The sequence below is a fragment of the Mytilus californianus genome, unplaced genomic scaffold (assembly GCF_021869535.1).
Source record: "Mytilus californianus isolate M0D057914Y unplaced genomic scaffold, xbMytCali1.0.p SCAF_3, whole genome shotgun sequence".
NCBI lineage: Eukaryota > Metazoa > Mollusca > Bivalvia > Mytilida > Mytilidae > Mytilus > Mytilus californianus.
The window spans coordinates 110,474,062-110,597,914 of NW_026262679.1; the positions used below are offsets into that span (position 1 = coordinate 110,474,062).

Here is a 123,853-nt window from a genome sequence, read left to right on the forward strand (position 1 = left end):
TTTTTATGGAAATTTAAATTCGAATGTTTAAACAATGAAAAGTTTTTTTAAACTGATTTACTGTTTTCTAGATGCTACAGCGCAATGTCATAAAGTTTACAGTCCTTCAAATTGCAGGGCCTATAGTTTAACTACAGTGGTCACTACCTATCACCACTGAGGTCATGAATTTGAACCATGCTCATGGTAAGATGCGTGCGACTCCAATCTTATTTGGCTATGATTGCTAGTTTCCTGCTGAAGGTTGTGATTCTCTCCTGCTTCCTTTGCCAATAAAAACTGAGCGCCGTCATAGAGCTCAGGTGCTGAAAGTGGTTAAAACACCAACATTTAATCAAATAAATTCCAGTACCCAAGAACTTTGGTATAAACTTAATCTAAAGTGGTGGATAAAAGTAGATCCAAATGACATATATAATCATCTGGAAGCTATGGTTGTGGATTCATTTATATTTGTCAATTAAGGAACACTTGAATTTGTGGATATTTGATTCGAATACATACGTCTGCATATAGCCTGTAGAAATTTTGTATTTCATTGGACATTTTGCTGAAGAGCTTGCAACAGGCTAAGTTGACCTTAGATGGATTTGACTATATGTTTAGGTCATTTTCTATCATATGGCTTTTTAACTGTTTCGGTTCTTATACGTCCTTGCTTTCAAATATTCGGCTTTTAGCGCACCTGTTGAGGGTAAATCCAGAAAAGCGCTTCGAACGCATGCTACTCAAAAGTGTTGTATTCATTTTTTTTTTAAATTGCCATCCCACGAATAATATTGAATCCACAGTATACAAAAGATGATCACACATTTTTAAGTATCCTTAATCTTTTCGTGAATATGCATTGGAAATTTTCCACTTCACATTAAGCAAACAAAAATCAATCAAAAATTATATATAGTAATTAAGTTAAAACATTACATGAGTTTCTTTTGCATGAATATTGTGTTATGTTAGAAAATTTGGTACGAGTGAAGTTCATTTTCATCTCTTTGTCTCATTTGTCCTCTTTCTTTTTACTATGAATTCATGTCAGGCCTAAGAAAAAAATCTCAATAAAACGTCTTTTAGTGATAATCATACATAGACCAGGCTTCTATAAAGGTAAAACTGTTGTTCACTGATTGTTATTTTATATCATAACCCTTTTCGCCGATAATAATCCGCTCATTGATTTGGGGTTTTATGGCAGGTGACGGGGAGTGGGGGTGTGGCTCCAGCTGTTCCTTGTAATAATTAATAAACTGTTCAACCAATACTTTTAAAATCTAAATGTGTGTTTTACTGATTGTAAAAATAGAGGTAAGCTTTGATAATGACGATTTTGACATTTGCCTTTAAAATTGTAAGGTCCTTGATTGTTTGAAAAATGGTATTAATGTCGTCTCTGTGCAATAACTTATGAATGTTCAACCAAAATAAATGCTTTTCAAATTTAAACATTATATTAATTGTGTATCTTCCTTGAAACAATAACCAAATCTGTTTTATTGCAATCAGATGAAATATGTGTTATTGCAATCAGATGAAATATGTGTTATTGCAATCAGATGAAATATGTGTCTCCAAATGGGAACACTATACATGTATTCCGATTGGTAAATGTTGTTGTTAAGTCTTGGATTCTACAAGGCAAAATGTTTTCAATCTTCATAAGGCTAATACTTGGGAAATAATATATTGTCCACAGCTGAAGCTTACAAGAAACTTTACTGGTACATTCATACATAAAGCAAATTTTTCATTTGACATTGAAGCTTACATTTTGTCAAATTTCATGTTCTACAAATATAAGGTCGTTCTGAGATGAATTATGCAGGAATAATGAATATTTGATTTTGTCGAGCATGTGATATTTTGACACTGAAATGAGACATCGCTGTGGTGCTGTCAACATTTGGGTTCAGTCTGTAGTTTTTTTTTTTTAGAAATCAATAACTTTGTCAAACTTTCATGGGATTATACGAAACTTAGACTGAAGCTTTGTTTATTATCAAAAGACCGTATACAGAACACAATTTTAAAACTTTTATTTTTTATTTTTTACGCATTTTGCTGATAAATTGACTTCATTTTGCAGGTAACATTAAAATACAGTCTGACTTTGGGGTTAAAGTTTTTTAGATATCAATAACTTTGTCAACCCTTCATAGAATTTTATTAATCTTCATGTTTAATAGATAATATCTGAAGAAAAATTGTGAAAACAATTTTTTTCTTTCATTTTTAACATTCATGCTTTTTTGCAGTTACCATGGTTACTATTTAGATATAGTCTAGGGTTAAATCAATACTTTGTCTTAGATTTTACTGAAATTTATCAAAAACTTGTTTTTTATGATTAAGGAATAATGAAACTTGGAAAGAAGCTTCTATAATGCCAAGAAAAATTCGTAAGGGTTCCGCGGAACCCAGTGTCTCGCCTACTTTTGCTGTTAATCGCAGGCTCAACAAAAATGAGGAAAAAAATTAAAAAAAATATTCCTCTATTTACTATCTTTTGATTGTAAGTAGCTTCTGTCCAAGTTTGGTAAAAATCCAGGATAGTTTATGAATCTAATAAATGTTTTAAAAACTTAAACTGCAGATCTAGACTGTATGTAATGTTAACTGGAAGAAAAACTAAGTCCATTTATAAGTAAAATACAGAAAAAAAGGAACAAAATTTTAACAAAATTTCCTTCTAGATACTAGCTTTTAATCATAAACAAGCTTCTGTCCAAGTTTGGTACAAATCCAGGATAGTTTAAGAAAGTTATTAAAATCTTAAAAACTATAACCACAGAGTCAATGTAATGATAACTGGCAGAAAAACTAAGTCCATTTATAAGTAAAATACGGTAAAAATGGAAATTTTTTTTACAAAATTTACTTTTGAATATTATCTTATGATCATAAACAAGCTTCTGTCCAAGTTTGGTAGAAATCCAGGATAGTTTAAGAAAGTTATTAAAATTTCAAAAACTTTAACCACAGAGTGAATGTAATGTTTCCTGGCAGAAAAACTAAGTCCGTTTATAAGTAAAATACGGAAAAAATGGAATTTTTTTTTACAAAATTTACTTTTGAATATTATCTTATGATCATAAACAAGCTTCTGTCCAAGTTTGGTAGAAATCCAGGATAGTTTAAGAAAGTTATTTAAATTTCAAAAACTTTAACCACAGAGTGAATATTTGTGGACGCCGCCGACGACGACAACAACGACGACGACGACGCCGCCGACGGAATGTAGGATCGCTATGTCTCGCTTTTTCGACAAAAAGCATCTGATGAAATATTTCAAATTTTAAAATGTGTTACACCATGTTTGCAGATGAATGAGACTTAGTTTTGTTGCAGTCCAAGTATTTTACTCTTTTACCAACAGCAGCAATCACTGGCAAGAGACAGGTTCCTCGGAAACCTTTTCAAATTTTTAATATCATCTGATGAAAATATCTTCAGATTGTGGTTCAGAATTGTAATTGACAATAGCCTACCTTAAAAAATCCCTCATGTTTTGAAAATCGGATTCAGGATTAAAAGTGTCACCTACATGCAATTCAAAAAAGTGATAACCTCAGGTAAGTGTCTAGTTTGGTGCTTTTAAGAGCTAAATTAAACTAATTATGAGTATGTCCTATCAGCAGTACTTTTCTTTATTTTTCTGTATTTGATTTAATTCATGGTTCAAGGACCGCCTCGGTGGTGCCTCCAGTGCAGAAGGTCGTTGGTTCGAACCCCGCCTGGGTCATACCAAACTTTAAAATTGGTATTTACTGCTTCTTCAATTAGTATGACATTAAGAAGTAAGAACAAAGACTGGACGGCTGGTAGTCAGAATAATGTCTCCTGGTAGAGTGACATGTCTTCCTGCGGAATGTAACTTTGTGAACTACCAAGTTAAGAATCCGGCTCAGCGTGTCGGTCTAGTACAAAGAAGGGTTAAAGGGGAACTAGCTGTCAAATTCATGTTCACCGATTTGACTCAAATTCTCATATTTGATTTATAACAATGTAAAACATTTATCCAAACTATCAAAAGTCTAAAATAAACAGTTAACAGGACATGGGCATGATAACACGTAGCTTCGTTTCGTGTGTATTTTAGTCTAGACGCCATTTAATTAACTATCGAGTTGACCTCCAAAGTCATCCGATGACCATATAAGCGATGTAAACATAAATAAAGATATAAGTAGATTAAGCGAACTCGTGCAATTGAATTTTTCCAGGTATGTTTAATTTCATATTATAGATTAAAAATATATGTTTATCATCGTTTTTACCTGTATAAGAATGATTTTTTGTGGATCGGATCAGTCAATCAAATGATTTACCTTTGTTTCACTTTCAATGTTGACATTCTTTTTCTTTAAATAACTTTACACATACAATTCACGTGTTATCCATCTCTAGCTATCGGGTTAAATTGGAATTCACATGAATACAGATTCAATGAGGTCGAATTTTTCACTTGCAAGTGAATAATTCATCATCAATGTTTCTTAGATTATTTTGACAAAATTGAACCATACTGGCGGCTAAAAGCGAATAAATATTTCACTTTCATTAATGATTGAACAAAAAAAATCATATATATGATTTTTTATATATTTCGTAGCTAGTGCCCCTTTAATACTCATATTAAATTTTAATTAACATGTTCTCGTCCTGAATATACGGTACATTTAATTTGATACTGGATATAAAACAGCCATCGATCATCATCATAATTTTTCACTGGATTTAGATTTTTACTATCCAATCGTGTTTTCTTTGCAAGTTTGCTGTTACATTCAAAATCTACATCATACCTTCTATTTCCACACCTCTCAACCTATTAAGAGTGCAATAATTTAAATGAAAAATTCGTAAAGGGTTCCGCGGAACCCAGTGTCTGTCTACTTTTGCTGTTGTCTATGTTTTTAGTGTGATAGGGGAATGCACATAACAGATTTACAGTTAATGAAATAAAACGTTTGAAATGTATGAAATAAGTTATGCTTGTAATAATGTCTTTCGATCATAAACAAGCTTCTGCCCAAGTTTGGTACAAATCCAGGATAGTTTAAGAAAGTTATTAAAATTTTAAAAACTTTAACCGCAGAGTGAATGTTATGTTAACTAGCAGAAAAACTAAGTACATTTATAAGTAAAATACAGATAAACAGGATTTTTTTTTTAACAAAATTTACTACTGGATACTATCTTAATATGATCATAAACAAGCTTCTGTCCAAGTTTGGAAGAAATCCAGGATAGTTTAAGAAAGTTATTATAATTTCAAAAACTTTAACCACAGAGTGAATATTTGTGGACGCCGCTGCTTACGGAATGTAGGATCGCTATGTCTCGCTTTTGCAACAAAAGTCGCAGGCTCGACAAAAATCAGTGTAAACCAAAGTTTTCAATTTTTACCAGTAGATGTATCAACAGATCTGCTTCAAAGCAGAAACATTAAGGACCTTGTAAAAAAATATCCTGTTTATTTTTAAACTACTTTATTGATCTACTCTCTGGGTCAAATGTGAAATCCAATTTTGAGACCAATATGAGATCATTCTTTTGGACTTGTTAACAATATTTTGGGTAACTCATTAAAACTGGCATGAATTTCTGCTATGGTTAAAAAGTATTACACTGGATATGAAATAAAAAAAATAATCTGTGACACATCAAATCTAACTGTTGTCTGTCTGGCTTTTTTTACCATTTATTTACTAGATGACTCTTTACCAAACTATTTAAAATACAGACCCCCCAACATCAACACTTTGCTTACATGAATCTGACAACTTCTGATCTATTTACTGTTTGATAATTACTATGTCAGCCAATGAATTTCTGCCTAAGAAGTTTATTAACATAAATCATAAGAATTCCAAAAAGATTTTCATTGCAGAAAGCAAAACAGTGTTGTCACATCCTTGTAGGTAAATGCTTGACACAATATTTGTGTATTTTATTTAGATTGACTCTTGAAAGATGAAAGTGTAATATTATTTTTCAAAGGACAGGGAACTTAACTATCCTTCACTTGGCCACTTTAAAATGTCCTCTGCTTTCCTACATGTCCTAAAATCATAATATATTTTAATTGAGTATTAATAAACATCTTTCTGCTAAACCACTTTATGATGGCCTTCACAATATTTGTGGTTAATTTGAATGTTTTTTTCATTTAATACTACAAGTGTAAAACATATATTATGGACAGCAATGGCCTAGAACTGTCATATGTAATGAGAAATCTCTTATGGTTGTGACCTGTTATCTATTTCCTACATGGAGATATTTCTCGTATCACACTTAAGGGAGTGTGATATGAATAAGTGATACAGATAATGTGATATTTTGGTTGGCCTATTCTGCAATGTGTTTCATTTATATAATTGCCACATTTTCATTGGCTATTTTGTTAGGTCAATGATGACTTTCAAAGGTCACGACAAAGGCTGACTTATTGTTATATGAAAATTAAATAACTCTGGTTGATATCATGTGACAACCTTTCTCCCTCTGACATTATGAAACCTATAAGTGTCTGTTTCTTTTTTCCAATATTCAAAAAAGCAGCAACATAATCTGTCTATAGCTACTTCCAACACTTCCATAGGTGAGAAAAGGCAATCATTAAACAAACAAAATTTTGAATTAAGGCCTTGTGTTATAAAAGTTTCAAGATATGGGGTAGATCAAAAGGTACATCGAGACAATATCCCATTTTATAGAGAAAATAACAAAAAATCTGAATTACCATCAACTTTTATAACTTTTAGTGGTTTTAGATAAATCAATTATCACAAAGAAAATAGAAAGAAATACATTTATTCAATTTAACAATACTAAAATATCTGTTCTTTGACCTGGTCAGCACAAACTTTTGTCCACCTGTCAAGAAAAAAAAGGTCTTATTAATTTTAAGTACACACTAAAAGACATCTACAATATTGCAGGCACATGAAATGAATTTAACTTAATATTTTCATATTAAATTTTTGGAGGATTACATCCTGTTTGAGTCCAATTTCATTTTCACTAATTTGTATTGTGGTGAATTGTTGTTTTTGCTGGTTTCAATCTATTTCCCCCCTCTTTTTTATCACAAAAACTTTTTGTAGTTTTTAAGTAATATTTTTTTTTTATCCTGAAAGTTAATTGTACATGCAAGAGAAGTATAAAAAGAGTCAAATATGGGCTTCAGATTCTATCAGTTTACAAAATTAGCAAAATAACAACAAAAAAGAATAGATCCTAAATACAAATTAAAGAAAAATATCATTACAGAACAAATATCGCATCACTTCACCTTATATGTATGTAGTTTCAGAGCAATTTCCACTAATAAATACAAGCTTTGTGAATTTTGACAACTCTGCAAATTGTGTGGTTTCTGAGAAATTGCACCTACTTAGTTCTCTATACCAAGACTTCATAATCTGCTGTGGGCATAGATTTTACCAATGACATCTTGACCTTACTGTATATATATGCAATCTTCCCAAGGCATAGAAATTTTAACAATTACATGCACACATTTTAATCATTATTTTCTATGCTTTTTCAGGTGTTTTTCAATAATTTCCTATCAAATCTTGAGTACAAGTGCATTTGGACCTCCAAATAAATATATCTACAAACACCCCTTTGAAAGAATTGACTACACTGAAAGTAAAATTTTGAAAATCTTTAAGGTTTGATTGTATAACTTTAATTTTCTTACCACAGAATCACATTCTTCTTGCCTTTCTTGGTTTACAACCATTAAATGCTAGTCTTGTTGTATCAGTTATAGAAACAATGTTCAACCCAGCAGTCTCTAAGGCTTTTATAGCAGGCTGTGAAGATCAGAAAATAATTATTTAAATGATTTAGATAGCCTTTCAAGGTACATCTGATCTTTATTAATGTTAGTCTAAAAACAATATAAGGATTGTTTGATTAATGTTTGCTTTCAACCTCCTAAGCACAAAGAGGCCAATGATTGAACAATCAACCCTGAAAGAGTACAATTAAACTCTTTGTAAAAACAACAAGTATGCACAGGCTGTCGTGCTAAATTAACCCTAATCGTAACTTTAAGTATTGGAAAACAGGAAATTGGCATCTGTCAGATCTGAAAAGGGTAAAACATGTTTAATCTTATCACAGTTGAGTTGCTGACTAAATATGAAATCATTCTTTTCAGTAGTATTAGAGAAATGTGTGACAAAATTTTGGAATTTTGTTCAACATATTACAAAATTTTAAGTTTTGGCAAACAGGAAATATGTATCTGACAGATTTGAAGTGATTAAACTTTTACAAATCACTGTTTAGCTGCTGACCAAATATTAAGTCATTCTGTAAAGGAGTTTCTGAAAAAATGTTGACAAAAATATTTGTATGACCAATGGACGGACAGACGGACAAGGTGATTACAATAAAGCCCCAAACATTACAGAATTTTTCATTTTTGAAAGAAAGTTTGTGTACTTCTTACTAAATGTAGGTAACTAATAAAGTTTGTATTTCTAATCAGTTTTATATGATGTGAAGAGGAGTAATAATAGTATAAGCTGTAATTTCAGCTAATACTTACCAATCTCCCTTGACTGAAGCCTCGTACACAAATTCGAACATTTTTGATGTTATGAAATAATGCTTTCTGAAATTATAGAAGACTTATAATTTTACCCAAAGAAAGAGTCTATATCATCCATTATAAAGCCATTTATTATGTAATAAATACTATGCATCATTCCTATTTATCAGGATATTGCCATTTTGTGAAGTTTTGAAGTACAAAAGCATTAAATACATCAAATTAAGAATTGTTTGTGATTTTTTTATTAAGGTAAAGAATGTGACAGTATCAGGTTTGCAGTATTAATACCTGCACTCATAATTTGAGTAGTAATTTTCCTTCACAAAATTTTTGCAATCATATTAATCCGATGACACATTTTTCCAGTATTATTGATTCACTATAAATAATGCCCTCATAATTTCTGAATTTAAAGAAGGTCAAATTATGTCAACATATCCTAGTATTTCAAATGATAGGCCATGTCATTTGACCTCTGGTTGATATTTGTCTCATTGGCAATTATACCAAATCTTTTCAAAAAAAAAAAAAAAATGAAAATTAGCCAAAATTGTTGAATCACCTTGATGACATTGAGTGGCACATTCATCCCCTCCCCTTGAATTTGATTAAGTAATTGAATTGAAATTGAATGTCAGATTAGAAACTGTACATTAATTTGAAAACCTACCTGTGCTATATCGAAGCCTACAGTCTGTGCTGCCACTGTACTGGATTTATTCTTATTTTTAAACCCTACACTACCCTACAAGATATAACATGACATTCGTCATAAAGACTCATATATATATAGAATAATGGCATTTTTATCAAAAGATAAAAATGCCATTATTCTTTTTATCTGCAAATTGTTCTAACTGTGTGGTTTTTTTTGTTGAGAAATATGAAGTAAAATGAAATAGTTAGTAAAACTACTTTAACACGTACACCACGTTGTGATAGTTGTTCTGTTGTATGAATGAAGTCACATATATCTTATTAATAAATTGACGCAGATGGACATGACACGTGACGTTGCTGCACTGATACATGACGTCAATGCCTAATATTTTCGAGTATCAATTCTTGTACATGATCTTAAAAATATTAGGCAGTAAGATAGAGAAAATGAACAAATTGCCGATAAACAAAATTACAGTGCAGTCTTAAATTCAATATGCATTAGTATTGCCAGTCAAAAATTATAAGTTACTGCCCAGATGAATAAAAGAAAGATTATTTTGTGATCACATGTATTTCTGGGAAAAATAGCAGGCAGGATATGAATTCCAAGGCCAAGCATCTGTTACCAATTTTTATAGAACTCCTTAACAAAAAATAGTTTTACAACAACAACCAGAGGGAAAACAGAATGTACAACTGTTGTGTTGCCAACACTTTGTTGTGTTGCAATCACTTATTAAGGCATTTTAGTCTTGAATGGTCATATTGACCATAACATCAAGATATTAAATTGTTCATTTTTATATATCTTGGTAAATTTGTACTTTTCAAACATTTTTCTTGCATTTAATCAAGTAATCAATTCAATCAGTCAGTTTTCAGACATTCTAGTGTTCATTCTTATGTAGAGGTGTATAATAGCCACTGAGCTGTCTCAACAGATCTTAATTGACCATCAGCAACTTATCTGAACAGTATCTAATTAACTACAGTGGATATTTCTCAAAACTGACAGAAAGACTGAAATTTACATATTCATTTATTGTTGAGTCTTTTGACAATTTATTCGAATCAAATTCAATTTACTAGTGAAAATAGAAAAATGAAAAAAAAACATTGGTAAATAAAGTGTTTATTAATTTGAAATTCTGACAACTTATACATTGCTTTTTTTTAACGTGATCTTTAGTTAATTTGAAATTCTGACAACTTATCCATTGCTTTTTTTTAACCTGACCTTTAGTTAATGGAATTTTTCTCATCTTTGATGTCAAAATTGTTAATGGAATATGATACCACATAATATATGTAAAAATGCAGCTATTTCTCTTCTCTCAAACTTAACATATACTGATTTAAAACTAAAGAGTATTTAAAATTTGATACTTACACCAGTTGAGCATGTCACTACTTTGTCTAAAAGAAAAAAATAATCAGTCAATTAAGAATGAAAGCTGGTGACAAGAATCCGAGACTCAATGTACAGAAAAACTTATAAACTAGAAAAATACATTTAAGTATGACAAGCTGTTCTCCTCAAAACTATGTTTAAGCTATTTTTATAAATTTACACAGGGATTACAAAACTCAGGGTGTGTTTTCCTTTTTTTAAATCTCAGTGTGTAATTTCTAATTCTCTGAGGATTCCTTTTATTTCTCATTGTATTTTTTTTTTTTTTAAATAATTTGAATTTTGTTAAATCTCAGTGTGTAAATAACAATTTTTAATGTGTGTTTTAAAGTTTTTTAATCTAAGTTGGTTTTTTTTTTTTTTATTCTCAGTGTATTTTTTTTAGTTTTTTGGCTTAAACAAAGTTTTAATAAGAACCACTTGCCATATAAAACTATTGATATTTCATTATGCATTGGATGTCTTAATGATACCTCCACTATTATCAATTATTTTCATCTTCAAAAGACAAAGAAGGGACAAAAATATTTCATCAATAGAAAAGTTTTACCACTTGATATTTCTGGGTTGTTACATTACTGTGTTAACTTATTTCTGCTGTTAATAATATAATGGATAATTAACATTAACCCTGCCACATTCTGTATGTGCCTGCCCCAAGTCAGGAGCCTGTAATTTAGTGGTTGCCATTTGTTGCTATATATCATATTTGTTTTTCTTTTAATGTTTAGCACATACATCAGGCTGTTAATTTTTTGTTTGAATTGTTTTAATTTACATTTGTCATTTTGGGGCCTTTAATAGCTTGCTATGCAATATGCATGTGCTCATTGTAGAAGGCCCTATGGTCACTTATAGTTGCTAGCCTTCTACATCATTTGGTCCCTGGTGTAGAGTTGTCTCGTTGGCAATCATACCACATCTTCTTATTTTTATATATACACATGTACACACTTCTTTTTTTTACCAAAAAAAATATTGCAAAAACATTATGCATAAAAATGTTGATGGGGTTTCAAATGAATGCATCTAAATTTATTTATAATAAAAACATCTTGTATTCCTAAAAAAGATTTGTGACATGGTTTGTTTTCCTTAGAAGGTGAAAGAAAAGGGATTTACAACTGAAACTGAAACTCTAATTAAAGTAACAAATCCTTACTATCTTTAACAAGAGCCATTAAAGTATTATTGCTTGTTGCTTTAATATTAACAATGGGTATGTCCTTAAATGGTACTCCATCCACTAACATGTCCATATGTGTAGCATTTGGGAACAATTCAGTACTCCTGCAATAAAAAATATATAAAATACCTTACTTCATATCCAGTGAGAATAAATAAACTATAAATGTAAAAGTATGTGTGTAAGGTCATGAAGAACAGGTTATATTGCAAATACAGACATTTAAACTGATGATTAAAGGTATATTGAAATTTTGGGGAAATAGAATAAGCAAAAATAAGTACTTAGATAAGTCCAGTATATTGGAAGCTGATTGGTCTTTTGTAATTGAATCTTCATCTGTGTATCTAGCAAAGAATTCCTCATCATTTAAAAAATCAAGTATCTCTTCCTCTACAATTCCGTCTGTTGATTTCTGTTGTATGGTACTGGATGGTTCATCTGTTGGAAATTTATGACAATTTCTTATATTGGTATTCTGTCTCTGAACTAAAAATATATCATCAAATATATTACCGATTAATCAAAATACTACCACAAGAAATATGTAAGGAAAACTTAATGAAATGACTTACTTAAAAGGTTTTGACAAGGATGACCTATAAAGGTATGGCCGTCTACTATGTATACTGTCATGGTATATCGTTTAATTCAAAAACATGATTCCTGAGCTAATTATATAATGCCATTACAAGTACATCCTAGTACAAGAGGACTACAGTGTAGTGAAATGTAGCCTACCTCTAATCATACATTGTAATATTTTCAAAAACATACCTGGGAAGCGGCTCTACACATTACAAATTCATCCCAGTTTTTTGGAGCTGTCATAAGGGAAGGACCATTTAACTTCAAGGAGGGGTTATGGTTTTTCCTAAAAAAAAAAATATTCTGATCCCCAGTTTGATGAAAAAAATATTCTGGTCAAGCAGATGACAAAAAAAAATATTCTGAATCCAGATTTTCCCCACACCTTATAGTGTTAAATTTTGAAAAAAAAATAACCTGGTTGATAGCATTGAAAAACCAAATAAAATGGTTTGCGCTGTGTGCAAAAAAAATTCTGACTCAGAAAAAAAACCATAACACCCCCCTTAAACATTGTTGAAGTTAAATGGTTGCTCCCTAATCCATTAAAGTTTTAGGACTTGTGTGAAAATTTTGATACATCTTAGATTTTCTTGTGAATTTACAATGAGTGGTGCCAAATTTCAAGGGTCAGAAGAACGTTAAGAAAAGAACAACCAATCAAAGGTTAGGACGAATTCCATTGAGTGTCACTATTTATAAAAAAAATAAAAACTTTGCAATTTTTCCATTTGTAAAGGGGCATAACTCTAGAACAGTTAAAATGACTCCACCAAAATTCAAACTTGATCTGTGTTTTGTGGAAATAAGCATTTTGTATAAGTTTCATAACATTTGGTTAAGGCAAACTAAAGTTAGAGAATGGAAATCAACTTTGGGACGTACGTACATACGGAGGGACAAGGGTAAAACTTAATGCCCCCTCCGCTACGGCGGGGGGATAACAATCCAAGTGCTGTGAGCAAGGAAGGTTAAAGATAACATTTATTTTGTAGTGGGAAATTAAACATTGTACTGTATCAAGTATTGGAAGGCAATACTATCAAACAAAGATATCTTCTTTTTACCACAATAGTGGTTTGTTCAACTAAAGGGAGATAACTCCAATTTTAAATATTGCTTTAATCATGTTAATAGTGATGTCAAAGATATAATTTAGAACAGATACCAAATGCATGCACTATGCACAGTTTATGTTATTTCTTGACAAGCATGGTTATACACATACACATCATTTTGAAATTTGAATATCTGAGTATATATATATATTTCATTGATAAATCTATTGAAATGTTATGAATAGGATGTACATGTCTAGAATGTTGTGCTCAATGCACTATGTTTTTACTCAAGAGCAGTGATGAAGTCTAGAAAGCCAGTCCCATAAGGGTTTTGATATTACATGAATGCAATCTTTACACCAACATTGTTTGGCAAAATGGTGAAAGTCCTATAAATCCCCCAAAATTTTCAAATAATCAAAGTACTTGTGGCCACTGCAGTTGTACAGATTATTTTTAATTTGCACTGTGAAAATAAAATCAAACACAGAATTAAGCAAAGAAACATATACCCGGTATGCAATATTTTGAGTTGATTTATTTCCCCTAGTTCATAAAATTGTTAGCAGAACAGATAGATTCATACATTTATAACAATTATTATTAAAGTTAATATAGAAAAATTTACCTGAAGGTATAAATAGGCAGGTATATCCTCTTCGAAATCCACCAATTACAGACCTGATTAAAGACATTTTTTACTCACTAAAAAAAAGAAGATTTAGATCATTAAAGTAAACTAATTATACCCATAAAATCATGGGCATGTGAATTCGATAATTAAATTTTTTCTTAAAAATTTGTTTTGTGTCAACTTATGAAGTACATATATAGAACTGATGAAGTACATAGAACTGATGAAGTACATAGAACTGATGAAGTACATAGAACTGATGAAGTACATAGAACTGATGAAGTACATAGAAATGATGAAGTACATAGAACTGATGAAGTACATAGAGTAATTACAAATGTTTTATTATATTTGTCAAGTTTACTTATACTTTTGCAAGTCTGATCTTAGACCAATATATAATTTTCTCACTCAAAAACATTCTGTTGTAATCAAACTTCTTGGATGAAATCTGGTTTCATTATAAGGTACATTTACATTTGTACATTGAAGTGTATGGTTGCCATTTTTTCTAGTCATATATCTTATAATGTACTAATTTTTACATGGGAAATAGAGTTCATGATCATGAGATCATTCATTATTATCCCAAATCAATGTCATCTTTGTACTCCAATCTAAAACAGTTTTATTCCCATTTTATGTTATCAATTTGCTTTTTTTAACATTTTTAAAACTGTTTTTTAATGTTCATCCTAAAAAAAGGCCTCTTACTTTGACGAAGTTAAATTGTCATGATTTAATAACTGTGTTGTAAAAGTCAGTCCGGTGAAAAAGTATGGCCAAGAAGAAAATATCAATAATTCATACAATTTTATCAACAATTAAGAATTAGAACAACAATATTTTTAAAAGTGTGGAGATACTAGTTTATGTTGTGTTGAAATGTAATTTCTTTAATTAAAAGTCTAAATGGAGAAAACTGGAACTGAAAGAAATTACTCCCTACATAATCAATGATAATTGAAGGAAGTCATTTCAGTCATTGAATCCAATTTAAAATATTTAACAGATTTCAAGATAACAATATTACAAAATTATTCTTGGAAAAAAAATTAATGCAGATATAGTTCCTTGTTATCCAGAGCTAATGTTTTCATCATGTTTACTTTTTTCGGTTTTAACTTATAATATATTTTAACTTTATTTAAACAATGTATGTAAATTAAAGTTGTAAACTACTATAAAAGAAGAGTATAGTATGTATGAAAATAAAATCAATATCAAACATGTGAACATTATATATATGATAATATGCACAAAAACTATTTACTAATTAATAATTAAATATACAACATGAATGAAATTAAGTACTTCATAGATGTATAAATGCATCGATGAATTAGTTAACTCCCTGTTAAAAGTAACTTATTCATGAAATTATAAATACAATTTAAAAATAACAAAAAAATAATGAAATCTCAATTAATAAAGATTAAAAGCACTTTCTTTTTATTTTTTTTATTTAAAAAGTGTATTATTGCATTTAATAAACTTGCTATAATTTCTAATTTTCAGGAAGCATCCATCCAGAAGATACACTTTTTTAAAGACATATACACTTAATAAACATTTTTGAATTAGGTTCATTTCATATGTATATGTCCGATTCTCTCGGGGGGCCACTTCCTATATACAAGGTGATAGGAAGTGCCGCTGGAATAGGTCACATTTTTGAGCTTGAAAATATGCAAATAGGTCATGTAGGTGGGGAAAACTATCAGAAATATATGTTAGGTTAATAAAGTTTCCATTACTTGTGATATGAAAAACCCTGTCATTTTTTTTTCACATCCAAAAGTCTCGCTGTAAATAAACATTACATAAGGAATCTTAGCCTCAAATATTCCACTTTTCAACACACTACACAAAACCCAACCAATATGGGAAAAGGGTACATTTTTACCTACGCAATATATGAAAAGGGCATACATTTTTAAGATTAAATTATATGAAAAGGGTGGGGTAACATAACCCCAGCGGCATCCCCTATTAATTAAGTATTGAAGTGCCCATCCCCCCCGAGGCAATTCACAACAGATTTCACTTTTTATTTGTCGGTGTTCAGTGCACTAAAAATAGACATATTTTTATGACAGATTTGGAAAATAACTCTTTTCTCATGGTTCTGCTTTACTGTTCGATACAGATCAGCAGATAAGAGATGCAAATAGATTTACTTGATTGAGAACTACACACATGGAACATCAAAGACAGTTAATTTGTTCATGGCTTTTTTAACTGTTTAATACACAGGCACTTGTTTCTATCCATGGGAAGGTCGACTATATTATATATGGATAGTCGACCTTCCCATGAATTCAAGTCAAATTGGCACCTGGTTAAATCGGCACCTGGTTAAATCAGCACCTGATGTAGTCATTTCGGCACCCATGTTTCATATGTTGAATATATATTTTTTTTCAGTATTTTAAGCAAAAAGATTAAAATAAAAAAGGTGTTGTCCAGAAATATTGACTTATTAACAATTTTTTATGTTTCTGAATGTATTTTTTCGTTCAACTTAATGTGCTCTCAAGGTATTGTATATTTGTTATGCATGTTTTGACTAGTTGAGCATTTTGCATGATTATTGGTTTAATGCTGTTTAAACTTTCCTGAAATACCACCTTAATTGCTGATTATTTTGCATGCGAGTTTGATTACCAAGAACGTTTCAACATGTTCAATGTGAGTACAAGGAAGCTGGTGTTTAAATGAAAGGAAAATGTAAGTATAGGAATTATTCATTATGTCTGTTTTATTTAACCCTCTGAGTCCCAAGCGGACATATATGTCCTCCACCGGCCGAGTCCCAAGAGGACATATATGTCCATTTCACCTTGTTATGAAATATAATCGAGTAGAACTCTGTAAATAACCGACAGAACTTATAAGTATGTACTCATTTTAAAACCTTGTTCTCCGCAAACTTTTTATACATATTTCATGCAGATCTATCCGGGCAATACATCAAAAAGACCGTCAATATTTTGAAAAATATTGTTACATTTCTCCATTTAGCTTTCATTTTCTGTATCGGATTTTACTTCTTATAATCTGTGAAGTAATTTATTCTCAAGCTGGATTTTGATTCTATTAACAACAGATTCGATAGTTGCATTTGAGTATTTTTTTGTTGTTGGTATAATTTAAAAAAAATTAAGATTATTGACAAGTTTTGTACTAAGGGTTTGGCGTTTCGTGACATCAACGAAATTCATCTATATGACGTTAGATATTACGTCGTAAATTACTGTCAGGCACTCACTGTCGTCTTCATTTAGTTGATGGCTGCAAAATGCTTATTAAGAATAAATTAATACAGCTTTTTAATAAATAACCAACACAATTTTAAGAGACATGTTAAGAATTTATTCTTGGCATGAATAAGCTTGACAAAAACATGTTATTTGGTCTCTGGTGGAGGGTTGTCTCATTGACAATCATACCACATATTCTTATTTTTTTCTATATTTTTGAATAATCTTAAATTCCGAATCTTAAACCGTGCACCACAGAGACTGACTTAAAATATATTATATTCTAATTTGTCAAACTGGATCTAAAGAGCTTTTCTTGTTAAAAGTCTTAAAATATACCAAGATTTTCATTTAGAATTTTGAAATGTGAGACCACACAAAAAAAAATATTATTGACAAAAATTCAATGTCATGATATCTTTAGAACTTCTAAACATATATACCATGTATACGGGTAGGCCAAAATATAGATATTAAAGTCATAATTGACTTTTTTGTTCTTCTTTAGACAAAAAATTAGCACATCAGAATAAAATCTAACCGTAGAATTCAGAAGTTTTTTCTATCAGAAAAGGCTGAATTTATATGAAAAAGAAAATAAAATCCCTTAACTCAGAAACGTAAAATCTAAATTTTATAAAAATTGAAAGGGAGCTTACTGGTATGTCAATAGATATAAACAATTCACCAAACTTTCATGAAAACTGCTGAAAGCATTTTTGAGTTGTTGTCTGAAAACTTGAAATCCCCCTTTTTTTAATAAATAAAACCCCATAACCTCGGAAACATAAAATCTAAAATTAATAAAAATTGAAAGGGAGCTCATGTCAATAGATATAAACAATTTACCAAAGTTTCTTGCAAATTGATGAAAGTGATTTTGAGTTATTATCTGAAAACTGGAAAATCCCCCTTTTTTAATGAATAAAACCCCATAACTCGGAAACTTAATATCTAAAATTTATTAAAAACGAAAGGGAGATCACGTCAATAGATATAAACAATTCACCAAAGTTTCATGCAGATTGGTTAAAGTGTTTTTGAGTTATTGTCCGACATGTTGACGACGGACGTAGTGACGGACAACAGTATACCATAATACATGTACGTCCCGTAAATGGGCGTATAAAAAGAAACAGTTTGAATCAAAGATACAATTAAGTTCAAATATAAATAACAAATGAATTTCAAAATACGATATACTATATATATATAGCTAGTAGTTTGCATCTCTATGATTTGATTAAATAAAAAAATACTAGTAACTAATCAGTATACAGGCTGCATATTTATGTATAATAGTGCATTTTTATGTTTTGAATTTGATTTGCTTTTTGTTATTTTTGTTCTTTTTAATGCTCTTCAATTTAGTTACTATTTTGATTTCTGAGAGAGACGAAACGGGCATCTTGTAGACTTAATTATGATAAAAATTTGAAGAAGTGGTATAATTACCAACGGGACAACTCTCTACCAGAGACCAAATGGCGTAGAAGTTAGCAACTATAGGTCACCGTATGGCCTTCAACAGGATATCTTTTTTGTACAATAACCAAACATCATGACGATATATCAAACTCTAAATAGCCCCTAGTAAAGCTGTAAGCAACTATCACAGTGGGAGGGGGAGGTTATACATAAACAAATTCCTCGTCATTTCTATATCTATTATCTATTAGTAAAATATTAAAGCACATTCACACTGTAACCATTGTTGAAGAATATATGATTCTAAATGACCCATTTGAACGAAAGAAATTTGAAATAAAAATCTTTTATAAAATATTATGTTGCAAACTAGATGTTTAACAAGCCACAATCAATCAAAATACAAAGTGAAAATTGTCTGTATATAATATTCTCCCCTTTCTTGTAAGATCATAAAGAAGACAACAACCTTTGCTAAATGAAAAACAAATCAACTTAAAGTATAGATCTTTGGTTTCGTTATGTTAATAAACAAGAGTAAGCGAACTACGACAGATCTGAGGAAAAACTTATTTAGGCCATGACACATTGTATTAATACCAAACAAGTCTTCTAGATGTCTATTTGGGGTTTTGTTGTTTGCTTGCAGTCTCATTGGTGTATACCCCCTGCATCTCCTTTTGAGCTCACTGGGGCCCAAAGGGCCCCATGTGAGCTAATGCCATCACTTGGCGTCCGTTGTCGTCCGTCATCGTCGTAAACTATTTCAGAAATCTTCTCCTCTGAAACTACTGGGCCAAATACCTTCAAACTTAAACTAAATGTTCCTTAGAGTATCTTGTTTATAAATTGTATCCATAATTTTGATCCATCAACAAACATGGCCGCCATGGCTAAAAATAGAACATAGGGGTCAAATGGAGTTTTTGGCTTATATATCTCAAAAACTAAATCTTTTAGAGCAAATCTGACATGGGGTAAAATTGTTCAATTGGTCAAGATCTATCAGCTCTGAAATTTTCAGACGAATCGAACAACCCATTGTTGGGTTGCTGCCACCGAATTGGTAGTTTTAACAAAATTTTGCAGTTTTTTGTTATTATTTTGAATATTATTATAGATATATATAAACTGTAAGCAGAAATAATGTTCAGCAAAGTAAGATCTACAAAAAAGTTTATATTACCATAATTGTCAATTGACCCCTTAAGGAGTTATTGCCCTTTAAAGACAATTTTACACAATTTGTTCATCAAGTTTGCTAACATTTAAAAATCTTCTCCTCTGAAACTACTGGGCCAATTACCTTCAAACTTTAACTAAATGTTCCTTAGGGTATCTTGTTTATAAATTGTATCCGAAGTTTGTATCCATCGACAAACATGGCCACTATGGCTAAAAATAGAACATAAGGGTCAAATGCAGTTTTTGGCTTATATCTCAAAAACTAAATCTTTTAGAGCAAATGTGAAAGGGGTTAAATTGTTTAATTGGCCCTATTGGCCCTGAAATTTTCAGACGAATCGAACAACCCATTGTTGGGTTGCTGCCACCAAATTGGTAGTTTTAACAAAATTTTGCAGTTTTTTGTTATTATTTTGAATATTATTATAGAAATATATAAACTGTAAGCAGCAATAATGTTCAGCAAATTAAGATCTACAAAAAAGTTAATATGACCAAAATTGTCAATTGACCCCTTAAGGAGTTATTGCCCTTTAAAGACAATTTTACACAATTTGTTTATCAAGTTTGCTAACATTTAAAAATCTTCTCCTCTGAAATACAGGTGAGTGATTCAGGCTCTTGAGAGCCTCTTGTATTCATAACTGTTCCGTATTAAAGATAGGCCTGTTCTAATAGACACAAGCCTAAACTTCACTTCCCAAAAAACCATTGTAAAGCGAGTTTATGACAAACACGTACAATAAAACAAATGCATAGAGGTCATATGCTTTAACTGTACATTTTGAAAATAAAATAACAATGTTTTTATAATGTCAACTATGTAAACTTAATGTTTACATAGTCATGTAAACTTAATGTTTACATATAGTCAAATACATCAATAAAGGAATACTAGGTCAGGAATGTGTATTCAAAATATGGGGAAAATATGCATTTTACCTCGAAAAAATTGGGTTTTCCATGTATGAAAATGATAACTATTTGAGACTGAGAGTGTTAGAGATGAATTTTTGCATGCTCAATGGTTTATGGTTGAATCAACCATAAACAAATGAGCATGCAAAATAAAACCAGGTTGATTAAACTATCTAAAAGTACCAACTATAGTAAAAACTAGATAAATAAGAATATTACATACAAATAAATGTTTAGATATATCAAGATAAAGTTGGGGAAAAAAACTCAAAATATACTATAATATGAACACATAACACAGGTTAACTCCTAATTAATACTAAATTTAAAGAAAATATATTAAAATATATTTTTTTTATAATAAGGCAATCTGGCGCAATACCCGCAAGGTTAGTCGCCATTAAACTCTATTTAGTAGTATTTAGTAGTACATATTTAGAATTATTTATATATATTATATCAAATATTATTGGATGTCCAATCAGTCTTCATGATAAACTTTTGAATCCACAAGCCCAAAGTTCCATTTTACGAAAATTTTAGTTGAATTCTGTTGGCTTGTAGAGAAGAATTTTACAAGCCCAAAAGCAATTTTACAAGCCTGGGCTGGTGGTCTTGTGGTTAAGCGTGAAGACTGCCGAATTGACCAACTAAATGCAGAACTGACTTTAAAAAGGTGCCGATTTGACGGTATCAGGTCCGTTCGCGCCCAATACACTTTTGCACCCTACACATTCACACCCCACACGTTCGCCCCCTAGGTCTGTTCGCACCCAATTCTTATTCAAATTCAAGTTGAATTATTAGAATTTTTTTTATATGTATATACAACAACAAAAATATATTTTCCTGAATAAAAATTGGGGAATAAATATATGAATGTTTTTTGGGTTTTTTTTTCATCAATTTGATGATTAATTTTTAACTTGCTTTGATGTAAATACTGCATGTATTTAGCTTGGTATGAGTAAAACATTGAAGATTTTAAAAGAAAAACAAGAAAGATAATTGATTTTAACAGCTTGGCCCCTTTGATCTCACTTTATTTTGAAACAAAGAAAAAAAAAATTATATAACAACACTAACCAAAACATAATTTAAGATTTATTCAGCACAAAAAAAAAAACCGTGAGAATCTCACTTTATTTTGAAACAATGAAAACATAAATTTATAGCAATACACTAACCAAAAGATGATTAAGATTTATTCAACACAAAAACCAAACGTTGTCAGAATCTCACTTTATTTAGAAACAATGAAATTTTTTTTTTATAGCAATTAATACACTAACCAAAACATTATTAAGATTTATTCAACACAAAAAAATGTTGTCAGAATCTCACTTTATTTTGAAACAATGAACCAAAAAATATTTACAGCAATACACTTACCAAAACTCGATTACAAAATTATTAAACACAAAACCAATAAAAAGGGTGCTAACGTGTAGGGTGCCAACATACCTGCCAACTTTCACGATTTAGGCGTGTACTACACGATTTTGACCCTTTGTCACGATTGCACGATCGGGATTGTGAAAAAACCTCTAAAACACGATTTTGTGAAAATCTACACGAAAAATATGATAGTTCCCGATATTGAACTGTTCCCAAGGGAAGACAATCGTGATCAGCCAATCTTTCTTTCTTTCTTTCCAAATCTTCACATCCTTTGTAGGACAACCACACCGCTACACTATCTGTTCGGCATGTAGAACAAAACCCACCACCATGAATGAAGAAATATATGTACACTCTATTTTGAATAATACTATCCTCCACCAATATATACAAGTTCACTTTTGTAGTTGCTCGCATAACTTGTTGTATGTACTCTTAGTTGCATTTAAAACTCATAGGCTAGTTACTGGACATATTTACAGGGGAATTATTTAAGTTTACGTGGTAAAATAGTTCATACGTAAAAAGAAAACGTTGTAAAATAATTACATCAGTCAGATTCGCACTCTAAAATCTAAAATCTAAGATAAAAATCGGCTCATTGAGCTTATTGTCTTTGTATTCACATCGTAAAATCTACTTAAATCACTTGTACTCCGCGCTTTCAGCTTGTCGTTACACATCATAAAATCTAATAAAATTTAAATATTCACCTTATCTATATTAGCACAATAAAGAATAAAATGACAATCAAATTCTGTTTTTCTCATGATCAAATTAATAAGCCATTCAAAAATGTTTTCTCTTAAGATTATTCTAACATGCTATATTTTGAACTTGTGTTGTATTCCTCTGTGCAAGGATTTGTATAGTGCTCTGTGTGTTAGTCAGAATTGTAAAATCGTGAACATGGAAGGTTAATTTTCATCTGCAAGGAGGTTCTTAAACAGCTTAAGAATAAAAGCATGGCTGATTGACAAAATTCAATGATGCAGTACTACCATCAAGATAATAAATAGTAATTTATTCACTAATTTATTGACATTACACTTGCTGTAACATATGTCATCTTTGTATTCAATTAAATAACCAAATGGGGCAAATCATTTAAAGTACAATGTACTATACATTTTGTACTTCATTTTTCACAAGGACCAAACAAACAGGTACGGAACAAACCCCCAAATGAGGGGTATATCCCTTAAATGAGGGACTGTCCCCAAGACATTAAGACAAGGGGTCATTTTACTGTTGTAAAAAAGAAAAAAGAAAAATTTAGATTTTTTAACTTAAAAGTGGGAAAATTCATTATATTTGGAACAACTTTAAAGTCTTTTCTAAATGAGGGGTCCAATTATTTTTAATGATAAACATGATAAAGAAGATAAAAATCCAGGAACATTACAAAATTCTTGGACATTTTTTGACCATATAATACCAGATAGATGTATAATTCTAAGAAAAAGTTTCTTCAAATAAGATAGATTTATGCTCATTTGTATTTAAAATTGGTTTTTAATGTCCTTACATTGAGGGGTTACCCCTCATTTGGGGTGTTGTTCCCAACCTGATAAAAGTCCTTCTTTGTGCATAATTTTAAATTTTAAACGTCAACAATCATTTAATATCCTAACACAAGAAAATAAATCCTGGTCTTCTAGCTACAGATTCATCTTTTCTACTGATATATTAATAATAACTAGAATCATGCTAATAAACTTAAGAAAAAGACTTGTAAGCTCATCATACAAATATGACACTTTTTCTAGACCACAAAACAGCACGCGCAAAATATGTCGCAAAGAATTGTTGTCGCGCACTAAAACCCCCATGGGGATTTTCAAAAGTTGGCAGGTATGTGCCAACGGACTTTTGATGCGAATGTGTAGGGTGCGAAAGTGAATGGGGGCGAATGTGAGTGGGCGCGAATGTGTTTTTGGGCGAACGGACCTGGATTCCAATTTGACCAGATGCCGATTTAACCAGGAGCCGATTTGACTTGTATCCCCTTCCCATGGATAGAAACAAGTGCCTGTGGTTTAATATTTGCATAAATATTTGAGATATATGTGTTTTAGTAATCGTAGTGAACAGTAGAGTCTCGAGTAGTAGAGAGCTTTTGCTGAGCCTCTATGAATTTACACATTTTATGACTGAATATACTAAATCTCGTACATGTATTTAGCTTTTGATAAATTTTTCTATCAGTTCATCCAATCAATTCCACGTGTAAAAAATGTAATGCTGTACTGTAGAAAATGACCTGTGACTGTGTTTTGACTTGGATTTCAGAACGAAAAGTCTTGAAATACTCCGAAAGCTTCTTTCTTGTTGGTTAAACTAAAGCCCATGTTTGTTTCGTTTTATGCAATACACCGACCATGTCGTAAATATGAAATATGAATATCGTCACGTTATAAATATTCATGATCTTTTTAACGATTGTTTTATTAATTAAACTGTAATATGATCATAAACAAAGTGAAAGGATGAATATTTGATACACAATCAATCATTTTATTTCCTTGATTCTTACCTTCCTGTTCAATTATCATTTTGTAAAGCTTTGTGGTCAATAGTCATTCAATTATTTCTGTTCGGAAGACGACTGGTTTCAAAATCTGGTATCTTAGTGTTATCTTTCATCTGAGGTTGGTAACGCAGAAACATTTCTTGGTACGGAAATCTCATCTGTGTTAAATCTAGCTGCGGAACCGTAGCTCTTATGGTCCTTATTCTATTTTGGATAATTTGCGGACTCCAATCGAACATCATTACAATCTTCACAACCATCACATAGACAAATGTTAGAATCTTAGAATCTGTTTCCTCAGCAAAATATCTTGGCCTTACTCTCCAATTTGTTAGACTGAAAATCGACTCAACACACAACCAATATCACCGCAAATGCAATTTAAAGCCTTGGTTTACTTAAAAGAAACCTGAAAACATCTATCACAAATATTAAGTAACTTAAAAGTTGCAGAAATATCCATATCACTTGTCAGTCCAAAACTAGAGTATGAGGGGCTTTCGAGACTCCACGGCCACGTCCTCCATAGGATTTTTGATTCAGCCATGCTGGATCTATGCAATCACTCTGTTTTTGGAGATGGTGCAGAATACTAAGTTGAAGACATATCATGAAACTAATTATGTGTTTTTATGACTTGCAGAAACTTTATACACCATTTTAATCATCAACTTGCAACTTTTGACATGTTATTTGCCCTTAAATTAAGAAAATATTGGTCGAATAGTGACTTTATTTTAGATATACACTTGCATATAGTTCCTTTCTAAATCAAAATTTATAATAATTTACTATTTATGAATTAATGTGAAAAAATAATATACATCAATTTAATCAATTGATAAGAATTTTGAAAGTATTTTTTTAGTATCTTATGCCTGTGTAAGTTATTGAAGAAAATTTGGGTCACTCAAGATGTGTATTGATATATCCAAGTTGATTCCCACACTTTATTTTGAAATGCTATTACTCCAATTCTTCCTTTATTGATACTATACCAGTATGATGATCAACTCATGATTTTCAAACAATTACACTCAAAGGTGTAAGTAGTAATTGGAATCAACTCCAGTCTTAATTCCCCACAGTTAATTAATATCTCATGACCTGTTACATAATTAAATAGACACAATATATTACACACCTAACTGAATACACAAATTATTGACCTCAATAGTAAACCTACAAATGTATTATTTATTTTGATGTACACTACATTGAAATATTCTGTCAATTTTGTGTGTTAGCTAGCTGAATGATTAATCAAATGTGGGTTTTTTCAAATAAAAGACAAAAAATATAAAAATATGTAAAATAAAATGCAAGCAAATTTTATTTCACTTGTAAAATCAGTGTCATTATCATCATAATCAAGTTCTTTTTTTATAATGAATTTCTTTTTATTTGCACATGAACACATTTATCAAGTTCTAATTAACTAGTTACAATTATCAGAAATTTGGTTGAAACAATAAACTAAAATTGCATAACTCTTCCCTGAGCATATTCTGCAATAAAATTTATTTGTTTGTTCTCCATTCATTATATTGCTATTTAACAATAAATGGAAATACGTGTATCTCAGCATTAGGTATTTGTACATTAAAATTTGAATACAGGAAATGTATTTTTTCTAAATGAAGAATGAACAACAATTTAGATAAAAAATAGTTATTATAAATTTTTGTTGTTGAGAAAGTGCATTACCAACCTCTTTCTGGAAATTATTAAGCCAATTATTATAAATGGCATATAAAAAGATATATCATTTGTTTGAAAATTTCCCTTTTCATTCTTGTCAAAACCATTAAATTGCAAATATTTATAAAAAAAAATCTGACAGTGTCTAGAATTGAAATATCAATATAAATATTTGCATCAATATTGCAAAATTCCCTATCATTTGACAATAACATAAAACATTTACAGTAAGATTATCGAAATGAAAAGAGGAAAAAAATATTGAAAAAAGAATGGTCAGAAAGAATATCAGACTAGCTATCAATATGGCTGGATCACAACATCGACAATTCTTTGATTTGACCATACCGCCACATCGTCCACAGGACGTATCATCAATACTTTAAGAATTTATTCCATTGTGGTTAAAAAATATAAATTAATAATACAACAAGTATTATTAAATGATATGAGCAAATCAGCCCTAATACGGATAAATCAGCATGTGCAATACTGAAAACGTACCACTGTCGATATAAATCAAAAGTTAATATTGCTTTTCGAACAGGGCCAATACGAAAAAAAACAGGGCCAATACGGAAAAAAGCCGTATTGGCCCATGGGCTAATACAGGACGTTCACTTCCGGTTTCAATTTTCTTACGCCATTAATTAACTTTGGTGGTATCATAATGCATAAAAACATTTGTATTATATTTTTTAAATTAAAATCATAAAATAAACAGGTTAAATGATGTGCAATGTTTTGTAATGTCTTAAAGTCTTGAAACGGAAAAAACAAGGCCAATATGGAAAAAAGCCGTATTGGCCCATGGGCTAATACGGGTCGTTCACTTCCGGTTTTTAATTTTCTTATAATCATTTATTAAAAGTGTTATGAACTGGCTGTTTCTGTATTGGCCCTGTTATAGATTCTCGATCAGCTGTATTGGCCCTCGACTCTTCGAGTCTCAGGTCCAATACAGCTAACCTCGAATCTAGAACAGGGCCAATACAGAAACAGCGAGTTAATAACACTATATTATAAACTTTCATAGTCATAACATAAGTATGATTTTGTAGTATTATGTACAATTTCTTGACAAAAGCATAATTAATACTTGTGTTCATCAAAGAAATTATAATAAGCAATTCACAATCTTCTTAAATGTCAAAATTAATCGTTATCTGATTACTTAGTTTGATATTTCAAAACTAAACTTATTGTTTTAACTATGACAGAAATTAATCTCCCATTATGGATATTCATTTTTATTTGTCTTATTTTTTCAGTTTGTTTTACGCAAGGTATTAAAGATCCGTTAAGATGATAATAATAATGTAATTACAGCACAATACATTTACAAGTTATATGATAACCATCTACATGTATATATCACAATTCTTTATAGATGAAATTTATTTCCGAAAAAGAAACCACAGACGACGCGTCTTCACAACGTATGGACGATGTTGTCCCACGGCCGATACATCTCTTCAAAGTATGGCCAATACATCCTATGGAGGTTGCGCCAGTATGGACGCCGCGTCCTGCATCATATGAGGGTTGTAGTGGGGTATCTTCATGACGAATAATTTTTTACCAAACAACGTTAACAGTAATTTTTGGTGTGTGACAGTAAAATGTACTTTTTCTTTAGGATGATAAAAAAATCTACTGATTTTGACGAATCATGGTAAATCATTTCCAAAAATAACGGTAACGGTTAATTATTTGAGACCTCTGACTAAATCACGATAAGGATATTTTGACGAATCACGATAACACTTTAACCAATTTGAAGCTAATGGTAGTCGAAAATGACCGTATGATACCTAACGGTGAAGGGCATGCTTGCTCAGTTTGGAACCCCCACACTGCTCATATGCATTTTCACAATGAGTCCACCATTTAACTCTATGTTTTTTCTTCTTATCATAAAAGACACAGCAAGACATAAATTTAAAAAAAAAGGGTGAAACCAGTACATTTTGAAACAAAGATATTTTTAAAATACATAGTCTAGAAATTTTAAAGCCTGTTTTCACTATGAACGACTTGCATTTTAATTGATTTTCTTTTATTCTTGTACAGTTTACTTACAGATGATGAAATGGTTTGAAAAGCCAGTGTGATGCTGATATGACCTAATGAAAAGGACTTTGACAGGACAGTAATATGTGGCAGGACATTCCAGATACATGGTTGTTAGAAATTTTCCAGTATTTAAAGTTTCAAGACCTAGTAAACATTACTGCAGTCTGCAAGAAATGGCAGCGTGTGGCTTTAGATGAAACTTTATGGAGGAAGTTAATGAGGAGAACATATAATATCAAAAGTATATAAACTTTTACTTCACATTTAAATGCTGGTTTTTGTTTTACCTGCTATGAATGATGCATTGGGGAGACATAGTTTTGACTTTTCAGATATCACTGGCAGAAAATAGGTCCATTACAGAATAAATACATGAAATGCTTCTGATACATAATTGATACGTTTTATTCTCTTGCATCAGCATCCATACAATTCAAATGCATTCAATATATGATGCACGGTCTCCTGAGTCATGGGCCAGTGACATCATCGAAATTGAAGTGCAAGTATAAGGTTTTCTGTTTGACATGCATTAAGTCTAAGTGAGGATCTGCGTCCTAAGTCATGCAAAGCTTCAGTGAATTTGGAATTTATAGTTCAGAAGTATGTATGGCAGACCATTGATGTTTAGTATCCTGCTGCAGTAGAATTTGTTCAAGAAGGATGCAAGGCCACATCCCTTAGTCACACTTCAGTCATTTTGCAATTTTTGCCATACCCAAAATAAGTTGTTTTCAGCTTGGAGTGTGTTTATGAAGAAATACTAGATTATTTATATTAGGGTTGCTGTTGCAATAACATTCCCTCATTTCTATTTCAAGAAGACATTTTGGCCTGCACCTCCAAAGTATGCATCAGTGACTAACATTTTTCATGGTCCAGCATTCCAGATGTTTAAATGTTTTGTTAATGGTGATGTTGAAGTACTAGCAATAAAGTCTATTGAGTAGACCATTGAATTTTTTTAAATTTTCTTATATTCTTAAGTATTAAGATACACAAACCTGTAAATCTTTTGCAAGGATATTGTTTATTTCCTTAATTTTTGTCTAAAACATAGCTTTCAAAGGCTTCTATCCTTTGACTTTTTCGCACTATTATGAGCTCTTCTAAGACTGTCCATCATTCACTAATTTTTAAGGAAAACCCCATGGAAAATCTTTTATTCAAATGTTTCATTTCCATAAGTTTGAGGTGAAACATGGCTTTCAGAGAAAAAATTTAATTCTGAAAGGTCAACTTATTCTAAATGGCCACATCTTTTATACTCCTCCAGCCAAGAATTCTGAAGTGTGCAGAGCCTTCCAGGATATTCTATAGTTAATCTTATTGCTTTTTGCAGTTGTGCAGTGAACAGTCAAAATTAGTCTCAGAAATACCTGATACATGTATACAGTGTGTGTACTGGGTTCATGAAGAAAGCAATGATTTTAAGAATTGAATTTCCTGTATTTCAGATACAGAACTAGCTCCTGGTAAAGACTCCTGGTACAGTGAGTACAAACGATTTTATTATCACACACCAGCAATTGAAAGTGAAGTGCTCACAGATCACACTGACGAAGTACTAGATGTAGCATTTTCTCATAATGGAAAATATGTGTGTACTACTTCAAAAGACTGCACTGTCAAGGTGAGATAAATGTGTGTAAAATATACCGAGTGCTTAAAGGAATGCAACTTATTCCAAGCCCCCATTTGGTGCCTTTTTAAGTACAAATTACAAAAATGTTCTTTCAATGCACATATATTCCTGAAACATTTGGATACATGTTACTTAGCATTCCTGAAACATTTGGCTACATGTTACTTAGCATTCCTGAAACATTTGGCTACATGTTACTTAGCATTCCTGAAACATTTGGCTACATGTTACTTAGCATTCCTGAAACGTTTGGCTACATGTTACTTAGCATTCCTAAAACATTTGGCAATATGTTACTTAAACAGGTTGCTTTCAATGTACATTGACTTTTTTTCAGTTCAAAAACTTGATAAGACCCTTGGGATCCATGACAAAAAAAATTACCCAAAGGATTCATTGCCTTGTCATACAGAAGATAACAAAATTATCTGTTAAGACTTTTTTTCTCACAACACAATTAGTTTTTTGTCGAGCCTACTACTTCTTTCGCAGAAAGCTCGACATAGGGATAGTGATCCGGCGGCGGCCACGGCAGCGTTAACTACTTAAAAGCTTTATATATCAGTAGGTGGAAGACCTGGATGCTTCATACTTTGTATATAGATGCCTCATGTTATGAAGTTTCTGTCTGTCATATGTCCAGTAATATTGTCCATGACCTCATTTTCATGGTTCAGTGACTACTTGAAAAAAAGTTAAGATTTTTTGTAATGTTAATTTCTCTCTTATTGTGAGTAATAGGATAACTATATTTAGTATGTGCGTACCTTGCAAGGTCACCATGCCTGTCAGACAGTTTTCATCTGACTTCGACCTCATTTCATGGATCAGTGAACCAGATTAAGTTTTGTTGTCAAGTCCATATCTCAGATACTATAAGCAATAGGTCTACTATATTTGGTGTATGGAATGATTGTAAGGTGTACATGTCCAACTGGCAGGTGACATCTGACCTTGACCTCATTTTTATGGTTCAGTGGTTGAAGTGTTTTTGTGTTTTGGTCTTTTTTTCTTATACTATACGCAATAGGTCAACTATATTTGGTGTATTGAAATATTTTACGATGTATATGTCAGTCTGGCAGGTTTTATTTGACCTTGACCTCATTTTTACGGTTCATTGCTCAGTGTTAAGTTTTGTGTTTTGGTCTGTTTTTCTAAAGCTATAAGTAACAGGTCAACCATATTTGGTGTATGGAATATGATTATAAGGTGTATAAGTCTGTCTGGCAGGTATCATCTGACCTTGACCTCATTTTCATGGTTCATTGGTCAATGTTAAGTTTTCATGGCTAAATTTGTTTCTTAGATACTATAAGTAATAGGTCAACTATATTTAATACATAGATTAATTGTAAGGTGTACCTGTCTGTCTGGCATGGTTCATCTGACCTTGACCTCTTTTTCAAGGTTCAATGGCCATGTTAAGTTTTCCTGGTCAATTTTGTTTCTTAGAAACTATTAGCAATAGGTCAACTTTATTTGGTGTATGGAATGATTGTTAGGTGTACATGTATTTCCAGTTTAGTTTATCTGACCTTGACCTCATTTTCTTGGATCATGTTAAGTTTATGTGATACTTGTAGTAAAGCTTTATATTTAGAACTATCAACATAAAATCAATGGTCAGTAAAGAAAGTAGGCGAGACATTTCAGCGTGTGCACTCTTGTCATTAAGATATATTTATAGAATAAGTAATATAATTCAAGACTTCAAATATATAAAAATATTCAACAAGGAAAGTATTAACTATCAACACATTTATTCACAAATGTGCATATTGTTGTTCAGTCACAAGTTGAATATTTTTCGATATTTCTATTCTTGCATTAGTTATCCTTTTCTTACTTTATAATGAAAATAAAGTAGAAAATGCAAAGACCAATATTTTTTCTATGCATACTAAATTTGTGTGTCTTGACAACATCTATTATTGTATAACATAGGACGGGTGAAATTATTGGATTATTTCATAAGGAAATCACAATATTTCGTTGCAATCAAACTTTATTGATATATCAACAATATATATACTTAACAACAAAAGAAAAGCACCATCTCCATTAATTTCTTTGGAATAAAATGATTCATATAACTTTTTAAAAGGTTATCAAAATGAGTGAAAATTTTGACATAATATTTTTGTAGTAATAAACTTCAAATTCTGTTAAAATGATGTTTTTTTTAGCTTGGACATTTTACTTTATTTTTTCAAGGTATGGGAAATTGGGTTTCCAACAAAGCTGAAGTATTCAGCAGATTTAAAAGAAATGTTAGAATGGAGTTTAACACAATATGCTGTTTTTAACAAAACAGATGATTATTTATTGGTGTGTGGTGTAAATATCAGTGGACCCTTCTACAGCGAGTTCTTCATGGGACATGGAGCCATCTTTGACATGACACAAGGTATGCTAGATATGATCAGTTCTTTTTAAAATTTCTAAAGGAGATAATTTTCCATTTTTATGCCCCCGCCATAGCGGAGGGGGCATTAAGTTTTACCCTTGTCTGTCTGTACATACGTACGTACATCCCAAAATTGGTTTCCGTTCTCTAATTTAAGTTTGCCTCAACCAAATGTTATGAAACTTATACACAATGCTTATTACCACCAAATACAGATCATGTTTGAATTTTGGTAGGGTCACTCTTACCATTCTAGAGTTATGGCCCTTTATAAATGGTAAAATTGCAAAATTTTTAGTTTCCGTTCTCTAACTTAAGTTGCCTCAACCAAATGTTATGAAACTTATACACAATGCTTTTTACCACGAAACACAGATCAAGTTGAATTTTGGTAGCGTCACTTTAATCATTATCGAGTTGTGCCCCTTTATAAATCGAAAAATTGCAAAATTTTTAGTTTCCGTTCTGCAACTTAAGTTTGCCCCAACCAAACATTATGAAACCTATACACAATAGTTATTACCTTAAAACTCAGATTAAGTACAAATTTGGGTAGCGTCACTTTTATCGTTCTTGAGTTATGTCCCTTTATAATGTTGTATGCAAGAAGGGGCATCATCTGTTTCCATGTGGACACATTCTCCATTTATTTTTTTCTAAAAGTATGAATTTATCTACAGTTACCTGAATTATACAGAGAAGAAATTGTTTTAAATGTTATTGCACTTATTGTTTTTCATTGGTTGCCACTTTAAAGAATCCATAAAGAAACATAACTAAGTCATTCTTTTGTTTTTTTCTGCATTGAAATTCTGTACAAATTTACTCAGGGCATTGCACATGATCATGTCTGTCTGTTCTTTATTCTATGCAAGGATATTATCTGAAAGAGTATTTTAGGAATTCTATTTCTCATGACCTTGACTCAATCTTGACTCAATTTCATATATGGTGAATTGAAGTTAAAGCTTGTAATTTATTTAAATATTCTAAGAGAAACATCAAATTATACTTTAGAATCAGATTTGATATTTGTCCAACTTAGGAGACAGCTTTTTTAAAATGAAGTGAGAATCACAAAGACTCATTTTCCACATTCCTCTAAATTTGAACATGAGGTTGAAATGTTTCACTTATAATGAAAGAATCTATAATAATGACATTTTTAAATGTATTTCTCTAACAATGATCATTCGTTTCGATTTCACTATACACATACAAAGTCACAGCACACATTCTTTTGGATTTCATTATACAAAGTCACAGCACTCATTCTTTGGGATTTCACTATTCAAAGTCACAGTACTCATTCTTTTGGATTTCTCTATACAAAGTCACAGCGCTCATTCTTTTGGATTTCACTGTACAAAGTCACAGAACTCAATCTTTGGGATTTCACATTTCACTATTCAAAGTCCCGGCACTAATTCTGTTAGATTTCACTATACAAAGTCACAGCATTCATTCTTTTAGATTTCACTGTACAAAGTCACAGCACTCATTCTTTTGGATTTCACTATACAAAGTCTTGGCACTCATTCTTTGGGATTTCACTGTACAAAGTCACAGCACTCATTCTGATATTTGTTCTCCATTTTCTATAGTTTCACTTGTTTTTTTTTTGCAGATTTCACTATAATTAGAGTGATGGGTATGAACCCACCACATCTTTTTGCTGATTGGGCAGATACAGAAGTTTGTGTAGGTGGATATGCCACAAATCATGATCATCTTACGATTAATTCATTCAAGGTAGGGTATTAGGTGTAACACCACTTATTTCATGCCAGGTCAGAAAGAACATACCAGAAAGTAGTACATGTTTAAAACAAGATAGTTCCTTTCAAAATATGTAGAATATTTAGCTAATTTTGGTATCAAATAAAAGCTGAATGACTGGTCATTATTGAATAATTTTGAATAATAAAATAAATGCATTAAATTTAAAAAGGAGGGTACATTTTGCCTGTTTCTCAGATCGGAATTACCTGCCTTGGTACCTCCTCAGCTCTGGAAACCAGTGCCCTCTTACATGCAATCAAAGGTATGTTAATTTTTTCAGCACAATACAAACTAAGGTAGTGCTTTGACATTAAATGGCTGTCACTTTACTTGAACTTTAGATAAAAGAGCTATGAATGCTTGAATAGAAGAATTTAACATAGAAAGCAATGAGGCCAAGAATTAGTGGCATACGTTTATTATCAATGCATTATTATGCATAATTAATTGCACAACAGGTTAACTGCTATCAAATGCTAACTGAAATTAAATTGAACTTTGTATGTCTTTGTGCCAAAATGATTGTACGTTAGGAATATTTTAAAAACTATTAAAAGTTAAAAAAGCAGGCAGTTTTTAGGCAGTTCTTACACTTTTGAAGAATATAAAGCAGTTTCCTTTCTGTTTTACCTAACTTTCAACACTATAATTAGTATTGAAGTAGCTACTATGAAAGGGAGATAATTCAAAATAAATGTTTACTTATTTTAAAATATTGCTAACATAGGTAGTCTATGACATGCTCTACTAGCATGACTCGCTGGGACTGTGTGTCCAATGAAATTTAAATGATATCCTTAATTTTAAAGCAAAATTTGTTGTTTAAAGAAAATACCTCAGCTATGGTATGCATGTTAGAATTACAACCAATGCTTTTGTGAAATTATTTCAATGTTATTCTGATAGTTTTCAAATTTGATATGACCAACAATACTGATTTTTTAATGCAGCTGGTTACTATGAATAAATTAAAAATCACATCCTATGCAAGTTAAAAAGATATCTTTGTACAACTAAGTTAAGTGCTGAAAAAGACCAGCTTCATCCCACAACATGTGCCTGTCACAAGTCAGGAACCTGGTCACATGATGCCTTAAGTCATATAGTCAAAGCTTATATCATGCTGATCTTTCTATCACTGATATAGTCAAATATCAAGTATGTCACAAGGATAAAAAAAAATCAGCCTATTTTGAATGATTGAACTAATAAAGGGCTAAATGTGAAAAAAACATTATCAGCCAAATTCACTTCGCAAGTTATATCTTGTTTGCAACACTTTAAGTGAGAAACATCCCATTGATATTATAAATTGATTGTAATACTTTTTCACAGGTTCCGGATAAAAGGAATAGAAGGAATATTGAAACAGTAACGACTCCAAACCCTCAGGAGATATTAGATAATACAGATGGAAATAGACTGTGTACATTTTATGCGGATTGCAATCATACTATGAACCTAATGGTAGCTAATGTTCCCATCAAACCAAAACCTCTGATGCCAAAATGTGATATAAATAGAAACGCAAATTCTGTGATATACAACAGAGATAGAAATAATGGTGATACGTGCATTAAATACTTGATTTTTGTGGCAGGTGTTCATGATTGTATAATTTTACATGAGTTAAAGAATGTAAAAACAACAAAAGATTTTGATGAAGCCAATGCTGTACGACCTTTCAGCTATGATGTCATTCGCAGACCTGGACAGTACATATCTGGTATGAAATTGTCACATGACCACAGGTAAGACAATTTGTTTTTGTTTTGCCTTTGAGGATGACTATTGGTGAATCTTAAATGTTAGTTTCAGATGGCTTTTCAGTCTGGTTTTCAAAAATGAATCATGATGTGCTGTAATTTTGTCGTCTGTCTGGCTTTTGGCTCTAATTGAGGTGTAAAATGAAAATTAATACGAGATTGAAAGAACAGAAATAATAAATCAAGCAAAAGAGAATGTAATGTACTTAAAATATGTCCAGTATTTAAGTTAAATTCTAAATGCTGTTTGTTTATGTTGTTGGCACAGTTGGATTTGATTAATCTGAGTAAAACTCTCAATCTACTTGTCCTAAAATTAAATTACATTTTAGAAGGAATATCCAAGTTTAATTTAATGAATTTAAAAAATAATGTTTTTTTACAAAAAATAATACAAAGACTACATAAAATGATAGGTAATTTTAATTTGGGACGGTAATATTGTTGATTTATGTCCACAATGTTTATAACACAATATGATTATTTTCTAAGTCACAATCTGGCTAGGAATCAGGTTGTGGTAAAATTCATAAGAAAAAACTTTGCATAGGAAAAGTGCACTGATACTCCGTTCAGTGTTCTAAAATTCATATGTCTTGCATATAGGTAGGGCAAGAGAAAAACTACCAGGGAATGTGAAAAAAAAGTCAAGGAATTGAAAGTAAGAAATTTTAAATTTAGAATATTTATCTTATTAAGTGAATTTTAATAATAGAAATAACTCAGATAATTTTAGAATTAAAAATTTTTACTCTCTAATGCTTTTTTAGTATTATAAAAATATTTTAATATTATTATTTCAGGTATTTATATTTTAATTTTCGTGAAGCAGTCAAAGAAGAGGAAAATGAAGAATGGGAAGACTATCTACACTTAAAAGAAAATCTACAAGTAAATGTTATAGACCTGCAGACAAAACAGATAATACCTGATATTGTGTATGAGGGCCACAAAGGATTTTCAGAATACCCAGCATGGTACATCTGTCTGGATACATCCGATGATATTGTGGCAAGGTTAGGATAAACAAAGTTATAAATTTGTCTCCCTTTATTTGTATGAGAGACTACTACTAGGGGAGTGTTTAACAGCCTCGACTACCCATGAGGGACTCTCAGAGTTTGAACAGGTTGAACAAAGAGAAAAATCTACACCTAATAAAGTTTGAGAGAGAAATTTAATGATCAAAATTATTATTTTTTTATACTGTACAGTTTTGTATTTCAATAAACTTAAAGAAGTTACTAATTAATTTACAATGTTGAATCTGACAGTGTTGACAAATGACTCATCCTGATTGGCTGTTAAAATTTTTTATAAATACACAATTAACTTAGCATCATAACATTTCATTAGTGGTAACTATATCCTGTGCATTCAAATTAGGAAACATAATAGTAGTTTGATATTCTTATATTTCCATGATGTAAAATTACTTACAATTGGAATTTTTTTCCAGTGGAAGTGAAGAAGCAAAAGCCTACCTATGGGATAAATATTACAGATGTTTGATAACAACCTTACAACATAAAGAGGGGGTGGTTAATGGTTTAGAGTTTAACCCTAAAGATTGTGAGACAATGGTGACGTCTGGTGATGACCAAACAATTAGAATATGGAGGTCAAGAAATAGGATGAAGTCATTACAACCAGTTGATTTTTCATAATTATAAAAATGAGATTTAAATTAAGAGATTAAAGAACAGGATTAGTTAAACATGTAGTGACATTGATTAGCCAGATAAAGAGCAGACAAGACTTTGTATTAGAGAATGTGATCATAGTGTTGAAAAGCTACAGTGATTGAAACTTCTGGTTTTTTAATTCCAGGTGTTGAAGGTGCTTACTGTGTTTGGATCTTTATCTCCTGGTAAAAAATTCGAACATTTCAGTTCTTCTTTTTAAACTGTAAGTGTTGGAATGAATTATTTGATCACATTTTTAACTTCTGGCCATTTAGAATCTTGACAAGTAGAATTGAATTGACTATTTTCCAAACGGAACTAAATTTACAAATCTCCTCTAGGAGTCTTTAAATCTCCTAGATAAACTGGAATTAAAACACAGGTTAAGTTTAATTGGATGAGATATATTTATGAACACTACATTATAACTTGAGATTTAAAGAGGTTTTGGATCTGATAGCAAATGGTGGTGCTTTAGATATATTTCTTCTTTTTTTTTCGCCTTGACAGTGTCAAAAAGCGAGACTTAGGTATGCATTTTCCATTGGCGTGGGCGGCGACTTCAACAATGTATTAGTTTGTGATTAGGTCAATTTATGGGGAACTACTAGTGGTAGGTCATTGATATTTGGTACGCAGTTGTATAAGCATTGACACATCTCATTTCCATGGAGATTATTTGGTCTCGCCCCCTCAGTCATGGTCTATTGACTTTGAAACGTTTTGCTTTCTTTAGAAGTATTAGTTTGTGATTAGGTCAGTTTATGGGGAATCACTTCTGGTAGGTCAATGATATTTGGTATGCAGTTGTGTTAGCATTGGCACCTCTCATTTTCAGGGAGATTATTTGGCCAGCCCCCTCAGTCATGAACTATTGACTCTGAAACTTTTGCTTAGTTAACATGTATTTGTTTGCGACTAGGTCAGTTTAAGGGGGACCACTAGTGGTAGGTCAATGGTATTTGGTTTTTAGATGTATTAGCTCAAAGGTAAAACTGATCTTTTCGTTGGCTTTGAAGTGGATAACTAGATTTAATTTATGGATGATTAAAGTTACTGCAGCCTTTCACCTTGTCTGTCAGTTCGTCTAACAAATATTTCTGTTACATGTTTTGTAGGTACTACTGAACAAAATGAATTCATATTTGGTGAACAATATCAAAATTAAACAATATGGCATTTTTGCCTGGTTAGAGATTCAGGCTTCTAGGAGCCTCTGTTTTCCATTGATTCCACATATCAAAATATTTCAACATCATTTTAGTTGCTTTTATTGGTTTTTACATGTGTTGACCTTTTAATGTCAGAATATAACATACAAGAGTTGTTTTAAGTCACATCAAGTTAAAAGGTTAGCTTTTATATGATTTATAAATTGATGACAGAGGGACAGCTTGTATGTAAGTACATCTTGAATGATTTTAATACATTAGAACATTTATATAAATGTATGGTTGTACATTATTATTGTAATGTCAACCAAGTTAGATAGATTCAGATTGTTTATTAATATTAATTGAATGCTATTTGTGATTTTATTTCAAGGAATGTTGTTGAAGAACATTTGTTTTTAGTTATGAATGTTTGTTAATTAATTTATTATTAAACAGTATAATAGTATGCTATACTGGAAATAATGACAGGTTAACTTGTTATATAAATCTTCATATATCAGAGGGTATTAAAAGAAGCTACACAGTCCATATTTTATATAAAGATGGATTATGGTCTGAAACTTCCATTTGCCATATTTCAGTTGTCCTTGACAACATTTTCATAGTTCATGAACCCATAAAATTAATGTTGTTTTATTGATGAGATTATTCTGAGAATGAATATCAAGACCAACAATATTTACTTTATATATAATTAATCTGTAAATGCTTCAATTAGTGTCCATATCAGTATTACACTTGGAACTTAACCTTGACCTCATATTCATTGTAGGCTGAATCTTAAATGCAGTCCTCTTTTGTGAATAAACCAGTTTCTATTAAATTACCAGATCCTCTTGTTTAGAGTCAGAATCAAAAAAAATTATTTTTGTTCAAAAATAAGTTAAAAACCTTTCCGTTTTTATTATCTTGCCATGACAGAGTCAAAAAGCGAGACATAGATATGCTGTTTCCGTTAGTGTTGGCGTCAAAATTGTATTAGTTTGTGATTAGGTCAGTTTATGGGAAACCACCAGTTGTAGGTCAATGATATTTGGATTACAGTTGTATTAGCATTGGCACATCTCATTTCCTTGGAAATTATTTGGCCCCAACCCCTCAGTCATTGTCTATTGACTTTGAAACTTTTGTTTAGTTAACATGTATTAGTTTGTGATTAGGTTAGTTTATGGGGAACCACTAGTGGTAGGTCAATGATATTTTGTATGCAGTTGTATTAACATTGGCACATCTCATTTTCATGGAGATTATTTTACCCCATCCCCTCAGTCATGGTTCATTGACTTTGAAACTTTTGCTTAGTTTACATATATTGGTTTGTAATTATGTCAGTTTATGTGGAACCACTAGTGGTAGATCAATGATATTTGATATGCAGTTGTATTAGCATTGGAACATCTCATTTTCAGAGATTATTTGACCTGCCCCTTCAGTCATAGTCTATTGACTTTGAAACTTTAGCGTAGTTTACATGTATTAGTTTGTGATTAGGTCAGTTTATGAGGAACCACTAGTGGTAGGTCAATGATATTTCCATGGAGATGTTTTGGCCCTGTACCTTCAGTCATGGTTCATTGACTTTGCATAACTTACTTAAATAATTTTCCTGGTTAATTGGTCAATGTTAAATTTCCTGGTTAAATCTGTTTCTAAGATACTATAAGCAAAAAGTTTACTATATTTGGTGCACAGAATGATTGTAAGGTGTACATTTCTCTCTTACATGTATCATCTGATCTTGACCTCTTTTTATGGTTCATTGGTCAATGCTAAGTTTTCATGGTTTGGTCTGTTTCATTGATACTATAAGCAAAAGGTCAACAAAATTTGGTGTATGGAATGATTGTAATGTGTACATCTCTGTCTGGCAGGGTTTATCTGACCTTGACATGGATTATTCATAATGTAAAGTTAATGTGATACGTGTAGTAAAACCTTTATCTTTATGACTTTCTTCATCAAATTAATCATGGTCAGTAAAGCAGGAGAGAAATTTAAGCGTGTGCACTCTTGTTTATTTTCAAATATTATTACTAGTATTAATATTTACGACATTTCACTTATTGTACGGATACTTTAAGTATTTTATTGTTATAAGGTTGGTCATTTATCCTTGATTTGAAGTGTAAAATGAAACATATGACCTTCAGTTCATATTAAAAGGTTAAGCTTGATGGCAAGTGCATGTGCTATCAGCATAAGAATGTACCAAGATTCATGTGGCATAAACTACCTAAATGTTAAAAGGATTGATGACAGTATTGATCTAAAACATCTAACTAGATAAAATTTTCAGGTTTCAGGAGTATGTACGGGAAGCCATATCGGATAACATGAAGCTTAGTTTGTTATTATTTCTCTAATACAGCAATGTCTGCAACAATGGAATTTGAAGGGGAGACAAATGTCCATGAAACAAATAAATTTTTTATTGTTATTTTTAATTCGGATATCTGCTCTTCAAGAATCCCTGTATCACAACCTTGTAACGTCAATGAATATGACAACAAGATAGGTTTTATCCCAACATTATCAACCATGTTATAAAGTATTTACCTGTCTAAATCAAGTTGCAACTGGCATAATTAGTTTTGATAACATTCGAGGATGTAGGTTTGTGTTATGTCCTCCCCTTGGTAAAAAAAACCCAGAAAAATATGTTTCTTCCTATATTCAATATTTAATTTTCGCGCCAATGCCCCAACTAAGTTTCGTGTAAGCTTGGAACAGTGTGATCCAAATACTTAACAAAAGTTTGCACACTTCTAGTAATAGATTTATGATATGGTAAAATATCCGCTGGCTAACAAAGCCCCATACACACGCACTGTAATTTGACTCCGACAGAATTTTTACAATCTCTACTTTCCGAGAACCTGATTAAGTATTTTAATTATCAAATGTGTAATAACTATACTCAGTCTGACATAAAGCTTTTTCAGTGACTTTGGAGGTAATGAACATAAAAAGAACATTCTCTTTTTACCAATGCAGGTGCAATTTGGTTAATTATACATGTTAAGTTAAATTTTAGTTTAGCCATCAGATTTTCATCCCAACAGAATTTACAGTTATTCTATGGAGATGTAATAGAAAAGTGTTTTGTTGCCAATCAGTCAGAGGCAAATATGAAATAAAAATACAGACATCTGAAAAAAATAGCAACCTTCTAGGAGTACTTATCAATCATCAGTCTCGGATCCCTTCATAAAGTATAGACCTAGATTTTCATTCGATTATTAAGCATATCTGACCTCAGCTGTTCATTATTTGTGTATGTCTATAGAAACAGATTTGATGTTTTCAAATAATAGTCAGTAACTGACCGCACAGTTAGCTTACCGTCAAACCTTGTTATGTACAAACTTAATTAAAGAATGTCCTTGAGGAATATGTTGAGTCGTGAACAGATATATTATTTCTAGAGGTTTCATATCATAAATGAATAAATAAGCATTCTGTATAAAAACGAAAGTATTTCATCTCGATTCTCAACATGATAATATATATTGAAATAGTTGTTTTTCAAATAATACTATTTGATATTCAAAAAGGCTCTCATGGATGAATGGAAGAGGTTTGAATTTAGAAATTGTCCGTTCACATGGAAGAACGATTTTCTCAATGAATGCTGTCTTCAGAAACGTTCGAAGTAAGCTTCTGGTTGTGTTCATGAATAACTCCCCTCAAACTTTGCAGTTAAAAAAATGCCAATTTAAACTTTACTTGGCAAGAATTATTTATGGAAGCTCCTTTAATAATTCTTTTGGGATGCAAACATTGTATTCACAATCAATCTTTTAGTCTTTGGCAAATTCAAAACAAATTGTTCACTGGCTGAAATATTTTGAAATTTAGAGTGGTTAATGATTTGAAGACCAAACATTTACTGTTGATTAGGTGGTAAACATATTGACACATAGTTACCACTCGCATAGGAGCTGGCTTGGGGCAAGGGGAACATCCCCTCCACTCTTAAATAGGTTTTTTTTTTAGATTCTTTTGGTTTTTCAGTTTAAATAGTTTCAGGAAAAGGTTCTGTTATTTCTTTAAACTATTTCGTAATAAAAACTTGTTGCCGAGTAGGAAAATAATGTTATTCTCACAATTGTTGATACGTATTAATGCAATTAATTTTACAGATTATTTCCCACGCATTTCTATATCTTGCAGATCTGTTTCAAACTACAATTTGGATCAAATGTATTCCGCGTTTGTTATTATGTTTTGTTATTGAAAGTATTCGTCTGTGTGACAGAAACGTGCCTATTATTCAACTGCAACAAACAGCCCTGAACAACGAAATAAACCTTGCTAATAAAATGGGTTATTTTCTGCTTTCAGTCACCAGTAGAAATCACTTATATTCTTTTAGTCATTCATAGCAAAGTAATCGTGTTCTATGTATTCTAAACACTATTTGGTAAATAAATGAACATATGGGAAAGTATATGGGTTCCTAGCAACGTCTTCATGTCCGTCAGTCAAGAGTTCAATTGACCTCGACATCCTTTCATGAATCCGTGATCAAGGTTAAAGTTGCGTGATTAGGCCCGTTTCTCATATACTATAGGCAGTAGGTCAAATAATTTGAATTTGAATTTTTGGTGTTTTAACGCCACTTTTAAGCACCGCTTTTGGGCTATTTCGTGGCGGCCAGTTTTTATTGGTGGAGGAAGCCGGAGTGCCCGGAGAAAACCACCGACCTTCGATAGGAAAACTGACAATCCTAGTCAATTAAGATTGGAGTCGAGTGCACCCAGAAAGGGATGGTTAGGATTGGCTTTGGGGGGTTATGGCTCAAACTGTTAAGGTATTAGGGGAAAAAAGTGAGAAAAACAAGGGTGTCTTGGTTAATGGACAATTACTTGAGTACAAATTACAGTGTAAGGGAGGTAATTCAAACACAACGTTAAATTACCTCCCTTACACTGCCTTTAAATTATGTATAAAGAATTTTTGTATTGTCTTGAGGTGATTAGCTGTCAATTCATTTTTAGAAGTTACTATTTTAATAATTTTAATAATGCTGATTAAGGTAAATTAATTTTAGCTATGATTATGTATGTCATTTTCTATTTTAAGACTTTTATGATGTATTTAAATGGGTTATTATGGTTGCAAACTCCATTGGAAATTTAAATTGAAATTATGACCATGACTGAGGGAAAGAATTTCTTTTTGGAAAAGGGGGGGGGGGGGGGTAAAAAAATGGTGGTGGGGAGTGGGGGGGGGGACAATTGCTTCTCCTCAAGATTTCAGAAATCAAAAAGAAAATCCTTCAATTTTTTTTTTAAAAAGAGGGGGAGGGGAGGTCAATTCGCAACAGCATAGTGTATTGCACAAAAGCAAAAAATTGAATATAAATTCAAAATCATATAACCAATTCTAAGTTCTTTGACTACAGTTGTTCTGTGTCAGAAACCTATTATGTGTCAAATATTGAATTACATTCCAAATTCAGACCTGTATCAAGCGCGAATATTGTGTCCATTTTTGCCCCAACTGTTCAGGGTTGGACCTCTGCGGTCGTATCCAGCTGCGCTCGGCGAAGCAATTTATTTTTTGGTGTTTTGGTCTGTTTTTCATGTACTTATAAGCAATAGGGCAACTATATTTGGTGTATGGAATGATAGTAAGGTGCACATGTCTACTTGCCAGTTATCATCTAACCTTGACCTTATTCTCATTGTTGATTGGTCAATGTTTAGTTTTTTGTGTTTTGGTCTGTTTTCCAATTACCATTAGCAATAGGTCAACTATATTTGGTGTATGGAATGATAGTAAGGTGTACATGTCTATCTGGCAGGTACTTAGTATCATCTAACCTTGACCTCATTTTCATGGTTCATTGGTCAATGTTAAGGTTTTTGTGTTTTGGTCTGTTTTCCAATAATCATTAGCAATAGGTCAACTATTATAATATTTAGTGTATGGAATAATTGTATGGTGTACATGTCTATCTGACAAGATTTATCTTACCCGGACCTCATTGTCATGGCTCTTTAAAAATGTTAAGTTTATGTGGTACTTGTAGTAAAATCTTTATCTTTAAGACTTTCAACATGAACTCAATGGTCAGCGTGTGCACTCTTGTTTATATTTGGAATATAATTATCAATATTTGTCGAAATTTTTATTGTGCTACGCGTAACTGTTAGCGTTTTATTGTAATCAGGTTGGCCATTTTTTCTTGGTTTGAAGTGTAAAATGTTTGTCAAAATGAAACGTGACATTCAGTTCATATTTAAAGATTAAGTTTGATGGCCAGTGCATGTGCTATCAACAAAGTACTTCATCCAAGAAGGCACCAAGATGCATATGGCACAAACTACCTAAATGCTAAAAAGATTGATGGCTGTATTGATCTAAAACATTCGGCTAAATGAAATTTTCAGCTTTCAGGAGTAATGATGGGAAACCATATCGGCAACATGAAACTTATTTTGTTTTTATTTCTCTAATACAGCAATGTCTGCAACAATTGAGTTTGAAGCGGGGACCAATGTACATGAAACGAATTCTGTCTTTTATTATTTCTTCTAATATATGCTTTTCAAGAATCCCTCTATCGTAGCCTTGTAACGTCAATAAACACGACCACAAGATTGGTTTGATCCCAACAATATCAACTATGTTATACAGTATTTAACTGACTAAATCATGTAGCAAGCAACTGACATAATAAGTTTTGATAGCATTCAAGCATCTAGGTTTGTGCATTCAATCATTGACTATCATTTGCTCTTTTTGTAGTTATCGTTTCAGTATAAAACAATATTGGGTCAATGTCTGAAAATATCACATTTTGAATGCATTTTAACAGGGACGGAAAATAAGTTTATTTTTTTATTTTTTGTAATACAGTTAACCCACTAATTGTTAATATTGTAGACACTTGTATAACCGTAGTATTAAACAATATTAGGCCAGCCCAATATCTGAATATATGAATTTTTCTGACATTGATCTAATCTTGTATTCTTGTTAACATGCGACAACTCTGCAATACATATTTTCTCTATTTGACAGCCTTGTCAACGGCTTTGATAAAAAGGCTTTTGTTGTATACCGCGAGCTTCTTCATCTTGAATTCAGTCTGACAATGTTAGAAACTATGCATTTGTGTCCAGCACCCTAGTCCACTTAGACAAGTAGACAGTATACATGTGTAGTTTTTCTTACTTCTAATTGATCGGGCAATACATTTTCTCGTTGGCTTAATCTATATGAATATATGAAACTAAGAGGAACAATATCTCCGATTGAAATATATTCTGCCAAACACGTCTTCGTGAAAGAAGGGTTCTGAAGTTCCATTTACTTCTTTTATTATAAACTTTCAATCTCTAACTACCTATTAACCTTTAAGGTCCGTTAAGATTGCATATTCAAAATTTTGTGGACGAAGCAGTGATTTTGGGGGCAATTAATTTCAAAATTCTATTAAAAATCAACTTCTTTTTATGCAAACTTCACTTTGATAGATCACCATAGGAATCCCCGATAGAAAACAAATATTGATTCAATTGAATTGAAAGAAACCAACTGCCTGATTTATGACAGAACATTTAACGAAAAACAAATACGACAGATACCAACCAAGTTGAACGACAACTACTAAACTATAGGCTGGGAATAGGTACATATAAATGGTGACAGAGTTAAACATGTCGGTTAGCGCTCAATCCTCCCTGAACTTTAGAAAGTTGTGTAACAGCACAATATATGAACAAACCGTTAAAATTAGTTGAAAAGGATTTGACTCCTAATTTTTGCACAAGTAGCGAAAAAAAATAAAACAAAAGACACACAGTACCGATCTCATAGTAGTCACAGTTACTGGAAGCTATTTATAGGCTAATAACAACTAATAATTGAATCATGTGTCTCATACTGTGATGTTTGTTACAGAATGAGTTCTTCCTAAGAAAGAAGCAAAAGAAAAAAAAAACCTTTAGAACGACTGCACTTACTTATAAACTTTAAATCTATGTAAAAATCCTTAACTTAAATCTTTTATTATCATTGATTAGCTTCAAATTATAATTGAAAGTAAAGCCAAACAGATTTGAGTCACAAGTACTGTCAGATGTATTCTGTAAATGTCTATTGACTTTCATTGACATCAAAGAATGTTCAATAGTAATTTGACAGAAATAGCACCAGCAAAAACATTTATTGTATTACAAGTTTTCAATCTAGTTCATTGATTTCTTCGTACAATCATTGAAACATATTAAACTCAAAGTCTAAGGGAATATCAGAGACAAATTCGCTATTATTGCTTTGTAAATTAGAAATTTGTCAGGTCTGATATGAAAAAGTAACCGCAGAAATGGGTAAAAATTCAACTCTCACTGTTTGATACAAAGTTAAAGGCGTTTTTGATTACTTTTAAGAAAAAAATATGAAAACAACACGTTATGAATTGCAAACGTCCGAAACGCTTTTCTGGATTTACCTTCATCAGGAGCGCTAAAAGCCTAATATCTAAAAGCCAAGTTGATGTATAAGAACCGAAACAGTTGAAGAGCTATATAACTAAAAAGGGCATAGAACAATAGCCAAATACATCTAGGGTCAAATTTGCCTGAGGAAGTTGAAACCTTAGTTTTTATATAATTTCAAAATTTATAAACGGACAATTTTACTAATGTGTTATAAATCATGTCAGTACGGAAGTAATGACTACTGAGCTGATGATACCGACGGGGAATGATAATCCACCAGCAGAGGTATCGATCCAGTGTTGTAAAAATTGAAAACAACACGTTATAAATTTCATGCGTCCGAAGCGCTTTTCTGGATTTACCTTCATCCGCAGATAAGGAATAAAGATACAATACCTAATAGAGACAAACAACTGTGAAGAAAGGCCAACTAGAGATTAAAAAAAAAAACCTATCGGAGACAACTAACTGTATTGAAAGGCCAAATAGGGATATGGAATAAGATAAAAAAAAATTACCTGTCAGAGGCAAACAAATGTAATGAAAAGCCAAATAGAGATAGGGATACAGATAAAAATATCAGAAGAAAACATCAACGTGTTATGGAAGGAAAATATTAACAAACGTATTGTAAAGATTATGTATATTTGTATGTCAAGATGACAATGTTACTTGCCATATAGTCACACATATTGCATTAACTCTACGATATATTTTCTTCATTTTGATAGCTAAGCCAACGACTAAGCCATGCTTTTACTTCACATATACTTTTTCGCCTTAGAATTCAGTCGTTAAACTACTGTAAATCTATATTGTCAAGACAACACTGCCTGTACTGTGTAAAGTCCCTTAATTCCTAGGCTCTCTTATGCCTCTTTCACACGTACATTTATGCCCCGTTCATACGTACATTTAATTCGAATTGAATTCGAATCGAATGCGAATCGAATTCGCTAATCGCGTTCACACACTCTTCTTTTTTTTAATTCGAATTCGCTCATTCGCATTATCCAATTGCATTAAAAATGCGTTTTCGCTAATGCGAATTAGTTGATTCGCTTCAATTCGAATTAAACTGTGGTGCGGACACTATATATTTCTTGATTCTTTAAAATTAAAAACGTAACACTAATAATTCGTGTCCGCGAAAATAACATAGGCGAAAACCATTGCGTATATGCCGACAAGTCCGACATGTCTGACTATAATTTACAAAGGGGTAACACTTGTTCGTTATTGGAGACATGCTGTCTTTTCGAGTGCTGAGCGGGTGATGCTATTAAGGCCGAGTAATCTGGGACTCACAGAAACCGACACGTTTGCGAAAAATATAATATTAAATGAAGGAGCATGGATTGTGCAATACAGCAGGGAAAAAAAATCTTGAAAAAAATAGGAAAACCCTAGCCCTGTTATTGAAATGACAATTGCCATATCAGACTAAGAGATCTAGTTTGGAAATATTAATTGGCTTTAAAATGGTTGTTTTGTTTTGTTTTAATTTAAAATTAGTTTATTGATAATTCGAATTAAAAGTTAACGTCGTTCGGACAGCAAAGCGAATTTGACGCGCATCGTAATTCGTACTAAAATTTACGTTCGGACGTAAAACATCTAGAATGCGAATTAGACTAATTCGAATTAGTTAATGCGAATCGAATTCGAATTACGTGTGAACGCAGCATGAGCTATTAATTTCCGACAGATGGCAAATCAAAGTAAAACCGTGTTTGTTTTGTCATGAAAACACAAATGCAATTCGATAAATCTTCATAGTTTGACTCTCAGTTATTGATATGCAGAATATCTGATATTCGGTACATATCACAGTTTTGTGACGTCGAAAGTGTTTGACCTGGAATTTATATTTATTTTCTAACTTAAGGAATATTCTTTAGGCAAAGCTTTGATTCCTTGCCCGGCTTTGGGTTATACTTTTTTAATCCTTTTTGGTTTATAAGCTCTACATATCTTTAATAAGTTTTGAGTTTTCAAATGTTATGGCCTCACAATGATTTTGATTCAAACTTCTGAACTCTTGTGACCGGTAACTTGTTAAAGGGCAAAACAATGTTTTGATCGTGAAAACACATAAAACCATCTTTAAAATTGTGATTTTCAGCTGATATTTTACATTATCAAAACACATCTATTACGTTGATACCTAAAAACGGGAAACCGGTACATATACTTCTTTATCATAGGAGGTAAACATGCGTTATAAATGTTTTAATAAATTAGTATGGAAACCTAACTTACAGTCATTCTGTTGGATGGAGAGTTGTCTCATTGGCACTCATATCACATCTTCTTATTTATATTTATGAATGATGCAAAACGTCGAAAGAAATGAAAGATATCAAACAAATTACAATCTTTTCCACTGGTACAAAATGTGAAAAACTGAATGTTGTCAGCCTTTTTTAATGCTATAATAGACTGAAAAATTTCAATCATCCCTACCCCCTTTACCCCCACCAAAAAAAAGAAGAAAAATAACGGAGTTTTGCTATTTATCATACTGTTATTATAGAGTAAGTTCGCCTCTCTCTGGATAGGAACCTTGAGTGTGGTTGTCTCTGGTTTTATCTAAGTGTTTTTGTCGGTAGAGGAATTGAACTTGTTTTTGCATATAGTTTTAAAAATAAATATAGTTTTGAAATCAACTTTTAATTATCAATATATACAAATATTAGTTATGATTTACTGATTTACAAGCAGTCCATAATATTAACGAATGAATATAAATATACAAATATGCCGGTTGTTTTGAAACAAAATTGAAACTAGAATATGCACATGCAGAAAAAGAGTTTGCATCATTTTAAATTTGTGTTCATTGATTAGAATAGAGACTGTAGAAAAAACAATACTTTTTAAACTATAACAACTAAAGTTAATAAAAAAAATCGTAATTGTGGAAAATAATTTCTATGTAAAGTTTGAAACCCCCATTCTGCATTGTGTGTGAACAGCAGCTTATAACTGTTGACACTCATCGCTAAAAACAAATTTGATTAACCAGATTCTACTAGCCGACATTCTTGGCCAGAGTGAAAGGACATTGCAGTTGCAATGATCATCAATCAAAATCGAACATACATTCGGCATGTATTTCTGGTTGTAATTCCACTGGACGAAACAAAATTATCTATAATTTACGAATCGGGGTTGTAATTCACACGGACAGAGGGGAATTTCATTATCGAGCGAATTATCATTTATGGCCGTAAATGCATTTACGAAAACCTAACTGTTATTTACAGCGCGAGAGTCACATGGATTATTCCAGGATCTATGATGGACAACTGTAAAGTATTTATGGTGTCAATCTACAATGGACGACCGAAAATCTATCATTTACACCGTAAATCTATTATTGTCTAATGATGTGGTTTCCATGTTCCATACAGCAGCTACATGCAGATATTTTTCTATAGGAATGAACAAATAGTGTCAATGTTTCACATGAAATAAACTCATCATAGATACAGGGATTGAAATTTTATACGCCAGACGCGCGTTTCGTCAACAAAAGACTCATCAGTAAATCTCGAATCAAAAAAGTTAAAAAGGCCAAATAAACATTCTTAAACTAGATTTACTGCGAGCAAAGTTCACAAAATGATACCTCGCTTCTTACTAAGTCCATGATTTGCTTAGGGAAACCCCGGAAATCATCCAGATGAAGGAATTAAATAGAAGACGCCAAAGTATATCATGTGAGAGAGATTCGGTGAAAGTTTAACACAGTTATGTCGAGTAGTTCAGGAGCAGTTATGGAGGCAAGGACGGGTGAACGAACTGACGTGCTATCCAAGCACTATATTTACCTCCGTTTAGAAAAGAAAGAGAAAAGGCGAACGATACACACATATCTAGCGAATTGATTGCTTGTTACTAAAGGGCTACTGGTAGCAAATTGTTTATATAATAATAATAATGTCGCGACACAGGGAAATATGAGCGTATTTTGGAAGGAACAGAATTATTCGTGGTCCATTTACGTCGATTGGATGCGATATCTTAAGCTATGTTTTCATTTTTTCAGTTATTTTAATGTGTCTACGTCTTTGTGATTAATTGTTTGCTGACTTTTGTCCTCATAATTATGTGGAAATTTGTGCTGACGTTTGTCTGTGGATAACTTTGAGCTGCCGTTTGTCTTTGTGATTAACTTTTTGTGTGACGTTTGTCTTCGTGATTCACTTTTTCTGACGACGTTTGTTTTGGGGATTGATTGTGTGCTGACGTTAGTCTGTGATTAACTTTGTGCTGACGTTTGTGTCTGTGATTAACTTTGTGCTGGCGGTTTTTTTCCCCATAGAATTAATTATGTGTTGTGTCTTTGTGATTAATTTTTTGCTGTGTCTATGATTAAGTGTGTGCTAAAGTTTGTCTTCATATGTGGAACTTTAAGCTGATAGTTATCTGTGATTAACTTTGTGCTGACATTTTTATAGGATTAATTTTGTGTAGTGTCTTGGTGATTACTTGTGTGCCATGTCTGTCATAAACTTTGTGCTGACGTTTGTCTGTGATTAACTTTGTGCTGACTTTTGTCTGTGAATAACTTTGTGCTGACTTTTGTCATTGTGATTAACTTTGTGCCGACTTTTGTCTTTGTAATTAACTTTGTACCGACGATTGTCTTTGTAATTAACTATGTACTGACGTTTGACTCTGTGATTACCTTTGTTCTGACGTTTGTTTTTGTGATTCACTTTGTGCTGACGTTTGTCTTTGTGATTAACTTTGTATTGGCGTTTGACTTTGTAAATAGCGTTGAACTGACGGATGACTTTGTGATAAACTTTGTTCTGACGTCTGTTTTTGTGATTTATTTTGTGCTGACGTTTGTGTTTGTGATTAAATATGTACCGAAGTTTGTCTTTATGATTCACTTTTTGCTGACGTTGTCTTTGTGATTGACTTTGTATTGACGTTTACCTTTGTGATTTACTTTGTGCTGACGTTTGTCTTCGTGATTAACTTTGTACTGACGTTTGTCTTTGTGAATCACATTGTGCTGACGTTTGTCTTTGTGATTAACTATGTACCGACATTTGACTTTTTAAATAGCGTTGTTCTGACGTTTGGCTTTGTAGATAAGTTTATGATGACGTTTTATTTTTAGATTAACTTTGTCCTTTTGTATCTTGAATCTTTGTGATAAATTTGTGTGCTGACATTCGTTTTTGATTTAATTTGTACTGGCAATTTTCTTTGTGTTCACCTGTGTGCTGACGTTTGTTTTTAGGATTAATTGTGTGCTGAAATTTGTCTTTGTGATTAACTTTGTGCTGACGTTTGGTTTTAGGATTAATTGTGTGCTGACGTTTGTCTTTGTGATTAACTTTGTGCTGACGTTTGTTTTTAGGATTAATTGTGTGCTGACGTTTGTCTTTGTGATTAACTTTGTGCCTACAATTGTCTTTGTGATTTATAACTGTGTGCTGACGTTTGTCCCTATTATAAACTTAATATTGATGTTTGTCTTTGTGATGAACCTTTTGCTGACGTTTGTGTTTGTGATTAACTTTGTACTGACGTTTTCTTTTGTCATCATCTTTGTGCTGACGTTTATCTTTGTGATTAATTGTGCACTGAAATTTGTCTTTGTGATTAACTTTGTGCTGACGTTTGTTTTTAGGATAAGTTGTGTGCTGACGTTTGTCTTTGTGATTAACTTTGTGCTGACGTTTGTTTTTAGGATTAATTGTGTGCTGACGTTTGTATTTGTGATTAACTTTGGGCTGACGTTTGACTTTGTGAATAAGTTTGTGCTGACGTTTGTCTTTGTGACTAACTTTGTACTGACGTTTGTCTTTGTGATAAACTATGCACCGACGACTGACTTTGTGAATAGCTTTGTACTGACGTTTGACCTTGTAGATACGTTTGTAATAACGTTTGTTTTTTAGATTAACATTGTCCTGACGTTTGTTTTTGTGATTACCTTTGTACTGACATTTGTCTTTGTGATTCATTTTGTACTGACGTTTGACTTTGTGATTATCTTTGTGCTGACGTTTGACTTTGTGATTAGCTATGTATTGACGTTTGTCTTTGCGATTAACTCTGTACTGACGTTTATCTTTGTGATTGACTTTGTACTGATGTTTGTCTGTGATTCACATTGTACTGACGTTTTTCTTTGTGATTCACTTTGTGCTGACGTTTGTCTTTGTGATTAACTTTGTGCTGACATATGTTGCTGTGATTAACTTTGTGCTGATGTTTGTCGTTGTGATTATCTTGGTGCTGACGTTTTTCTATGTGATTCACTTTATACAGACATAAGTCTTTGTGATGACGTTTGTCTTTGTGATTAACTTTGTGATGACTTTTGTCTTTGTGAATAACTTTGTACTGATGTTTGTCTTTGTTATTAACTTTGTTCTGACGTTAGTGTTTGTGAAAACCTTTGTGCTGACGCTTGTGTTTGTGATTCTCTTACTGCTGACATTAGTCTTTGTGATTAACTGGGTACTGATGTTCGGCTTTGAAATTAGCTTTGTACGGACGTTTGTCTTTATAATGACAATTGGCTGACGGTTGTCTTTGTAATTAACTTTGTGCTGACGTTTGTTTTTGTAATTCACTTTGTGCTGACGTTGTCTATGTGATGAAGTTTGTCTTTGTACAGACATTTGTCTTGGTGATGAAGTTTGTCTTGTGATTCACTTTGTGCTGACGTTTTTCTTTGTGAATAATATGATAAGGACGTTTATCTTTGTGATTAATTGTGTACTGACGTCTATCTTTGTGTGAATAAATTTGTGCTGACGTTTGACATTGTGAATAACTTTGTGATGACTTTTGACTTTGTGATTCACTTTGTGCTGACGATTATTCTGTGAATAAATTTGTGGTGATGTTTGTCTTCGTGATTAAATTTATACTGACGTTTTTGTTTTTGAATAATTTTGTACTGACGTTTGTCTTTGTGATTCACTATGTGCTGACGTTTTTGTTTTTGATGGGCTGTGTGCTGACCTTTGTCTCTCTGGGAATAGTTTTGTTTGACCTTTGTCTTTTTGAATGACTTTGTGTTAACGTTTGTCTTTGTAATTAATTGTGTACTGACGTTTGTCTTTGTGTTCAACCGTTTGCTGGCATTTAATTTTTGTTTGTATGAATCATGTGTGCTGACGCTGGAACAAATAAACAAAATGGTTGTGATAATATTTATATATCATAAATCCTTCCACGAGAAAGACTTGATTTTAATTAGGTTTTACGGAGCATGAAAATTATATAATTATTTATCTGATTTTGAAAAGAATACACGTTACATTTATTGGGTTGCAGTTCAATAGCTCCACAAGTTCATGAACACAAGTCGTAAATTCGACGTTACCATTTGTGTATCCATTACTTTATGTAGAATAGACTTTGACCAGTTGCTCTTGTAATTGTACTTGTTTGGTTTTAATAAGTCAATATATAATGAGACAAACGTAGCCACTTCTTGTAATAGATGCAATGATTTTTTATACTATAGACATTTGATATCAACCAATGAATAAAAAGAGATAAAATTAATGTGATAGCATCTCAACAGCACAAATACAACAAAAGAACAAAGAACAACAAGCATCTTAAGATTTTTAATGATATTTATTTATGTTAAAGTAAGACTTTTTTATGCAATGAAATAACCAGAAAACATTGACCAATCACGTCCAAGCATATATTCTCCACTTCGGTTGTCTTTCTTTATGAAAACCCTGTCTCCTCTCTTCAGTTGTAAGACGGCGTTGGCAGTTCCAGTCGAGTAATTGTTGCCAAAGAGTTTTTCTTTCATAACATCATTGACCCATAGCTCACAATGCAAGTACTTTGTAGCAGTTGATCTTATTGTAGCAGATATCATATAAAGTCCGTTCCTTGGTGGCGTAAATACTCCAGTACTAGACGAGTAATGTCCACCAACATTTGTCTTCACGGAGTCAAATTTTATGATTTGATTGAGTGGCGGAGTAAAATCCTTTGACAAAGTTGCAGTGAAAGCTGGGATAGACGTCTGACCTAAGAGAATATAATAAAGACAAAAAAATATGTTAGTTATTTTAGTATATTCTCGTATTTGATGATGCTTCTCCTGTGAAAACACATCGAAGATATCAGGCTTAAACTGCAATGTAAATTACTGATAATCATTTATATCGTGAATACCAATTTTCGAGAATTTAGGAAAAAGTGTATTTTGTGGTTTTGACAAATTTTGCAGGCAAGCTTTTTCGTCAAACTTTGATATATCAGGAAACGAATCATTTTTTGACTGATTTTAATCATTAGCTTGAAAACGAATACCTGGACCCCTCTTTTTTAAAATGACATTTGACTTGATTATGTATGACGATTACTTGTACCAATTTTTATGAAGAAATCACTAATGGTTTTTTTTTTAAATGGATAAATATACTGCAAAAAATCCCAGTTTTTCCTAAAATCATGAAAAAATAATAAACATTTGCTACTTCCAGAGAATTGTTACACAAACTTAGAATATGCTTATGTAAAGACGATATTCCAAATGTTTTTACAAGAAACTGCTTGTTATTATCTTTCGAAACAAAAAAGTTAGGTATGCCTGCTCAAAGGATGAAAATGTCCAATAAACCGAAATTTTGAGTAAATGTCTAAAATTTCGACACTATTTATCACTAAAAGTAGCACATGAAGGTATATTTTTCATTACATATTTGAATTGACTGTGTAAAGAATAGCTTGTATGCAAAATCATAAAAATAAAGATATCACCGTGGGATCAAAACTGTATCGTATGCTCTTAATTAAACTCAAGCAAATGGTTCCAAATACTTAAGTTTTATTAAAGTTATAAGCACTAAAATAAATGATCAAATTGCATTCATTGATACAAAAAATTAAAATAATAAATACGATTAGTCTAACATGTAATTCAAACGTAGCAAACTGACTACAGTATCTGTGTTTTTTTTTAAACGATTCTAAGATGTGTATAACAAGTGCAACATGCATATATAGAAGGATATGACATTCTGGTGGATCAAACCAGTTTAAAAGTTTATATGCCAGACGTTTTGCGATTCTCATGCCTTATATTACGTCGCGATGTTTTCTAAAGAATACACTGTATGTATATGCCGGTTGGACTAGTGGTAAGGGATGATCAAATCAAGCAATACTTTTAATTTTTGTCTTTTTTAGATGTTAGGTAATACATATACAAATCTGATGAGACAAGTCATTTCAAACGGGTTTTTTACAGTCACTGTTATCAGGTTGTGCTGTTACACGAGTTTAAGGGGGTGGTGTAAACACATACAACCTACTTCTTAATTCGTGTACGATGTCTATAATTTTATATAATTACGTACTTCAATTCGACGATCTTAGATCGAAGTGATTTAATAATTTAGATTTCTGAGATTATTTATATGGAATCAACTATTAGAACATAAGTATATGTTTTATAAAACCCGAATGATAATTCCAATACACAAGGAAATAATACAAAGGCCAAGCATATGGTAGAAATATTTCGATATTCTACACATATGTTCAATTTTAAATTCATTTTTTTATTACTCTTGATATTCTCTCTGTATTGTGTAGAACAACGATACTGCTAAATGTACAACTAATTACCTGCTCCAAAGTCTCCACTTTTCTTTATTTTGAAGATAATGTTTTTTAAATCTTCAATTATCTCTTGTTCTGTTTGATAGAAAAAAAAATCACAACTTTAATAGCTAATAAGAAGGAGAATTTTGTTAATAAATATATTTGACAATGCTTTATAAACGTGTTTGCCATTCTTATCATGGAAGAAACAAATAAACAAAAAAACAAGATAGATGTAAATTCCAAAAAGAATGTATAGCAATTTTGCTTTATAAAATAAAAAATAAGGAGATATGGTTTGATTGCCAATTAGACAACTGTCCACAAAAGTTTAGATGAAGTCGATGTAAGCAATTATAGCAACCGTACGGCATTCAACAATGAGAAAAACCCATACCGTATAGTCAGCTATAAAAGACCATTTATGAATTTACAAATTCATAAACTGGGCCAAATTTGATACTTGTTATTTCTGACGTATTGTTAGTCTTTACTGTTGGATTTGTGTGTGCGAATTTTATAGTAATGCACAAGAAACGATCTATAATGATAAAGGAAATGTGAGATATACAAGACATTGACCCTGCAATACAATTTAATAAAAAATAGACATAAGTCAGTTGTAATGTAGCATTCTACGACACCTTTTCATAAAATTATTATTCATATGTTATTCATCTAGCTGAACTAATTAGTTTTCAATCATGAAAATACTTGCAAAACCGCACATGAGGTACACATTTATATCGATATTGCATTTATAGGTCCGTTGTTATAATTATGTTCATGATGTTTATAACAGTTAAGAGACGTGAACATGACAAACAATTGAAGAAGAAACGACATTAAAGGGAACCAGTGTAATCCCTGTACATAAGCTATTAATCGAGTTCGAAAGTGTCTGCAGCAAGTTAAGACGACAATGTGTCTTTCATCTTTTGTTAGTTGTATGTGTGCATCGTTCCGATTTGAGTTTAAACCTTTCCAACTGATTTTAACAGTTTGTTCTTAAATTTTGCTGTTACACTACTGTCCCATGATAGGAAAAGACTAAGCGCTCGCAGACATGTTTAACATTGCCACATTCTGTATGTGCCTGTCCCAAGCCAAGAGCCTGTAATTCAGTGAATGTCGTTGGTTACTGTTTGTCATATTTGTTATATCATAAATAAAGCCGTTGGTTTTCTGGTATGAATTGTTTTACATTTAGCCATGTCGATGTCTTTCATGGCTAACTAGACGGTATGGGTCTTGCTAATTGTTGACGACCATATGGGGACCTATAGATGCTTACATCCACGTCATTTGGTCTCTGGTGGGTAGTTCTCATTGGCAATCATACCACATCATCTCCTTTTTTTACATTGTTAGTTAATACTGACATTTGTGAATTACATTGGAGTTTAGAACATATGTTTTTTAATACTCGTATCATTCTTTTTTATCGTTTGACTGTTTAGATAATAATTGACCTATACTTACTATTGCACTGAACAAGATTTCCATTCCAAAACAAACTTGCCAGGAGAACACCAAAAATCATGTCTGCAGTTGTATTATCTCAGCTCAGACAACAAAAACATAGAGCTTTTTTCAAACTATTAAAAATTCTCTTTGAGGTATAGAATTGTAGCAGCTGTTAAGGAATATAATATGATTGAATGTTAACCTATGGACATTGCGTGATGCATAACTTGTCAATATTTCAGTCGTGTTTTGCTCAAAGTTTTGTTAAAATACCTGTCCAACGAAAAATAACGTACAAATAAACAAAGATTGAAGCTTTTGCTAGATGGTTTGAATTTTCATATCACGAATGGGCATGAAATGGATTTTGATGTCCTTTAAAATATGAATTATTTTTCTTGTCAAAGTTGATGTATCTAAATCAGGCGAAATGATAGATAAAATTTTACAAAACAAACGACTTAAATTCCTTTGAAAATTAAACCTGTAAAGCAGCGGGCCCATTCGATGTCTACAACTACATGATTTTTACCCATTACTTATAAAATTGTAATCAGCTATTTAGTCGTAAAACGTAAAAAGTTGTGCTAGTATAATTTTTCGCCGATTCTTGCCGATTTTTGTTTAACAACAAGCCTTCGTCACTTTATCAATATTCGCAAATAAATAAATCTCTCACAGAAATGGAAAATAATAAACGGACAAGTGAAAATGTCTTAACAGTCATTGATTGTTAAAGCTTTGATGACTTTTTTGTACATACTTTTCCCTAGAGATAAGAGTGACATCATCATGAATCACGTTTTAAGGTTAACAAAACCTTAAACTTACAAAGTGTCATTTCCACGTGTTAAGGAACAAGATGTAAATTACCAGACTTCATACAACCTTTGAAATCATGTACACACATGATTTAGCTTTATAATTTACGATGTATAAATACTATAATCAGTATTGATGATACGAATATACGAAAATATGACCAATTATCGGTAAATTAGTCAAAAATCGATGAGATCATAGACCGTTAAATTGCCAATTTCTGTAATTAACCGCGTTTACAGGTTCTACTCTGAGTATTTGACCAATGTTTGTAATACATTGGTTTATCATTTCTACTCAAAGTTACAGACTTTCGTTTCATGTATATGAATTTGAGCACTCCCGACGAGAAAAAAATCCATATCCGCATATGTTGCATCAGATAAGGTTTATATTCTAATTGTTAATTGTGTGTACCTCCGTAGTACGAAATTATGTACGGCATTATTGAATGATATTTTCGGTAGATATTCTGTGATTACATGGTATTCCATTCAAATATATATTATGTCTCGTTAAAAAGTAAAAAAAAAAGAAGCAAAGGACCAACAACATAAAAGAAAATCATTGAAAAAAAACCAAACAAACCAGCAAATATAGTTAAAAAAAAACTTTAAAAATTCAAGCTTCCTTATTCTAAAGGCAAAGCAAACGGCAAGTTTTTTTTTTGTACTGTTTTTGCACTTTAATGCTATTTCAAAACCATTGGGTAATGGAATGACTGAAAAAAAGTTTCATCCGAGAAAAGGTATCAAAAACAATCCCTTATCTTCTCAATATCATTGATATATATTCTGTACAGGATCAATGCTACTCCCATCGGACTTTTTATTTAATATGTTATTATCAGGCTTGTTCTATACTACTGACAAACATTGAATCTCAAGGAGCTTACACTGAAATATACATATCAACACGATGAATGTATACAAACAAGTAAAACCAGCACTGAGGACCAGAATGAACAAAACCAAGCACACATGAATCAATTTACTTTTTACTTCATGTTCAATAAAGATTTAATTGGAAAAAAGAAATAAAGAGACACCAGGGGGGAATGCAAATCTAAAGCCAAAGAAGGACAGACTATACAATGGACAAAATAATAGAACAACAGTACAAAGAAAACTGTAGATTGAGCAACACGAACCTAGTTAATAGCAAACACATATGCGCCAGAAGTTATGTGAAATGATGTCTATCTTTGATTACTTAAAAGGAGTTCGTGTTGCACTTGTTTTACTTTTTAATATTGTTCCTTGTGCATTTTAATTTTCTAATGCTTGTGGTGTTTCTACCGATAACAGTCTTGCATATCCCAAAAAAAGTGTTTCTATTTCACATTCGGTGAAGTTTAAGTGCAAGAAGTTTTACACGACCGAATTTTTTTATGTCTTAGGGTTGGAAAAGAGTCAATTACCAATCCGCGATTGCGCCCTCTGGGAGCTTTGGTGACCTTCTTTCACATCTTCATCATCTGCTAGGGTTGCATTACATTAGAACTATTCTTTTTTCACTGCCTGTTAAATTTCTAAACTTTTTGAGAGATTATGCACTTGACAAGGGATGAATAAATACATTTTCTCCAATATACATAATGGTCAGTATAATTTGTGATGTAGCTCTTTTCCGTCTTTTTAAGCAAGTTAGACCGGAAACTTTACATGATGAAAAGAGGTAATTCCTTCCATTTCAGTTTTCTAATAAAAGAATTGATTCAATCAACATCAGCAACGTTCTTCATCACAAGGAGGTAACATCTAAAATCCCACTTTATTTTCGAAATCAGTCTGTCCCTTTTGTATCCTACAGTTACACCAAAACCATTGCACCTAAAGTATTTAATTATAAGCAAGCATTGCAGGACCTAGATTTAGAAGAATACCTAAAAAAACCTCTGGCATGTGACTGTTCCCACTCGCCTTATATTTAAAGCCCCTCTGGCCATGTTATTACTGGGGATATAAACATAATTCGACGTGAACATCTCCGAAAGGTAATATCTCATGGTCTTAAGTTCAGAGAACCCCAACACATCAATTGGAACCATAACTTCAAAATAATTATAGTTTCCATTGAGGACTAAACCAGAGCATGGGCTAAACGAGAAGAAGTTGAACTGGAACCTTTGTCAGAATGGGTCAAAACAATCAGGTCTCTGATTAAACGTCGAACTCGAAAGTTGAAAAACTGTGTGAATGATCGACCAAAGTCCGTTTTCAGAGAATAGAAGCTGTAAAATGTCTATTATCTCTTCATGATCAAAATATGTTTGTTCCTGGGGACAAAGCTTCAAATAATATTGTCTTTGTATGTACATCGCACTACTACAAGTGTCTTGTAAAAGAATTAGGAATAAGTGAGCACTCAGGTACTTCCACATTAAAAAACACATCATTTGACAAGGATGAGATTTTGGCAAATCATAAGTCCTTCATGGCTTCAATGAACATTACATTGAACAGCAAATCTGATGACTTACCTTGTGTGTATTGGATATCCAACCTCACAAAATTCCGTACAAACAACGGTACATTGCCGGCTGATCTGCATGTTCTACAGAAGAATTGTCCATTAGATTGACAAAAAATCTGTCCGTAGTGAAAAAGGGTCTTCAGAAATACTGTGAAACTGTTAACTGGCGTAGTGGTATTAACCATATGAGGATTCTAAAAACTCTAAAGAACTTCTGGATAATTTAAAATCTCGATCTTTCTCTGAAATTAATTCTGTCAAAACTTTTGATTTTTCAACCCTGTATACCACCATTCCCCATGTGAAAATGAAAAATCGTCTAAAAGAATAATCCACAATTCTTTTCAATATACAAATGGTAGCATACGTTATAAATTTATTACTTTGGGATAACATACGGCATATTTTGTTAATAGTGAACGAAAAGGTAAAACATGCTACACAGAGGAACAAGTGATCAGTATGCTGGAGTTCTTATTGACTACATATTTGTTGAATTTGGAGGTAGACTTTTTCAAAAAATTGTCGGCATTGCTATGGGAACGAACTGTGCAGATCATTTACTTTTACATTCAGATATATTGATGATGTTTTTTCCATTACTAATTCAAAATTTTCTGATTGAGATCCATTAATATATCCTACAGAACTAGAAATTAAAGAAACAACAGACACGGCTTCCTCCGCCTCATTTTTAGACTTATACCTCGAACTTGACATAAGCGGTCATCTCAGTACCATAATCTATGACAAACGAGACGATTTTGATTCACTTTTTGCTGACGTTGTCTTTGTGATTGACTTTGTATTGACGTTTACCTTTGTGATTTACTTTGTGCTGACGTTTGTCTTCGTGATTAACTTTGTACTGACGTTTGTCTTTGTGAATCACATTGTGCTGACGTTTGTCTTTGTGATTAACTATGTACCGACATTTGACTTTTTAAATAGCGTTGTTCTGACGTTTGGCTTTGTAGATAAGTTTATGATGACGTTTTATTTTTAGATTAACTTTGTCCTTTTGTATCTTTAATCTTTGTGATAAATTTGTGTGCTGACATTCGTTTTTGATTTAATTTGTACTGGCAATTTTCTTTGTGTTTACCTGTGTGCTGACGTTTGTTTTTAGGATTAATTGTGTGCTGAAATTTGTCTTTGTGATTAACTTTGTGCTGACGTTTGGTTTTAGGATTAATTGTGTGCTGACGTTTGTCTTTGTGATTAACTTTGTGCTGACGTTTGTTTTTAGGATTAATTGTGTGCTGACGTTTGTCTTTGTGATTAACTTTGTGCCTACAATTGTCTTTGTGATTTATAACTGTGTGCTGACGTTTGTCCCTATTATAAACTTAATATTGATGTTTGTCTTTGTGATGAACCTTTTGCTGACGTTTGTGTTTGTGATTAACTTTGTACTGACGTTTTCTTTTGTCATCATCTTTGTGCTGACGTTTATCTTTGTGATTAATTGTGCACTGAAATTTGTCTTTGTGATTAACTTTGTGCTGACGTTTGTTTTTAGGATAAGTTGTGTGCTGACGTTTGTCTTTGTGATTAACTTTGTGCTGACGTTTGTTTTTAGGATTAATTGTGTGCTGACGTTTGTATTTGTGATTAACTTTGGGCTGACGTTTGACTTTGTGAATAAGTTTGTGCTGACGTTTGTCTTTGTGACTAACTTTGTACTGACGTTTGTCTTTGTGATAAACTATGTACCGACGACTGACTTTGTGAATAGCTTTGTACTGACGTTTGACCTTGTAGATACGTTTGTAATAACGTTTGTTTTTTAGATTAACATTGTCCTGACGTTTGTTTTTGTGATTACCTTTGTACTGACATTTGTCTTTGTGATTCATTTTGTACTGACGTTTGACTTTGTGATTATCTTTGTGCTGACGTTTGACTTTGTGATTAGCTATGTATTGACGTTTGTCTTTGCGATTAACTCTGTACTGACGTTTATCTTTGTGATTGACTTTGTACTGATGTTTGTCTGTGATTCACATTGTACTGACGTTTTTCTTTGTGATTCACTTTGTGCTGACGTTTGTCTTTGTGATTAACTTTGTGCTGACATATGTTGCTGTGATTAACTTTGTGCTGATGTTTGTCGTTGTGATTATCTTGGTGCTGACGTTTTTCTATGTGATTCACTTTATACAGACATAAGTCTTTGTGATGACGTTTGTCTTTGTGATTAACTTTGTGATGACTTTTGTCTTTGTGAATAACTTTGTACTGATGTTTGTCTTTGTTATTAACTTTGTTCTGACGTTAGTGTTTGTGAAAACCTTTGTGCTGACGCTTGTGTTTGTGATTCTCTTACTGCTGACATTAGTCTTTGTGATTAACTGGGTACTGATGTTTGGCTTTGAAATTAGCTTTGTACGGACGTTTGTCTTTATAATGACAATTGGCTGACGGTTGTCTTTGTAATTAACTTTGTGCTGACGTTTGTTTTTGTAATTCACTTTGTGCTGACGTTGTCTATGTGATGAAGTTTGTCTTTGTACAGACATTTGTCTTGGTGATGAAGTTTGTCTTTGTACAGACATTTGTCTTGGTGATGAAGTTTGTCTTGTGATTCACTTTGTGCTGACGTTTTTCTTTGTGAATAATATGATAAGGACGTTTATCTTTGTGATTAATTGTGTACTGACGTCTTTCTTTGTGTGAATAAATTTGTGCTGACGTTTGACATTGTGAATAACTTTGTGATGACTTTTGACTTTGTGATTCACTTTGTGCTGACGATTATTCTGTGAATAAATTTGTGGTGATGTTTGTCTTCGTGATTAAATTTATACTGACGTTTTTGTTTTTGAATAATTTTGTACTGACGTTTGTCTTTGTGATTCACTATGTGCTGACGTTTTTGTTTTTGATGGGCTGTGTGCTGACCTTTGTCTCTCTGGGAATAGTTTTGTTTGACCTTTGTCTTTTTGAATGACTTTGTGTTAACGTTTGTCTTTGTAATTAATTGTGTACTGACGTTTGTCTTTGTGTTCAACCGTTTGCTGGCATTTAATTTTTGTTTGTATGAATCATGTGTGCTGACGCTGGAACAAATAAACAAAATGGTTGTGATAATATTTATATATCATAAATCCTTCCACGAGAAAGACTTGATTTTAATTAGGTTTTACGGAGCATGAAAATTATATAATTATTTATCTGATTTTGAAAAGAATACACGTTACATTTATTGGGTTGCAGTTCAATAGCTCCACAAGTTCATGAACACAAGTCGTAAATTCGACGTTACCATTTGTGTATCCATTACTTTATGTAGAATAGACTTTGACCAGTTGCTCTTGTAATTGTACTTGTTTGGTTTTAATAAGTCAATATATAATGAGACAAACGTAGCCACTTCTTGTAATAGATGCAATGATTTTTTATACTATAGACATTTGATATCAACCAATGAATAAAAAGAGATAAAATTAATGTGATAGCATCTCAACAGCACAAATACAACAAAAGAACAAAGAACAACAAGCATCTTAAGATTTTTAATGACATTTATTTATGTTAAAGTAAGACTTTTTTATGCAATGAAATAACCAGAAAACATTGACCAATCACGTCCAAGCATATATTCTCCACTTCGGTTGTCTTTCTTTATGAAAACCCTGTCTCCTCTCTTCAGTTGTAAGACGGCGTTGGCAGTTCCAGTCGAGTAATTGTTGCCAAAGAGTTTTTCTTTCATAACATCATTGACCCATAGCTCACAATGCAAGTACTTTGTAGCAGTTGATCTTATTGTAGCAGATATCATATAAAGTCCGTTCCTTGGTGGCGTAAATACTCCAGTACTAGACGAGTAATGTCCACCAACATTTGTCTTCACGGAGTCAAATTTTATGATTTGATTGAGTGGCGGAGTAAAATCCTTTGACAAAGTTGCAGTGAAAGCTGGGATAGACGTCTGACCTAAGAGAATATAATAAAGACAAAAAAATATGTTAGTTATTTTAGTATATTCTCGTATTTGATGATGCTTCTCCTGTGAAAACACATCGAAGATATCAGGCTTAAACTGCAATGTAAATTACTGATAATCATTTATATCGTGAATACCAATTTTCGAGAATTTAGGAAAAAGTGTATTTTGTGGTTTTGACAAATTTTGCAGGCAAGCTTTTTCGTCAAACTTTGATATATCAGGAAACGAATCATTTTTTGACTGATTTTAATCATTAGCTTGAAAACGAATACCTGGACCCCTCTTTTTTAAAATGACATTTGACTTGATTATGTATGACGATTACTTGTACCAATTTTTATGAAGAAATCACTAATGGTTTTTTTTTAAATGGATAAATATACTGCAAAAAATCCCAGTTTTTCCTAAAATCATGAAAAAATGATAAACATTTGCTACTTCCAGAGAATTGTTACACAAACTTAGAATATGCTTATGTAAAGACGATATTCCAAATGTTTTTACAAGAAACTGCTTGTTATTATCTTTCGAAACAAAAAAGTTAGGTATGCCTGCTCAAAGGATGAAAATGTCCAATAAACCGAAATTTTGAGTAAATGTCTAAAATTTCGACACTATTTATCACTAAAAGTAGCACATGAAGGTATATTTTTCATTACATATTTGAATTGACTGTGTAAAGAATAGCTTGTATGCAAAATCATAAAAATAAAGATATCACCGTGGGATCAAAACTGTATCGTATGCTCTTAATTAAACTCAAGCAAATGGTTCCAAATACTTAAGTTTTATTAAAGTTATAAGCAATAAAATAAATGATCAAATTGCATTCATTGATACAAAAAATTAAAATAATAAATACGATTAGTCTAACATGTAATTCAAACGTAGCAACTGACTACAGTATCTGTGTTTTTTTTAAACGATTCTAAGATGTGTATAACAAGTGCAACATGCATATATAGAAGGATATGACATTCTGGTGGATCAAACCAGTTTAAAAGTTTATATGCCAGACGTTTTGCGATTCTCATGCCTTATATTACGTCGCGATGTTTTCTAAAGAATACACTGTATGTATATGCCGGTTGGACTAGTGGTAAGGGATGATCAAATCAAGCAATACTTTTAATTTTTGTCTTTTTTAGATGTTAGGTAATACATATACAAATCTGATGAGACAAGTCATTTCAAACGGGTTTTTTACAGTCACTGTTATCAGGTTGTGCTGTTACACGAGTTTAAGGGGGTGGTGTAAACACATACAACCTACTTCTTAATTCGTGTACGATGTCTATAATTTTATATAATTACGTACTTCAATTCGACGATCTTAGATCGAAGTGATTTAATAATTTAGATTTCTGAGATTATTTATATGGAATCAACTATTAGAACATAAGTATATGTTTTATAAAACCCGAATGATAATTCCAATACACAAGGAAATAATACAAAGGCCAAGCATATGGTAGAAATATTTCGATATTCTACACATATGTTCAATTTTAAATTCATTTTTTTATTACTCTTGATATTCTCTCTGTATTGTGTAGAACAACGATACTGCTAAATGTACAACTAATTACCTGCTCCAAAGTCTCCACTTTTCTTTATTTTGAAGATAATGTTTTTTAAATCTTCAATTATCTCTTGTTCTGTTTGATAGAAAAAAAAATCACAACTTTAATAGCTAATAAGAAGGAGAATTTTGTTAATAAATATATTTGACAATGCTTTATAAACGTGTTTGCCATTCTTATCATGGAAGAAACAAATAAACAAAAAAACAAGATAGATGTAAATTCCAAAAAGAATGTATAGCGATTTTGCTTTATAAAATAAAAAATAAGGAGATATGGTTTGATTGCCAATTAGACAACTGTCCTCAAAAGTTTAGATGAAGTCGATGTAAGCAATTATAGCAACCGTACGGCATTCAACAATGAGAAAAACCCATACCGTATAGTCAGCTATAAAAGACCATTTATGAATTTACAAATTCATAAACTGGGCCAAATTTGATACTTGTTATTTCTGACGTATTGTTAGTCTTTACTGTTGGATTTGTGTGTGCGAATTTTATAGTAATGCACAAGAAACGATCTATAATGATAAAGGAAATGTGAGATATACAAGACATTGACCCTGCAATACAATTTAATAAAAAATAGACATAAGTCAGTTGTAATGTAGCATTCTACGACACCTTTTCATAAAATTATTATTCATATGTTATTCATCTAGCTGAACTAATTAGTTTTCAATCATGAAAATACTTGCAAAACCGCACATGAGGTACACATTTATATCGATATTGCATTTATAGGTCCGTTGTTATAATTATGTTCATGATGTTTATAACAGTTAAGAGACGTGAACATGACAAACAATTGAAGAAGAAACGACATTAAAGGGAACCAGTGTAATCCCTGTACATAAGCTATTAATCGAGTTCGAAAGTGTCTGCAGCAAGTTAAGACGACAATGTGTCTTTCATCTTTTGTTAGTTGTATGTGTGCATCGTTCCGATTTGAGTTTAAACCTTTCCAACTGATTTTAACAGTTTGTTCTTAAATTTTGCTGTTACACTACTGTCCCATGATAGGAAAAGACTAAGCGCTCGCAGACATGTTTAACATTGCCACATTCTGTATGTGCCTGTCCCAAGCCAAGAGCCTGTAATTCAGTGAATGTCGTTGGTTACTGTTTGTCATATTTGTTATATCATAAATAAAGCCGTTGGTTTTCTGGTATGAATTGTTTTACATTAAGCCATGTCGATGTCTTTCATGGCTAACTAGACGGTATGGGTCTTGCTAATTGTTGACGACCATATGGGGACCTATAGATGCTTACATCCACGTCATTTGGTCTCTGGTGGGTAGTTCTAATTGGCAATCATACCACATCATCTCCTTTTTTTACATTGTTAGTTAATACTGACATTTGTGAATTACATTGGAGTTTAGAACATATGTTTTTTAATACTCGTATCATTCTTTTTTATCGTTTGACTGTTTAGATAATAATTGACCTATACTTACTATTGCACTGAACAAGATTTCCATTCCAAAACAAACTTGCCAGGAGAACACCAAAAATCATGTCTGCAGTTGTATTATCTCAGCTCAGACAACAAAAACATAGAGCTTTTTTCAAACTATTAAAAATTCTCTTTGAGGTATAGAATTGTAGCAGCTGTTAAGGAATATAATATGATTGAATGTTAACCTATGGACATTGCGTGATGCATAACTTGTCAATATTTCAGTCGTGTTTTGCTCAAAGTTTTGTTAAAATACCTGTCCAACGAAAAATAACGTACAAATAAACAAAGATTGAAGCTTTTGCTAGATGGTTTGAATTTTCATATCACGAATGGGCATGAAATGGATTTTGATGTCCTTTAAAATATGAATTATTTTTCTTGTCAAAGTTGATGTATCTAAATCAGGCGAAATGATAGATAAAATTTTACAAAACAAACGACTTAAATTCCTTTGAAAATTAAACCTGTAAAGCAGCGGGCCCATTCGATGTCTACAACTACATGATTTTTACCCATTACTTATAAAATTGTAATCAGCTATTTAGTCGTAAAACGTAAAAAGTTGTGCTAGTATAATTTTTCGCCGATTCTTGCCGATTTTTGTTTAACAACAAGCCTTCGTCACTTTATCAATATTCGCAAATAAATAAATCTCTCACAGAAATGGAAAATAATAAACGGACAAGTGAAAATGTCTTAACAGTCATTGATTGTTAAAGCTTTGATGACTTTTTTGTACATACTTTTCCCTAGAGATAAGAGTGACATCATCATGATTCACGTTTTAAGGTTAACAAAACCTTAAACTTACAAAGTGTCATTTCCACGTGTTAAGGAACAAGATGTAAATTACCAGACTTCATACAACCTTTGAAATCATGTACACACATGATTTAGCTTTATAATTTACGATGTATAAATACTATAATCAGTATTGATGATACGAATATACGAAAATATGACCAATTATCGGTAAATTAGTCAAAAATCGATGAGATCATAGACCGTTAAATTGCCAATTTCTGTAATTAACCGCGTTTACAGGTTCTACTCTGAGTATTTGACCAATGTTTGTAATACATTGGTTTATCATTTCTACTCAAAGTTACAGACTTTCGTTTCATGTATATGAATTTGAGCACTCCCGACGAGAAAAAAATCCATATCCGCATATGTTGCATCAGATAAGGTTTATATTCTAATTGTTAATTGTGTGTACCTCCGTTGTGCGAAATTATGTACGGCATTATTGAATGATATTTTCGGTAGATATTCTGTGATTACATGGTATTCCATTCAAATATATATTATGTCTCGTTAAAAAGTAAAAAAAAAAGAAGCAAAGGACCAACAACATAAAAGAAAATCATTGAAAAAAAACCAAACAAACCAGCAAATATAGTTAAAAAAAAACTTTAAAAATTCAAGCTTCCTTATTCTAAAGGCAAAGCAAACGGCAAGTTTTTTTTTGTACTGTTTTTGCACTTTAATGCTATTTCAAAACCATTGGGTAATGGAATGACTTAAAAAAGTTTCATCCGAGAAAAGGTATCAAAAACAATCCCTTATCTTCTCAATATCATTGATATATATTCTGTACAGGATCGATGCTACTGCCATCGGACTTTTTATTTAATATGTTATTATCAGGCTTGTTCTATACTACTGACAAACATTGAATCTCAAGGAGCTTACACTGAAATATACATATCAACACGATGAATGTATACAAACAAGTAAAACCAGCACTGAGGACCAGAATGAACAAAACCAAGCACACATGAATCAATGTACTTTTTACTTCATGTTCAATAAAGATTTAATTGGAAAAAAGAAATAAAGAGACACCAGGGGGGAATGCAAATCTAAAGCCAAAGAAGGACAGACTATACAATGGACAAAATAATAGAACAACAGTACAAAGAAAACTGTAGATTGAGCAACACGAACCTAGTTAATAGCAAACACATATGCGCCAGAAGTTATGTGAAATGATGTCTATCTTTGATTACTTAAAAGGAGTTCGTGTTGCACTTGTTTTACTTTTTAATATTGTTCCTTGTGCATTTTAATTTTCTAATGCTTGTGGTGTTTCTACCGATAACAGTCTTGCATATCCCAAAAAAAGTGTTTCTATTTCACATTCGGTGAAGTTTAAGTGCAAGAAGTTTTACACGACCGAATTTTTTTATGTCTTAGGGTTGGAAAAGAGTCAATTACCAATCCGCGATTGCGCCCTCTGGGAGCTTTGGTGACCTTCTTTCACATCTTCATCATCTGCTAGGGTTGCATTACATTAGAACTATTCTTTTTTCACTGCCTGTTAAATTTCTAAACTTTTTGAGAGATTATGCACTTGACAAGGGATGAATAAATACATTTTCTCCAATATACATAATGGTCAGTATAATTTGTGATGTAGCTCTTTTCCGTCTTTTTAAGCAAGTTAGACCGGAAACTTTACATGATGAAAAGAGGTAATTCCTTCCATTTCAGTTTTCTAATAAAAGAATTGATCCAATCAACATCAGCAACGTTCTTCATCACAAGGAGGTAACATCTAAAATCCCACGTTATTTTCGAAATCAGTCTGTCCCTTTTGTATCCTACAGTTACACCAAAACCATTGCACCTAAAGTATTTAATTATAAGCAAGCATTGCAGGACCTAGATTTAGAAGAATACCTAAAAAAACCTCTGGCATGTGACTGTTCCCACTCGCCTTATATTTAAAGCCCCTCTGGCCATGTTATTACTGGGGATATAAACATAATTCGACGTGAACATCTCCGAAAGGTAATATCTCATGGTCTTAAGTTCAGAGAACCCCAACACATCAATTGGAACCATAACTTCAAAATAATTATAGTTTCCATTGAGGACTAAACCAGAGCATGGGCTAAACGAGAAGAAGTTGAACTGGAACCTTTGTCAGAATGGGTCAAAACAATCAGGTCTCTGATTAAACGTCGAACTCGAAAGTTGAAAAACTGTGTGAATGATCGACCAAAGTCCGTTTTCAGAGAATAGAAGCTGTAAAATGTCTATTATCTCTTCATGATCAAAATATGTTTGTTCCTGGGGACAAAGCTTCAAATAATATTGTCTTTGTATGTACATCGCACTACTACAAGTGTCTTGTAAAAGAATTAGGAATAAGTGAGCACTCAGGTACTTCCACATTAAAAAACACATCATTTGACAAGGATGAGATTTTGGCAAATCATAAGTCCTTCATGGCTTCAATGAACATTACATTGAACAGCAAATCTGATGACTTACCTTGTGTGTATTGGATATCCAACCTCACAAAATTCCGTACAAACAACGGTACATTGCCGGCTGATCTGCATGTTCTACAGAAGAATTGTCCATTAGATTGACAAAAAATCTGTCCGTAGTGAAAAAGGGTCTTCAGAAATACTGTGAAACTGTTAACTGGCGTAGTGGTATTAACCATATGAGGATTCTAAAAACTCTAAAGAACTTCTGGATAATTTAAAATCTCGATCTTTCTCTGAAATTAATTCTATCAAAACTTTTGATTTTTCAACCCTGTATACCACCATTCCCCATGTGAAAATGAAAAATCGTCTAAAAGAATAATCCACAATTCTTTTCAATATACAAATGGTAGCATACGTTATAAATTTATTACTTTGGGATAACATACGGCATATTTTGTTAATAGTGAACGAAAAGGTAAAACATGCTACACAGAGGAACAAGTGATCAGTATGCTGGAGTTTTTATTGACTACATATTTGTTGAATTTGGAGGTAGACTTTTTCAAAAAATTGTCGGCATTGCTATGGGAACGAACTGTGCAGATCATTTACTTTTACATTCAGATATATTGATGATGTTTTTTCCATTACTAATTCAAAATTTTCTGATTGAGATCCATTAATATATCCTACAGAACTAGAAATTAAAGAAACAACAGACACGGCTTCCTCCGCCTCATTTTTAGACTTATACCTCGAACTTGACATAAGCAGTCATCTCAGTACCATAATCTATGACAAACGAGACGATTTTAATTTTAAAGTTATCAATTTCCCCCACCTTAGTAGCAATATACCAACTTCAGCCTGCATATTGGATATACATTTCCCAACTCATTCGGTATTCAAGAGATTGCAGCTGCTACTCAGACTTTATAAAACGTCACCAGTGTCTGAGCAGAAAGTTGATGAAGCGGGGTCATGTCAAAGAACGTCTTGTCCTTTTTTGAAAAAATCTCATCGGAAAATATGGAGACCTTGTTGATAAATATTCCGTATCAACTTCACAAATAATACATGATGGTCTTGAAGTATAGATTCTAGGTACTGACGTTGTTTATCGTTGTTTATCATCTTAATTACGTGTTATAGTGTTCTTTTATTTGTCTTTGTGAATTATTAATCTTTACTGTTTAGTCCATTTTTGGTAATATCCTTTTGGCGTGGCTCGGTACTTATACATCCCGTCATTGTGTTATTGTGCAATGGTCATTTTTTTTATTCTTGTCTTTCTTTTTTGCTTATGTGCTTTGTCTATATGCCATTTTGTTTTTCTTCGTTGACATATTTTTTTTTTATAGTGATTAAGATTATAACACAATGTTGACTGCTGTTCCCCTCTTTTTGACATTTGTACCTATTATGTATGTTTGTTTTGTTCACACATTGTTGTCAATATAATGGATTTTTATGCGACTGTCATACAAGTGAGAGGTTTAGCTAGCTATAAATAAAGGCAACAGTAGTATACCGCTGTTCCAAATTCATAAATCAATTGAGAAAAAACAAATCCGGGTTACAAACTAAAACTGAGGGAAACACATCAACTATAAGAGGAGAAAAACGACACAACAGAAACACTAAAATGCAACACACACAGAAACGAACTATAAGATAACAATAGCCATTTTCCTGACTTGGTACAGGACATTTTAAGAAAAAATGGTGGGTTGAACCTGGTTTTGTGGCTAGCCAAACCTCCCGCTTTAATGGCAATGTTAAATATAACACTAAAATGGCAACATTACATGACAGGACTACAATACAAATAAATGGAAGAACATACAGGACAGAGAAACACACAAATAAACAATACGATAGAACATTACGACAAGCTAATAGTTATTAAAGGTACCAGGCTTATGATTTATTACGCTAGACGCGTGTTTGTAAAACCAGGAAATAAGGAAATGTCTGTACCAAGTCAGGAATATGACAGTTGTTTTCCATTCGTTTGATGTGTTTGAGCTTATGGTTTTGCCATTTGATAAGGGACTTTGCGTTCTGAATTTTCCTTGGAGTTCGGTATTTTTATTATTTTACTTTTTTCAATAATGAAATACAACGATTCTTGATTAATATAGATCACTGAACAATTATTTTGAGATTCGTTCTATTTAATGTGGAATCAAATTATCCTCTTGTTTGCCACTGAATAAAGAGCTTCTCTAAATTTACCTACATCAGAAAACCCAAAACCAATAAATTTTAAGGCATAGTCTAAAACGAATTCGTTTATCAGCATGGATCTTTGCAATCAACTTCAACGTTATCACACGAGACATTCGGAAAAAACTTTCCTGTCATGTTTTGTTTCTTTTGAATACGCTTTTCACTGAAAGATTTTTTTGTTCAATATACATGTGTTTTTCAGATTAGCTCCAAATTATGACTCTCTGGGAATAAAAAATGTACCACGCCTTAAGATGTGTTATAAAATATCAACGTCAACATCTATTGGCTAATTTTGCCGAATTAAAAAAAATCATTTGACATTCATACAACTATAGGGACGTAATATATAAAAAATATCACTTGCAATATTGAATCACAAATCAATAATGGTCGTTTCTTTTCAAGTCAACACTTTAAATTTACAATTTAATATATCTGGGTAATCTGCTCACAATAAATATTCATAGAATTGATCAATTGGTCGCAAAGTTTCGTTCTAAAATTGTGCCAATCAAAACAGGATATTTGCTCCAATTCTTACAGTAATGAATTTTGTCTTTGTGATTTATTGTGCTGATGTTTGTCTTTGTGATTAACTTTGGACTGACATTTGTTTTTTTGATAAACTTTATACTGACGTTTGTCTTTGTGATTAACTTTGTGTTGACGTTTGTCTTTGTGATTAACCTTTTACTGACGTTTGTTTTTATAATTAATTATGTGCTGACTTTGTCTGTGCTTAACTTTGTGCTGACATTTGTCTTTGTGATTAATAATTGTGTGCTGACATTTTTCGTTGATTAACTTCGTCCTAAAATTTGTCTATGTGATAAACTGTGTGCTGACGTTTGTCCCTGTGATTAACTTTATGCTGATGTTTGTCTTTGTGATTAACTTTTTGCTGACGTTTGTGTTTGTGATTAACTTTGTACTGAAATTTATCTCTGTGATCAACTTTGTGCTGACGTTTATCTTTGTGATGAACTGTGTGCTGACATTTGTCTTTGTTATTAACTGTGATCTGGCGTTTACCTTTGATTAACTTTGTACTGACATTTGTCTTTGCGAATAACATTTTACTGACGTTTGTATTTGCGATTAACTTTGTAATGACTTTGTCTGTTATTAACTTTGTACTGACGTTTGTCTTTGTGATTAACTTTGTACTGAGGTTCATCTTTGTATATAACTTTGTACCGACGTTTGTCCTTTGATTAACTTCGTACTGAAGTTTGTCTTTGTGAATGTTTGTGTGCTAACCTTTGTCTTTCTGGGAATAGCTTTCATTGAGCTTTGACTTTGTGTATTACTGTGTGCTAACGTTTGTCGTTGTGATTAACTGTGTGCTGTCGTTTAATCTTTGTCTGAGTGAATAATGTATGCTGACGATGGAACAAATAAAAAAAGACGTATTACTACTAATGAATTAAAGATTCTTTTCACGAGAAAGACCTGATTATATAGGGTTTAACGAACATTCGTTATATTTCAAAAAGTATAAAAGATAGGCGAAAGATACCAAAGGAATATTCATTCTCATAAGTCGAAAACAAACTATCAATACCATGGAAAAAAAAATAAAATACGACCAAAAGACACAAAACACAATATAGAAAACTAAAGACTGTGTAACTAGAACCCCACCAAAAACCCGGGGGAAATCTCATGTGATCCAGAAGATTTTACTATCTATTGGGGTGCAGTTCTACATGTTCTATGATTTTTTTTGTAAAAAAAATATTGTAAAATCGGCCTTTTACGTATCTATTACTTTTTGAAGAATAGTCTTCTACCACTAGTTCTTGTAATTGTACTTGTAGGATTTTGATAAGACATATGTAGTTAAACAAATGTTGTTTATGCCTCTTCCTGCTATAGATGCAATGACTTTAGATACTTTAGACATTTGACATCAACTCATGAATCAAGAGACATAACATTAATGTTATAGCAATTCAACAATACTAAACAAAAAACAAAAAAACAATGGGCATCGTAGCATTTTTAAGGATATTTATTGATGCTAATAGGGACTTTTTTATGCAATAAAATAACCAGAAAACATTGACAAACCACGTCAAATCGTACTTTCTCCACTAGGGAAGTCGGGTTTTTTTTATGTAAAACCTGCCTCCTCTCTTCATTTGTAAGACGGCGTTTACAGTTCCTGTCGAAAAATTAGTGCCGAAGAGCTTTTCTTTCCTATCATCATTGCATGACCCATAGCTCACAATGAAAATACTGCGATGCGTATAATCTTAGTGTTGCAGATATCATATAAAGTCCGTTCCTTGGTGGCGTAAACATTCCAGTACTGGACGAGTAATGTCTACTAACATTTGTCTTCACGAAGTCAAATATTATGAACTGGTTGACTGCAGAGTGCAATGTAAATTCCTGATAATCGTTTACTTTCGTAGCTACCAATTATGAGAATTGAGGAAATATTGTATTTTGATGGAAACTGTATTTCGTGGTTTTGACAAATTTCCCTCTGCTGGTGGACTATCAGTCCCCGAGGGTATCATCAGCTCAGTAGTCAGTACTTCGGTACTGACATGATTTATAATAAACCTTTCTAAAATTGTCCATTAATAAATTTTGAAATTGTTAGAAACTAAGGTTTCATCTCCCTCAGGCAAAGTTGACCTTAGATGGATTGGGCTATTTTTTTAGGTACTTTTGGTTATATGGCTCTTCAACTGTTTAGGTTCTTATACATCCTTGGCTTTCAAATGTTCGGCTTTGAGCGTTCCTGATGAAGGTAAATCCAGAAAAGCGTTTCGGACGCACGAAATTTATAACGTGTTGTTTTCATTTATTATAAATATATTTATATATTTAAAATATTTAATTATGAATTCAATGTAACAATATACTGCATAGAGATGTATGAATGGAAAGATGTGTTAAGGATGTTCTCATGAGAATGATTGACACATACAAAGCAAGAGGTCAACATACAATTGTTTACTAAAGACATATATATTTTGCAAACACTACATGCAAATAAAGTTCTGCAAATTATAATATTCTTCAATATGTGGATACATTGGATGCAATAAATACTTAATTTATTACCTTAACTAAACCGAATCAACACTAAAATTTTGTCAAAAGCTATAAGCAATAAAATATAAGATCAACTTGCTTTAATCGATACAAAAATTAAAATAAGAAATAAGATTAAGCTTAACATGTGATTCGAACGTAGCAATCTGACTAGAGTATCTGTTTCCATTTTTTTTATTTTTTACATTCAAAGATGTGCATAACAAGTGCAACGTAGAAGGAAACAATATTCTAGTGGGTTAAACCATTTTCAGAGTTTACATTCAGACGTTGCGCGGGTGCTCATGCCCGATATTGAAACATATCGTCGCGATATTTTTAAAGAAAATATTGTATGCATATTCTCGTCTCGTGAGGATTGCAGCAAAGAACGATCGAATCAAGCTTTACTTTTACTTTTTTGCCTTTTGCGTAGATATACAGATCTGATGAGTCAAGCCTTTTACTGAATTTTACAGTTAAGTTTATCATTTTGTGCTGTTACACAACTATCAAAGTTTGAGGGGTTGAGGTTGGGTTGGGGGGGGGGGGGGCGAATAAAATCCGTACAAACCATCCCTTTGTACAATGTTTATAAATGTTTACAATTATGTACTTCAACTCGTAGATCTTAGATCGAAGAAATTAAATAATTAACTATTTTCAGCTTATTTATTTAATAGGAAAATATAAAAGTATACTATAATTTTTTTTTACAATTATTTGCAAATTTCATTACGGTATTATCCAAAATGTTAATTTCAATACAAAAAGGAATTTTACAATGGCGTACCATATCATAGAAATATTTCAATATTCGACACATATGTTCCATCTTAAATTCATTTCTTTTTATTACTCTTAATATTCTCATTGTTTTTTGTAGAACAATGACACTGCTAAATGTACCAATAATTACTCCTCCAACGCCAACACTTTTCTTTAGTTTGACGATAATGTTTTGAAAATCTTCAATTATCCATTGTTCTATTTGATAGAAAGAAATCATAACTTATGTTATGTGGCGTCTAAAAAAGAAGAAAGTTATAAATAATTATATTCTACTATGCTATGGCAATTTGTTTGGTAATCTTATTATGAAAGAAAAATATCAAAATAGACATAAATTCTTCAAAGAAGATATAGGTACATCTAAATAGCGATTTTGCTTTATTTACTGGACAAAAGTTGATACAAGTTTAATTTCTGACGGTTTTTAAAGGTTTCATCAAATTCGACATGTATTAGAAGCTATCTTGACTGATAAAGGAAATGTGAGATATATAGCAGAGTGACCCTGTATACAATTTAAGAAAAAAACTAGACATAAACTTGCCATGTAACATACTTCAATATCAAACTGCGAGTCTAGAGAGTATAGATGATGTTTAAATACTATGACTGGAAATTTGAAATCAACATCAAAGTTCGTAAATAATCGTAAAATAGCATATGCATTGTGTTAGTGGGGGGATTTTTTTTGGGGAGGAGGTTTATTGTTTAATTCCGTTTTATGTTTCGTTAATGACCTGCCAGGTTTATTAAAATCTCTGATAATAGGCTTCATAAATAAATACAAATCGAGAAAAATAAAAACATATATATATGACACTTTTCATAAAGTTATATGTTGTTCAACTAGCTGATTTGATTAGTTTTTGGTATATAAAAAAATAGATGCAAAGGCGCAAATGACGTACAAAATGAAATATATATTGCATTAATATGTCCATTTGTTATGATTATGTTTATTGCTATTTTGAGACGTGAAATTGACAAACAATCGAAGAAGAAACGGCATTAAAGGTGCCAGTGTCACCCCTGTACATAAGCAATTGACCCTGTTTGAAAGTGTTTGCAGTAAATTAAGTCGACATTGCGTCTTTTGTCTCCTTTTAAGTTGCTTTTATGGCGCCGTTCCGATCTGAGTATAGCCCTTTACAACTGATTTTTACAGTTTCTTCTTATATTGTGCTGTTACACTACTGTTCCATGTTAGTCGAGGGTTGAGCACTTTCATACATGTTTAAGATTGCCACATTCGTTATAGGCCTGTCCCAAGCCAGGGCCCATTAACTCAGTGAATGTCGATGGTTGTTATATGTTATACATGTTTTATCATAAATCAAGCCGTTGGTTTTCTGATTTAAATTGCTTTACGTTTAGTCATGTCAAGGTCTTTCATAGCTTACTTTACCGTACGGATTTGCTAATTGCAGAAGGCCATATGGTAACCATAGTTGCTTACATCCACTTCATTTTGTGTCTGGTGGATCGTTCTCATTGACAATCATACCACATCAAATCCTTTTTACATTGTTAGTTCATAATGAAACTTAGAAATCACATTGGAGTTTAGGGCATATGTTTTTTATACTCGTATCTTTCTTTTTGATCATTTGATTGTTTAGAAAATAATTGATTTATACTTACTATTGCACTGAACAAGATTTCCATAAATCAAACTTGCAATGAGAACACTAAAAATCATGTCTGCAATATTATCTCAGCGCAGACAACAAAACATAGACCCTTTTCCTAACCATTTAACAAACTCTTTTAGGTATAGAATTGTAGCAGCTGTTAAGGAATATGATATGATTGCATGTTAACTTACGGACATTGCATAAAATTTTAACTTATCATCCGGGTGTTGCTAAACGTTTTGTAAAAATACCTGTTCATAGGAAAATAAGGTACAAATAAACAAAGACTAAAACCATTGACAGATGGTTTGAATTTACATATCACGATATGCATGAAATTGACGTCCTTAAAAACATAATTCATTTTTTTGTCAAAATTGATGTTTCTAAATCGACTGAAACTTTATATGAAATCTGCAAAGCTGTGGGCCCATCCGATGTTTGCAACTATATTATTTTTACCCAATACTTATAAAATTGTAATGAGCTGTTCAGTCGTAAAATGTTGCTAGTATAATTTTCATCTATAATTGCCGATCTTTTTTTTTATCAACAAGCCTTCTTCACTTTATCAATATTCGCAATATATAAATCTCTCACAGGAATGGAAAATAACGATGGTACAAATGAAAATGTACTCATATTTCCTAATTGCCAAAGTTTGATGACTTTTTTGTATAGACTTTCTACAAGAGATAAGAAATAAAAGTGATCTCATCCTGAATCACGTTTTAAGGTTAACAAAACCTTAAATTTATATACGGGCAATTTCCACATGTTATGTAACAACATGTAAAGTACCAGACTGCATACAACCTTAAAAAGCATGTAGAAGGATGATTTAGCGCTACACTTTACGATGTAAAATCTGGAGAAATGTTGATGATACAAAGATAAAAGATACGAAAATACTACTGATTATCGGGAAAATGGTAAATTATTGACGAGTCCATAGACCGTACAATTGCCGATATCTGTAAATAACTGCGTTTATAGTTCCAACTCCGATTATTTAGACGACTTTTATTCAAGAATATCTGTTCTTACATCAAGTATATACACATCACGTTTTGTACATTTGGAGAATTTTAAAAATTTCTGGATGTTAAGATTTAATCAATTTTCAGTAGAATTTTCAAAGAAGGGTATCCTCTTATGAAATCCACTTCTCTGACAGTTTTCTGTAACCAGAACAATCGAATTTTCGAGAGTGATTGTATGTATAAATTAGTTATGTGCTTCCAGCTTTGTGTGTGCGGTTTTCGGTTGATACTTTGTGATTATATTAAAAAATCTAAGCTTCCTTTATTCTAAAGGCAAAGCATACGTCAAGTATCTTTTGTTGTTCTGTTTTTGCAATTGTTTGCTATTTCAAAACATTGATAATGGCATTACCGAAAAAAAATTTCATCCGGGTAAAGGTCTCAAAAGCAATCCGTTATCTTTTTGATATCACTGATATATATTTTATACAGGATTGATACTACTGCCATCTATTGCTTAACTTATATGTTATTATCAGACTTATTCTTTGCTATTGGCATGAATTTGATTTCAAGGCGATTTATTTTCAGATATTAATTACAGAAGCTAACTCAATATGACTGGATTGTTTACATAAAGTTGAACTAGTCGAGTTTACACTGAACCATACATATGAATATGATAACAAAGGTATAAAGTTGAAGAAACAAATACGATGCACCAAGTATGTGATAAGACGTCTGTCATTGTTTGTTTAAAGGGATTCGTGCTGTCCTTGCTTTAGTTTTCAAAATCGTTCCTTGTCCATTTTAATTTTCCAGTGTCTGTGTTGTTTCTGCCGATAACAGTCTTGCATATAAAAAGACGTGTTTCTATTTCAGGAATTCACATTCGGTCAAGTTTTAGTGTTAAAAGATTTACACGACCGACTTTTGTGATGTCTTAGGGTTAACAAGAATCAACTACCAATCGCTGATTGCGTGATGACTCATCACGTCATATATCGTATCAACATGGTTTATAGAAATAACATGGCGGGTGTCACATGTTGAACAGGAACTGCCTTCCCTTTCAGAGCTCATGAAATCTAGTCCCGTTTTTTGTTGGGGTTCGTGGTGCTTGGTCTTTAGTTTTCTATATAGAAATATACCCTTATTTCGGTGCTTTGTTTCTATTATTTTTATGTTACTGTCCTTATTCAGTGGGCTTTGGGGTATCTCAATAGCAATGGCTAAAACAGTTTACCAAATTGCAGTTTGAATTCTTCTCCAACAAACTGATCAACTGGTTAAATATTTTAACAAATTGCTTCAGTGAAGGTTGTTAGTATTTAGTGAGTGCAGTGAAATAAAAAGTAATACTTACCATCCAGCTCTAGTTAGTTGATGTCGATGTCCTGAACTTCAAACACAATAATGACTTACTATAATATGAGTCACTGATTTAAGAAGGTCTAACTTTGACATTTATCTATCCTAAATAAATTTTATAAATGAATAGTTCAAAACATTGTTTTGTAGATCAATAATTTATAGCTCTGTTTCCTAACAGCAAGTAAGTGCGTAATTGTAATTTGGTTAATTTTTTCTAAACCAATTACTAATCTGCTAATATTAAAGGAAAATAATTAACATTACTGTAAAATCAGCAAAATTTTGTTGTCAAATATGAACTTCCTTCATTTTATAAGTAATTTGTTTGTAACATTATTTCCAAGATTATTTAAGTATTATCCCCTGTTCTGAAAAGAACACTGAAATTTATTTTTAAGATGATTAAAATTTTGAATAAAAAACTTTTAAAAACATATTATGGAACACATTCAAAGTTCTATAAATCATACAGATTCCTCTGTAAATTAAGAAGGTATCACTAGCCCAGTAGTCATCAATTCTGTGTTGACATGAATTTTCATTGATATGGCCAAAATTAAAGATTAACTGTCTTGCAAAACTTTGAATTGTTCAACATGTACTAATGATTTTCTCATACCATCGACGGTTAGATTACTTATAAGCAGTATTTTGGTAAAACCTTTTGGAATTTTGTGTCCTCAATGCTCTTCAACTTCGTCCTAATTTGGCATTTCAATTTTTTTTATTTGAGTCGTATTGATGAATCTTTTGTAGGCAAAATTAAAAGAATTAATTAGAAAACAAAGCTTTAAAATAACAATGTTTTGAATTATTTATTTTTAAAATTTATTTAGGATAGAAGTTTTCATGTCAAAGTTAGACCTTTTTAAACTAGTGACTCATAATATAGTAAGTCAGTATTTTATTTGAAATTCATGACATAGACATCATTTAAATGGAGCTGGATGGTAAATATTAATTTTTATTTCACTGCACTCACTTCATACTAACATCCTATCAAGCAATTTGTTAAAATAGTTTACCAGTTGACCAGTTTGTTGGAGAAGAATTCAAACTGCCATTTGGTAAACTGTTTTAGCTATTGCTATTGAGATACCACAAAGCTCACTGAATAAGCACAGTAGTAGTTTTTTGTGCCTCGTACCGATCTTTTAAGTTAAGCCAATTGCAACTGATTTTTACAGTTTGTTCTTATGTTGTTCTGTTAAACCACTGTCCCAGGTTAGGGAAGGTTTGCGCGCTCACAAACATGTTTTACCCCGCCACATTCTTTAAGTGCCTGTCCCAAGTCAGGAGCTTGTTGTTCAGTGGTTGTCGTTGGTTCATGTCTTTCATATTTTGTGCCTTTTTTTTCTTCAATAACCTTTGGAAAACTGTGCAACCAAAAAGTTGTAGGGATAGTGTTTCGTTTCTGATAATTATTTTCACATGTTTAACACATGATGCATATCTTTAAGGAGAGTTAATCGATTAGATAAAGTTCATACCATTTTTTTTGCTTATTGTATTGTATTGTTTTGTTAAACAATTTCTTATCTTTGCTTTTACTTTCGTGATTCGAATTAATTCTACATTACAATTTTCACAGAAATTAAACAAATAAAATACACAGGTTTGGTTTAATACATGTCATTGAACAACTATTTTTTGAATTTCATTCTAAATGATGTGGAATCAAATTATCTTCTTGTTTGCCACTGAAAAAACATACATAAGCATGCCTCCATATTCACAATGAAATTTACACTTTATAACTTTTGTGCCTCCAAAGTACTTTTCTGGATTTACCTACATAAGGAGCGCCCAAATCTAACAATTTATAGGCATAGTCTAAAACGAATTCGTTCCTCAGCAATAACAGTTCCATACATATTTGCAATCGATTTAAACGTTATCATACGAGGCTAGAATTTTCAGAGAAATCTTTCCTGTCATGTTTGGTTTCTATTGAACACGTTTTAGTAGGAGGCATATTCTTCCTCCTTTACATATGTTTTTTTTCTCGAATGACTCCTAATTATGGCTTACGGGGGATAACAAATTCACCAAACCCTGAGGTATGTTCAAACATATCAATGTTAACATATACAGGCTATTTTTGGCAAATTCAATTCAAAGAAATAAAATAAAAATAGTCATCCATACAATTAGTAATTGTCAAAAGCAAAATTATAGCAACCCATATTTTTACAACACATAACTTTTTTTCTGTGTGACTATGTCTTCAACAGAAAAAGGAGGAACTCAAAACTCTAATATTCCTATAGGGAAATATTATTTCACAAACACTATTTATAATATTGAAATACAAATCAATAATGGTCTTTAAATCTAAAAGTCAACACTTAGAATTTACAATTTTTATAATATCTGGAACTTTATCTGCTCAGAATAAGTATACATTCTATTGCTCCCTCTATGGCCAAGTTTCGTTCCTAAGTTGTGTCAATCGAACTGGACATATGACCCATCCGTTGGATGACTAATTAGTTTTTGTGTCTTTTGTCTTTAAATACACAAGTCGAACATGGACAAACAAAACCAAGGCAAAAAGCAAAATACGACGAAAAACCAACAACTTTTAAACGCTAAACAAATTAAGACTGAGCGACAAATAAACGCACAAAAAACCGGGGGACGAAATCAAGTGCCCTGGAAAGGTGTACAGATCCTGCTCCACAAATGGAAGCCGTCGTGTTGCTCAGGGTAATTACAAATTCATTCGGTGATGCAATTCCTATGCTTCAGAACTCTTAATTCCCTTGAATTTTCAATTTATTGAGTCACCTTACATCTATCCGTTTTCAGTTTCAGCGCTTGATATTTTTTTAGATTTCACTTGATATAATTAAAATCCGTGTCAATTAATTTTTTGCAAAGACGGATAAGCACCCTGGAAATAGGCGTTGTGGTTTTATAAACAGGGTTGGTCAGGTCTTACATATATTTTTACCTATCAAAAGTAACAGTTCAGTGTTTATTGATTGGAGAGTTTACCTATTACTGTGACTTGACTATAGGTGTTGCTGTTTACCTTTACCTATTGGTCAACCAGATTGTAAAATTGACAATACAATTGGAACATTTAAATTGACCAGTTGGTATTGTTAGAGTTGATGAATTGGTAATCACTCGTGCATTTAGAGTCTACTTTGATGCTGTCCCATCACTTTACCTGTTCAATTGTCACTGTTTTTCAAAACTTGTCCATGTTACATTTAGGCTTCAAGTTTAATCTTTGTGAAATATCATAACATGCCTGCAGTTTAAATTAGTATATATGGTATGAAAAAGCTAGAATATGGCCACAATATGCAAACTTATTCCATGTTCTAATATTTGCTGATTACTGCTGATTTTTTTTTTAATTTCATTTCCCCATGTTTTTCTTTAGAGAATCCTAAAATAAGTAAAGGAAATACACATTGTAATTGCAGTCTTTTTTTGTTTTATTGAAATGAATGTATTCCTTGAAGTCATTAGCCACACAATTGCCAAAGAAACACAACATTTAGAAGGAAAATGAGAGATTTTTATCCTAATGTCATTTCAAATTTTAGGAGTGAGCAAGCCAGAACAAGAATATATGTTTTTTCTTGCAGGGTATTTAATTGCATGTCATATAATGCACTACATTTCCTCTTAATGTTTTTATATCCAAATACTATGAGTGCTTGGATTTCCTTCAATATGTTGAAAAGACCTCTTTTATCTTATTGACTTTTTCTAATGGGAGATAACTCAAAATATTTATTTTTTACTCTCGTGAAATCTTAATTATTTTATAATTTCCATAATTTTCCAGGATTAATAAACACCAGACCAAATGTGTGCATTCCTTTATTTAGACATTTGTTCAATACTTATTGACAAGAGCCTTGTACAAAGTGTTCATGCATAGTGAAATATCAAAAATAATAGTTATGAATAAACTTTTTTATTTGTTTATTTATTGACTCTGATATTTGATATCCCATCCAGTTTTCCAATTTTCACTATTTGAATTAATTTTTAAATATTTTCTTAATTCTTTTAACTTTTTGGAATATTTTCTTACATTTTTCACTATATCACTAATTTTGTTTTCCTATCTCCACAGTATTCTGTTTAATTTCCTATGATCTATATCCCAATTAGACAGGTGCAGAGTCTTTATATTAGATCCAGAATTTTGTATTTTTTTATCATTTCCAATATCACATTCAAAATAATTATCCTCGCTTTACAAATTTTTGGAATATTTTATTTATATTTTTCACTATATCACTTGATTTGACTATATCCACAGTATTCAGTTTTTATTTCATTTCCCATGATATATGTCACAATTAAACAATATTAGATCCAGAATTTTATAATGATTATTTCCAATATCACATTCAAAATTGTTTTTTCTTACGTTATGAATTTTTTGGAATATTTTTATTTTATTTTTCACTTTATCACTAGATTGGACTATATCCACTGAAATCACATTTTATTTCATTTCCATGATATATATCCCATTTAAACAGGTGAATCATCTTCATATTAGATCCAGAATTTCATAATGATTATTTCCAAAATCACATTTAAAGCCACAGAAACATGTTGGTTAAACTTATTTCTCCTACTTGCATTCCAGTTTTTAATTTTTTTTACCTTTTATTAACTAAATCCCATCTTATAAAAAGGGAATTCCCTTGAGTGAACACAGTATTTTTATGCACAAAACTCCTAATAGGTTTCAAAGAAAAACACTGCAAGGTATACTCCAAAATTATTTTGGCTTTTACATGTACATCATCATGTGAAAGCCACACAAAACATTTTGAATGAAGCATTTCCTCTTTGATACATTCATGACAATCCATTCAAAGTCACATTTTAAGAAGCAAAATTAAATGGCATCTAAGAAGTGAATTCAAATAAAAATAATCCCAATATTTTATGCACATTGATTCCAATAGATTTTAAACACAGCAAATAGTAATCCAAAATGAAAATTTGAAGGAATATATGAAGAAATGCATAACATATCCATCTGAAAACTGAAACTGAAAACACCCGAATAGCTATTTCTTGTTTCCCTGACAACTGGACAATACTATGTATGAAGGTTAAAAATTTAAAGATTAATTTATTATGTAAAAACAGTTTTCATTTTCATACATATTAACATGCAGTTAAGAAAATCTTCAACTAATTTAGATTATTGGGTCAAAATTAGATTAATCATCTTTATTGGGGGCTTAAAACAATGAAAACCAATGATATTTTCTTCCCTGTCAATTTTATAATAGAATAATCCTAGGTGAAGAAAAACTTCAATAAAAAGCATGCTGTAAGCTTGGGTTAGGTGAATAAAAAACAGTACAGGTAGCATCAAGGTAAACTCAACTCTAACAATACCAACTGGTCAATTTAAATGTCTCAATTGTATTTTACAATCTGGTTGAACAATAGGTTAAGGTAAACAGCAACACCTATAGTCAAGTCACAGTAAGTTCATTAACTAAATGAAAGAAGTTTGACATACAGCATAGCAAATGAATCTTATAGTCTTGCATGTTAAATCAGTATGTTATAAATCAGTTAGGAAATTTACTAAGTACATGTAAAGCATTGAACGTATGTCCGAAAAGAAGATGTGTTTGATATGTCAATGAGACAGCAATTCTAATCACACTAACAAAGATACAAATGACAGCACTAAATATGATCTTTATATTCATCCCTGTGTGATTAAACTTTTACGATCATTTTCTGTTCACCAAATATAAGCCCTCAAATTTCAGGAATGAGCCAAATTCTCTTATATCTGGTTAATGCTAAATCGGAACAATTGTCATTAACCACACACGGAAGTTTGAAAAGACTGCCAGAGAAAAGTACATTAAGAACCGACCCTATTATGTGTGTTATAATTTCATAGAACTAAAGTTATGTAAAAAAAATCTTGTGTGTACTAAGAGACAACCATAATGGACAAATATATATGTAATAAAACCTAGAAAAAATTGTTGACGTATAAAATTCTATCATATGTAGCAACACAATCTATACAAATGGAGATATCTAATGTAATCACAATATGCAAAAGAAATCTGAAAATTATTATTTTTCTCAAATATTCATATTTCGTTTTTTACAAATTAAGTATCTAATTAAGTTCATAGAAAATGAAAGAAAGCGTTTTCAAAATCTTTCAACATTTTTTCAATTGTTATAACAGAGATATCATAATAATAGATAATATGCAATTACTGCCTTTTGATGGGGTAAATATGTAGTTTTATTGACTTTTGAAAAAATGATATTCACTGAGGTCAACGGCCGAAGTGAATATCAGTTTTCCAAAAGTCAATTAAACCACATATTTACAGAAACAAAAGACTGAATTGTATATTATCTATTATTATGATTCCGAGAGACAAAATGCATGTAATGTCAATTATTTACCAAAACCAAATGTACATTTAACGATTTTATCACAATTATACAAATTACTAAAAGCAAGCGACGTTTTGCGCGGTGAATATACTTTTTCCTTAGATGAATATGCTGTTTTATTCAAAATCAAATTCAAATAGAAAAACCTACTAAATAATATCAATATGGAATAAGAGTAATTATTTCCCACTAGATTTCTAAAGTAGTAAAACTCTTCGATATTTTCAAAATTGACAACTAATGGACAAATACATAGGAGGATATATTCTAATCACTATAGAGTAGATATATAAGCTTGGCGTTACAACTATGTCATAAACATGTAAAAATTCACATATTTGACCTAAAATTGCCATTGTTCACATTTTTATTTGTAAAATGAAATATTAGCTATACCAATGAAAGATTATTAAATAACTTGAACATGTTCGTGTAAGACACCTTTTAGCAAAATAGGCATTTGTTCACACCTAAATATAAGTGACAAGATCTCATTATTACGATACTTTCGCGGATTTTTGAAGTCTTTTCTTAAATGATAGATATTCCTAACGGAAGTACTCATGTGAATGATGTTATTTGATTGATTTATTTATAATACAGATTGATTTCCAAATGCCAAACGAGGAGCTATATCATATCTTTTTGATAGGGAAACGAATTATGTATAAATATATAGAACAGGTAGCATAAAAGCAAAAGGGACCTTTTTAATGATGTCCGACCCTTTCAATAAAATATACTCTAAATTACACAAGCACATACCTAAACTTTACAAATAATAAAACATCAAAGTCTAAATCGTGTACATTTCTCCAGCCATGAAAAAGATGGAGAATGAATCAATGGTAATCACAATATGATAAAAATTTAATAAAATTACTAATTAAAAGAAATTACAGTTGTGGTTTGAGATATGTTTTGATGGCATAACTTTTTTCAACATACACCCTTTATTGGCTTCTCATTGTCGAGGAAATTACAAGATTTATTTATTCATAATGTGAATAGCCTTGGTCACGTCAATCTAACATGTTATATGAAGTTAGCTTGGTAAAAATTGTTTTATTTCCGCTCTGACTTCATTCAATCAACTCTAAAATAGGCATAAAAAATTATAAGAAACTAAGGTTCTTACTCCCTCAGGCATAGTTGACCATAACCGAATTTGCCTATTCTTTTTCGGCCCCTTTTAGTCACAAAGCTCCTCACATTTTTACGTATTGATATATCCTTTTTGGACGCACAAAATTTATAGAATTTGATTTACTTTCATTGAACTAGCTTTCAGTCACTGTGACTACTCTTATATCTGTTATATCTTATATCTGTTCTTTGTGTCCTTTGTCTTTATGTTGGTTGTTTTTTCTTTTGTTTGTGTTTCATGCAGGTCTGATGGATTGGGCCTTTCAAAAAGAGGCGAACGATACCAAAGGACTATCTAAATACATAAGTCAAAGAGACTAACAAAGCCGGGGTGCTCCGGAAAGGTAAACGCATCCAGCTCGTCAAGAGGAACTCGTTTTGTTGCCCATGGCTAGTATACATTCAATGACAAGTCTCATTTGGTGATGTCACACTCGCGGAAAAGGTCAAATTGGATCATATCAGTTGTCATTTAGGCTTTTCCAACTTTACAGTTTGCTCTTATGTTGTAAAGCTTCATTAGTGCCCCATGTAAGGAGAAAGTTGAAATCTCAAGAAACATGATTTAATCCCGCTATATTCTTGATGTGCCTGTCCCAGGCCAGGGTCTGTTATTCAGAGGTTTTCGTTGCTTACTGTCTGCCATATTTTTTTTTCGAATTTTTAGTATTAATTAGGTCATTCGTAGTGCGGTTGGTTTTGTATAAAATCGGGAAATCTCTAATTGGAGGTGGATACGTCGTCTGTGTTATCGGAGTTACTTTAGCATTTGCCATAGAGACGGGCATGTAAATGGTCTTTTGCGCATGCATGACCAGAGAAAGTAAAATGAGTATCTTTTTCATAGCACAAAACAATCGAAAACGTACATATAATTTGTAAAAATGAAGTCACGGCAACAATCCGATCAATTGAAAACCGAAATAAGTTTTCCTTCAAATTGCAAACTTTACCATATCAACATCTTTATTTATTAGTTATTTTTGGTTCAAAAAGTTTAGGGTAAATCATCTATTGATTCGTGCGACGGATAAGTCAGGAGTAGACGAAACGCTCGCCTGAAGTACCAAGCGTGGTATCTTTGATGAGTTTTTATGAATCCTAGGGTAAACTAGCATACAATCAAATTACCTAGTCAAATCTCCATATTTTGCCTCTATGAAGTTTTAATATTATGAAAAAAAGGTTGACTGTGATAGAAGGTCGTAGACATGCTTTAGTGTATGTATTGATTTTTATGTATGTAACATGTCATCTGGATAAATGATCTCGACGTCTTTGTAGTTTCGGTCAAGTAAGACCAATCTTAAATTCCTTATGGTTCATATTTTCATTACAATTGTATGATTGAATACAAATTAGAAACAATAGTAGTATACTAAAGCCATAACAATCATTTCCTTTTTTATTGAATGACTTAACGAAGATTCAATTTTTGTTGTGGTTTAAGAGAAACATGAGATCATTCTCGGTTTTTGCTGAGGTTCCTGTTGCTTAGCTTGTTTATTTGTTGTTTTGTTGACTGTTGTTTATCTTTTCGTCGTTTTTTTCCTTTTTTTGTGCCATGATTTTGTCAGTCTCTCTTCGACTTAAAATTTTGATTCAATCTGTGGTATCTTCCGCCTCCTTTAATATATATTGTAACCATCAATATATATCTTCTTGTTGAGTTCTGTTATATTTTCATCACTTTCCAGTATACGTTAATCAAAATAATTCAGGGTTATTTCCCCCTTCCCCCCTCCCCATTTCTTTTTTGTTTCAGTTCGATTCTATAAGCTTTAATATTACCAATTCTGAGCTTATTTATTATGGTTTCTGTAAAATGTTCCCCTTCAGCCTTTCCATATTTATAGTTTCATCCAGGGATGACGATAGTAAGAAGGAACTCAATCTTATAATCATAAAATGATCAAATTTGAGAAGGTAGTTGATTAAAGTAAATATCATTTGGTATATTAAATTAATCTTTTTATGTGTTTTTATTTTCATATTGTTTTTGTATCGTGTCTTGTATTACCTTTTTCGTCTTTTTGCAAATATTTAGGTCAAACAATTAAGATATTTCTTTCACTTTCCACAAAACATAGATATAATTAACTTTATGGAGTTGCAATGGAATTTGGTAAAATATCATATTCATATATTATTCGTGTTAATAGCCTTGTTTGATAAATGATTACTTTTGACAAACAACAAACGAGAGTCGAGAAACGATAAACATTTCAAAGGGGTCGTCTCAAAAGACGCATTGATATTTTCTATCGTTAACATAATGCATTATGTAAAGTCTAATGAAACAAGTTAAAGTAAGAATTTTATCATTGTCAGTCAATTAAACTGTGCCCTTTTTCTACCAAACCAGTGCAAAGATTAACCATCTGATTTACTTTCCAGTGCGGATGACGCCACATTATACCAAGTACCGTAACATTTAAGTATGCAAATAGTATGTTCGACATTTTATAACTCTCCATTTTCCAATGCGACGATTTAGCTTCTTGCATTTAAATTTAGAACGGTCTCTTCTTGTTTTATGACTTAATTGTTGTCTTTTTAACGGTTAGCATATATTATATCCGCTAATATAAAAAAGTTTCTTTGGGAATTCAAATTGAAGTCCATGTCCTATATCTGGCATCGAGTTGAATTGTTGTGCATTATTTTGGTGGCCCAGGAAACCGCTGCGAACAAGTCGTATGTGGTTTTAGTTGCCAATCCAAACCTGGTGTGAATACAGTGCATATGTCTGTGTCCGGAATAAAACTGTTCATGTGGCTCAGTTTGCGGGCGATATATTGCATGAGATGTACTGCGTTTGGCAGTCCTAGCCATCAGCCTTGCAAGGACAACCACATGTTATGCGTCAGCCAATCCAATGGAGAAAATATCTCCCACAACAACGGTACTATACCATCAATTGTATGTGACAAAGTAAATGAGGAAATATCAAACAACAAAGACAAAGAACGGATATGTTCTTGGCCACAAGAATACTTTCAAAGGGCGATTTCTGGGAGACCAGTTGCATAAGTGCGATTAAAAGCTAGCAATTGCTAAACATTTTAAAGGCTTTTGGCATTGACTCAGAATATGATTCTTATTCTAAATAAAATAAACACAATATCCTAGAAGATGATTCGTTTATTTTTCTTAATATATCGCTATGTCATAAAAAAACTATAAGTATAATACAGACGTTCTAATTCATGACATGTAGTTTGATTCTTTTCTCTGAACTGCAAAACATTATCGTCGAGTGAGGTATTATTGGCGGATCAAGGGGGTATTTCGGGGGTTAGAACTCCCCCTTGTCTTCCGATTTTTTATTATTTTTTTTTATATGTGAATGTTTTATGGTGTTCCGGGTGTTGGAACCCCACTTTTTAAAATGGCTTGATCCGCGCCTTGGTAGCAATGTTAAAAAGTAATTATTGTACCGAGTAAATTAAAAACTAGTTTGACTCTTTTGAGATGGTCCCTAATTTGAATGTCTCAACTATAGACTCTCGACTCTCAATTGTCAACAATAGTTATTTATCTAACTGTCTAATGAACCTCACTATAGGTAAAATGAAACAACGGTTTACGCAAATACCTTTTCAACTTCATGATATTTATTTATATGACCACAGTAAACTATTGTTGATTATTCGCGGCAATATTCTCATTTATGACACCATGGACATGAAAAATATATGTATCATTTGTTTAGATTTTGGTTAAATTGGTATACAGAATGATCATGAATGGTAGAAATAGCGAATTGGCTAAATTTCAAGTATTTGAAGCAAATGAAATTCGGTGTTATAGTGATATTTCTCCTTCTCTATGTAGTCCTTTCATGCTTCTATCAGATGAAATTATCGAGGTAAATAATTCATTAGTACATTCAAAGAGGATAATAACAACAGACTTATTTTTCGTTATTCATTGGTCAAAATGAAATTAACGATACCAATGTTATTGCACCAGATGCGCGATTCGACAATGAATGTCTCATCAGTGAAGCTGGAGCGCAATATATTTGAAAGTCCAAAATCTAATAAAAACGTAAAAGAGACGTTGAAACCAAAAACGGGAACAAAAGTAAAACGAGACCCGGACAAGTATTCAGGGCTATACATTCCTTAATTCTAAAAGATTTAGAAATTTCATTGTAGCAAATTTAGATAGATCAACATCCATATTTTCATACCAGTACCGAAGTCTTGGCTTCTAGGCTCGCGATACCCTCGGGGACTTACAGTCCACCAGTAGAGTTATCGACCCAGTGGTAGATATAACAATAACGATACCAATTTTATTGTACCAGATGAGCATTTCGACAATATCAGTCTTTCATAAATAAGAAGTATGCATGAGGGAAAAACATTCCTTTAAAATGATTTTGAAATTTGATAACCAGCAAATTTAAATAGATCGATATCGCATTTTCAAAAATCAGGCCTTCGAAGTTTTTTTTAATTTTTTTTTAATAATTTCACATTTTGTCATGTAAGTTGCCTTTTAATGCTGACTATAACAATAACAATCATACATCCCTTTGTTTTTATAGATGACTGAAATGCATGACTTGACGACACTTTTTTTTTAAGTTTCATATAAACTAAAATGTTTGTCAGTCGTATTTTAATGCCGTCTGTATACTAAATTTTGAATTCTAACTAGGTTTTGCATACTTCCTTTTGCATTTAAAAGTTGAACTGATAATAAAAATCTAATAATTTACCAAAAACCTGAAATACAAGGTGATTCATGGCGTGATATTTTACTTTCAGAAATTATATGAGACTCGATATTAATAACTTTGCTCTTCATAGTTTTAAATTTTCAAATATTTTGGCCTCGAGCATCACTGAAGAAATATTTTGTAGAAATGCGCATTTGATGCAGAAAAATTGGCTCCGTTAATGTGGTTACTACCATTAGTACTGGGTCGATACCTCTGCTGATGGACTGTTAGTCTCCAAGGGTATTACCAGCCTAGTAGCTAGTACTTCGGTACTGGCATGAAAATACGCATTTTGTGTAATTAAAATTTGCTGTTTCAAATATTGGAAAGTTGTTTTAAATCAAGGAATATATCTCCCTCATGCAAAGCTCTGATTACTGTCCACTTTTGGCTATACTTTTTGTCCATTGAGGTTTATAAGCTCTTCATAGTTTAATAAGCTTTGGATTTTCAAATATTTTCGCCTCGAGCATCACTGAAGACACATTTTTTGTCGACATGCGCAACTGGTGCAGAAAAATTAATTGGTACCGTTAATGTTATTTACCCTCTTATGAAAATTTTGTTTCATATAGGCTTCTGAACATTTTAATTCCAGTTTGCTTTTACAACTCTCTAATTATGATAAAATGCAGGAGAAAATGGCCCGACTTTTTAGTAACAATATCATACCATTCAAAATATAATTCTTATGAAAGGGATTTGAGAAACCTCAAATGAAAAATCAATTTATAAACTGTTATGTGGTATTCCCGTGCAATTAATAAATATATGTTTCAAGTTACTTTTTTGATTTGTCTTATTTTCGAAAAGTATGAAAATTCCATCTTTTTATTCCTTTTATGCAGTTAAACATGGTCTATGCTCCAGTAGCATCCGAAATTTCATAAAATATCTTAAGATTGACAATTTACCACAACTTTACGTAGAATAGCCTTCTTATCATCAGTAATGATGATGATGGAAGATGGCTGCTTAACGTCCAGCGGCAAATTAATATGCATATTCAGGACGGGAACATGTCAACGTAATATGAATAATAACCATGCGTTGTACTAGACCGACAAGCTGAGCCGGAATTTTAACGTGCTAGTTAACAAGGTAAGAGCCCGCAGTAATATATGTCACCTTACCTGGACACATTATCCTGACTCCAAGCTGACCAGTCTTTGCTCTTACTCATTGATGCCACGTGCTTAGCGGTGAAGCAGCAATACCAATTTTAAAGTCTGTGGTTTGACCCGGCCGGTATTCGAACCACGACCTTCCGCACTCGATGTGAACATGCTACCACGAGACCACCGAGGAGATTCTCTTACCATTAGTGCATTTGATTGCACTTGTATGGTTTTGATAAGCACTATATATAATGGGACAAATAGCGCATACGTCTCTTCCAGTCATAGTTAATGACATCATGTACTTATATAATTCAGACCTTAGGTATCAACTGATGAACAAAAAAGGATATACGGTAAACTAGGTGCTACTCAAACCACAAAAAATTAAAAAAAACAAAAAAAACAAACAAAGGCATCTAAAGGATTCTTAAAAGTAATCATTGATACTAAATTTAGACTTTTTTATACAATGAAATAACCAGAAAACATTGACCAATCACCTCCAATTATACCTTCTCCACTACGATGGTCCTTTTTTATGAAAACCTTGTCTCCTGTCTTTAATTGTAAGACGGCGTTTATCGTTCCGGTCGATAGATTTGTGCCAAAGATCTTTTCTTTCATAGCTTCATTTACCCATAGCTCACAATGCAAATGCTTTGAAGCGGTTGACCTCATAGTTGCAGATATCATACAAAGGCCGTTCCTAGGTGACGTAAATACTCCAGTACTAGACGAGTAATGTCCACCAACATTTGTCTTCACGGAGTCAAATATAATGATCTGATTGACTGGCGGAGTTAAATCCTTCGACAGAGTAGCAGTAAAAGCTGGGCTAGACGTTTGACCTGTGAGTATTGAATAAAATATGTGTAATGTTAGTTCTGTTTATTATCATAGTATATAAATCTCTTCTGGGAAAAACGCATCGAAGGTATTTTGGTTAAACTTCAATGTAAATTTCTTGGATTCACTTATTTTTTGTGGCTACCAATTATCGAGGATTGAGGGGAAATTGTATATTTGAATGAGTACTGTATTTTATGGATTTCATAAAAGCTTTAAATAAGCGTCTAGGATATTTGTATTTCATTGAAATCTTAAATGGTTCACGTATACCTACTAGATCGACGAAATTTAACAAATCTTGAAATATTATGAATTCACTGTAATAGTATACTCCATAGAAATGTTTTAATGGAAAGAGGTATAAGGAATATTCTCTTTGAAAAAATAGGTGCGCTACAGAAACAGATCGACATCCAATCAAGAGATCAACATACAATCTTTAACTTAAGACTATGGTTCAATATTCTCGGTAAAATTTTATCTTTTAATCGGTATCTCACAGCTGCAATATCACTGTTTTACTATACAACCAAAGAACAATTCTACAGATATGTGCGAAGTATGTACTTTCCAAATGTAACATTCATTATATTTTTGCAAATGATAATATATTGTTCAATATTGAACACATTGGAATACAACTTTTACTCCATTCGCTATCCTTCAAGTCCTTTAATCGTATGTTAATAACTTATTCAAAGCAGATTCTAATAAAAAAAATCCATGAAAGCTTTCATATGTGATTCAATGATTGGTTAAATTATAATTAATGTTAAAGAGAAATGCAGTTTGTTCAGGAGTGATAAATGATAGAATCGAGCAATATAAGTCCTTTAAAGTCTACTTTGAACAAAAAATATCTCACAAAAGGTCATACGAAACATATTTAATCATGTTTAGTCTCGTCGGTGAAGTGTTATAAATATATCAACTTTTAAATATCAAGTTACTTTTAATTTAATTTCTTTGTCCTTTAAAAGATTAAAGTTGCTTTTACCAATACAATGAGGGATGGGTAGAGGTTAAATACGCACGAATAATTTAACTCACCACATTCTGAAGTGCCTATAATAAGCCAGGAGTCCAGTTTACTTGTTATGGTTACTCTATGCCGAATTCGTTGTATATATTTCGTTTAGTGTTATTAGCTTTAATCTAGTTGTTAGTTTGTTTTCTCCGTTGTATTGTTTCACAATTTGTCACCTGATAGCTTACTTAACAGTATAGGTTTTGGTCATTGTTTAAGGTTGTGTGCTGACCTATCGTTGTTTACATCCTCATTATATGATTTTTTTTTTATTTTCATACAAAACTGAGATAAATATGGGCAAAAAGTAAAATTAATGATAAAACAATCAACAGTCACTAAAATAACAGTACATCGAACCCTAAAGATTGAAAACACTAACCATTTAAGCACTGTGATGACCTCATGTGCTCAAGAAAGGTAAGCAGTGTCTGCTTCAATATTAATCGCCGTATTATTACTCATGGAAACATCAAGGCGCGTTTATAAGATGTTATTCTTTTGATTCATGTTTTGTGATCCCAATACTTGGACTCGGTAATGATTTTGATGTTACAAAGTCTAAGTGCAATGTCAAAGCTTCTAAAAATAAATGAAAAAATATGCAAAGAAAAGTCGTCTACGAATGCATTGTAAACTGAGGTAACGGTCATATTAAAAATAGACTTATAAGAGTTGAAAATATAGTCTAAAATTATAATTTATATGGGAGCAAGGAGTATGTGAGATTGCCCACTAAAGGTTCTTTATTATTGATACATTTATCCATCTTAGTTTCCTCTTTGTGTCGTGTAGAACAATGCTATTGCGAAATGTTATATAAAATTACCTCCACCGTGACCTTTACTGTTCTTCAGTTTGAAGATAACGTTAAGTAGATCTTCAACTATCTCATTTTCTGTATTATAAAAAGTAATCACAAATATAATTTAATGATGTCATAATTAGAAAAAGTATTTTTGATATTTTTCTTCAATGATGCACGAATTTGTTTAGTAACTACAAGAAACAAAACAAATTGCAAATAAGGTAGATATGAGTTCACAAAAGAAAGGAAAAAGTCCATCTCATAAAGGATTTTGCCATATAAACTGGATCAAAATTGAATTATTTAATATCTGACGTTTTTAAGAGTTCATTTTTGATTCGTTTGTTGAAACGTTTTGAATTACGTCAGAAGTTCTCTATGCATGCTGATTTTTGTAAGAGTGGCGAACTACACTAAAAGGGATATCCAACTAAAAACTCGAAAATAAATTGACAATACCATGGCAAAAGAAAACGATCAAAAGACAAATAACAATTTACAAAACACAACATAGAAAACTGAAGACTCAGTAACGCAACACGAACATGGTCACATAGGGTAAATGTGACAGGAATTCTGAAATAGGATCTGATAAACAAAACTGTCATAGAGGAGTACAAAGGCGGTATTATTGATAACAAGCTATGATTCTAAAGAGACTACATAATGTTTAAATTGCGTAGACTGGAGATCTGAAAATAACATTAACGTTTGTAAATGTATGTAAAATCATATTATTTAGTAGTTTAAATATAATTTCTTTTTTTTTTCATTTTTTTTCAATGTTGAATTAGAAATATTTTTTAACGACATCATCTTTAAGATTTTTTTAAATCTTTGAAATACAGAAACATATATGAATACAAAAGCAAAAACATTAAAACAACACAATTCATGCGTCCGAAGCAATAATGAAAACTATTTCAACTTAGGAATAGAATGTTGGTCATATCAGTTGATATAATTGGAATTAGTAAAAAATTGAGGGAGAAGCGGCACTAAAGTGAACCAGTATTAACCCGTTATATAAGCTATTAACCAGGATTAATTCTTTACTAACCTGATAAAGTGTCTGTAGCAAGTCAAGTGGATGTTTTGGGTTTAAACTGAATGTTTCAAATGTCCTTGGAGATTAGTATATACGTTTTCTAATACTTTATAAATCTATTTTATCCTTACATTTTAGATAAATTATACATGTTTGACTTACTATGGCACTGAATCAGACTTCCATAACAAAGCAAACTTGCCAACAGAACACTAAAAGTCATGTCTGCAGTTGTATTATGTCAGTTAAGACTACACAATATTATAAATATTCGTGATACGCATAAAAAAAGTTTCAATGATAGATAGAATTGTAACATCTGTTAATAAAAACGATATAACTGCTTCCAAAATTATTGAATTTGCGTGATGCATAAAGAAAATGTCAAATTATCAGCTTGATATTTTCTAAACTTTTGCCAAAAAATAGTGGGAAATATAAAAACAAACAAAGCCTAGAACCATTGCTATAACATATCATGATGAACATACATTTTTTATATCCTTTTGATTAATGGTTTATTTTCTATTTTGTCAAATTTGATGTCGCTAATGTGTGACTCATACCGCTGTCTAACTGATATATATATATATGACACACGAAAGAATACACAGCTGTGGTCTCATATGGTGTCTACAAGTCCATTAGTTTTACCCATCATTATTATTTCAATGACACGTTTTGTATAAATAGTTGCTCTCGTACAATGTTCTCTTTTTATCACTATATCTGGTTAACAGATTGAAGATAAAGATTTAAAAAAAAAACACTTATCGCAAAAAAGATTTAAAAAAAAAACACTTATCGCAAAACAATTGGAAACACGATTCGAAAAATGAAAAAAAATGACTGTCACTGGTGTATTCTTAATTTGGTGAGCTCAGACTCCTTATCCGGATTAAGCTTTACTTTTAGATCCTTTTTAGTTTTAACAACTCTACAATGTTTGTACAAGGTTTTGGATTTTCAAATATTTTGGTCTCGAGCATCCCTGAAGAGACATTAATTGCCGAAATGCGAATCTCGTGCAGTAAAATTAGTACCGTTAACATTATTTGATTATACACTTTACAAGAGATAAAGGTGATCTCATTAAGAATTATGTTTTACGGTCAACATATTTTAAATTCATCTGACAATTATTTGACTTACAAAACTTCTAGACTTCATACAACTTTTAAGACCATGTGCAAGTGTTATATTCATACTAAATGAAATATAAAGGAATTCCATACAGGACAAACACATCTAGTTTAAGATTGAAATCATGAATTCTTCACTTTTAAGACTTTGTAAGTGGTTGCAAATGACCCCATACAAGGGTTGTTAAAAGAGAAATGTATAAATACGAATATATCTCTGACTCTAGAGGATTTTGTAAATTATAAATGAAGACCGTTAAATTATTAATTTTTGTAATAACTGTGTTTCCTGGTTTTAACACTTAAGACGACTTTCATTCTAGAATATCTGTAAATGCATTTAGTATCTACATATTTTATATATCACCACCTTCTACAGATATTTGAATCTTTCACTATTTTCTGCTGCATTATTATATTTGCCTCAAGAAAGACATTTATTTAAAATAAACAAAAAAGATAGATCAAACATAAACTGGAAACATTTAATATTCCTAATTTATCAAGCAAAAACGTCTAATGTGTTTGTCTGTTGTTTCTCCTCTTTTAGCATTTTTTGCAACCTTTGAGTAATATCATTCCGAAAAGAAAATTTATCATGGAAAAGCCTCAAAAGCAAACAATTATCTTTTTCATATCACTTCTATACTATGTACTTAGTCGGTACTGTTGTAAAGACTATTTGTAAAAATAAAACGTTTTGTGCAGGAAATACATAAAGAAAAACGTTTCCATTTCAATGACAAAAATATCTATCAGTATTGAAATAAGGAGATGTTGTAGGATTGCCAATTAGACAGCTATCCACCAGAAAAGGTGGATATAAGCAATTATAGGTCAACGTACGGCCTTCAGCCATAAGAAAATAAAACATATTGTCTAGTCAGCGTTATAAGATCCAAACATGAGGTTGAATATAAATATAATGTGAGTAGGGTTAGATGAAAAAATCAAGCCCATATGACAAGTTCAATAACTTTTTTATTGGTAAAGGCAAGTAAAATGACACCAGGGTACAAACAAACTATCCATAATATATATAAAAATAAGAAGATGTGGTATGATTGCAACTGAGATAAATCTCCACCAGAGACAAAATGACATAGAAGTTAACAACTATAGGTCATCGTATGGCCTTCAACAATGAGCAAAACCCATACCGCAGTCAGCTATAAAAAGCCCCGAAAAAAACAAACGTAAAAAATTCAATCGACAAAACTAACGGCCTGATATATGTACAAAACAATGAACAAAAAACAACTATGATATACAGCAACAAACAACGACCACTAGTAAAAGCTCCTGACTTGGAACAGGTACATACAGAATGTGGCGGGGTTAAACATATTTGCGGGGACCCAACCCTCCCTTAACCTGTGACAGTGGTGTAACAGCACAACATATGAACAAACTAAAAAAATCAGTTGAAAAGTGCTTAACTCATCAAATCGATACATAGCAGGAAAAAAGTAACAAAAACACAGACCGGACGTGGTATTAACATCCCTACAACAAAAAAAAAGACGGATCTTAGAGTATTCGCAGTTACTGATAGCTAGTTAAAAGCCAATAGCAACTAATAAAATAATCATGCATCTAACACTGAAATAGCAATAAGTACACATCCAATGTTGGATAAGTCTAAAAGCCAGACTACTACATGGTAAAAAAAGAATATCACAAAATGAAAGACTAAAGATTGAGCAACAAGAACCTTGGCGAAAGTGAACTTAGATACTCCATAAAGTATGTGAAAAAACGTCCAGATGATGCTTTTCTTTAACAACAACCAAATCTTGAGAAAAAATTTCCATTTAATGGCAATATTGATTTAATTGTTTTTATTCTATCAGACTTCATCTCTGTAAAATTACGTTGAACTAAATGCCACTTTTTTACTTTAATGGCCTTTGTCAAACTGGACACAAAATGTTTAAGAAATATCGTGTTTCTTATAAATTAAATGAACTCAGTTTTACACATAACATGTGGTTGTTTTGATTTATGTTCTTTATTTTTGGGATCATGTTAAACGAAACACATGATGCAGATCAATATAGAGAGGTATTTGATTAGACATGGTTAATATTAATTGTCACTTTGGTTATTTCATTGTTTTATTAAGCAATTTATTATCTTTTTTGGACTTTTTATATTCTAATTAATTTCATATGTACAATTCCGACAGACATAAAAGGCTTTCCATTCCATAATCAAATATAAAGACTATCGTTTAATACAGGTCATCGAACAACTATTTTCGATATTCAATTAAAATGATATGAAATCAATTTATATTCTTTGACACAACTTTTCCGAATGTTTGATTTTCAATGCTCTTCATTTTTGTATTCGATTTGGCCTTTCATTTTTTTTTTTTTTTTTTTTTTTAATTATTCGAGCGCCATTGATGTAGACGAAACGCGCTTCTGGAGTACAAAATTATAAGCCTGGTAATTTTTGTGAATTCTTACAACCACTGGGTCGATATAACTGCAAGTGGACGTTTCGTCCCTGAGTATATCATAATACTATTGATCAGGACTTTATTGAATAGTTTCCAGAAGTAAATACGAAATATTCCACATAAAATTTCTTATTATAGTCAATATATATTTTTGGCAGCTGCCTGGTCCTTTTGCACTATGCATTTGACCGCGGAAAAAACTAAGGACTTTTTATGAGAAACGGAAACAAAAACGGTTAGTCTTTTTTTTATGGTGTATGAGTCATCAAACGGACAGTCATCTTTCTATTATTAAAATTTGTTACAAAGCGATAAATATATTGCTGTTGTGTAGTTATGGTATGTTGTAAACGCAGAATTCCGAGCGTTCATAATTTATAAATAAACATCATCTTTGTAGAAAATAACACGATTTATTCGCACTGCATGTATTATACAAACGTTACATAAAATACAAAACACACGGCATACACTCCGACAGTTCAAACCATGTTCATTCATAAACAGTCCCATCTAAAAACATCTCTCTCCTCTCACGTCACTATCACACAATGTCAAAATACGGGTAACAACGTTAATACTGTAGTGCGTAATTACGGACATGTAGACAAAGTCACTGTCACAACATGGTAATCTTAATAATGATATATTTGCTTTATACAATACCAGAAAAAGGTATATTAGTTAAATGTTTAAGATATATTGCTAAAACAAATAAGTAGTAGTTAAAAAGAAATAACACTTTTGTCCACGGTAGGTATAGTGTCCGGCGGAGATCGTGTTTTTTCGAGTGAATCGGTCCACTTTTTTCGAGTGTAGATCAGGATTTTTTTCGAGTGCTAATACATGCGATCAGATCAATTTACTGCTATTGCGCATATATGATAGTTTTATTCGTGACTGTTCATCTTATTCTGAATACTAAACATGTTTTGAGCACAAACGGCGCTCAATTTTCTTGCAGTTCACTAATAATTCAATGTTTTTACATTGTCCGTGTTTTTTCGTGAGCAACATTTAAAACGTCCTGGTTTTTAAACAAATGGTCCGGGTTTTTCAAAGAAAATGTGAATGAGAAAGAAGGCCTTTCTGGGATTAAAAACTAACTTCTTCTAGTTTGTAACTGTAATTTGGGGAAGGGCAATATTATATATTACTAATAAGTAGCAAAACATATTTCTATTCTATGTTGGTCAAATTTAACCCTTTTCAATTTAATGATTATTTTCTGTTCTGAAAACATTTAATCATAACCTTGCAGTATTAAGATATATTACAAATTACTAGATTCTTTGTAAAATGCTTTAGAACCGAGAACAGGGGACTCATAATATTTTCAATATTATTTCATGCCACAATATTTTTTACAGCAAAGAAAAGTTTATGATTTATATATATAACAATGTCGAAACCTGGAGTTTTAAGAACAGGGTTAAGAAAACAAAGGGACAGGAGTTATAAATTCAGTAAAATGCAATATACCACAAATATTCTAATAAGAGAGGCCTGGGACCAGCCAATTACAAATATACCATGCTTTTTACGAATGTACTTGTTACGTACTAAAGTATTATCAAACTGGTAAAATGCATTGGTTTCATGCTTTGAAAAGTACTTTATTTTAACCTTTTCATTGTTTTTTTACATGTAATCGCACTGACATATAACATTTTAAACCATTGTAATTTTGTTTAATCACTCGATTAAAACCTGGACCGCACTTAAAAAAAACCCGGACAGCTCTGAAAAAAACACGGACATATAAAAATGATTTTTTTCTAAAAATGTCCTTCTCTGCGCAATAAAAAGAATTTTTATAAAGTGTCTGTATATCTAAGGATATATCGATTCCAAATATACATTTCCTTTGACATTTGCATTGGTACTTGTATAAAAAAAAGCTTTCTTCTATATTTTTGTTACTGATATAATTTCTATTTTTTTTTCTATATTTTTCTAAAGCATTGTAAAGCTAAATTAAACTTTTAGAACACAAAATAATGTAGGGTGATGATTTCTTTTTATTACCAATACAAACTTACCTTGTATGAACTTGTATTTTAATTTTAGGCATCTATATCACGTTTTACAAAAAAAAAAGTCTGTTTATATTTTTTATCATATTCACTCGAAAAAACGTGGTCACACTCGAAAAAACCTGATCAAATCACTCAAAAAAACACAATCCCAGGCGGACACTATACCTACTGTGTTTTCGTGTTACAGAATGTTTGTAAATATAGAACGAAAAATGTATATTTTTTATTGATCGGTTTACCGACAATAACATTGTATCATAATTTTCAGTTCTTCCTTATAATGGAATCAGCTGGCGAGTACAAACAATCTAATAAATTGCATATTTTCATCAGTAAAAACAAGATTTGATTACTTCACAAATCCTAACGTATCTCTAACCAGTCACCTTCTTACACACTGTACAGTAATTAAGGCCGTAATTCCTCGGTTATATTTTATACTTATCAATACAAAATAGGTTTATTTAACCTTTTACAAATGTGCTCATTCATTCATTTATGTATTCATTCATGCATTCAAATTAGAACTTGACAATACTTGTTTTTTTTTTTGTTTCATTGAAGAATCAATCAAAACTATGCATTGTCGATTTGATCGAATAATAAAAATAAATATGTATTCATCCTATATGTACGAGTTTTCTGTATTAAGAAATAAACATTTCTTTTTCTAAATACTGCTTATAGTGAAAGACACCCTTGTGGTCCTATTAAATCAATTTCTATTCAGAATTACTCTTCATAACGTGAAACTTTTTTTTGGTTTCCCTTTAAAAGTTTTTTAACTGCTCTTGCCTTCTCTCTTGCAGTTCATTTAGTTTGCTACTGGTGTTAGCTGAGAAATATATATGTATGTTTCGTCAAATTCCAATGAATGATAATGTTTCATGTTCACTATCATAATTACAAATGGTGTAAAATACCTTTTAGTGAAAATATATCTTTTAGTTTACAGCACATTCAAATGAATCACAATGTTTCATGTTCACTGTCATAATTATAAATGGTTTTAAGTACTTGTTAGTGAAAATATATCTCTTTGTTTACGTCACATACCAATGAAGGACCATGTTTCATGTTCACTATAATAATTATGAAATTTGTGTGCAGAGTATCTGTAAGTGAACATCTGTAGATTTTCTGTAAATGTTGATTTATTCGAAATACTAAGAATGTTCTACCCCCTGACATAAATTACCTTAGCCGTATTTGGCTATTTTCTTTTAATGATCTTAAACTTTGGTCGATTTGGCCATCCAATTGTTTTTATTAGAGTGCCGTTGAAGAGTCTTATGTAGACGACATGCGCGTCTGGCGTACCAAAGTATAAGCCTAGTATCTTTGATGAATTTTACAAACACTGGGACTTTTCCAAAACCAAAACATCACTTACAATATCAAAATATAAATTAACAATGATCATAAAATCTCAAGTTTAAATTTAAAGTTTACAATCATTGATTATTTCTGCTATATAATCTTTACAATAAATATTCTAATAATTTTTCACTCCGTGTTTAAATTGGCTCCTCAAAAATGTCGATCTATACAGGACACTTCTACTCTAACTATGTACATGAACTTCGTTAAATATACTAACTCCTTAATTTATGAGAAATATGATTAGGTAAACACGACAGTCAATGTCAATCTGGATTCATTCAGAACACTTGTACATATAAAATTAATTCTGATCTACTGTTCCTTGTCGACTGCACATGAGTTTTTTTTTTTTTTTTTTGGTTTTGTATTTAGAGTATCCATTATTTTCTAGAACCTGCATGTACATATTTGTATATACCTTCATTTTAAGCGTGAATAAAAAGTATTATTACGAGAAATAGCATATCTAAATCCCCTTTTCTGAAAAGACCACAATAAAGTAAACTTTCAAGCATACGTTCCTATTATCTTTATTTTTTACAAAATTGGTTTTGTTTACACAATTTTGAATGCTGGATCCCAATTATTGTCACATATACCTATTATGTCTGTTTGGGTTGCTCACCGAATTTTGTCATTTTAACGGAGATATAAACAACTCTCATGCAAGTGGGACGTTTAGCTAGCTGTAAAACCAGGTTTAATCCACTATTTTTCTCCAAAATACCTGTATCAAGTCAAGAATATAACAGTTGTGTTTCACTCATTTCTTTGATTGATAACGTTTGATTTTATCAGTTTTTATGGACTTTTTGAAATGACCTTGAAGTTCGGTATTTAAGTTATACTTTTTTTGTTAGATAACTTTTTACTGTTTTTTTTTTAATGTTATGTGATTGCCAATGAGACAACTATCTAAAGACCAAAGAAAAGGGATGTGAACACTTACAGGCTACAGTGGTTTCATTTAACATTGAGAACAACCTATTCCATATAGGAGGGCCTTGGTGGGGTTTACAGAATATATGATAATGAGCAAAAGGTGCAAAATAAAGTCCCAAAAATATAAAGAAAAGAAAAAAATATTTTAAAGAATAAAGAATCGAGAATAATGTGGTGCTGAAAGATAAAGAATGGTGAAAAATTGGCATAAAAAAGAATGGAGAACACTGGCCTAAAAAATTAAAGAATACAGAAATGGGGATCCAGATCAGCCTATAGTAAGCTTTAAAATGCACCGGCATAACATACTTTGTATCAATTCAGAAGTGAATACCAAAAGCATAATTTAAACAACAACAATGATAGAAAAACAAATACATCAGACAGCAAAAAACGGCAAACGCTTTATGATAAGTCCCTTGACCTGGGACAGGCGCATAAAGAATGAGGGTTGTAGACCATATTTTTCAGTGCTCAACCCTCCGTTAGCATCGAATTTTTTTATAACAAAACAACATAAGAACAAACTATACATATCAGTTCTTTTTTATATGCAGGTTTGCGTTCCAAGTCCGGAATGTTTTTATTGGTGATCCTTTTTATTATTTTTCAATGTTCTTTTATCATTTAGGGATTTTATTTTGTTTATTGGCTGATCATTGATAGTTTCTATTCGCTTCGTTCTCAATATTTTAGACTGAGAGCGATTGAGAGTTTCACATTGTGTTAATACACCTTTGTTGACGGGAGATTAGATGTTGCTGAATGTCGTGGTCAGTTTTACTGTCCGTTATTTTTGGAAATTCCTGTTATCCATTGTATGCCCTACTGGTCCATTGTCTGTTATTTTTTTAGATTTTTCACAATGTGTCTCAACAAAATTATGACAGTCAAAAGGACCCGCCTACTAATCGGGAGGTCTTTGCTATGTGTATTCACAATTGATAGAAGATGTTCTTGTGCAACATCAAAATGTAAGTTGAAAGTCAAAACTTTTGTTTAACGAAGCCAACCCTCTGCATCCTCAAAGAGGTTGAATGCACAAAAGGGACAATAAAAAATAACGAGTCTAAGAAAAACCTATATTATCATGGCAAAAAAACCCCGGAAAAACGACTAATCAACCAAAAAATGGACTTGATCTCAGTTGCTCTGAAAGGATAAGCAGATCTTGCTCTACATTTGGTGCCCGTTGTGTTGTTCATGGCATGTACAAGTAAGGTAACAAGTTTCATTCGAAAATGTAACAATCGAGAAAACGTTTGGGACATTTCCGTGGTCGTTTGTAACACAGATATTTCATAACGGCCAACCAAAGTACGATGGCGTCCGTAGAACCTTCTAAAGGGTAACTCCAATTCATCTTTATCCCGAGGAACACTTAGTTTTAAAATTGTTTTTATATAAGCAGCAACTCTCTATCAAGAAAATCATAATAAGAAACACAAACACTTGAATATCGTATCGATTGAGAGATGTTTACTCCTTATGAAGGCCCTAGTGGAATGTGGCTAGATAAAAATGGAAAGTTAACAATAAGAAAATTGATTTATTTTCCTTTGACGTAATGCATATTTTCAACTGATCATCATTGTCAAGTTCTAGTTGCGAGTCAAAGTATGAATGTTTTATTTGGCAGTGTATTACAGTTTCTTTGACTTTTTTATTCGAATTAATTTCACATTTACAATTCTCGCAGAAATAAAAGACGTTCTATTCCATAATCAAATAAAAAGGTTATCCTTTATTATAAGTTCGATTGGATAGATGTCTTCAACATAGTCATTAAACGTTGAACTTTTCAGTGAAAAGACATCCATAATCTATAAGTGACCAGATGTTAAAAGAGAATGTCATCTTCTCTTCAGTCAGCTTGTGAAGGTTCGTGTATTACGTCTGCCTCATATGAATAAAGGAAAAAGTCGACAAGAAGAGGATCACAATAGATTTTCATTTGAATACCGATTATCTGTTTGAAACAATACCTCAGAAAATATAACAAATACGTTGTCAATCCAAAACCGGCATCTTGGTGATGTCAGTTTCAGAGAATATATTTTTGAATCAGAGTTATTTTATTAAAAGCATACTTTATTCCTCTGGGAAACAAGATATGTGTATCTACGTTGGCCCAGCACTGTTAATAATGTTACAAAGTTGGCTAATTTGTCCACCTGTTTAGAGGTTTATAATACTAGTGTGGGATAGGAAATTCAAATGTTTTATAGTATTGCCAGAGGAAAGAGACTTAGATTGTATGTAAAGATCTTTGATAACTTTAGTATTCACATTTGATTCACACCGCCCTTGGAGTAGGCTGTTTCACATTGATTATAAAGCCCTGTTTTGATTGCTGATAAAATGAATGTTTATAATTTGGAAAGAGGTTTCGTAGAGCATTTGGCAGACATAGCAATATAGAGTAGCGTTGCTTGTACGGACACTTATGTAATTTGGTTATACAATGCATTGAATGAAGATCAAGTTCTTCATCTTAAATGGTTTACGTTCTGAAAGAAAAGATAACAGACCTATGTCTAATTTACCCATTCGTAAGAGTATGCTTCTTCTTTTTTTAAATGTTGTCTATTGGCTGGCATAATCGTCGACTGAATCCATTCGTATTTTGAACTTTTGCTTTCAATTTATCGATTAAAACTCGCTGGTTTGCCCTTTCGTTAACACATTTCGCAGAAGTGTATGTTCATGTCACCAGTAAAAACATGGCCAGTCGGATATTATATGAATATACCTCCACCGAAAAGAGATTAGAAACAGTGTCGTCAGGTCCTTAAAAACGCGATTTCACCTTTTCACATTCATTTTTAAAAAATCTCTAGATTCTTATTCAAATGAATCTATTAATATTGTGGATATCTTAATATCACACTGTAATAAAATTTAGGCATAAATTAAAGAGTAAATAATACGCCTATTTCTAGAACTTCAAGTACTCTCTAAGCGGTTGGTGTTCGTACCGGCCTACCAACACCCAATATTGTGATGATGGTATAGCGTAAATACTACACGAACGTTGTTCTTATAAATGAAATTATGAATTCTTCTAAATTCATGTCCGTGCGCTCCACAGAGAGTCATATAGTAAAAAATCATACCCTTATTACTTCTCAGCTTAAGTTTCTTCTCAACATTTGAAAGTCCTTACTATGTTTTGATTAAATAAATTTTACCCCAATCGTTAAACTATCGTTTTAACTCGACCTCTACTTAGTGTCCATGACCAAACTCGGTAAAGACCAGTCTTATTTCCATTGAATTGGTAAATTCAATTATACTTACCGTTATCTTGATGATATTTTTTCGTTAAATAATTAAGAATTCTCTGAATATACTGCCGACATTTACCAAAAGGAACTTACTTAAAATAAATCAAATCTAGACAGCAATAACTGTGCTTTCCCAGATTAAGATATTTCAGTGTCACATGGAAAACTCTACACAAAAATATTTACGATAAAACGGACAATTTTCATTTCTTATTGTTAATTTTCCTTATTGGACGGTGATGTTTATTTGGTCCCATCTTACGGTGTTTATTTATTCCAACTCGTTCGCTATGTCTGTGTCTGTAGTAATGTTTTAGATTTCAATGAACGTAATTCCGTTACCACAAATAACTTAAAACCTGAAATGAATTCTTTCATAGATACACAGATTTGGTTTGAAAGTTTAGCTGTGCCTGTAGAAAAATTATTACAAACGGGATTACACACCTTAATTTTAAGGTGATGTTTATTATCAAGCCCTTCAATTTCGAAACGATCCAGGTAAACTTATCAATCCTTTAAATAATTCATTCTAAAAAGTTACCAATTTAACACTGTAACTATATCTTTTAATATTGTTTTATCGGTATACATATTGATCTTGTTATGAATAAACTAAAAACCAATTAAATGTTATTTCCGTACACCTATGAACATTTACGATCATACATTCTGTTGATACCTATATTTTGCCATTGCCAGATTATGTTTTTCTCTGGCTTTTAATGACGTATTTACATGGTCATACACAGAACAGGTGTTTAATATCAAGAAGCGTTCGATTACATATAGTTAGTATTAATTGTCGCCTCGGTAATTGCCTTGACTTTTTTTAGTCAAATTAATTTCACATACATAACAACCACAACAATAAAAGATGTTCCATTCTAAATCAAACAAAAAAGAAGGATTTGAACCGATTTATCTTTCTCGCCACTTGCGAAATAAACATATTGTGATTTATATCATATATTTTTGTATAAATAAGAACTCAAGGTTGGCTGTAGACTCTGTCTTCAGAGTTATACTTGTGTAACATACTTTTGTCTGTAATTGGCAATATACGAGGTGATAGATTTATATATGTATGTATTGGTTAGATTGCGGATTTATAACAACCGTTTTCAAACAAAGATTTGCCAGAGAATGGGCTGTGATGAATAATAGCTTCGTCCGGATATGATGTATACCCAACGGCTTCTATATAAATGGCATAAGGTCTTTAATACAGACATGAAGTATAATTATGATGACGATGACTGTGTCTATGTTGAGGAGTACAAATATTTATCACATTCACCGAGCTGCAGGATGAACCAGATAGAATACCTATACCATCATCGTTTGTCATTGCAACCATAGGGTGTCACAGTTCCCAATTCTCGAATCCAGTAGTATTTCGTTTTGTATACAGAGAGGTGTGGAGAAGTGGAGATTGCTAGGCCTGTGGTATACTTTTTCGGTGATGCGGATTCTGATAGAAATGATTGAATTTTCAGATTGATTAAAATGTTGATAAACTTTATAAAACATTCATTGTAGAAAATTTAGCTACATTAGCCACACCTGTCTTCAATTTTAAAAGCCCTTTTAAAGATGTCATGGTCAAAAATTCAATACGAAACTAATGTCTTTTTTTTTTGTTACCTAAAAGCTATTCCATATAAGCATAGCTTATCGCAAAGGAAAGAACATGACAATCACTTCAATCTATGCCTGGATATTTCAATGATAAACAAAATTAGTCTGGTATCTTTGATGCGTTTTTATAATACAATTCAATATAAAAATTGAAGTGAATATTAGTGGTGCATCAGTAAAACATTTGCCTTCCGTAGAAAAATAATGACTGACAAAACATTATGTCTTGTACAATTGCATCAATGTTTACTAGAGTCCTCTGTGATAACATCAATCACTAATTTTGAATTGAGGATCTCCAATTTGGTTTCATTACCGAATGTCGTATTTCAAATTATCAATTTCGAATGATCCTTTGTCATAGCTACAAACAAACAAGATGCACTTTCAGATAGTGTTCGCTTATAATACCCCGCTAAGTATTCGGTCAACAGAATGTTGATCAGTTGTTGATCTGAAAACGCATTCACACGGTATAATATGCTTACATGAACGCAAATTTAAGGAACTTCTCATTCGTGTAGTTCCCGCAAAAGCGACGGAAATTTCATACATGGCCATTATGTGAACAATATATATGTATTCCGTCAGTCACACAGTAAAGCTTGTTCACATGAAGCTTGCTCCCAAGTGTAGGGAAACGCTGCGTTTGAATTCTTTCGTAGCAAGGGTATACAAATATATGTCACTTGGTCCAGAAAGCTGACTATTGCATATTTATAATTGATTCTTCACGATATAAGTTATCCTACAATCCGCCATCCTTTTATCGCATTTGGAATTAACTCGTGATTTATTTCCATTTCATTTAATTATATAAACGATTACATTACACATTTTAAGAATCTTAAGATAAAACAACGGTTTAACTTTTTTTTTTTTTTTTTACTTTTGTCATGTTTTCTATTTTTCTACGGGATGTTTATTATTTCTTTTGCAACTTTTCTTTACTTCGTTTTTCTTCATAATTTTAGTGTGATTTCTGTAATATATTACCTTTCAAATTTCAACTGATAAAATCTTGAGAGTCATAAAAGGATCCATATCACTTTTAAACAGGATTTCAATTGTTTGAAATATTTTGAAATTTAGTTCATTCGTTATTTACCATTAGTTATGATTCGTTATAAGATGTCGACAAAAGTTTCTAGGAAGACGCAAACGGTTTCAAGTACACTGAGTCGTAAAATGAAATTTTCCCGCAAATGACCAACAATGGTACTATATTAAACTATGCGTCATATGAATAAACATGATAAAAAGCTATTTCAGTAACTTGTTGGATTTTTATCTTATAGCGTGGTTTATTCACATGAGATTCAAGTATAGTTGCTTTAAACTTCTATGTCATTTGGTCTCTGGTGGAGAGTTGTCTCATTGCCAATCATACAACTTTTTTTTTAATTTTTATATTACAGATAAATTTTATACCCAAGCATTAGGCATTTCCATCCAATTAAATCAAATGTTTTGTATAAATTTAAGGAAATGTTGGGCAAATGTAAGGAGATTGTTGTTTATACACCGCATTATTACTGCCACGTTTTTCTTCTATCTTTTATTAGGTTTTAGATAAATAAATATTCAGAAATGGTACAATTGATGCAGGCTTCCTTGAAGTCGAATTAAATGAGTAAAATTCTGACATGGTCATACACAGAACAGTCAAACGTAGCAGTTTTTGTTTTTGTTTAAGCGAATCCTACCATAAGACAAACAAAAGCAGGCGAAATACACAGGGATTAACAGACACACATATTTTTCTTTGTCTCTTTTAAAAAAGAGAGACTAAAGATACCAAAGAGATAATTAAACTCATAGGTCGAAAACGAACTGACAATGACATGACAAAAAACGTAAAACGACCAAAGACAAATAACAGTCAGTATACAAAACACAACACAGAAAACCGAAGAGTGAGCAACACAAACCCCACCAAAAATTCGGCGGAGTTGATCGCTTATGCTATGGAAGGGTACGCAGATCCCGCTCCACATGTGGCACCAGTCGTGTTGCTCATGTATATACAAACCCGGTAAACGGTGATATAATAGTTCTTTACTCAGAAACAATTATAGAGAGGTGACACAATAGAATAATCCTTTGCAAGTTTAAAGTTCATTGTGGCTGTAAACAATATAAACTAAAAACACAAACATGTTTAATCTAAAATCTCGATTGATAAAGTTATTTCAATTATCGACTGTTCCATGATTCTCTTATAGTATCGTCTTACCAGAATAAAATCTCATTCAAGAGATAAGGGTTATTTGTCATTACTCAGGCATGCAGTTCCTCTACTTATACAAGGTCCATCAGTGATGCTCAAAACAGTTGGAAGACCTAATCAATTGCGAAATTGAAGAGCATTAATTGAAAATCATAAATTCCTAAAAGTTTTCCAAATCTGGCTATGGTCATCTATGGCTTGTATAGATAACCTATGAACGATTTAAGCATTTTATGAACAGCGAATTTACAGAAAAATGACATATTCATGATAGTGGCATCTACCAAGTGGTAACGTTTGTGCGTCTGAAGTTTTTATTTTGGATTTACTTTAGTGCTCAAACCTTAAACATTTAGACCAAGGATACATAAATACTTAAATATTTGAGAAATTATATGACAAAAAGGACCTCATAAAAGTAGCCAAATCCAGCATGAAAAACTTATCCCTGAGGTAGCTGCAACTTTTATTCTCTTAATAATATCAGATTTTATCAACATAAAGTTAAGAAAGTTATTAATCATGGTTTTTTTCAGGTGCATTGACACCTAAGCTGATGATATGCCCAGGGACTTGTAGCGCCCTAATAGTAATAGCATCCCAGTGCTAGAAAATAAAATAACACTTTGTTAGTTTTGCTCGTTCGTATTCGCTTTCTGAACTTACTTTCACCAGAAACACTCAAACCGATAAATTTGACAGTCAAGGATGTACAGATAATTGAAATGCTGAGGAACTATTTGGAAAATGGGACATGAAGAGTACAGCCATATCGGTCTATGGCAACTTCGCCCGAGGGATTTGGAACCTTTATTTCTTTGCAATTTCTAATTTTATCAACGTAAAATTGCCAAAGATATAAAGCTTATGATTTAGTAAAACATATGCGTATTAATTGGATAAAACTATATTTGAATACTCCCTTTGCAGAGATGTCTTCGAAGTTTTGCGATTTAACTAAACAAAGTGCAACTCCTTAAACTGTTGAAGAAAACATTTTACACGGATAAATACGTACAACCTACTTTTGCATGGTGAAAACTGATCACAACAACAAAATATCAACGATCAAAAACAGAAAGTATCGAATCAAGCTATCCTTGATAATGTCACCTTATTCATCTCTCATGATATTAAAAACATGGCTAAGGAAGTGCGCAATTCATATTAAGGAGCCCCCCCTCCCAAAAAAAAAGAAAATAGGAAAAATTGTTGATGGACTCATCAACATAAAAACACTTGTCGACAGATTTGACCAAAGAAATCTGTTTATATGATTCAAATACGTGTAAACACAATAAGGGCCACACTGTTAGATCCAAGGTTACTGGCACATATGATGAATAGTATAAACTAATAGTCAGAATTCTGTTATAAGGATTCTTAACATTTTTTTGTGCGTAAAAGGCTGAAGAGGAAACCTTTAAACATTTCATTACAGAAAGCGTAACCAGAATTTGTGTATAAAAGCTTAGATATAAAACTTGATCAAAACAAGAGGAATATGGTCAACATTTCGAAAGTATGATTTAACTAACTAAAATATTTTGAATTATACTGGAAAAGGATGGCAATACTAAGTCTTAAAGAATAAAACAACAAGAATACTTCACTATTGCTAATATCTTATCATTTTATGATATCGCATAATGATTATTACATTATGTTCTGAATATGGTGCATTTTCCTTTTATAGAATATTCTTTGGAGGTATGGAATTTTTTTTATCTAAATACAGATTGAATTTTATAGGATTAAACAAATTTTGTGGGTTATTGGTGTGTGAACTGTGCCGACTAACTCACAAACTCAATATTTATGCAAATTATGTTTAAAATTCCACTATATGCTTCTGCCAAGGGTGAAAATTAATTTATCGAGTAAAATTTCCAAAGTTAAAGAGATAAACCTGGGGCGAGCCCTACATATGCGTTACGATCACAATCACGAATTGGTTGACTGATACGTTATATCTGTGTCTGAACTCACATTGTTTTCAACGAGTGCGTGTAGTAATTTGGGCAATAATGAATATACTTTGTTCCTTTTCACATTTTATCTTTTACATTTTGTGTCCGAGTCTCTAAACTTGTAAAATACAAAGCACTTAAGTTCAACATAAATATGTCCAATAATTCATAACTTGTATGATTGACATGCTACAAATTATGTGAAGGCCATTTTTTATTACGCCGGTGGATATAATTTGAAAAATATCATCTTTTGCACAGTTTTGATATTTCCTGGGTTTTTTATCGCTTCAATTGTTATTCCATCTGTGCACCTGGTGTTATGGAGGTTTTTGTTATATAAATTAGTAATTTAAGAGAGCCAGTATCGCTTATCTAGCAAAGCTCGTGCACTATAAGTCATAGTCAGCATTGATTAAAAATGAATTCAATTCAACAAAAGGACCTCGACATAGTAATTCCCTTAAGGTTAAAAGAAGATAAAAAAATATTCTGATCATAACAGATCAAAACAGTTTGCTGATAAAGTGTTTGATTCGAATAAATGTCAATATGTAACTTCATTTACAAAATCAAATAAAAAGATTAACATGTGGTTGTCTAAACTGTAAACAGTTTTTGTGTACTTGTTATTCGACACAACTTTTTTTTTTTTCTTTTGATGCTTTTTTCATTCTTTTATTTTGCCATACTCCACAAAACAAATCAATAGCGGTCAAGTAAGATTATCTTGTATAATGTATAGTTTTGCATCTTGTATTGTCATCTTTAACGCAGAAAAATCTTAATAACTATGTAATTCACCAACGATTTAGGCAACTTGAATTATTTGAAGATTTTGTCTTGCGGATAATTTTTGCTACTTAAATTTTCTATTTATCTATTAAAGTTGTCAGGATAATAGGAAACAAATTGATAAAAATTGTCATTTAATTATAATTTCGATAATATTGGCCTATTTGTAGATCTTGTCTTGCTAAGTTATTTGTTATGATTAAGTTTCTATCTATCTTTTATAGCTTTCAAGATAATACATTGTAGGTAACAATGACAAAATGGTAAAATTCGTCATTTAAGGGCGATTACTCCAATTTGAAGTCATCAGTCAGTTTTGATGTAAAAGGAAAGTATGTAGAGTTCAATAGTCTGAGCAATTTTCTGCCACTGTCAAATTTTCTCTATATATAGCGGGGTTTTTTCTCGCCTGCGACAAAAGTCGCTGAAAGCGACACATATGGATTGCTTTTCCGGCAACGGCTATGGTGACTGCGACGACGGCGTCAACAATTGTTAAATTTTCTGCTTAAGTTAGTTTGATAGGAACTAATTGTGGTAGATCATTGATATTCGACATACAGTTGCATTACTATAAGTAAAAATCAGTTTGACGACTATTTTGAGGCCCTGTCCCCTAGGTCAAGGTCCAGTGGTTTTTAAGTAAATAGCAGTTTTCAAAGTTAAGTTTTCTATTTTAGTTAGTTTGATAGGATCTACTTGTGATAGATCAATGATATTTTGTATGAAGTCACATTACTATCATTACATATCAATATGACGACTGTTTCGAGGCCCTGCCTCCTAGGTCGTGGTCCAGCCACTTTGAATTAATAAGCTATTTTTAATGTTACATTTCTGTCTAAGTTAGATTGATAGGAACTACTTGTGATAGATCAATGACATTTTCTATGAAGCTGCATTACTATCAGTACATATCAGTTTGACGACTATTTTTAGGCCCTGTTCCCTAGTCATAGTCCAGAGAATTAAAATTAATAAGCAATTTTCAATGTTAAGTTTTCTGCTTAAGTTAGTTTGATAGGATCTACTTGTGATGGATCAATGATATTTTGTATAAGTCACATTACTATCATTACATATCAGTATGACGACTATTTCAAGGCCTTGACCCCCTAGGACATGGTCCAGTGACTTTGAATTAATAAGCAATTTTCAACGTTCAGTTTTCTGCTTAAGTTAGATTGATAGGAACTACTTAAAATAGACAACGATATTTTCTATAAAGTTACATTACTGTCTGTATATCTCAGTTTTTTTACCATTTTCAGGCCCTGTCCACTAGGTCATTGACCATTGACTGGATAAATAAGCAATGCTGCTGTCCATCAGTTTGACTTTTTCTGAATTTTATGTCGACAGGCGAGACATATCTCTGTTTTAACAGTTTATTAAGATAATAGACACAATTTGCATTTTACCTCTGTGGTATATTTCTAGCCATGTCGGCCATACTTGTTGGCAGACGGGATCATCGGACACATTTTTTAAACGATATACCCCAATGATGATTGTGATCAAGTCGGCCCAGTAGTTTCAGAGGAGAATATTTTTTGTGGAAATTAGCGGACGATGATGAGAATAGCTCACCGGACTCGAAAAGTATCGTTCGTTTAAATTGACTATTTAGTTCATGAATTTTATTCAAATATGATGTTATTCCTATTCACCATAATGGCTTCATCGTAGTTCATTATTCAAGTTTGAAGTTCATCATAGGTTTACATTCGACAAAAAAGTGTTCCCAGACCTTGTAAATAAAAAGGTAAAAGTCTGAGTTTGCCCTTATTTGATTTAAGAAGCTGCAATACTCTGAAAGTTTCAGACGACTTTATATTCAACAAGCCAAGTAGTGTCAATGAGAAAAATCTTAAAACATTTATACTAAGATGTGTCTTGTATACTTCAATGAGACAGAACTATTGAAAAACAATAAAAACCAGAACACATGGTCGTCAATGGTATGTCAGTTTTTACACTATCTGTCAGGCTCTTAACCATACAGATTATTAAATTTTATAATAAACACGTGCTGTAATTGCTGGGGTAAATACAACAATTATTTTAAGTTACATGTAGGTAATAGAAATGAAGAAAAGAAAGATCAGTCACATCAAAGAAAAATAAACTAATATTTCTGAACATCCATCAAAATATGAGAATATACAATTTACACTCCTAAAAAATGATTATTTTCAATAACATTTCACGTTCTTTATTTATAGAGTCACTCAAAAGTACAATAAATACGTGTTGCCTCGCAAATATTTTATCACGAAGCGAATTACATAGATATTACATGCAAGTTAATAATGATTTCTGTCACGTATAGTAAAAGACAATGAATGCAACATTCATTGCTTCAGTAGTTATTATATTATATTTAAGTGGTAATTTATAAAAAGCAAGTAAATTCGATTTCAAGCAGACATTATAGAACTCAGTGATCGAACTCAAAATTATCTAGAATAATACAATTACCTGGACACACATTTACATAAAAAAAAACTGATTCTTAAATTTCTTTTCAATATGAAACATTCTTTAATTTTGAATTAATTTCTATATACTCAAACTTTGTCCCTGAAAATAAATTATAGCAATTTTTTTCAATCCTCTCAAAATTACTTTAATATTTTTCATAAATGAAATGGTTGATCACTTAGTGAAGAATTGTAATCTGTGATTTACTATCACGTAATAAATATATCATAATAGATACATTTTATCTTTGACATTAAACGATCAAGAACTCTCTAACTATACTGCAGATATTTATTACCGAGTACTTGCTTTAAATAAATCCCTATTAGCCTTTATCCGTTGAAGTTGTACTTATTGATATTATAGTGTTAAAAAAAAATTTTATTTATCAGTTGGTTGACCGTTATGGAATAACCCGTTTCACAGATGATATCGGATATGTTCCTTATGTCGTAACTACAATACCCTTCCCTTTTCACGAATGTGACCTACCGAATAAGACTATTTACCGGATTTGTAATTACATAAGCAACACGACGGGTGCCACATGTGGAGCAGGATCTGCTTACCCTTCCGGAGCCCCTGAGATCACCCTCCAGTTTTTGGTGGGGTTCGTGTTGCTTAGTCTTTAGTTTTCTATGTTGTGTCATCTGTACTATTATTTGTCTGTTTGTCTTTTTATTTTTGGCCATGGCGTTGTCAGTTTGTTTTCGATCTATGTTTTTGACTGTCCCTCTGGTATCTTTCGTCCTTCTTTTAAACTGGGCTTTGAACAAGATTTCTGTAAATTTTTTTCTTACGTTGTACAGAAACACAATTGTCCTAGATTAGGACGAGGGTTGAATGCTGACAAACATGTTACCTGTCACAGTCTTTATTTGCCCGTACCAAGCCTGGTCCCTGTAACCAAGGGGATATCGTTGGTTGTTATTTAATTTTCGTTTGTTATATTTGTGTTCTCGTTTGATTTTTTCACATCCTGGGCATTTTTGTTACCTGGCTATAAGGTGAGAGTTTGCTCATTAAAGAAGGCCGTATGGCGACCGTAAGTTGTACACAGTCGTCCTTGTCCTTTAGTCTTTGGCAGATAGCTGTCTCAGTAGCTATTATACAGCATCTTATTTTTTTATTTACAATTTAATAGAAAATGACCAACTGAAATATGACACTGACTGTAGGTTGCACTTTGTAAATACAGCTGTTTCTCAAACCACGCCTCTTTTGGGGAGATATTTAATATTCATAGGTATGTTAATTTGTTAACGTACTGGTTCCCATTGATGATCTCTGTGTTTCATCTCATAGAGACATCACTTGGGAATGTAACCAGTATAGATAAACATGGTAGCGGCTAAATTTTAATTCTTAGGAGGTCCAAAAATGGAGGTAAGGGTAGTATAGAATTTTAGTATAAGTTTAAACTCTTAGAAGTTCAGGGCATATAAATGTTGAAAATATGCCGCACAGCCCTATATTTTGACCTTTGAATAAAATAGTAGTGCATATAAACTTTCCGTTCTGGGATATTATTTTTCACGAAACTTCATAGTAAAAGTGTCACAGTTTTAGCCGCAAAGGGAGTTCCTATGGGAAATTGCATCGTCTGTATTTACAGAATTGCAACCTATATAGGGTTAAAAAATAGAACATACAGAATTTCACAAAATCTGGTTTATCTCAGAGATTTCAAAGAATTTAACTCAAATATGAAGTTTTATAAATATTTCATGAAGATTGAGAAAATCCTGGGCCTTAACTATGATGACTCAGCATAAATTCACAGTTTACAGTATGTATGGTTTACTTAAAGCCCTGAATTCAAAATAAATTCATAATATATGCCTATTTGTAATTTAAATTGTTTAGAAGTGCTTATATTTACTCTTCGCAGTAATTGCAACTCATTGATCCTTCCTAAATATTTCTGGTGGGGTGCTTTTGTCCTGTCGATAACCCAAAAGTAAGCCGTAACGCCTAAATGTGCTTTTTTGTGACTGCGGCATAAAAAAGTACAAGCTAGAATTACAAAAAGACCTCAGTAAAACTTACAATAGTGTGTTCTATCCTAAATATGTAGTAAATATTTCACATTGCTAGAAACAGGGAAAAAAATTAGGAAATGTGAGGCCCCAGGGGCAAAAAACAGAGGAAAATGCCTACCCCTGAGTCATAAAACAGATAATTTAACTTGTAAATGCTATGATTTTTTTATCTTAAAGGTCTTTTATAAAGTAAACAATAACTGTGCTAGGAAGTTTTGCAAAAATCAGATGTAAGCAGTCATTTCAATCAAACTTTTAGTGAATTTATGCACCAGACTGATATCTTCATAAATACAACTTTTGCAAATATGCCTTTGTTTAAACACTTCTAGGACATATATTAACTAACTTATGTTAGATATATGGTTAGGGATGATACTGTTGTGACAAGAATTCTAAACTGACCATTTGAGGCAGAAATTGTGAACTTTCATTGACAAATAGGCATACAGTAAGATGTGGACTGGAGACACAGGCAGGATTGGATACTTTGTATAATCTTGAATGTTGGAATGCTTAACTACTAAACAAACATTTATAGTATTCTAAAATGCTTTCAATTTGTTATCAGAATAGTTTCAAACAGGTTTTAGACAGTTCATGTCAGAAAACATGCACATAGGGTAAGCTGGCAATAATTAGAGTCTTGTTTTCAAAATCTTTAAAAAATTGAAACAGGGGTAGGGGTATAAAATGTACTGTAAAAGGAGACTTAGAGTATATACAGTGATTTCTTTAAGGCTATAATTCTGATAACTAAGTATTGTTGTGAGAAAAAGTGTTTTTAGAGAGTTTTCTATTTGAATAAATGTTTGTATAGGTTGCACTTTGTAAAAACAGCTGTTTCTCAAACTACGCCTCTTTTGGGGAGATATTTAATATTCATAGGTATGTTAATTTGTTAACGTACTGGTTCCCATTGATGATCTCTGTGTTTCATCTCATAGAGACATCACTTGGGAATGTAACCAGTATAGATAAACATGGTAGCGGCTAAATTTTAATTCTTAGGAGGTCCAAAAATGGAGGTAAGGGTAGTATAGAATTTTAGTATAAGTTTAAACTCTTAGAAGTTCAGGGCATATAAATGTTGAAAATATGCCGCACAGCCCTATATTTTGACCTTTGAATAAAATAGTAGTGCATATAAACTTTCCGTTCTGGGATATTATTTTTCACGAAACTTCATAGTAAAAGTGTCACAGTTTTAGCCGCAAAGGGAGTTCCTATGGGAAATTGCATTGTCTGTATTTACAGAATTGCAACCTGTATACACTTTGAAACACTAAATATACCAAAAAGGAGACAAAATTGTAAATACGATAATCTGCCTTGTCGTTTTTATTTTGTTCAAATGCGACAATGATGATCTACCATCCATCTATTTGATACTTAGGTGTACAAGTATTTAAAAACACAAAGATATATAGCTGATTCTGGTAAATGTTTTACTACGGCTATATAAGACTGGTAACATCTATACAGAATACTAGATACATTGTATACGTATTACCTTAATTCCATATGAGAAATTAGAAGATCGCCTTAAACCTTTAATGCACCATTGTGTAAAAATATCGAGAAATAAAGTAAATTATTTTAGGAAGACAAAAACTACTTTTAGAAAAACCGCAAGGATCCGATCAAAAAGGTTTTCATATTTGGGTACCTATTTCGAGCCCATTCAAGTTTGTTTTGATATAGATTAAATTGGCTATAATCGTTTTAATATTTTCAATATTTCAACAGAACTTTTTTAATTGAATATATTCAATTATTTCCGAATTCTATTATTATAGTGTATTCTTGTATGATGATATATATGTAAAGATGACGAATAAATATGTTAATAAAAAAACCAAATAATTAAATTTCGTACGTGTAAACACGACTTAGTTGTTTGTGGTACTAGTGTATCGAATTGAACGAAAATTCTGAACACAGATTTCCCTCGAGTATTGCAAAAGATTTTTTTTTTTTTTTTTTTTTTTTTGTTGAAGGCCGTACGGTGACCTATAGTTGTTAGCTTCTATGTCATTTG

At 31.8% G+C, this 123,853-nt stretch overlaps 4 protein-coding genes across 12 annotated transcripts; 1 reads left to right on the forward strand and 3 right to left on the reverse strand.

Moving 5' to 3' along the window:
• Window positions 1-6,800: 6,800 nt before the first annotated feature.
• LOC127735785 (30S ribosomal protein S11-like) lies at window positions 6,801-24,632 on the reverse strand. Of its 2 annotated transcripts, none has more exons than XM_052246101.1 (9): window positions 24,489-24,632; window positions 14,113-14,189; window positions 12,120-12,324; window positions 11,812-11,939; window positions 10,629-10,654; window positions 9,246-9,320; window positions 8,570-8,635; window positions 7,712-7,826; window positions 6,801-6,879 (listed from the first exon to the last, which is right to left on the reverse strand). In XM_052246101.1, exons 2-8 carry the CDS (start codon window positions 14,177-14,179, stop codon window positions 7,719-7,721), a joined length of 675 nt encoding a protein of 224 aa, XP_052102061.1. In that variant the 5' UTR covers window positions 14,180-14,189; window positions 24,489-24,632; the 3' UTR covers window positions 6,801-6,879; window positions 7,712-7,718. The 2 variants fall into 2 exon arrangements, with proteins under 2 accessions (XP_052102061.1, XP_052102062.1); XM_052246102.1 differs by lacking the exon at window positions 24,489-24,632 and adding an exon at window positions 24,264-24,290.
• A 268-nt stretch (window positions 24,633-24,900) lies between these two features.
• Window positions 24,901-39,909, forward strand: LOC127735777 (F-box/WD repeat-containing protein 5-like). 5 transcript variants are annotated; one of them, XM_052246087.1, is made up of 8 exons: window positions 24,901-24,964; window positions 28,621-28,864; window positions 30,081-30,256; window positions 32,486-32,678; window positions 34,306-34,430; window positions 35,796-36,211; window positions 37,030-37,242; window positions 37,686-39,909. In XM_052246087.1, exons 2-8 carry the CDS (start codon window positions 28,705-28,707, stop codon window positions 37,891-37,893), a joined length of 1,491 nt encoding a protein of 496 aa, XP_052102047.1. In that variant the 5' UTR covers window positions 24,901-24,964; window positions 28,621-28,704; the 3' UTR covers window positions 37,894-39,909. The 5 variants fall into 5 exon arrangements, with proteins under 5 accessions (XP_052102047.1, XP_052102049.1, XP_052102045.1 ...); XM_052246089.1 differs by having other exon boundaries at window positions 24,905-24,964; window positions 28,632-28,864; XM_052246085.1 differs by having other exon boundaries at window positions 24,913-24,989.
• Window positions 39,910-55,140: 15,231 nt separating this feature from the next.
• Window positions 55,141-79,962, reverse strand: LOC127735787 (complement C1q subcomponent subunit C-like). 4 transcript variants are annotated; one of them, XM_052246108.1, is made up of 3 exons: window positions 79,872-79,956; window positions 57,182-57,250; window positions 55,141-55,576 (listed from the first exon to the last, which is right to left on the reverse strand). In XM_052246108.1, the coding sequence occupies exons 1-3, from the start codon at window positions 79,927-79,929 to the stop codon at window positions 55,191-55,193; spliced, it is 513 nt and encodes a 170-aa protein (XP_052102068.1). In that variant the 5' UTR covers window positions 79,930-79,956; the 3' UTR covers window positions 55,141-55,190. The 4 variants fall into 4 exon arrangements, with proteins under 4 accessions (XP_052102068.1, XP_052102066.1, XP_052102067.1 ...); XM_052246106.1 differs by lacking the exon at window positions 79,872-79,956 and adding an exon at window positions 58,640-58,801; XM_052246107.1 differs by lacking the exons at window positions 55,141-55,576; window positions 57,182-57,250 and adding exons at window positions 65,427-65,860; window positions 67,463-67,531 and having other exon boundaries at window positions 79,872-79,962.
• Window positions 79,963-96,073: 16,111 nt separating this feature from the next.
• Window positions 96,074-99,642, reverse strand: LOC127735788 (complement C1q-like protein 3). Its single transcript, XM_052246109.1, has 3 exons — window positions 99,553-99,642; window positions 98,364-98,432; window positions 96,074-96,506 (listed from the first exon to the last, which is right to left on the reverse strand). Exons 1-3 carry the CDS (start codon window positions 99,611-99,613, stop codon window positions 96,121-96,123), a joined length of 516 nt encoding a protein of 171 aa, XP_052102069.1. The 5' UTR covers window positions 99,614-99,642; the 3' UTR covers window positions 96,074-96,120.
• Window positions 99,643-123,853: the final 24,211 nt, after the last annotated feature.

Bases quoted from the DNA above. Each gene is read 5' to 3' on its own strand.
- LOC127735785 (XM_052246101.1), bottom strand. From the start codon at position 14,179: ATGTCTTTAATCAGGTCTGTAATTGGTGGATTTCGAAGAGGATATACC. The intron at 9,321-10,628 runs GTAAGTATCAAA...TATATCTTGTAG, and splicing joins TAGTGACATGCTCAACTGGT to GGTAGTGTAGGGTTTAAAAA. The intron at 7,827-8,569 runs GTAAGTATTAGC...TGATCTTCACAG, and splicing joins GCTTCAGTCAAGGGAGATTG to CCTGCTATAAAAGCCTTAGA.
- LOC127735787 (XM_052246106.1), bottom strand. From the start codon at position 58,700: ATGATTTTTGGTGTTCTCCTGGCAAGTTTGTTTTGGAATGGAAATCTT. The intron at 57,251-58,639 runs GTAAGTATAGGT...TCTATCAAACAG, and splicing joins AAATCTTGTTCAGTGCAATA to AACAAGAGATAATTGAAGAT. The intron at 55,577-57,181 runs GTAATTAGTTGT...ATATTCTCTTAG, and splicing joins AAGTGGAGACTTTGGAGCAG to GTCAGACGTCTATCCCAGCT.
- LOC127735788 (XM_052246109.1), bottom strand. From the start codon at position 99,613: ATGACTTTTAGTGTTCTGTTGGCAAGTTTGCTTTGTTATGGAAGTCTG. The intron at 98,433-99,552 runs GTAAGTCAAACA...TTTATAATACAG, and splicing joins AAGTCTGATTCAGTGCCATA to AAAATGAGATAGTTGAAGAT. The intron at 96,507-98,363 runs GTAATTTTATAT...CAATACTCACAG, and splicing joins CAGTAAAGGTCACGGTGGAG to GTCAAACGTCTAGCCCAGCT.
- LOC127735777 (XM_052246087.1), top strand. From the start codon at position 28,705: ATGTGGCAGGACATTCCAGATACATGGTTGTTAGAAATTTTCCAGTAT. The intron at 30,257-32,485 runs GTGAGATAAATG...TATTTTTTCAAG, and splicing joins CAAAAGACTGCACTGTCAAG to GTATGGGAAATTGGGTTTCC. The intron at 37,243-37,685 runs GTTAGGATAAAC...ATTTTTTTCCAG, and splicing joins TCCGATGATATTGTGGCAAG to TGGAAGTGAAGAAGCAAAAG.